Source organism: Watersipora subatra, chromosome 2, assembly GCF_963576615.1.
Source record: "Watersipora subatra chromosome 2, tzWatSuba1.1, whole genome shotgun sequence".
Lineage (NCBI taxonomy): Eukaryota > Metazoa > Bryozoa > Gymnolaemata > Cheilostomatida > Watersiporidae > Watersipora > Watersipora subatra.
This window is the reverse complement of record NC_088709.1, coordinates 68,383,451-68,510,631: the sequence shown is the minus strand read 5'-3', so window position 1 is coordinate 68,510,631 and position 127,181 is coordinate 68,383,451. Positions and strand designations below refer to the sequence as shown.

The window sequence follows — 127,181 nt, the reverse complement described above, 5'->3', positions numbered from 1 at the left end:
GTTGTATCTAAGTTCATGTATTAGCCAATTACAGCATCTGTTTTAGTTTGTCTCAGAGTCTTAGCTAATAAAATCCCACAACTTTCAGACAAACATAATCTATGGAGTTCCCCTTGTGGCTACTGCGATATTACAAATTAGGTTAAATCAGCAAATAGATTGTTGATTTACTTGTCTGTTGAGAATGGGTGGAATTGTTTGTGCCGTGGCATGTCATCTACCATACATCCATAGTTATTATTGGTGCTTCTTAAATCTTGAGCTATCTTCAGTTGAGTGACTATTATTAGCTGGCAATTGTAATATCAGGTAAACAACAAGATAATGCAGAGAGTTTTAAAAACACTTGGATGATAAGTTAGCATGCAATTTGTTTTGACATTTATTTTATTTACTAAAATAGCAAAATTATAGTTGGTTAGATATTGCTGCCACATTTTTAATTGACAGTTTTTTGTTGCAAACTGCTAGACTGTTCTACGGTCAGCCTTGTAATCTCAAGTCCTAAGTCATCAAATAGCTAAGATTGAAGTAGTATGCTCACACAGCATTATATTTATATAAGGGCTAGCTTGATGCCCGGCATTGCACGGGTGATAAAAAAGGGTTTTGTTCAAAAAAATTTACTTTTAATCAATATATTCAACACCAATATTTACCATTCTAACTGTTAAATCAAGGTATTTGTTTATTTGTGTGAACTGCACTATTTATGTTTACTGTGTTCATTTTCATGTAATTCGTACCGGCTGCGGTGCCTACTACAGATCTATACTGGTTGCAAAGGTCTTGTTGGCCATGAGCTCAAGAATTTTTGTTCATTTATTGGCATGTATTTTTATTTTGGTAAGGGTTCGCAGATTTTTATTCTAGTATGGCTTTATACAAAGAGCCAGTTGCGGTGTTTAACATCAATCCATGGAAGATTGGCATGTATTCCAAGTGTGTGCCAAATTTATTCCATAAAATAGCAAATTGGACAGAGTTGTGAACTGGATAAATAGATGCGCGCAGGAGTGGAGGTTGTGAGTTCAAATTTAGGTTACAGCAGATATCTCATTCTCAAAACTCGTTATGCTGGACAGATGGAAGTACAGGCGGGCAAGCAAACACTGAGATTTACATGTATATATACAGTAGGGGCCAGAAATTTTCATGCTATAGGGATTTTATGTTGTGATAACAGTAAAATACATGTACATATATTGCCTAGTCTATTCCAAGATCTTTCCAAACACATCCCATTGACCATTTGTACAATATACAATAAAACGGAACAACTTGACATTTTTTTGTAATTTGTTGGTTGCAATGTAATTGAAGTATTAAGGGTTTGCATTGTCGACTATTCTCCTTTTTGCTGTTCAATTTCACTGATTTTATAGACCATGATTGTGGTAATTTTGCAATAAATTGATGGAAAGAACACATCTTCGACGTTCATTGGCATACGTTCATACGCACGTCGGTTTTTTCCACAAGTGTAGCGAGATAATTTAACATTAAAATCGAGTTAGAGAACTTACTCGATTTGACACTTTACTTTGCATAGAATTATTTACGTAATACGTAGAATACAGCCTGTCTCTATCTTTAGTATTCACATAGGCTATTGCGATAAAATTCTACTCCTACACGGCTCTATTGGCATATATTTTGTTTTGCATTTGCTCATGTTGGCTAAAATGAAATTTTTAATTCAGATACATTATTACTAATTTCTCAAACGCCTCAAACAAAGGAAATTAAAAACTTGTCATATTAGCTTCTTCTAAATGCTGTGTAAACATCCTAATATTGACTACCAATTCTACTGGTCTATGGTAATTATGTCAAGCAAACTATGTAGAATAAGGTCTTTGTATCGGGAAAATTCCGTCGCTACCCACACTAATGATATACAGCCTTCCCAAAAGCCCTGCCCACATGATGTCCATCTCCTATCCTTGGGAGGGTAGCTGTATATCATTGCCCACACCGAAAACTAGTTTTTTACTAAGTAAAATAAGCAAGCTGTGTCTTTAAAAAGAATACACATGTGGCGAAACCAACTACATCCCTAAAATTCATGTACATTGTATAATCGACTGTCAACGTTATCAAGTCATTATTGGTATCAATTTGTAGAAAAAAATACACTGGTCGCATTTCATTAGTTGATTCAAGTACTAAACAAATGGTCGAGCTATGCAAAAGTGCCTGTCTATGCAGCTCTGATTACGCTTCATAAATCCATCTATCAGACAAGATTTCAGCACAGGTGTCAACGGGGCTATGATGTATTCAATATTCTGCAAAAAATTTCATGTCGACAAAGCTTTTAATTAAAAATATCTATCCAAGTCATTGCCACTCACATAGTTTCAGCTCATGCATTAGGACAAATTCATCTACTGCATCAAACTCAAACAAAACATCATGGTTTATGCAGCACACATTCGAGTCTCTCTTTCCCATTTATGGCAGCTTCCACACTGACAAAGCTGCTTCGGCTGGTGGGACCACATAAACATCCTTTAATCAATAAAACAAATGCAATAAATATATGTCATTCATAGATATGTCATTCTAACACGCATCTACTGAAAGCTTTCAAATTGCGAGTTAGATAGATTGCGAGTGTATTTTTAAAAATTAATAAATGTTTAACAAAAGCATAAGTACGCCAAACCAACGATTCTAAGCTTTGCTTCTGGAAGTTGAAGATGTGCATTGATCAATCGATTTTCTTTACTTTCTACAACTGAGAAGTGAACACCTAAATTGTATATATAAATGTAATTTACTAGCTAAAACTGCTAAAGAAAATTTGAAGCAAATATAGCCAAGTGAAACGATAAAAAATTATAAAATGATGATTGCTGATAGCAAAGTTATAATTCTATTAATTAGTAAATGTATTTATGAGTACTAAAATTACATTTAGTATATTTATTACTCTAAGCCATTGTATTGCTAGATTCTATGGATTAAAAAAGCCGTCAAGAACTCACTGCGTTCTTATCTCGCACACGCGCACAGGAAAATTGCATTACAACCTCAAATGGGGGAATATAATCTGAATGTAAACTCAACAGTATATCTATGAGAGACTCGAAGTGAAAGATAAATTTACCTCCATTCTCCTATCTTCCTCTTTAGCACTTTAACCACCTGATGCCCAGAAAACTCGGAGTCACCTCCGTAGTAACTTTACAGCAATTTTTACAATTCTGTTGTTCGTCAATAAAACGTGTCAATCGAGTAATTCATTAAAGTAACGATGTTAATTAATTTAGTAAATATCGATGTCTTTGCGATTTAATAGTAGAGGAAAAGCACTAAATTTGTGATCACAGACATTGCGTTTTACGAGTGATAACATCTATTACGACCTATATAAAAATTTTGCGCTGATTGGCTAATGAAGCGACCTTATATTTATCGCTTGTGGACTCTTTTCACATGTATCACTAGTTACGTCACGAATGAAGCACCCGCTGGAAGCTGAGCTTTTTAAAAGATGGCCTCATTTAAACACATATATCTCTGGACAGGGTTAGTTTGCAAAAACAAAAATGACATCAAATTGTAGCTGATGGTTTAGCCTTTTATTGGTCTCAATTTCATTAAATCGACCTTTTCTGACACAACCACATCTTTAATGACAGGCAAATTAATCACCAGAAGTTGGAGAGGCAGGACTAGGGATGCAATTATATACTGAATTGTCTGTGAGTCATCCTGTTTGAGTAAAAAGATACAGTAAAACCCTTGGTTGAATGCCATGGCGCTCTTTTTTTAACCTTTTTGCAGTAACTTGAAATTACAATTGATCGACGCTCGTTAAAATAGAGGCTGGCATTGTATTTTTAAATGGCTCGATAGAATTTTAGGAGAATAAATTTAGCCCTTTCACGGGTGATGCGAATGTTGCCTATATTCTGCCCTCTTTTTCTAGTGTAGTTATATCAAACTTGTTGGATGCAATAAATCTACTAACTTATCTCCAACTTGTCAAAGACCTTTTAATAAATATGCATTGAGAAACCAAAAAATATCTCTACCAGTTGATATCTATTGCTTGCAATTAACCTTTGATGATATTATAGCCTGTGTCTTGATTTACAGTTTGTTGGAGCTTACAGTTTTTATTTCATTCTAAATTTAAAGACATTTGTATTTTATACCAATATTTACTAATGTTGTATAAAAAAACTCCTTGCGCACATTGATATGTTTGCTACAGTTTGCAGCCAAAACTAGCTCTTTATGTGCAATATAAGATGAGTTACGAACGTCGATCAATTGTAATTTCAAGTTACTGCAATGATGTTATCAAATATTATGCTATAAGTCTGAAAATATATGAGTCATAAAATGATAATCTATCAAATGCTACAAATATATGTTTATAAACAAGTGATATAGAGGAACCACACTTATATTACATGCAGAAACAAAAATTAACATTTTTAAATAAAAAATATTTGCATTGTTTGCGCGGATAGCTGCGTTCTGATTGTTGCTTTCAATGTAATGAACCTCTTCTGGTTGTCCAATACATTACATAATATCTTCTGGCCTCAATTCTTTCTCTGCACTGCTGACCTAGTCGCTATTAGCATTCGAACAATTCTTTGGCAGAGCAAAGCATTTATGCGTTGCATTCAGAAGAAGAGCAATGCATAAAAGATTTACTCGCTAAACCTAACCTTGGACCTAAAACTAGTCGTTTATCTACAATCGTAAACATAAACTGTTTTTATATACATGTACTTCAAAAAATCAAGACCATGTTACAATGTTATGATGGGATGTGGGCATGTTCAATGACTACCCGGCATCTCCACCAACTGTTATGATGGGATTTGGGGTTCTCAATTACTCGAACAAACAAAAGGGTGAGAATTAATAACAGAATTGAACTAACCCACACTCCAGTATAACACAGATTGCTAATATTACAACTCGCTGGCAGCAAGAGTTAATACATTTATTAACTTATTTTTAACTCAAAGACAAAGTATTATTATTGTTTTTGATCAAGAATTTTTCAAAGGGACGATTATTACATGATTAAATTTATTACTAAATTCAAAGAAAATGAAAATATACAGGGATTCAGCATAAATGTTTCGTAGCGAGCGCCCATGGTGAGTTGGTCACTTCTTCTGGGATATACGCGCAACCCGCCACGACAAGCGTGGATTTTTAGTTTTGATGTCGTCAGCAGCAGGATCTCAAGTCTATCCACCAGGAGTAGAAGAGAGAGAAGACCACATAGATAGCAAATCTGACCTCCCTGAGCTACGGGAATTGTAGACAGGATCACTCAATGCTTACGATCAAGGATGAGGGAGCATTGGTAGACTAATCCATCAAAAAAAACTTGGCTATCATACACGACCCAAGCTCGCTTGTGTCATTCTATTCTCTAAGGACAAGCAGCGCCGCCGTTAGACCAACTCAAATTTCAATTGAGGCGGATAGGTACCAGTACCGTAACACAGCGCGAGCGACGACGCAAAACAACCCGGTGACTGCACATCACTCTCTGAGCTATCCAAAGCAAGAGACACCTCCAAGTCCTAATTAAAAACTACCGAAATCAGATATAACAATACGAAGAACTACCGATAGCCTGAGACAGTTATTAATTGTTTCTATGATGTTGCTTTTAAGGTTTCAACGAAAAAAGCAAAAAGCTTAGGAGTTTAACAACGAGAGAATTGATTGTTATTCATTTAAACGATTCATTATTAATTTGATTAGTGGACACTTTTCTACTGATTACTTGATATTATGGGTCCGTAAAGATCAAAGATTGTCAGAGTGGCGGTCAAATGGAGGTGGCATTCAAATAGAGGGTGGCGCTTTACTTTTCAACTCATCACTTATAATGGCAGTCAAATAGAGGTGGTGATCAAATAAAGGTGGCGTTCAATTAGAGGTTTTAATGTATGTACATATTAAGTAGAAAAACGACATTCGTGCCGCAACTACAGTTAAAGTTGCTTCAAAGTTGCATCGAAATATTTTCCAAGCTTTGTGAACTTCAAACATTCTGCATATCTGTCATGGCAGCAGCCATGAAATCGGAAAACAGGTAGACCAAGAGTGTGCATAATTAGTCATCTACGGACCATCAGAGTTTTGCTAAGATCAGTAATGTTCATTTTGCGTGATGAATCTCTAAGGATAAAAAAAAACATCCATTTTAACCAAAATGATGAATTAGTTAAGGCTTCTCATCGATCAATGATTAATTGGTAATAAGATTTATGAAAGGTTTAGGGGAAAGGTCGACATGACTGAGTAATTATAAGCGTTTTGTTGCCTCCCTATTTGATGAGGCGAGATCTATATCATCCACACCGGAAACCATTGGCATTGAGGCTCATGCAGGATATTGTGTGTAGTTTGCATCATCACGGGCTGATTCTGTGAGTTAATGGAATGCCCAGATAAATTTTATACAGCTTAGAAATTCATCCTTGTGTAAACTAGGCCTTGAACAGGCATCTATTAAAATTGTTAATAACAGAAGTTTGTGGAGCCAGTCTGTGCGTACGCCTGGCAAGTATCCAAGGAAATTGATACAGTTTGGACAATGGTACTAAGTCTTTACTGTATCGCAGTAGGTAGTTTTTGGATCATAAAATTGTCAGTATTGTGTACTTCTATCTTTCACACTGGTTAGAAGATAGGACCTCATAAGGAACATAAGTATTGATGATCAGAGCTGCTGCATAGACCTATTAACAATATATTGAATATAGTTAATAGGTCTATGAGCTGGTGAGTGATATCAGATTATCAATAAGATAGAAGAGCAGCCTTAACTGCCTTGATTATGGACAATATGGAGGAATTTGGGTACCGTACTTTTCGGACTATAAACCGCGCCCCTATTTAAGCCGCATCTGCTTTATTTTCCAAAAGCGATAATAAAACAATACATAAGCCGTACCTTTGTATAGGCCGCAGAACTCAGGACTGCGCTTTTTAACATGGCAGCAACTTTGCTGTTTAAAGCGGAACAGTGCCGAATGGCAGTTTCGTATTATCCGACGCTTTTCAACTTTGTGCCTAACGGAACAGTACCGAGAGGCATTGTTTTCTATTTCCTTTCACCGCTAGAAGCGCACTAATTCGATATTCCCGTTAATGCGCCCTAGCAGTGAAAAAAGCCACAGATTAGCCGCACCCTTATATAAGCCGCATGGCTCAAATCATCAGAAAAAAGTAGCGGCTAATAGTCCGATAAGTACGGTATATCACAGCATAGGGGTATTTTTGCACATTTAATCCAATGCTTCATGTACTATTTTGTCATACATAATGGAAGCGGTTATCGATTCTAGTTTGGCTAGCTAAGTTGTATGAGTAAATTCTTTTCCCATTACTATTGACTGCAACAAACTTACACTATTTTCATTTTGATCCAAATTTGGCTCTATACTTATAGATAGTTTTATTGTCAACTTGTACTGATGAAGTGACATGTCTTAAAGCCTTAAATACATGTAGTTATCAAATTATATTCTCAGACAAAATTGACCGTCGATTAGCCAAAAGACATGTTGTTATCCAATTAATATATTTGTATAATATTATAATAATTTTGTCAAATTCATCTACAATGCCTTGTTATTATTCAAGAGGTTTTACAAAATACATGAAGCAGTGTAACAACAAAAATTGATCAAGCATTTAGCACCAAATAAGCTACTGATACAAGGTATATAAAATGAGAACATTTAAAGGCAATCAATCACACCTCGGAAGAAAAAATAATCTAGCTGCAATTCTTAAATGCATGTGAATATTAATGTTATATACTGAATAACAAACTTCAAAAAATTTCCATGATGAAGATAACATCCATTAATTAGTATCATCATAAATTATTTCAAACTCAAAATACTGAGGGATGTAATGAACCGAGGGCGCCTTGCTGTTTGCAGATGCTCCTGACATTTTACTTTCGAAAAGGTTTCATGTTCTTCACACAAACTTTGATGAATATGACCTATAATGGACAATTATCATAGAATAATTGCATTGTTCACAGGAAAATTATGAAGAAGTGTTAATGTATGTGTAACAAACTAGTTGAATGCTCGGGTAATAAAAAAGCCTTTGCACAGAAAATTTATTTTATTTAACACAACAACATTCTAACTTTCAAATTTCCAGATATGTTTTTGCACCAAATATGGCTAACAGACTTTTTAACAGACTTTTGTATGATCTCTATTTATATTAGTATATTTTGCTCTTTTTAAATATTTAATGATTAAATAAGTCAATTGTGAATAGCTGAGATAGGTATTTATTAAAAAATAATGACGTTTTTGGTTGTTTTCCGATCACTATCTCACTCAGTAAAAACCGCCGTAACGCCATGGAAAACTCTATAAAAACAATATAAACAATTCATTTCACTGAGAACTTGCTTTGGGGGGAAATTAACAAAAACGGCCTAGTAGAGTTCGTTATAACAAACCAGTTTTAATAACATTGACCTAAATTTGTTTAGCTTCTAAACAAATGAGAGTGGTCCCAATAAACATCCCCAATTGAGCCACAACTTTTTCGAAAGAAGTACGACAAGCAATTTCAAAAGCAAAATGTCCCACAGTTTTCCATGGCATTACGGCGGTTTTTACTGAGTGAGATAGTGATCAGAAAACAACCAAAAACGTCATTATTTTTTAATAAATACCTATCTCAGCTATTCACAATTGACTTATTTAATCATTAAATATTTAAAAAGAGCAAAATATACTAATATAAATAGAGATCATACAAAAGTCTGTTAAAAAGTCTGTTAGCCATATTTGGTGCGTAAAAATACCTCAAATTTCACACCGTGAAAAAAGTTTTTTGTAGAGTTCAAATAAATTAAGAAAAAAATTATATAACTGTGAAGGTGTTTAAATGTAAATAGAAATGGTTAAATAAAGTCTGTTTTGCTACAATTACAATGAAACATAAGTTGGTATACAATTATATGATTTTAATTTGTGCCAGAGTTGGCATCATCGGGCGAAAATGTCGTATAGAGTGATATAGAAACCCATAGTAATTATCTAATACAGACACCTTCTGGTAAAAATCATCTGCTCAAAAGCCCTGCTAAAAATCATCAAAATTTTATATACTTACTGTACATATTAAATATTAGCAACAAAATAATATGTTAATCTGAGGAACCATAGTTACCTACAGTAGCTTTAGTTTATTTACTGGTTATGATCTGCATTAAAGTTTATTATTACACTAAATGCTCCATAGTACGTACCGTAGAGAGTTTTTACCTTTGAGACTGATGTATAACATAAACGTTGAATTTCATTTAAATGAATTTATCTTACTAAAGTTGTTTTATAGCCAATTGCTAATAAAATAATGAACTTGTTCCTTTTGGCTCAGTAGTTTGTAATCACTGGCACTACAATTAGGAAAGGACTTTATTTTTAGGCTCGCATGGCGTTATAATCTTAAGCTTCTGTAGAAAAGCACAGAATCAAGGAAAAAACACCTAATTGAAAACCTTATTTATATTCTCTTAATAAAAAGAAGGAAACAGTAAGGATTGTGAAATAAAAAATCTGGTGATAGGGCTCTAAGTGAAAATGGTTTTGTCCACTCGAGACAAGACCATTTATTCAACAATTGACCATTTTACCCGCATGAAAAAGTTCGTTTCTATTTTATCAATGTGCCGCAATTATTAAGAACAAACAAGATTAATATTCATTTAATTAACAATATTATTAGTCAAAATCCAATTTGTCAAAGCTAATAACATTTTCAAATGTTCACACCAGTTGATATGCACCATAAGATAATTTCCTACATAGTCACTGGAAGAGTGTTGTTCATTTGCTGAATTTCTACACCTTCGCATGACGAATGAGTTTCAAGTACACTTGACACAACTGATATCATGTTATCTGTTGGTTAAAACCTATCAGAATGTTGATAATTGTCTGGAATAGAATTAATAACCGGACGGATGACAGCAAGGGTCAGTGAATAGTATATTGTTGTTTCGAGCTGTCAAGGCAATGTAGATTTTATTAAGGCAAATTCAAAATCTGCTGTAACTTTTTTCAAACTCGATCGACTTTTCATTCCAGTCATCATAATTCCTTTGTTTTTGAGGAAAATTTGGCTTTGAGTCTCGTGGAATGATTCATTCTTTTGTATAAATGTAAATTAATGTCAAAGACATGCATTTGTGAATATAAAGCTCTTTTAGATGAAAACCTAATATTTGTACATTGAAACTTCAGATAGATCCTAGTAAATATTGAAATGAACTTCCATCATGCAAACAAATTGTTAATGATAAGATTTAGGCTAGAGAATATATGAACCAGAGCAAGGCGCAAACAGGATTTCCAAAGACCGAATATCGCTAGCTCGCCTCTCCACATACCTGGAAGATGTCATAGAAGAAGCTCTATAGGAGTTGCTTCCTTTTGGTATGATAGGAATGGCTCTGCTAGCAGATCGTCTTTCCTAATGATGTGACAAGAGAACAAATATCAGGTGAACCAAATAGTCACCATAGCAAAAAATGGAATTATGCACCTGAAAAATTGTTACTGAAAATCTACAAGCAAATCATGATTTGAAGGAACATCATAGTAGGTCCACGCTAAAAAATGGAACACTAGGGAAATGTTTACAGATAACGGTAATCAAAGATTTTGCGCACAGGGTCAGTAAAAATGGCTAAAATTTAAAGAATCACAGCTATGTTGTACATTTACCATCCTTTTCTGTCTGACCTTATCACTCCATGATATCACATTACTATGTCTGACCTTATCCCTCAATGATATCACATACTATGTCTGACCTTATCCCTCAATGATATCACATACTATGTCTGACCTTAGCAGGTTTAAGTCCTTTAGCACAATCCTCTGCGTTCTTTAGCATCTCTGCGATCTCTTCATGACCTTTCTCCAAGGCAATATCTAGAGCAGTGCTGCCGTCCTGTAAGATTGTCAGCATTTTGTTATCAGCATATAAAAACCTCAAACCTTCATATTTATGAAGTCAACCATTTGAAATACAAGTGAAAGTATGTCAAAATTGTAGTTTGTTGGAGTAGCCATTCAAATAAGAATAATTTGTATTTTGTTTAACGCATTCCACAGCTCAAAATCTTAACACGAAATACTTGAGGTAGTTATAAATAGCATTAAATTAAACGATTTCTCTAAAAGACATAATGAATGCTTTTTTTAAAAACGATAAGGTAAATTATATTATAAGCAAGAAAGTAAATAAACAAGCTAATAATACATAACCGTTTTATCGTTTCTTTTATGCTAAATACAGGTAACTTGAAGTCATGTAGTAGATAGGTAGATCATTGGTCGAGGTCAAAATAGAAATATAGATAAACTTACTTGCTCACAATAACTGCCGTAATATACATCTTTGTAACCTAATCGAATGATCAATCTATAGGTGCTTGTTCCGGTTCTATTACTATGTTTCAAATATAACCAATACATCGCCTTTCACCTTTTTCACCATTATTACCAATTGCCAGTTATTATTCTTTGAGTACTGCTGAGCCAAACTATGTGAAAGGAAACTATGTGAAAGGAAACTATGTGAAAGGAAACTAGGTGAAAGGAAACTATGTGAAAGGAAACTATGTGAAAGGAAACTATGTGAAAGCAACCTATGTGAAAGCAAACTATGTGAAAGTAAACTATGTGAAAGCAAACTATGTGAAAGCAAACTATGTGAAAGCAAACTATGTGAAAGCAAACTATGTGAAAGCAAACTATGTGAAAGCAAACTATGTGTAAGCAAACTATGTGAAAGCAAACTATGTGAAAGCAAACTATGTGAAAGCAACCTATGTCAAAGCAAACTATGTGAAAGCAAACTATGTGAAAGCAAACAATGTGAAAGCAAACAATGTGAAAGCAAACTATGTGAAAGCAAACTATGTGAAAGCAAACAATGTGAAAGCAAACTATGTGAAAGGAAACTATGTGAAAGCAAACAATGTGAAAGCAAACTATGTGAAAGCAAACTATATGAAAGGAAACTATGTGAAAGCAAACAATGCGAAAGCAAACTATGTGAAAACAAACAATGTGAAAGCAAACTATGTGAAAGGAAACTATGTGAAAGCAAACAATGTGAAAGCAAACTATGTGAAAGGAAACTATGTGAAAGCAAACAATGTGAAAGCAAACTATGTGAAAGCAAACAATGTGAAAGCAAACTATGTGAAAGCAAACTATATGAAAGCAAACTATGTGAAAGCAAACTATGTGAAAGCAAACTATGTGAAAGCAAACTATGTGAAAGGAAACTATGTGAAAGCAAACAATGTGAAAGCAAACTATGTGAAAGCAAACTATATGAAAGGAAACTATGTGAAAGCAAACAATGCGAAAGCAAACTATGTGAAAACAAACAATGTGAAAGCAAACTATGTGAAAGGAAACTATGTGAAAGCAAACAATGTGAAAGCAAACTATGTGAAAGGAAACTATGTGAAAGCAAACAATGTGAAAGCAAACTATGTGAAAGCAAACAATGTGAAAGCAAACTATGTGAAAGCAAACTATATGAAAGCAAACTATGTGAAAGCAAACTATGTGAAAGCAAACTATGTGAAAGCAAACTATGTGAAAGCAAACTATGTGAAAGCAAACTATGTGAAAGCAAACTATGTGAAAGCAACCTATGTGAAAGCAAACTATGTGAAAGCAAACTATGTGAAAGCAAACTATGTGAAAGCAAACAATGTGAAAGCAAACAATGTGAAAGCAAACTATGTGAAAGCAAACAATGTGAAAGCAAACTATGTGAAAGGAAACTATGTGAAAGCAAACAATGTGAAAGCAAACTATGTGAAAGGAAACTATGTGAAAGCAAACAATGCGAAAGCAAACTATGTGAAAACAAACAATGTGAAAGCAAACTATGTGAAAGGAAACTATGTGAAAGCAAACAATGTGAAAGCAAACTATGTGAAAGGAAACTATGTGAAAGCAAACATTGTGAAAGGAAACTATGTTGGCAATTAAGTCATAAATTGAAACAAATATTTGATTAGATTACAACTCAAAAAATTGTTTGAACACCAATCAACCTAAAAAGTAGTTACTGGAGAAAATTTATAAAATATTCATGTCCCAGTTCTTAGACGACCTTCATGAACCAAGGTCAAAAGTGATCATCCAAGGGGAAACATTGCTAGTGCAGAAACATTGCCTTTGCTGAAATAAAATGGAAGTTTTAACTAGCTTGTAGAAGGTATGCAGTTGGAACACTCACAATAAACTTACCTGCTCTGCAAGCAAAACATTAATGTCGGGATGATCGAGCAATGTTTGTACAATATCAATATAGTTGTGCTCTGTTGCACACATGAGGGCTGTAGAACCATCTATATCTTGAATATTGACATCCGAGTTGGACTCTAACAGCAAATTGACCATCTCAGCTCTGCCATGTGACACAGCAAGCATCAGCGCTGTTTGGCCCGCCTAATAAACAGAAATCTGTCAGTTCCTCATACCACTGTATATGTACATAAATTTACATGTATATGCAGAAAACTAATTGATAACATCTCTAGACTGCTTATTTTTGCAAATTAAGATCGACTCAAAGTGGGTGATCATGTTTTTATGAAACAAATATGGCAATATATGGTAGAACCTCAAAGAATATTCCATTACAAAATCCACAAAGGCTCTGGTTCGTAGGCCTCAGAACATAGTGAGGAGCCTTCTAGGCAAAGGCAAACTATTGAGGTTTACATACTACCCATCTATAATTATGCTTGACTGTCTAATGCCTAGTTCACGTGGGTATGAAGCACCAGCATATCGGAAATACAAAATTTTTTCTGGTCATTTCATCCAACTCCCTGATTCAGCAAGCGATAATGCAAACTGTAATCTATGTGAGACTTCACATCATTGCTTCCATGTAAAAAATCAACCAACGGTATAGATCTAGCTTCATCCAATAGGAGACAACAAAATGCTTATAACTACCCAATCATATCGCTCTTTCCCCTAAACCTTTCATATATCATATCATTACATAATCGCTAGGAAACTTTAACCAATTCATTATTTTGGCCAAAACCAATTTCTTTCCCGTTTCCTTTGAGATTCATAATGTGAAATCATCATTAGTGATTTTAGTGCAACTTTCTTATGGTCTATCTAATCATATAAACGGTTCATACACTTATGTTTTCCGAGTTTGTTGCGGCTGCTATAACAGGCCTGTCATATATGAAATCAATGCTGTTGATGGAACAAGTTTCAAGTTGCTGGTGCGTCTAGTCTCATCAGTATTTTGATCACTAAGAAACTCTTCAGGTGACATCGAAATTTTATAAAAAGTAACAGATTTTTATTCATCACATACAATATGACAATAAGGAAAATTTATAATTTTTAGCATTATCATTTGTTTATGTTCCGAGTAATTAATATCGATAGAGCGATTTCCTGATTTAATCAATAAGCATTGGAAGAGAGAAGCTTTCTATGCAAACACTGCAGGCTCACTGTCGGTATCAACATTGACTGGCTAATGTGATGAAACAGCCACTACATCTAATATAGTTGCTATGCTCACTTATCAACCTAGAAAAAAGGAGAACCTGCATCAAATTTTTTATACCTCGGACTAGTATAAATTTTTTTACTTTAGTCTTTACTACAACAAGATGGGTGTCTGATTGCAATTTTTTGCAAACCTCCAACTCAAGCAATGGTTGGAGGTTTGTAAAAATATTGCACCAAATGAGATTTAAGCACACAACATTCATTATCACCATTCTTCACACAAGCACCTGCACCAATCAGCCGCCTTCTAGCTGATTAGAATAATTGTACACATGCTTATTATCGGCACACTTGACAATCTCTCATGGTACATTAGACTGCTCAGGTTCTAGAATGGTAATAAATTACATAACGTAGATTGTATGTTATTTGCACTCTTAGGAACATTTACTAAAGTTAATAAATTGTTTACAATCCAAATAAAGATGAGAAAAGTTTAGAATAGGTAATTCTAGCAGTTCTTAACGTTAAGTCTAAAATGCATAAATAAAGTTTCTAAAAGGTTAGTAAAAATCTGTAGATGCTTATTAACTGTAGTGTATGTATTTGGTCAAAATGCTGTAGAATTGATCCTTGGAGAAAACTTTGAATAGGTTGCCCAATTGGCTATGTTATGCCACAAATAGCTTGCACAAAAAGTGCCAATATAAATAATTCCAAACACTATGCAATAGAGCATCAGACATCTTGAAAAAATATAGATGTGATTTGGTGATAAACATACATAAATTGACAACAACATATTTAAGTTTTGAGCACAAATAACAAAGCCCCGACTTTGCTCTTGAAGTTGCGATACTGTCATAGGCTCACCAAATGGCTTAGTGGTCTAGAATGCCCGACCTTCAAACATGAGGTTGCAATTTGATTGCTAAAGAGGCCACCAGTGGTGACAGGAATGGTAAATAAATCTAAATCTGCAACTTGGCATGCCTCCAGTTGTCGACGTTTCCTTGTCACTAGACTCAGACATGTCCAGCCGAGATCACATAGGCATTGTTGGCTCAACAATGCTCTTAAAAACACGCACAGCCTCCACTTGCGGTAAAATTAGCAAGTGTTATTCTAGATCTTCAAGGAATTTCATACAGGTGCACCCATGCCATGTGTCTATGGAAGGCGCCATAGATATATTTATGCTTCCAATACTAAGTTCTATGTTAGGACGTGATTATATTTTTCAGTTGCAGCATTGGATACGTAAAAGTACACTTAAAATTAATCAAGGGACCTACTGAAACAGCCCATTTCAAACAGCTAGTTTGAAATGACTGAAAACAAGACTGAAAACAAAAATTTACTATACTTGGTGTAACAAAACAAAGCAGATGAGACTATTGTCAAATGCTAAAAAAATATCGCTGGTAAAGGTAATTCACCAAAGTATTCTACGTAATACTTTGCTTGTAATTAGTACAGAAAGCATTGGTCAGCAGTATCTGAAAGGCCTGTGAGTCCATTTTTTCCAAATAATCTAGTGCTAAAGGAGACAAGCTATAGGCATCACCTGAGCTGCAGTCATGTTGACATCAGCATTAAGAAGAAGGAGTCGAAGAGCATTTCTGTCCACCTCACTACGAGCATCACACAATGCCGCTAGCATGACAGGGGTGTAGCCAGCTTTGTTCTGTATATTTGCATTTACCACACCTGTCTGCAGCAGAGCCCTCATCACCTCATAGTTGATGTTGGAAACAGCGTAGTGAAGCGCAGTGTTGCCCTGCAGAACCAGACATATTGTCATCAAACACAGGAACTTGGAGTTAGCTTCCCTTTACACAGGAGATATACATGTACATGCATGTGATTGTTGTAGACTTCGAGAATGAAAGACCTTCCATATTGTAAGAAACTATCATAATGCACGTAATAAGCACTTGAGAGGCTTTTGCCAAAAAATGGTTATCATATGAACAGCGAGTACTGGTAATAAGGATGTCATAATCTGTAGTTATTTTTACGAGGCTGACATGATGTAGAAAGTTACAAAAAACTTTTCACAGAAAATACGACAATATTTCTATGACATTTGGTAAACAATCAAAATCCAAAAACTTGGAAAACCATATAGATTCATTTTCAGTGATTTTTACCACCCATTCTAAAATGAATAAACAGTAATATTAATTAAGTTCAAACAAAAACAAGTTTACAATTTAAAAATTGTGGATCATAAACCGATAGTTATAGACAGCCTGAAATGAAAGACAGTAAAATTATTGAGTTCTGTTCACTAACCTTGCCCATATTTTGCTCTCAATAATACACAAGTTTATAGAATTATTCACAGTTTTTACTTAAAAAAAACCTTAAAAACTTAAAATTTTTACTTAAAAACCTTGTGAACAAATAATAACTATTGAGATATGAAAATGTTTTGTTAAAATAACTCGAGTAACTAGTAGGAGTTATCTTCCTAAAAACAACCAGGAAGATAACTCCTAGTTGTAATAATTGCATTGGCAAAATAATCAACTTACTAAAACCAAAATTAAAATTGTCTCTTGCTCTATGATTTTTTTAAAGGTTTAACAACGAAGACAGCTATACTTTTTTTAACCATAATGTGGCTATCTGTTCGTCAGCAGGATCTCATTTGGCTCATTGTCTTAGGTCATTTTGAAATTACCTGTGTTTACGTAATTACATACAAATTACCTTATGTTTACATAATTACATACAAATTACCTATGTTTACATAATTACACACAAATTACCAATGTTTACATAATTACATACAAATTACCAATGTTTGAATAGTATTAAAAAATGCTTGATGCTTTCCTATTATGGTCATAAAATCATCGATGCCAAGATTGCTAGTCGTAGTAGCGGTGAGATGGGGAAGAAAGGAGCGATCTTTTCAATTATTTAGCAACATGTAATAGAAAACCTTTCGCAAACATCCTCGGATCAATTCTTTAAAAACCTACTAAACCAACTAACTAAAAGGAAGAACATGGAAACTAATGTTTTGAGATTTTAGATAGTAACTAAGAATGATGAGCAACCATTGAACCATGTTTTCAAAAAATAAATTTTGATAAACGATTATTAAAGATAATGCTGAATACATAATTTGATTGGCTAACATGTGATAAGTGATAAGAAATATCACAACATCAACACATTTGGCTAGAAAAGTATCAGCGCATCGTTTCTGTTACATATATTGGTTCTTTAAAGCACCAACCGGAGGAACAATGGCTCTAAAAAAAATTGTGTTTTATTTATATACTAGCTGTACCACCCGACGTTGCCCGTGTAATAGAAGAGTATTTGGACAGAAAATTGATTTGTATTTAACATATTACAACATTTGCCATTCTAACTTTCAAACTACATATTGTGGGAAAAGTTTTTTGTCTTATAAACAATGAGAAGTAGTGAGAGTTTTGCTATTAGGGCCATTAGGCAGTTTAATAATGTGAGCGAACAGCTTCTCATGATGTTATGCTATGACCCGCGGCATACGTAAAGCAGTTAGGTATAGCGCTGATATAATGCTTTATATTGGTTGGCAAGCAACTGTTCCTAGTTAGTTAGTTACTAGTCCAGTGGGCTAGATGTAAGACCTGTGAACAGCTTGTTGCGAGATCGAATCCTCGTCGGCACATAATATATATTTTAAGATCTATAGCCGGATTTCAGACGAACAGACACACGGACTTTGAAATATATATATAAAAAAAAAACAACAAAAAAGATTTTATATGTCAACAATAAATTAAAACAAATATATTCGAACTCTTATTAGAGCATTGTCCATCTGCCCGCTTGTCTATTTGTCTCCAGTATTTGAGGTTAGGATAAAAGATAACTTCTGATAATACTCCAACATGTGGAATTCAGATAGGCGGACTGACACTGTAAGACTTGCAACAATTGATCATTTTTAAGTATGCCTGAATAAACGCATGGTTACTGATTCTCTGTGGTTGATCGACACGATCATTAACGATGAACTTGACAGCCGGAGTATAGACATATATATATACTAGCTGAATGCCTGGCGTTGCACAGGTATTAAAAAAGTTTTTGTACAGAAAATTTACTTTTAATCAACATATTCAACAAGAACATGTACCATTCTAACCTTTAAATGAATGTATTTGTTTATGTCTGAGTGCTTGGCTATTTCTGCTTACTGTGTTGATTTCTGTGTAATTCATACCATGCCGGCCGCAGTGCCTGCTACAGATTTATACTGATTGCAATAGTCTTTTGGCTAGATGAGTTTACACAATTTTCTTCATTTATATGGGCATGCATTTTTCTTCCGGTATGGCTTCACAGATTTTTCTTCTGGTATGGCTTCACAGATTTTTCTTCTGGTATGGCTTTACGCATAAAGCGAGTTGCAGTGTCTAATGTGAAGCCGTGAAAAATTGAGATGTATTCCAAGTATGTGCCAAATTTATTCATTGTATTATTTTAGTTGGACAGTGTAGTGTATTGGGTAAAAGGATGTCCACAAAACTGGAGGTTGTGAGTTCAAGGTTAGTTCGCAGCAGGTATCTCACTCTTAAAACTTTATCGTTATAGCTGCACAGACGGGGGAACAGACTAACATTGATATTTATTGATATAAGATATATATCAAAGAAGTTTGCTGTTTTCTCTCACAAGTTTGGCAAGAGAGAAAGCGATCTTTTAAAGGTAAACTATGAGACTCCTGTTGTTCAAATCGAATTTGAAAAGTTGCACGACTTGACACTCTAAGTTATGTGGAATTTTTTACGTAATACGCAGCACAAACTTTACAAAAACTCTGTGCTTTATGTGGAATTTACGTTATAAGAGGTGTCTGTTGTAGGGATGTCTACTGCACTATTGCTCAATAGAGAATCATCACAAGTCTATTGGACTACAATTGGTGAAACCTCTGTACATGTAATGCTCTAGACTTGACTGGTCATCGCTAAGAAAAAATTGCAATAGATAATGAAACTTTTGCAAAGGGAAACTATGGTATGGATGATTTTTAAGATTATTATATATTAGTGTGACCTTTTATTAAAGTGCAGATGTCATAGGCTAACTACTTACTAAAGCCTGGTTCCCATATCGATTGTTAGACTCTGGCGGTAACATGCGCAGCAAAACGCTTGCGACGCTAAGCTCTACGGGCTATGTTCACATAAAGCCACATCGTTAATAATATCGTAAATATAATTGCGGAATCAAATAAAATGTTCGCTCGCTCGCCATGCCGTTCCTATAAAGGTGACCTTTACTAGCACAGTGCATTTCAGGAATGCTTTGCCTGCGGCCGTTTGCGAAATTTGAACAGCACTAAACTATTGCGATGCCGCCGGCAACCACCGGCGGCCCTCGTCGCATACACTCCCATTTCATCGCTAATAGCCTGCGGTGTGTCGCCAGTGCTTTCCGACGTATATGGGAACCAGGCTTTATCCAAAATTTATTGTACGAAACCTACATATGCAACATCCAAAGGTTGTGTCAAGCAACATTTCTTGTGCTTTTTCACACATCACGTTGCTCGTGGTGTGCAATAAGTTAATTCTCTTTTGTGAACTTTTGCTGCGATAGATTTGTACAATATATTACAATTAGTAGAGTCAGCTTATGCGCTAATTCGCTGCTTGATGGCAACTTTCTAGAGTCGGCTTACAAGCGGGAATCAACGGTACATGTAGATGTAAGTATTTACTTGAATGTACTTACATTTCCATCAGTCATGTTGAGAACGTACTCTAACAAGAGATCAGAATGCTCTTCAGAGATGTATTTGATTAAATAGTTGATGTCATCCTCACTTGAGAGACGTCCACAAGCTATGTCAAACCACTTCTCTTGCAATATGCTCCGTGCCTCTGACTGTAACAATCGCATCTATTCTATGGTTATGGCAATATGCTCCGTGCCTCTGACTGTAACAATTGCATCTATTCTATGGTTATGGCAACATGCTCCGTGCCTCTGACTGTAACAATTGCATCTATTCTATGGTTATGGCAATATGCTCCGTGCCTCTGACTGCAACAATTGCATCTATTCTATGGTTATGGCAATATGCTCCGTGCCTCTGACTGCAACAATTGCATCTATTCTATGGTTATGGCAATATGCTCCGTGCCTCTGACTGCAACAATTGCATATATTCTATGGTTATGGCAATATGCTCCGTGCCTCTGACTGCAACAATTGCATCTATTCTATGATTATGGCAATATGCTCCGTGCCTCTAACTGTAACAATTGCATCTATTCTATGGTTATGGCAATATGCTCCGTGCCTGTGACTGTAACAATATGCATCTATTCTATGGTTATGGCAATATGCTCCGTGCCTCTGACTGTAACAATTGCATCTATTCTATGGTTATGGCAATATGCTCCGTGCCTCTGACTGTAACAATCGCATCTATTCTATGGTTATGGCAATATGCTCCGTGCCTCTGACTGTAACAATATGCATCTATTCTATGGTTATGGCAATATGCTCCGTGCCTCTGACTGCAACAATTGCATCTATTCTATGGTTATGGCAATATGCTCCGTGCCTCTGACTGTAACAATATGCATCTATTCTATGGTTATGGCAATATGCTCCGTGCCTCTGACTGTAACAATTGCATCTATTCTATGGTTATGGCAATATGCTCCGTGCCTCTAACTGTAACAATTGCATCTATTCTATGGTTATGGCAATATGCTCCGTGCCTCTGACTGTAACAATATGCATCTATTCTATGGTTATGGCAATATGCTCCGTGCCTCTGACTGTAACAATATGCATCTATTCTATGGTTATGGCAATATGCTCCGTGCCTCTGACTGCAACAATTGCATCTATTCTATGGTTATGGCAATATGCTCCGTGCCTCTGACTGTAACAATATGCATCTATTCTATGGTTATGGCAATATGCTCCGTGCCTCTGACTGTAACAATTGCATCTATTCTATGGTTATGGCAATATGCTCCGTGCCTCTAACTGTAACAATTGCATCTATTCTATGGTTATGGCAATATGCTCCGTGCCTCTGACTGTAACAATATGCATCTATTCTATGGTTATGGCAATATGCTCCGTGCCTCTGACTGCAACAATTGCATCTATTCTATGGTTATGGCAATATGCTCCGTGCCTCTAACTGTAACAATTGCATCTATTCTTGCGGCTTTAAGACAGTTAATAGCACTAGATTGCAGAAGCATTTGAGCAGTTTTTGCATTGTTGGTTTATAGGTCAGAAGTCATATCACTGCGACTCCAATAGTCAGAAATTGGTTCTTCAAAGCATTGTTGTGATGATTTGTTATTTCAAAGAAACATTTTCCCCCAATGTTTATCCCTCAAAGAATCAATAAATGGAAAGATTCTTTAAAGGTTGACTTGCAACAAAATTCACATTACAGTTATTTGGTATCAAAAGATTCACTATGTCTTAGTTTGCGGTGTTGTAGGTGGAAAATATGTAGAAACGTGATTACAAGCTTTTAAAAGCGAAAAAACGAACAGTTAATCGCAGCCGTTACGAATGCGCCGCAGGCTGTGATAATTTCGATTATCACCTGTGATAATCGAAAAATGTTGCACAAATTATTCGTAAAGTGTGGGTCACATGATCAGATTACGACTAGACGATTAGACAAAGCCGAAACAAAACTGTATAGTAGCGAGCATCTATATTTGATACGGAGTCTTCGGTAAAACCCGAAGTGTTTGTCATAAACTAGTGCTATGAGAAGTTTTATATTGGGCCTTTTAATGGCCTTTCAACAGACGCGAGAACATCACGTGACAAAACAATAAATAAGTTTCATGACTACGTCAGAGAAATAAACTGATTCCAATCTACGGCAGCTTTTCATTTTTGAGCTTTTAAGAGCTTGTAATCACATTTCCACATATTTGGCACTTACAACACAGCGGAGTAAGACATGGTGAATCTTTTGATACCAAATAACTGTAATGTGAATTTTGTTGCAAGTCAACCTTTAACTAACAGAGATGAAAATGTTCAAGATCTCAGCTGCTCTGAGCATGATCTAGCTTGTATCAAAGACAGCCCGTTGAAATTTTTATCACGGTCATTACTACAAGTTATTATAACATAAAATATTATGTTTATCGTTATTTCAATCAATAAATTTAATTAGACGATTTTCAATATTTTAATTTATTATTTATGATTAATAAATATAATATTTGTAATATATTATAATATATATTACAAGATATTATATTTGTATTATAATATATATATTTGCTTGTTGTTAACCAGTTGAAGCTGTTTTTACTATCAGTTTCTGATACCAGTGGCTCTCATCTGTGTTCGTTAATATTATATTACAAATATAATATATTATATTTGTAATATAATATATTATATTACAAATATAATATATTATGATATATTATATTTGTAATATAATATATTATATTTGTAATATAATATAAACAAACACAGATGAGATCCACTGGCATTGGGAATTGATAGCAAAAACAGCTTCAACTGGTTAACAACAAGCGAGCCAGTTTACTGGCTGATTAGTTTATTACCGGTATATGGAGTTATCTACCTACATTGGTTTATTATATGGAGTTATCTACCTACATTCTACTCTTCGCTGAATGTATTTAAACCAAACTGCAATTATATCATTAATGGAATAGCAACTAGCACAAGGAATATCTTCAGAGCAAGCATAAAAAACCAGTGAGAAACCCTTGTGTCTTTATCAAGCAATACTCTACTCTGGTGTATTCTCGCACTCATATGTGAGTCTGTGTTGAGTAACAGCACAAACAAATGAATGTCAACAACCATTAATTTGTGACATTTAGTGCACTCTGCAGAACTAAGTTTGAGGAAAACTAAATGCTTCCTGCACATACTATTTCTGTCTCTCCAACCTGTCAGAATCTGTTGAAGTAGGTATACAACGAAATGGAAAAATGAAATAATTATCAACTTACGAATCTACCATATACTGTTTTTACACAGCATTCTTTAGCGCTTGAGAGATTAAGAGGAGGTAGTGCCTAATTATGAGTATATATATTCTATAGTACATACAGTAAATAGTACCTAGTTATGAGTATATATATTCTATAGTACATACAGTGAATAGTACCTAGTTATGAGTATGTATATACTAAGTGCATACAGTAGATAGTACCTAGTTATGAGTATATATATTCTATAGTACATACAGTGAAAAGTACATAGTTATGAGTATATATATACTATAGTATATAGAGTAGAAAGTACCTAGTTAAAGACATTGAGACTATGGTGCTTACCGTTTGAGCTGTGACCGATTTGCTTCTAGTAGCAAGATGCTCTCTGAGAACAGTACAGGCAGCTGAAAGCTCGGAGTCAATCTTTGATCTACGAGAAAGCAGAGTTAAGCAAAGGCTATTCATCAGAATGACCAACCAGATGCCTATGTAAAAATATGACCTGTTTGGGGAGTAAATTATTGTGTTGTATTTGTGAATATGGTTACAATATTTGTATACTATCTCAAACAAATTAGGATGAGGCATAGTCTGTGTTTACTGTTTTCTAATATTGGTCCGAAATATAGCAAAAACCTCAACCATAGCAACATTATATTTGAAGCTATCTAAAGCCAACATATTTCTAAATCTCCAGGTCTAAACTACTTGAAACCATTTCAAACTCACTTCTGGCTGGCATCGTCTGCAAATTTTACTCCGTTTTTCTTGTTACGTGGTGAACTTTTGTCTCTCAAAAGTGATCTGGTGGAATGAGACTGAGAGCTTTGGGTACCAGATGAGGATGTCAGCCCACTTGACATTTCCTCTATGGTATACCTAAAAAGTACCTCACATTAGCAAGCTACCCGTTGACCTTTTCACTACAGCTGCAATCTGCAGCACAGGTATGAACCACATCCACTTTGTATAGAAGTACAGATCCAATGAGGTATGAAACCGTTAAAAAGAATTGGGATTTTACGCAAATATTTTAATTTGGCACGAGAGCAGTTATGGAAAACATGGTATGTACAAGATATCTTATGAATAGAGATGTGGTCATTTTGACAAATTAAGTACGATAGAGTTGGTGTTTGAGTAGGTAGAAAAGAAGGTTAGAATGTTGATGCTACCTGGACTTGAGTGGATTGCCATGCAGTTCAGTCTTATTCCTCTCATCATTAACATTCTCTCCTGTACTGCTGTATGTCATAGAGCTACCATAGCCTTGCATCCGGTCTGCATGACCTCTCGGTTTTGACCCTGAGTAGTTCGCACCTACCAAGACCAGCGCATCACAGAGTACAATGTGTGGGTTCAGTAAATTATAGTAATACTAGCTGCTGAATTGTACGATTAGATGGAAATACAAACCAAAATAATCGAAATCCGACAGCGAAGGAAGTTTTTTAGAAGTACTTGAGAAGGTTCTCTCTATAGTTCTCTCAGACTTGAGGGTGCCACCTGACTCTATAACGAGTTAAAAAAATTCTGCATATCGAAAACATAATTTTAGGCATTACACCACTGTACTTGTACAGTAACAAAGGAACATACCACTATGTAGTAGTACCTTGAGATACGAACTTGATGTGTTCTAGGACTGAGCTCATATATCAATTCACTCATATCGCAAGTCAGTTTTTTTAATATAAAATAAATAACAACAAATTAATCTGTTCTCACCTACCAAAAGACATCTGAAGACAGGACATTCCATTGAAAAAAAACATGTCCTTAATTGTTCTAATACACCACCTATGCTCACAAAGTAATGAATATCCTACCTACCTAGTGGTTTAATATCTCCAATAAAATATAACATTAGTGCTGTATGTAGTTTTTACCTTCGATAGACAGTAGCGGCTAACGACAGTGTGAGAGAGACTTGAAGGCACATTATACTTATGGCTCCCTTAACTTTTTGGGATGCTATGATGTAATATAAACTTTAAATACAACTTAAATGAATTTAGTTTACCAAGTGCACACCTAAAATAGGCTTTAATATTACGCTAAACTTGATTATAATTTTTTTACGTGTTCATTTTCATTATCTTCTGTCGGCTTGGCTCTATTTGACTCGCTTTAGACAGGCTGTCACCATCACTTTTAACTAGCCTTTTAAAATCCCTTTTGATCTGACACAAAAGAACGAGTGATGTTGTTCTCATAGGCAACTTCTCAATACACAGTTCGCAGTTCCCAATGACAACCTGTTGGGACTTTGCAGTTCCCAATGCGGCCACCCAGCGGCCGCATTGGGAACTGTCTCATAATTATGCTCATTTCTCAAATTTGTCTCATCTCATGGAAAACCTTGCTCAGAACGTTCCTCACATCTTTAATTTCTCAGATATCAGGACACTTGTCTCTGAAGATATTACTGTACTTGTAGAGCAATTAGTCAGCACTGCTGCCTCAACAAGTTTAAAAACATTTGAGGGGCTCATATTAGTTTATCCTACTGAGAGTGTTATTTCATTCCAGATAATTCAGAGAGTAGTTATACTGAAAATTATTTTATGTGCTGCTCTGAAAAGCGATAGAATTTTTACAGTGAAACAAATTTAATAAAATACACTCTCGTCTTACGATAAAACTTGCTTTATGATACAATAGTTTTGGCGTATCAAGAAAATCTCTGATAAACTTTTGATGTAGAAATATTTCTGTACTTACTGCTTGCATACAACTGACCGAAAACTTCAAACATCTCAACCTCATAGTCAACAGTAGGTGGCAAGAGACATACAAATATTTACACTGATCAAAAGAAAATGATACTTACCTTTAGTCTCCGTTGTTTCCCTGACACTGGTATATGGTTACTTACCTTTAGTTTCCGTTGTTTCCCTGACACTGGTATATGGTTACTTACCTTTAGTCTCTGTTGCTTCCCTGACACTGGTATATGGTTACTTACCTTTAGTCTCTGTTGTTTCCTTGACACTGGTATATGGTTACTTACCTTTAGTCTCCGTTGTTTCCCTGACACTGGTATATGGTTACTTACCTTTAGTCTCCGTTGTTTCCTTGACACTGGTATATGGTTACTTACCTTTAGTCTCCGTTGTTTCCTTGACACTGGTATATGGTTACTTACCTTTAGTCTCCGTTGTTTCCCTGACACTGGTATATGGTTTCTCTTCACAGATAACAGTTTTGGTAGATGAAGATGTCGGGCTAAGATAAGCAAACTGGCGGTCATTCAGTTGACTTCGACTATCTCCAGACAATGACCTTGATCTGACCTTTACATGTTTACGCGATTCTAAAATAGAATAGTTAAATTTAACATACTTAACCTAACTATCCAGAGTAAGCTTGTAATTGTGATTGACAACATCTAGGTTGGGGTGCAGCAGGAATTATGATAGACTGTTACATTCAAAACACTAGTATACTTCTGGTAGGGTATTGCCTGGGCTAAGAAATGTTTATGGTGTCGATTCATATCAATCTAGCAGAAAAATTGAATTAGACAATTATTCACATAGCAATATACAGTGGTGATCGCATTTATGGGACCACTTTAAATGAACACACTGTTTGTTGTTAATTCATATATTGTTCCGTCGGTATTACGTGAATTATGACAATATCCACATCAATGGAAAGCTCAAAATGTACTGGATAAGAATATTATGTAAAACTAACTGATATTTGCTTTATTAGTTTGATTTTAGTACAGTATGCCATTTTTAATATGGCATTTTCAGCATAAGGCAGTACATCAGTCCAAAACAAATGTTCTATTAAATTTGTGGAAAACAAAACTTAATTTGACATAATTTTAGAACATAGCTCTATAAAAGTTAATTGGAGTGTTTTTAAGTTCCTTTAGAAGTCTAGAAGCTATAAGCCTAGACTGACCTGATAGGATATAATGGGTGCCCATGCAACAGATTTTATTACTAGAGCGCACCTTTGGGGTAGACAGAATGTTTAGAAAATTTGCTTTTCAATTATGTATAATATGTATGATCTGAGATGATAGGGAAAGGGAGTTTATGCAATAAATGAAAAATATTATTATGAAATTACCAGGCGTTCCCATAAATGTGATTTTCACTGTATAACTGATCCCGTATTCAATAACTAATAAATAGCAACATATTGCTAATCAAACATTCAATAATCCACAACTTGTTAAGTAATAGCCCCATAAGATACTGGTACAATTACAAGTTTACACAGCTTCACAGTGCTGCATTTAGCAGGTTAACTAGTAAGAAATAGCGTACTACTCATTGAAATGATATTATCCTTCGCTTTTTCTTGACGTCATTCTTATGGACACCTTTATGGACACATTTTATCTTTAAAAACACGAAGCTTCTGCAATTAATTATTGCAAACAATGCTTTTGTTTGCAAATTTTTTATTTTAGTATCAAAACAACACCGAAAAATACTATTAATCAAGAGAATGACAATCATTTTCTACAAATATGGCGGCTTTTTCGTGGACAAGCTCATGTGCAAATAGGGTGATAGTGTAAAAAAATGATAGATTACAGTGAGATTGACAACTTGCATGTTGGCATGCCATGTCTGTAGCCCTTGCTGGTTAAACATAAAATGCTCAATATACAAGGAGTGAATAGACTACAGTAATACCTCTATACTAAGCAGTGAATAGACTACAGTAATACCTCTATACTAAGCAGTGAATAGACTACAGTAATACATCTATACTAAGCAGTGAATAGACTACAGTAATACCTCTATACTAAGCAGTGAATAGACTACAGTAATACCTCGATACTAAGCAGTGAATAGACTGCAGTAATACCTCTATACTAAGCAGTGAATAGACTACAGTAATACCTCGATACTAAGCAGTGAATAGACTACAGTAATACATCTATACTAAGCAGTGAATAGACTACAGTAATACCTCGATACTAAGCAGTGAATAGACTACAGTAATACCTCGATACTAAGCAGTGAATAGACTACAGTAATACATCTATACTAAGCAGTGAATAGACTACAGTAATACCTCGATACTAAGCAGTGAATAGACTACAGTAATACCTCGATACTAAGCAGTGAATAGACTACAGTAATACATCTATACTAAGCAGTGAATAGACTACAGTAATACCTCGATACTAAGCAGTGAATAGACTACAGTAATACCTCGATACTAAGCAGTGAATAGACTACAGTAATACATCTATACTAAGCAGTGAATAGACTACAGTAATACATCTATACTAAGCAGTGAATAGACTACAGTAATACCTCGATACTAAGCAGTGAATAGACTACAGTAATACCTCGATACTAAGCAGTGAATAGACTACAGTAATACATCTATACTAAGCAGTGAATAGACTACAGTAATACCTCGATACTAAGCAGTGAATAGACTACAGTAATACCTCGATACTAAGCAGTGAATAGACTACAGTAATACATCTATACTAAGCAGTGAATAGACTACAGTAATACCTCGATACTAAGCAGTGAATAGACTACAGTAATACCTCGATACTAAGCAGTGAATAGACTACAGTAATACATCTATACTAAGCAGTGAATAGACTACAGTAATACCTCGATACTAAGCAGTGAATAGACTACAGTAATACCTCGATACTAAGCAGTGAATAGACTACAGTAATACATCTATACTAAGCAGTGAATAGACTACAGTAATACCTCGATACTAAGCAGTGAATAGACTACAGTAATACATCTATACTAAGCAGTGAATAGACTACAGTAATACCTCTATACTAAGCAGTGAATAGACTACAGTAATACCTCGATACTAAGCAGTGAATACACTACAGTAATACATCTATACTAAGCAGTGAATAGACTACATTAATACCTCTATACTAAGCAGTGAATAGACTACAGTAATACATCTACACTAAGCAGTGAATAGACTACAGTAATACCACTATACTAAGCAGTGAATAGACTACAGTAATACCTCTATACTAAGCAGTGAATAGACTACAGTAAAACCTCTATACTAAGCAGTGAATAGACTACAGTAATACCTCTATACTAAGCAGTGAATAGACTACCGTAATACATCTATACTAAGCAGTGAATAGACTACAGTAATACATCTATACTAAGCAGTGAATAGACTACAGTAATACCTCTATACTAAGCAGTGAATAGACTACAGTAATACCTCTATACTAAACAGTGAATAGACTACAGTAATACAGGGCTGTATTGTCCAAAGAAAAAGTGGTCAGGAGACTTTCAATTAGTAGTTGCCGAAGGCCCGACTGGTCGTGCGGGGAGGGTCTGGGAGGGGAGCTGAAGAGCCTTCCCAGAGAAGGGGGGTTCGGGGGCCCTCCCCCGAGAAAATTTTGAGAATTAAAAGCAAAATTAAAGCGTTTCAAAGTGTATCTTGTACTATTTAAGATGGATATCCAGGTCCTGCCAAGGTGAGTCATTTCATGTCTTGCAAAGAGAGCTTGCTACAGAGTTACATAGTTTTGAATTGTAACCATGTATATGTATATTTTTTTATTATTTATTATGTATGTATATTTTTTTATTATTTATTATTTTATTATTTTTATTTATTATTTATTATTTTTTTATTATTTTTTGTTTTTGAGGTTGTAATTTTAGTCTATACTTTTGATTGTACAAACTTGAGGCCTGCACAATATATTCATATGAATATCTGCAGGATCTATTTATACCGATACCGATACCGATATTTACATTTATATTCATAAATATACATACATGTACATGTGTACATAGAAGATTAATTGTTATAGCTTGACACTTGTCTTTTAAAATTCAAATTTAAGAGCACCTGCTTTAGTTACATAAATAAGTATAAATAATATATTACATGCACCAAGGAAAGACAACAAATAGATTACTTGGCCTGCTAAAAACTTGCTATGTTTAAATTATGGCCACCTAGGAATACAATGACCAACAAACTTGGCCTGCAAACACAAACATACATGTACATGTGTACATAGAAGATTGATTGTTATAGCTTGACACTTGTCTTTTAAAAAGCTCTTCTTCTGTCAATGTGTCCATGGCAGAAATCTTTTACAACTGATTCTGTATCTATTTCAACATCTTTATATATATATATGTAATATTAGAAGATTATTTAGACAGCCTGCCCCATGGTGTTCCTCATCCATGTTTGGATTTGCTTCAATACAGAAATGTATCTCTCGCCAACTGCATTAGTGGCAGGCAAAACCAATACTAGATTAGTGAGCCTCTCCGCTTCATCGCTAGTTGCTAGAGCGCAACGTTGCTAGAGCGCAACGTTGCGCTAGAGCGCTAATAATTAGTAGTTGGAAATTCCAAGTGAATGAGCTTAGACTTAAATTCTTAGTAATTAGCCGCTAAAGATCACTAAAAGGTTGGGGCTGCTCAGCTGCCCAGCCGCCTCAGAGAATACGGGCCTGTGAATTTTAGTGTCACGTGTGACTTCCACTATAATGTACACTGCCGACTTCGCAATTTCCGAAATTTTGACAGAAGAAAAGTGCTCCGGATGGTTCCGGAGTCTCCTAATAGGACAATACAGTACTGCAGTAATACCTCTATATTAAGCAGTGAATAGACTACAGTAATACCTCTATACTAAGCAGTTCACATTTCAGAGCTCTAGTACTTGACCGGTAGGAATACTTATTAAAAATTAACGGAAATTAATAAAAACCTAAAATAGAGAAAACCAAATACATATGAATAAAATACATAAATCTCTCTTATAGTCTGGTCCAGTAAGATACCTCTACAAGTGTCATTGTGCTCGCAATTGTCATGGTTTCATCATCCCGGTTCACTGTTTTCCTGTTACGTTTTGTACAACGTAAAAGTGCAGTGTTTGTGGCACCTTCATAATGTCTCTTACACGCTTACGACTATCAAAACTGTCTACTGAACTTAAGAAACAAAACTTCTTAAAATTGATGAAAAAATGCCTTAATTGCATATGAGCTTATTAGTTTCTGTTTGACGGAGTTTCTCTTTGGGCGGGCAGCAGGCTGCACTGTACTACTGAATTACTGTACAATCAATATGAATGTTTTTTTACAAAGGAACCATTGTGAAAAAACCATCTGCCATTAAGGTTCCAACGGAAGCTGTGCTGTCTTTATGGGGGAAAAACTCATATAGCATTCAATATATAGAATCCTGTTCCTGTTTAATTGCTATTTGTCAGACATAAACAAACCCTATAAGTACAAGAAAGCCCATGAAATAAGCTGGTTAGTTTTCAGCTCCTAGCATAAATATATCATTTTATATATTATAAATACAGCTCACATCAGTTGATCGTTCTCTCATACAAGCAGGTCAAACAATATTATAGGCACAGCAGGTGATACATACGTATAAACTGATGTGTTAAACTAAAACAATGTTAGTATTTACTAGCAGTGTTTTACTAGCAGCTAGTATTATGTTTATGACACCGGACGCACTGTCCCGCAGCAAGCTGTGACAGGTGTAGCAGGTGCACCGGATACCTACCCGAGGTTAAACTATTAGTTGAGAGATCTGCAGGAGGTAAACTTGATCTGTTGGCAAGCAGAGCATGTGTAGATGATGTTATTTTAGCGCTGTCAGCCTTTGGCAGCATATTTACAATAACTGGACTCAGAGGGCCAGCTCTACCGTGTAACATCATATACATCTCAGTACGATGATGTTCTTCAACTGTGTGGAACAGACAGATCGATGTTTATATTCTCTACTACCACCGCTCATGTCAACAAAGAGCATAGCAAGCACTGCAAGTGTTAGGTATGGCTGAGGAATGTGCTGCCGCTGATGTTGAGCTGATGAAAAGGAATGAATAAGCAGCGATGGTTGCTAGCATGTAGACCTCAAAATAACATCCTAAGAGTGTTGTAAAGAGCTACTTCAATTTTAAGGAAAAGTCTAGTCGGCATACTAAACTGTAAAACGGCTTAAATCAATTTATATGACAAAACAGAATTACTAAAAGTAAACAAAGGAATACATGGTTTAAACTATAGCTTTTGCAATAGATAGAAGTAACTATCTTTTTCAAGGTCAAAAGATTTCTCACAGCTCCACTTTCTAATTCATATTCGGTAAGCTTCAGTTTTTAATATTAAAAGTAGATGCTTGACTGACACAATTTTTATATAACTGTCGATAAAACGGAATAAATGAATCGGAAAGCGGTCTTGAAGCTACATGCTATGAAGTATAAATTTTACACTGCAGAATATTTTGGATCTGTTAACATGGCATCGAAAACCAAGATATTTGAAATACCACAATCAGCAAGAATTACAGCAACTGCGTGCTGTAAGAAAAGATCTCACAACACAAACAGGGGTGTTATTACGTATACATAGATACAGTCAAACTCGGATAACTGGCCCACGGATAGCTCAAACACATGGTTAACTCGAACGGATTTTTTTGGTTCGTTTTCACGGAATGATCAATTGCTTTAGATAACTCGACCTTAACTTCGTTAACTCGAACAGTTTTTTGCCCAATGGCTACTGAGACGGTTGTTACCGCTTTAGAATATCACTTTATTTAAAGCCATTGAAATAAACGTTCACTTTTAGTAGTTCTTAGGCATCGTTATTACCATCATCGGCAAAGTATTTTCGTTAACGACTTTTCTAAGTGTTTAAAAAATCAAATTTTACCAAACATCCACTTAGCGATGGCCCTTTGAAAACAAGAAAAAGCAAGTAACCTCCGGATAAACTTAGAGAAAATTCGGCAAAATTGATCTTGGTTAAAACACTCAAAAGAAAAAAAAAGTCTTTTTTTCTGAGCATTTCAACAGCAATCAAGTTTTGCTAATTTTAATCTAAAAAACGTCCTGGCAGTCAAATCACCTAAAACAACAAACAAATCTCAAGTGATAGAAAAATCTCTATACTTTCTGATAAATTTTTTAAACTTTACATTAGAAACCATTTAATTTGCAACAAGCCATCTATGCTTTTGATTTATATATAGTTTGTATATGTACATGTATCTACTAATAAATACATAGACTTTTGACAGTGTTCTGATAACTTGAACGCTTTGATAACTCGAACACTTTCACTCGGTTCTGTGAAGTTTGAGTTATCAGAGTTTGCCTGTACTTACATATAAAACCCCTGTGTTAACTTGTGTCAACCGATCAAAACACTCATTAGTAACATAAAAACTGTTTCCTTCAAGTCACTGTTAACCGCTACAAATCCAACTTGATAAACTTTATTACAAATACACGTAGTTACACAACTATCTGGTCAGATAGATTCAATTGAGTAACTTGAAAAATAAAAAAGCTTCATATCCAGTTTCATATTCATGTTTGTTGTTTGAAACTTTACAAAGGTACTTGAATGAAAACCTGCTGCCACGTAACACGAGGTTTAATGCTGTTATGAGTCAAAGAACAATTCAGTAAGCTGCGATACAAGCAGGAGCAATAGAAACTAGCTACTGGCCGCACACAAGTCTAAGGTCGCTCTTTTAGTGGACTGATAGATCCTAGTAGAGTGACAAACTATATATCGATTTGATGATATCCCTGATTTTAAGAAAGAGAAATCTTTTGAGCACTTTCTGCAGCTCATCGTCACCTCTTATCTGTTTCCATTAGCCAGCAATAACCCTTACCTATTAAGCAGAAAGCAGCCACAGTAAAGCGAATTAATTAACGACTTTTCGAAAGACCTTACCCGGAGCCCGTGTTATTTCATGTAGCTCTTGTTCTCTGCGAGAAACCTTCTCCTCAGCTGACAGTCGCTGAGGCAAAGTTATATCAAGGTCAACAGAGCTTGGTTGAGGGCTGACTTTCTTGTCTAAGTGACTGTGGTAGGTCAGGGAGAGGTCAGGCTGCAGATAAGGTAAAAAACAACTTTCACTCCTAAATAGCGATGCAGTTTTTCGACTGTATCGGAACTTAGATATGACTATCATAGTCAATCATCAACATTAAAATTCAAGTGAAAAAAATTAAGCAATTTACCATCTAGCTAACTTTGGTAGATCTATAGAACTAGTGCTAACCTTAGTGTTGATAGATCTATAGTAATAGAGCTAACCTTAGTGTTGGTAGATCTATAGTAATAGAGCTAACCTTAGTGTTGGTAGATCTATAGTAATAGAGCTAACCTTAGTGTTGGTAGATCTATAGTAATAGAGCTAACCTTAGTGTTGATAGATCTATAGTAATAGAGTTAACCTTAGTGTTGGTAGATCTATAGTAATAGAGCTAACCTTAGTGTTGATAGATCTATAGTAATAGCGCTAACCTTAGTGTTGATAGATCTATAGTAATAGAGCTAACCTTAGTGTTGGTAGATCTATAGTAATAGAGCTAACCTTAGTGTTGGTAGATCTATAGTAATAGAGCTAACCTTAGTGTTGGTAGATCTATAGTAATAGAGCTAACCTTAGTGTTGGTAGATCTATAGTACTAGCGCTAACCTTAGTGTTGGTAGATCTATAGTAATAAAGCTAACCTTAGTGTTGGTAGATCTATAGTAATAGAGCTAACCTTAGTGTTGGTAGATCTATAGTAATAGAGCTAACCTTAGTGTTGGTAGATCTATAGTAATAGAGCTAACCTTAGTGTTGATAGATCTATAGTAATAGAGATAACCTTAGTGTTGGTAGATCTATAGTAATAGAGCTAACCTTAGTGTTGGTAGATCTATAGTAATAGAGCTAACCTTAGTGTTGGTAGATCTATAGTAATAGAGCTAACCTTAGTGTTGGTAGAGCTATAGTAATAGAGCTAACCTTAGTGTTGGTAGATCTATAGTAATAGAGCTAACCTTAGTGTTGGTAGATCTATAGTAATAGAGCTAACCTTAGTGTTGATAGATCTATAGTAATAGAGCTAACCTTAGTGTTGGTAGATCTATAGTAATAGAGCTAACCTTAGTGTTGATAGAGCTATAGTAATAGAGCTAACCTTAGTGTTGGTAGATCTATAGTAATAGAGCTAACCTTAGTGTTGGTAGATCTATAGTAATAGAGCTAACCTTAGTGTTGGTAGATCTATGTTCGGTGACAGTAGTTTCAGTGATGGTTTTATTCATACCTGCCAACACGCTAACTGGTTGGGCAGGAAGTTCCTTTGTTATCTACAATATTATTGTATTATTAAAAAGTTCTTTTTGAAGATAAGGGAACTTGAGCAGAACTGTTTCCCTACCGGAATCAACATCTCCAGCATAACGATCAAAAGGATGAACTTAAAAATTGGGTTTTTTTTACAGATGAAGTAAAGGTCAGACATTGGAACAAATAACAGGACACAGAATGAAGCAAGCTTGAAATAATAACATTTCAAGGTTGATAGGTTATGATGACAAGACTTCAAACAGTGAGTTTTGAACAAATTGCAAATACTACGCAACAGGAAAAACCTATCACTTTCATATTTCAGTATAGATGTATACTAACAATTTTAGTTGGTATTAATGTTTTTATTATCAAATATGCGTTGACAAAAACTAAAATAGAATTATATCTAACAGCAAAAACAAACAGAGTTGTGACTCATTGAAACGGCACTGTGTTATTGCAGTGTAGTCCGCAGTAATTTGGCATTACAACTTTCTAAAGCACAGTAGCCTTTTACTGCTACTGCGCTGCTATTGCAAATTTTCCACTGCATTCTACTGTGCATTTACCTCCATGGCGCATTAACTGAAACTTAGCAATTCATGCATACCGTGAATGTGCATTCTTCAAAACGTGTAACGCGATGTGTCCTGCAACTGCAGTATTAGTATAAAGCTAATACTGCAGTTAACACTGAGGTATGTCCTGCAATCTCACTCCTACTGCACTTTGCCTAAGGTTCCTACAACTATCGATGGCCTTTGAGCATTGAAAATGGAACTGGTTTATGTGGACAGCTTCAAATTTTCTCCAGTATGTGCTCTAACTTTCATACCGATTCGGAATAAGAGTCGGACATTACAGCCATTCCAATGAAATTAGGGTCTTTGTACTATATTATCATTAACATTAAATTAACACCATTACAGATTCTCATTTCAAGCATATATGACATGCTCATTGTAATCAACTTTCCTGCCCACTCATACTCAAGTTTGTGTGGTAGTCCCATCAAAGTCAACGCAATACTTAATTGTGTGGTGAGTTTCCATGAAAATGTGCTGTGCGCACGTGAACAGTGCGTGGCAAAACTTCCTACTGTATCTAGCACTGCGAAATGAGCCTTAGTAATACTCTCATTGTGTTGAGAACGGCACACTGTGCAGTAAGAATTACTACCACTGCACCAATATTGCTTATTGGGTACTAGAAAATAGTTGTACTTCATGTTACTGCATACTCTGCAGCAGAAAGTGTGCAATGTAATTATACTACATGGCTGTGACATGCTTACTAGTGCACGGCTAATGCAACTACCCTAGGACACTTATGTATTCGCCTCATCTAACTTTCGCGTTTTCGCGGAGTCATCCTCTCGCAAAAATTTCGTGTGAGTAACTAAACTATCATAACGAATGAGCGAAAATGCGAAATTAAATAGCTTTGTTCATTGATAGTCCAAGGAACAAATTGCATTATCGACCTCAGCCATACCATTCTACCTGCGGTTTACAATTACAAACTAGTCCCAAATTGAATTTTTTTTTATCGGTGAACCAGGCCCGTATTCCCTGGGGCGGCTGGCCGGCTGAGCCGTCCCAACTTTTTAGGAACTTTCCATGGCTAAGTACAGTCAAACTCGGATAACTCGCCCTCGGATAAAATGTAGCATTTCATCTCAAACACAAGGTTAACTCGAAACTGTTTGGTCCGTTCCCACGCAATGATAAATGGCTTCAGATAACTCGACCTCAACATCATTTATTCGAAAAGTTATTTACCAAATGGCTATGGAGACGGTTTTTATCGCTGTAGAATAGCACTTTATGCGAAGCCATAGAGACAACCTCAACTTTTAGTAGTTCTTAGGCGTCATAATTATCATCATCAGTGGCAAAATATTCTTGTTAACGACCTTTATAAAGGTTTGCAAAATATCAAGTTGTACCAAACTTAAAATAAAATCGGCCAAATTGATTTTTGTTAAAACGCTCAAAAGAAAAATATGTCTTTTTCTAAGCGTTTTAACTGCGGTCAAGTTTTGCCTATTTCAATTTAAAAATGTCTCGTCAGTCACATTACCTAAAACAAAACAAATCTCAAAAAACAGAAAAATGTTGCTACTTTCCGATAAAATTTTTTAAAACTTCACACAACAGGCCCAGCTGAGGCTCTACATAAAAATACCTGTTGGGGGCTTACACCGCCCCCCTCAACACCCCCAGGTGTTCATAACTAGTCACCTAACATTAGCCGCCCCAACTTGCAACCAGTGAATACAGGCCTGCGGTGAACTGAACCTGAGGAATCTGAATATGTTTGTTCCACTGCATTTATTTTCACATCACTATATTTTCGCTCTCATCAGAGCTGCGAAATTATGTTGCAGTGAAATTTTACTCTGTATGCTACTCAGGAAACTAAATACTAGCAAAATATAAGTGTCCTAGGGTACATAGATATCGATTCAAACAATTACTGCAAGTGCACTGCATTTTACATCTGGGCATCAGTGAGTACTTATCAATGTGCAGTTATGACTGTTTCATAATGATCCCAACCCTGTAAACTAATCCTCTAGTACTTCAACATGCTACACAACCGGACTTCACCTGGGATTTGTCATGGTAGAAGGAAGATTTGCTCATCACTGGAGAGGGTACAATATGTCTGGTAGTCACTGTATTTGTCACCTCACTTTGCTGGCTAGTTTCCTTGGGAGGAGGGGAGGTGTTCACACCCCTTTCTACCAGGTGCTGTTGAGGCTACAAAACAGAAAACTAGACCTTTATACTCTGAACTATCTTCAAGTCTAGTAAAAAAAATTTCTCTCTGTATCAAACCGATTGAACACTATGATGTCTCCTGGAATTGTATAAATGTGGTATTTTTGGTTTGTACAAACAAATTTTACTCTTTTAATCACTCAAGCTGGGTTTAAAGTTCATTATTAAAATAATTTTACGTTAAGTTCGGAGGAGCGCACACTTCAATGTTAATTTCAATTGATTTTTCTCCTTTTCTCCATAGCAAAGTCGTTGCACAGAAAGAATATTGTATATGTCTCGAATAAAATAGAAATATATACATAATAAATACCCTAGATTTCGCTTTGATCTAAAGTGTGACAAAAGAGAAAATGATATTTTCAAGGGTAACTATGGAACTGTCATCATCCAAACTGAATTTGAGAACTTGCACCAACATGACACTTTATGTTATGTGGAATTACTAACGTAATATGAAGCAAAAAATTTAGATAAATTTTCTATGTTCAGTGAAGTTTATAGGTTTACATTATAGAAATGTCTACTGTATAGCAAAGTCAAGAATACTGCAGGTATGACATAGAGCTACCTAGATTAGGCAAAGGGAGATGATTAACTCCAATAAATTCTTAGGCAGTTGAAGAGAGATGTTAATTTGGTACCTGAAAAAAGCCATTGCTAGTATGAACAATTATTAGTCAAAAAATAACTGAAAACAAAACTTCTTAAGGTAGCAGTATAGCAAATATTCACATCCACTAAGAATAACCAGCTACTGAGCTGCTGTCAAGTATCGTACTGGATCCATAGCTGACGAGAATTATAAGCATGCAGGAAGCAGGTATACCTGAGTGTTAGTAGCAGCATTGCAAGTGAGTAACAAGTCTGTCCAGGTGGGTTGAGTTCTAGTGGCAGGCTTGGCTGTGCTGAATGCATCCTTCATGTGTACAAATGGTTTCACGATGACATCCGTCACATCATCTCCTACTCCTTTGTCGTGAGTCCTGCAATGCATGTTGGGTAATGAGAAGTTGTCTGTCGTTGTAACAATTTACTGTAGTTAGAAAAGGTTAGAAGTAGCGGGTAGCAGGGACCAGCAGCTAATAAGCTAAGCGTGACAACAAAAGTTGTCTACCAACATCATGGCTAATAATATATTGTTTATCTGGGTGCCTATCACAATAATAATCATCACATCAATAAAGTTACGGTCAAGTATAACAAATTCGTAAACTATAGTCTAAAACTTTGCATCGTAACTTTGCTACAGAACTAATACTACCATCTGCCCTATTTTAACATGTCAATCAGACAGACCAAGGATAATCGATTAATTGATCAATTAATCAATCATGATTAACTAATCTTTAATTGTTCTCCTTTACAAACCTGTGAACGGCGAGCTAAATTCTCTTCTTTTTTATAACCCTCATCAATTTTTCAACTTTTGATAAATTTAAGATGCAAGCTTTTAAATAACTGCGAAAATCTATAGCAGAACATAGATAAATGCTGAAGGAAAAAGGATTATGTCACACATACCGTGGGAGTAAAGAATATGTATATATATGTAAATGTCAGTATAATAAAACATAATGAACCCAAAAGATATAGAAACCTGAAATACATGGCTGGCAATATAGCAAGGATACGAGTTGCAAAGCAACATTCCAACATACCTTCATTGTTGATTTACCTTGAGCTTTTTTTATTTTAGACAGCGAGGTATATTTTGCAAAGAAAAAAAATAAAAACATTTTATATGCCAAGAATAAAGCTAAAAACAATATATTTTTGCTATCATAAGTGTGGTCTGTCCATCCAATAAAACTACAAGGGCTGTTGTTCATCCTCACAGAGCACATCCAAAACATGTAAGCGCTATGAAATCTCTCATTTTTCGTAGTTAATTGAAATTGTTGCCCCAAAAGTGGGAAATTATGCGAAGCCGGCAGAGGAGAAATAAAAGAGTGAGCAAAAATGGATGCTGTACACAGCATTTGTAGTTTAACCTTGATACCAATACCTGAACTGGGTGGTCGTGCTACATTCCATAGTGCTTGGCTTAGCTGTTGTTCCTACACTCCGGACAGACCGCTTCAGAAGGCCAGTGATAAAATTGACCAAATCTTCCTGTTTACCAGTTGTCATTGCCTAGAACATGGTGAGCAGATGACAAGTCAGCCAAGGTCATCCGGTTGGAGGTGTGAGCAGTTGTTCGGAGGGGGAGGGGAGAAATGAAAGAATCACTTGTGAAAGCGATGAAAGATAACAGCAGAAAAGAGGCAGGAAAAGGTGAAGACCATAAAATAAGTTGTTTTTTACATGTTGCTGTTGTGGGAAGTTATTTGACTCTTCTTAGAACGACCTCCCAATAATATATTGTTTTCTTATATTGTGAATATGTCTGTTTTTTATTATGTTTTGAGTTTTTGGTTTCATAGAAAACAAGAAGATGCGAGAACGCCCTTTTAAGTCGTGAGGGACTCGGCGACGATAATGAATAGAGAAGCCTTGGGTTAGTCTGATAAAACAGCAGCAAAATGACAACTAGCACAGTGAACAATATTTCAGTGATCATGAGTCTGCATGAAGATTATTCCAGAGCTGACAGATAGAGTGTAAACAGCCATCTTAACAAAATTAGGCAAATTAGAAACTAAAGATTGTTTGACAAGATATTATTTAGCAGTATTACAAGTAGTTTAATGCTTTCTGTAATTCCTTGATTAGGGAATCTATCGGCCGACCAGACATATCAGAATCACTACACAGACCCAATCTGATAGCTTGTAGAGTTGAGTTTAGATACTGTAGTGTAGGTACTACAAAAATCTTAGGAAAAAGGAAAAATGTGTACATACTTCAACAAATTTTCTTTGAATAACGTGCTTCTGAAAAGTCCAAGAGTTTTGTTGTTGCTGTTGTCGTGACAATCCCCCTGCTTGTTCTTCCTGCTTAGCCATCTCCTAGCAAACATAAACATACAACACACATGATATTCTGATAGTATACACAGTTACATACAACTGATGATGAAGTTATGAAAACAGACGAGTGAATAAAATCAGAATAGGGTAGCAACAATAACATAATGGCAGCATGACCAAAAGTGAAAATTGTTACAGAAGCTATTTTTCTAGATACAATACGGGAAGCTTGTGTGGAAGTCTTATACTGTTTGTAACATTACTAGGTAAGAGTAAAATGACTATGTTAAGGTCACATGACTATGTTAAGGTCACATGACTATATTAAGGTCACATGACTATAATAAGGTCACATGACTATATTAAGGTCACATGACTACATTAAGTTCACATGACTATATTAAGGTCACATGACTATATCAAGGTCACATGACTATATCAAGGTCACATGACCTAAAGCGGCCATGGCTGGAGATCTAAGGTGTTTTGAGCTCACACTGAAGCTTTTACAATTATTATACCATGTGAAAAAACAGAGTGTACATCAGATATACTATATTTAAGTTAATATACATGTGTAATAGTTAATAAAAGAAAAGGAGAGTATATATAATGTGAATATTCTATCGACAGAAGGGTATGATAAAGAGTCTGTATATGTAGATATACTGTTGATAAACAAATAGGGAGTACATACATAATATCCTATGACCATGAAACTGATATAAAATTTGAAAGAATAAGAGCTAGTAGTTAATAGCTTATTTCTTGCAGAAGATGTACTTTATGCTCACTAATATGATAGTCATGTTCCAAATGTGAAACATAACAAGATGCTGTGAGTTCAATTCGTAGAGTAGGTCTTTCAAATAGGAAATACGTGGTATAAAACTGACATACACATAATTAGCGTAAAAATCTATATGGAATAAAAGTGATAAAACAGCAGAAGACAACTCCCCCTTTTATGACAATAGATAACATAAACATAACTACTAAAAGATCCCTGCAGAAAAAACGAGATAGACTACAGGAGAGAAAAAATGAAGTTTGTCAAATACCTGAATAATATCACTGATGTCCACGTTCACCCCACAGGTCCTGGTAGATGGTCTGGTATCTTGCACTGAATGTCCAATACAGACATCTCTCATGCCTGGCTTCACCTGTCGCCATTACAGATTTAGATAAATGAGTCACACCGACCTACTATAATACTGGGCATACATACAGCTTCATGCTCATTCGCTGACAAACTAATGGAAGAAAATCAGCAAGCAGAAATTCTATGGGTGAAAGGAAAGATTTACTTCTAGGTCAAAGATTTTGTACAACCTAGAAGAAGTGTAAATAACATTGACATGCTTCTATTACTTCAGGCAACAGCAATATGAATGTGAAATCATTTCTAAGCGATACATCTATTATTTTCAGTAAACTATACCTTTTTGCAGCAGGCTGGAGTCTATATGAAGAGTTCATTTGACATGTAGATAAATTAGAAAAGACTACATAGACATGAAGACTACATAGACATGAAGACTACATAGACATGAAGACTACATAGACATGAAGACTACATAGACATGAAGACTACATAGACATGAAGACTACATGTACGCTTCAGAATGAAATATGATTAGAAATTCTAAGTACCTGAAGATTATAAAATAAAATAATAACATCGCATTATTTTTGGTTAGAACCTAATTAAATTTGTTTCAATTTATCAATTTCACAATCGAGTTTCAATTTTATAAAGACTCAATAGCAAGGTTGGAGTCGCTGATGTAATATTTATAATGAATCCCTGAACAGTTGGAAGGGGAACAAAAGCTAGTGAAGTTTAGGAACAGCTTTGTTCATTAACTTCCTATCGAACACGGTCGCATGTGGTTGTGGCTTCCCTGATAAGATAACATTGAAATAGACCTTAAACTACATAAAACTGTCATACAATAGATGTATTTACTAATGTCTGCAATGATAACAGGCTAGTTTTAACATTATACACAATGCTGGTGATTATTTCTGGTGTCTACAGACCTTGAAACAAGCGAATGGTATGATAGCAGCAATAGGAAGGTATAAAGTTTATTTTCATTCACATATTAGAGCAAAGAGGGTTCCCTATTTTAAAATTGTTCCTCTTTATGGTTGGTTAAGCAACTCCAAAACTACTAAAAGTCAATTTCTATAGACTTTAGCACTTACATCAAAAGACAAGTACAGATCAGCTTAATTAAAAAATATTGAGAAATAATAATTGAGAATCAAAGAATTTGACACTGTTTCGGTACAGACCTGCATTCCAACATTTCTCTGGGAAGGTTTATCTTGCTGACCAATCAAAATGGTTCTCATCTCCCTCTCTTTGATCAGTCGATTCTCTTCATCTCTTATGTCTTTGTCTCCAACTCCGAATGACCTTGTACTCGCTTTGCGTGCCTCCAATGTGTTTTCTGCCTCTATTAGTATATATATGAATACACCAACTAAATAATACAGAAACCTTTTAAAAACTGCATCTACATTGTTCGATAAACTGTTACCTTGAAAGCCCTACCTTTTATCCAAGAGTGAATTTCTTTCTCTCTGATTTTCTGCACATGTTCAGCGACTGTATGCAAAACCTCAGCCTGTGAGTAAATGGGGGTGTTCACGTCATATACACCAACACCGACGCTTCTCATCGGGGGCTTAGTTGGCTCTTGTGTCACCGTTTGTTTTATCTAAGGTTAATATAAGGTCACTGATTACAGCTGGACAATAAACACCAAGTTCTGAGCTAGTCAATATGCATACATTGTCTAGACAGCCAACAGGACATACGCATTTGAAACACTTAAAGTACTCATACAATATTGAAAAACCTCAAAGAAAAAATCAGTCCCGTTGGCTGGCAAGAAGGTGTATTTTAGAAGCTCACATAATGACGGCCGTGTGATGACCTCGACACATGGAAATAATTACATAGTATCAAAAAATGTTTTATTTGCAGCAACTATATTGCATTTTGTATGTTATGCATCATTGCCATAAATTTACCTCCTTTTGTTGACGTCAGTATAAAAGTAAATAGCGTTGAAGCAGACAGCTCATTTGCACCTTTTTTATATCTAGAACCAAAATTTGGTTGTTCTCACATTTAACTCTGTTGGCAATTGGAGATTTTAGCTTTTGCGTTGCATAATATTTCAACTTGTTTCGTTAGAAATTACTTTATAACAACTCATAATTCATATTATTTTCATTATTTTTTGATTGTGAAATGTTAAAAAAAAACACTGCATGATTTGTAAATATGGAGACAAGATGCTATGATAGCCTAACTTGACTTAACAACACCCTACTAAAAGAGCACATTTTGGTGAAGTTGAAAAGTTCACAATTCCTAGTGAATACAGGGGGGCCTTCATGCACATATCCACTAGTACAGTTCTCGGAAAGCTCAATTCTTAAACGAATAAAGTTTGCATTTTTAACCACCAATCTTTACCTTTAACTACGAGGTAGCTTGGAACTTGTTAAAAGTGATGACATACCGTGAAACCTCTATTTGAACGCCACCTTTATTAGAACATCCTCTCTAATAGAACGCTACTATAGAAGGAGAATTGGAAAATACAACGCCACCCTTTAATTACACACCACCTCTATTTGCCCGCCACTTTGACATTCTGTGATCTTTACGAACCCATAATAGAATGCGATCAGTAGAAAAGTGCCTACAAAATAGTACTAATAATACTAATAATAAATACTAATAATGATTCAGTTACATCAACAACTTATTTTTTCGTTGTTGCCGTAGTGGTTGCCATGGTTTTAGTGACGGTGTACACAAAAGATCGATCGTCACAATCATAACTGCAATCTGATTCAAAGTCACTAATGTCTAAATCATATCCATTGTTTTCATATTCATCCATAATGTGGTTTATAATCTGACCTGAAGACTTTAAAGTGTTTTGATGAGAATGATGAGAATATTCTCCAGCAACACTGTAAGACTGTATACACTGTCATAGCAGGCATTTTATGGCGTATTCCAATTATTCCAAAATTTAAAAACCTTATGTAATTTTTCCAACTCCAAACCTTTACGGGTTTTTATTTAAAACTTTGAAAGTGACGCCATCAAAATACATGTACTTAATAATGGCGCTACGCTAATATCTTATAATCAAAGTAGTTCCTTGCTTAACTCCATCTGACAATTCGCCGTATATGAAAAATGGTTTAAAAAGATGCTGAGGACAACAGCATTAATGTTGATTCAGCTGAAGGAGAGTGTAAAATATAGGCAACGTTAGCATCGCTTCACCCATAAAAGGGTTTAATTTATTTGTCCGAAAATCTGACGAGCTAGTCGAAAAATACAGCGCCACCTTCTATTTGAACGCCACCTTCTATTTGAACGCCACCTTCTATTTGAACGCCACCTCTAATTAAACTCTACAATAGGACAAAGATAAGAAAATAGAGCATCACGCCTTGTAAATAGAGGTTTTATAGTATGTGAATATCACAGTGATATGTGAATGTTTGTATCCAAGGAAGATAGACAAGCAGAGAGTATGATATAAAATGCTATCAATTGTTCTACTGAATTAATAAAAAATCTAATTACTTCTCAAAATGCCATCTGTGACACTTTGCTTTTCAAGAGGTTAGGTTTACCAAGGACACAAATGTACAAATTATTTTTTTTAAAACACCAGTATATCTATTTAAAATGCTTTGCCTCAAATCTTACATATACTGACAATTTACTAACCTACTTCCTCCATGAAAATCAGAAATAGAAATTTACAAAAACAACAAATGGTTTGATTTTTTATTCGAAGGTGTGCCAGAGCTCAAACTTCCTGCACTATGGACCATCCTATATCAGCGCCTGGCGCTTCACTTGGATCCAAGAACATACATGTGACAAAATTTACATTGGCTAACATATGTCTGAATATTAATCTGTATTTGCATCCTGGAACAGTTTAATACTTGGTTGCGTATCACCACCTCAGCCATAAGATTAACTTATATTAAATTATGTATGCTGACAAAATAGTTGGGGCGCAGTTAACAATGCATTATTTATCCATTGTATCATTTGAGAAACTCAGGTTTTCACAGACTGTTCTTCAAAACTATATATATATAATGCATATCTTATATCTATATATATATTTCTCAAAGTATGTTCGTGTGTATGTCGTATGTCTGTCTGTATTCCGGCTATAGCTATTATTAGAATAACTGCAGCTGGACAACAATGCTGACGCAATGTCATGGAGTACTGTCATTAGAAGCCTAGCAGCTTACTGCAATTTCCCATTGGCAATGTGCCAGGCTAATAGCTTGAAAGTTAAAGTTATTTGACAAAGTTTTAAAACCTTTACAGTTGTTTTCATTTTTCTCTTAATCTATTTAAGCTACACAAAACACTTCTCTCATGATATGTAGTTTGAAAGTTGGAATAGTAAATGTTGTTATATGTTAAAGACAAATAGATTTTCTGTCCAGACTTTGTTATTACCCGGGCAACGCCGGGTAGCACAGCTAGTATATATATATATATATATATATATATATATATATATATATATATATGTTAACTAAAAGCAAGTGCAAAAGCATATAAAAAGAGAACTCTACACTAAAAACCTAAAAGATTATTAGTGGAGTATGAAATATTTGAAAAATTATTGCGAAAAAAGTAAACTTTTAGTATTTGCGTTACAAATCTGTTTCGTGCGAAGCACTCCTCAGACGCAATTGTACTAAAAATTACTAAATTGTACTAAATTGTACTTTTTTAGTACAATTGCGTCTGAGGAGTGCTTCGCACGAAACAGATTTGTAACGCAAATACTAAAAGTTTACTTTTTTCGCAATAATTTTTCAAATATATATATATATATATATTGATATATATTGATATATATATTGATATATGTTGATATATATATTGATATATGTTGATATATATATATCAACATGTTTGTCTGTCGTTCATCTGTCCAGCTATAGTGACAAAGTTTTAGCGAGAAAAAATCACCTTCATTCTAGATTTGAACTCATGACATTAAAATCGCAAGTCTACTAACAAACGCGCATAACCACAAGACTAATCAGTTCCTATCACACCTGTAGAATTGCATATAATCAATTAATAATTAATACAGTGCGCCCTCGAGTTACCATGCCACTGTTATAACAATTTTTGGTTTCACTTTTTTTGCCACACTATATCAACAAAAGAATTCTCTCAAAATTAAAGTTTGGCAGCCAGTGCAATAATCACGACAAAATAACACAAACACCGATATGCTATCCACTCCCACAATGCCTGAAAGAGGTACAATGCTCGCTATCTTAGTTCAGCGTTATTCATTATAAGTTACAGTAAAATTGAAACAGAAAACAGATAAATGATAAAACTTTAGCCTAAATTCACTAATGTTTAATGAAAATTAGTAAAATACATACTAAAACTTAGCTTCAAGTATGTATTTAGTATTTACTAAATTCATTCAGTTTAATTCAATGTTTATGTTATACGGATCTAACATAAGAACTCCCTGCAGTACGTGCTGCATGTAGTACATTTTAATGTTACATTTTGCTGCAGATCATAACCACTAACTACACTAAGGTTACTGTAGGTAACTATAGTTACTAAATTTAACATATTGTTTTGTTACTAATTTTTATGATTTACTTGTATATAAAATGCTGAGGATTTTTCCCAGGGAGTGTTTGCATTAGATAATTACTATAGGTTTCTATACCCTTCTATATGACAATTTCGCCTTCCGATGTCATCACTGAAACAAATTGATATCTAATAATTGTATACCAAATAATTTCTTATTGTAATTGTAGCAAAACCGACTTTATTCAGCCATTACTTGCCAATTATTTCACATTTACATTTAAACACCTTTACAGTTGTTTTATTTTTTCTCTTAATTTATTTGAGCTGAACAAAATGTTCACTCTTTTCATGATATGAACTCTGAAAGCTAGAATGGCACATGATGTTATATGTTAAATAAAAATTAAATTTCTGTGCGAAGAATCTTTTATTACCCGGACAATGCCGGGCATTCATCTAGTACAAATATACATGTATTCTTGCGCCTGAAATTGTTAAAAATCTAATGAGTGTAAGTTTATCAAGTTAGACAACATTTAAAGGAGCATATCTACAGTAACATAATGCTAGCTAATTGAACTAAGATTGAATTTTATTTTTTCCAATCTTCTTTGAAATCCTTCAGCTTACCATGACGAAGATAAGATATATTTAATATAAATAATTTGACCTAACTGAATCACATAAAAATATTTGAAAATCTCTAAATTCAAAAGTGCATGAGACTTTAATATCGCAAGGTTTGAGTTGTTGCAAGAAGTTGCTCACAGCCAGTGTAGTTCTTATATCCTGCTGTACTGTTTCCTGTTTAAACTTCGATACAACAACCGAAAAGGACAGGAGCACTCACCCTTTCAATAATCACATGATCCTCATCCACATCAAAGTCCCCAACACCAATAGACCTCATTGTGCTGATGCCTGACTTGCTCTTCAGCTGGTGTGAGAGGATCTGCTTGTCCTCTTTGAGGGATTTGATTCTGTGCTGTAACCAACTTTTTGTTTTAGCAGAGAGAAGATAACTACAGAAATTTCTTCATAACAAGTGGCTATAGAAAGAATCAGCTATCATTTTAACCATTTTATTAGTGATGCACAGTACAGTCAAACCTCTACATACAAAGTTAATTTGTTGAAACGATCATATGTTGGATAAAATACTCCCACAAGAATGCACTGTAACTCATCTAATTCGTTTCATAAGCCCAGAAACCTATGATGGCTCTTTGATAAATAAAGCTGTTAACAATGAACAGCGTTGAAACAAATGCTTCACATAGAACAGTGAGAAACTAAATGTAAAAAGACTAAATTACCAGCCCAATAATAAAAATATTTCAGTTGTTACCTTATAGTGACACAAAATATGAAGGGCAGGATTGAGAGTACATAGGCTCAGAGGTCAAGGTGATAAAAACACCTACTCTATTTTAAATAAAAACAAAGTTAAACTTGAGATTATATATTTTTATTATTTTTAGATGCTTTCGAGTATCATTTTTTAACTTTCATCAGTCCTTTTCCAACCCCTTACAAAACTACAAGTTTACTTAAAAGTTTGCAAAGTCCGCGTGTTGAAAGTTACTTCCAATATTTGCTCAAACATTATATTCATAAATTAAAAACATAGTATTTAGAGGCTAAAGTGTACGGGGCGTTACTTACACACTGTTGATCGTACATGTACACTGAAAGTAGGTCTCTTATTTTTTATAGTAACACTTACTTCCTCAAGTAAAAGACAGAAAGAATTGAGGAGTGTAAGGAAAGATAATATTGAAGTAATGCTGCTAATACCACGTTATTCAAGTTATGAATATTGATAATATTAACACCACTACTGTAACACACACCATGAGGTGCCCCAACTCTAATCTTACAATGCCTGTTTGTTCAGGCTAGTTTATCAAAGTCAAACTGAAGAATATCTTCAATATTGAAACAAAATGAACAACTTGGTAAAAATCAATAAAGCGTTAAGGAGCTTCCTGTGTAAAGTATAGGCTGCCCTCCGCATACCAATTTTTCTTCATGGCATTAACTAGCTTTCATAGCAGGCGTTTACTGGCTAAAATAATATACAAAACATGTTATTGCGTAACCAATATTAACAGACCGACTCCGTTGGAGTGTAAAATATTAGCGAGCTGCAATCATAGAGCAAATCAACTTCTTGGCACTTACAGTTCTACTGATTCTAACCACAAACTGAACTTTCGATAGCTACAATCAACATGAATCATTTGTGCGATGCCTTTAAGTGTAAACCATTCTGGTTAAACAATAAAAAATACTTTACACATAAATAATTGGCAAAGTATCTTTCATTATTAAGGCTAAAACTAATAGTTGGGTGATTTTAAGCAAGTTTTAATTTTACGAAAAAATTACTCAATCTTTACTACGATAGAAGCTGTGTCTGTTCGTTCAAGCCAGAATTAAAAATGGAGATAAAACATTGTTTTCTGCAAAAAACAAACTCATGACAATTAGCTTGGTAAATCAACGCTCTAACACCAACAGCAATCGTTTTCCTCTGAGTATTTCAGAATTGTGGAAATAATTATTCTCTGTGCTTCATCGACATATCTGATGATCTCTCACAGCACTCTAGACTGCCAGGGTGCTACTAAGTGTAACTGAGAGAAATGTCTAGGTGAAGCGTTACAAAATGGTCGCCTTGCAGAAATATGTAAATGGTATATTTATAACATGATCGACTCTATTGTTTTCCATCACTAATGCCTTGAAAGATGCACAACTGCTAATATAACATACCTACTATAGTAACTTCCAATCACAGGCTTATTTTGAATGACAGTAACCGTGAATTAAAAGGAAAGAGATGAAACCTGTTTGACACCTGTCTGACACCTGTTTGAGCTGGCACACAGGAATCAAAGTACAACTTCTAAAGTGTCCATGTCATAATCAAAGCAGAAAAGTTTGTAAGAAACAAAACAAGAACATCCTAACTGAGAAGTTTCAGATCAGCTACATGTCCATTCCCTACACTTTCCCTATATCTATACATTTTACACACAGAAGTTTTCATTATCAAAGTTATTTCCACCTGTTAAGATAGTGAGTATAGTAATGGGGTAGCTTTAACAGCAGTCATCGGTGCGGATGCAAAGATTCAACAGCTGTTTATAGCAAACTGTACAATTGCTTTGTTTAACTATTTCACACAGCAACAGACAACTGTTTGAGCATGTCACTTTATATATCATGCTAGATAATGTATTCTCTCAAATAGGCTTTTTCTGCTTCAAAAGCCAAGGCTTAGCAAGCATGTTCCCTATGCATAGTGGCTTTTTATACCCAATACCGGACAAGATGAAGGTTCTATTGCCAAAACTGTGCTGACAACAAAATTATTTGTACTACACTATACTATATCCTTGGACATTAAATGCTGGGAAAGTTATAATTCTACTAACACTATTAGCGTTAGTTCTACTCATGTTCAGCACAAAAACAGTTAATTTAAATCATTGACATAAATGATTTAAATCACCGTTTTAAATCATGATTTTTTTGGAGGAAAAACATGATTTTTTTTTATAATTTGTCCAAAATTAGTGTTTTTTGATAATCAATTTAGTTTTGATGCGTGTGTAACAAATCTGTAGGCTAAACACCTTTTTGTTATGAATTAGCAACCCTGATTGTGGTAATTAATCATTTCATATTGTCTGTTTCACGTTTTTGACTTTTATCCATACTTAGTAGAGAGGTACATCCAGAAGAGACCAAGTGAAGGGGAACCTTGGCAAAAGTTATTAGTTCAAACTGGATAAAACGTCTCTGAAGACAAAGATGAGACAACTTCAACAGATCCATTAGCAGAAATGATTGTGTCCGATGACGATGATCCAACTAACCTGTAGTTGAGGAATGATTTTGAGCTGCTCCTGGAGCTCGCGTATCATCTCATTACTTCTGTCAGCGTGGTCCTTGATCTGCCTGATAGCCTCAGGACTAATTGTCAGCGATTCATTCTCTCCTACAAGTCGTAAAGCCAAACAGCTACTTTCTATGATCTCTTATTAAGAAACAGTCACTAAAATCGTTCACTCAGCTCATGACAGACCAGTGTCACTAGCTTGACATTCGATAGTGGTGATAGATGTTGTGGCAGGTAATAGGAAGAGTAGTTGTCTAAACATAGTAGCTTTAAACAAAAGACTATTTTGAGACAGAGAGACTTGAAATAAATTAGAAGGTGGATGAGCTAATGTGATCTTGAAATCTAATCAAATTTCAAGAAAAGCTCAAAACAAACTTGAAGATTTGTTATATAATGCATATTACTGACAAATTAACATAGTTGTTGTTCTGAAATAAAACAGTTTTTACAATGCCGAGGTCATATTTTGGTACCACGTTGCGAGGCACAGGAGGAATTTAAGATTGGATAACCTTGATGAGCTCCTGTAGCGAGGCTCGAACTGCTGAACTGCCGCTGTGCAATCCAAAGCGATACCCACTGCACCGTGGTTAACAGTTTGAAGCTAATAAAAAATGTTAATAGTTTGCTTTGAACTATAAAAAAGCCAAAATACCTAATTGTCATGGACGATATAGCCAGCAATCCTTTTCTATATCGAAAAACAATGTAAAAGACACCCACCGATAGTCTTGAAAACCCTAGGTAAGGAACCCATGCTTGATGCGAGTGTAACTAGTGGCAGCAGAGAGCAAAAACAAAGCCGCAGTCAGCAGACGAAAGTTAATCTTCTTGCCGCCAGCGACTGAGTAGAATTTGTATAAGGCAAGAGTGCTAGCCATAATTAGCATGCCATTACTATGAGCTTTAATTTACTCCAATCACTAGTAGAATCAGGCTTAACTAATCCAAATCAGCCTAATTATTGCCTTTAGTCGGCATGAGAAGTAAAAAACAGACAAGTATGGGCTATTATTCACACTAGTGCTATAATAAATAGCCCCAGTATCCCTAAATAAAATAGATGATTAAGGGTGGCCCGTTGTGAGTGCCTCTTGTTGGTACAATCCAACATATTGACAGGTGCAAGCATACTGTTGGGTGAATGCTTCTCAGCTGACGCAAGCAATATATGTTTAAAGTGCGAATACAAATATGAATGATATTCCAATAGACCGATGCTCTAGACTCTAGAAGGTGCAGTTTCTCTTATTTATTGAACATATCAGTTTAACTCCGATATGAAGGAGCACCTGCTCTAGACTGGCAGGGTGGCTCATGGCCAGCAAATGATAAGCACCCTTGTGAAATGAAGATGTAATACCTGTGTAAGTGTCTGAGGAATAAAACCATAACACTTACCTGTCTGAGGGAGGATGTTGGAGGAGGTAATGGTAGTCGTTTTCTTTGTTATGAGATTACGACTGAAAAAAGAATGAAAGCTTAAAACAGCAAATGAAATAGAACTATCTGGGATACATTTATGACAAGAAGGATTCCTTTAGCTTCTGCAGCCTGTTGAGGCTGGGGCGCTGTCGTGCCACAGTATTTCTACTGGTCAGTATAAAAACCTGCTCATTTAACCATAAACAACATTTCTCTACTGTTGTTTTAAAAATGCAAACTGCCGAGTCTATTTTTAAAAATTCAAACTTTCAGTACATATGTAAAAATGCAAACTCTTATTATGTTTCCAATATACAGTGTTTTATGTAAATGTAATATAAATTAATAGAGTACGGAGTTCCCTACTCGAAAAACAAAACAAAAAATTGACAAGTTTGCCGAAGTTATGTGAGATTCTAGCTAATAGATTCTAGACTCTATGTCATTACATGTTATAACTACAGTTAGTTCACCTTCACCTTCGTTAACCCAAACAAGAATGACTAATGACTGTGTTTAGTAACACATACAACTTCATGGCTGGCTGTTTTTCAACAAGTCCTAAACCTATAATAGGCCCTTATAGCTTATGCATTCAATGTTGCTTGATGACTATAAAATATAATATCAGTGAGTTTATCATTTCTGACAACTTTCTACAAGTGCATATATCGCTCACTGAAGCAGCCAATGAGAACTGAGCGATGCAAGAAACCCATAGAGAACATCAGATGCAGAGCTGCATGAATTGGTGTCTGCATCATCACTTTTAATTACAATTAAAAAAGTTTATTTTGAAAGACATAAAAATATTCATCTATATATAAACATTGATAAAACCCTTTTTATAAAATATATATATATATATTTGGGGAAGTACATACTATGTATACGTATATACCTCCCCAAATACCAGCAACAGTCACCACAAATGAGTTGCAGAAAAGTGCATTATTGGGAATGGCTAAGATCTTGAGGCGAGTGCTCAAACTCTCAGGTCCCTGGTAGGAAACCAGAGCTTGACTATACATTACCGTACTTATCGGACTATTAGCCGCTAATTTTTTCCGATGATTTTAGCCATGCGGCTTATATAAGGGTGCGGCTAATCTGTAGTTTTTTCCTTCACTGCTAGGGCGCATTAACGGAAATCTCCAATTATAGTGCGCTTCTAACGGTGAAAAAAAAACACGAAACAATGCCTCAAAAAGTTAAGTTAAAAAGCGTAGGATAATATGAAACTGCCGTTCTGCACTGTTCCGTTTTAAACAGCAAAGTTGCTGTCCCGTTAAAAGCACCGTCCTGAGTCCTGCGGTCTATACAAAGGTGCGGCTTATGTATTGTTTTATTATCGGTTTTTGGAAAATAAAGCAGATGCGGCTTATATAGGGGTGCGGTTTATAGTCCGAAAAGTACGGTACTACCTATTTGGGTTAATAAGAGTGAGGAAACATTTTTTTTGTAATGTATAAACGGGAAGTTAGTGCGCATGCGTGAGTGCGTCTGCCTGATCTTTATGTCGTAACAAATACATATATAATGTATATCAACCCTACGCATTGGTAAATACTAGTACAGCTGAATACACTGGTCTGTTCTGATAGTAGAGTTCTTTAAAGCTTGAGGAGATGTACATGTAGTTGTTAGTTGGTGCTAGCACAACTATATGCAAAAGCCTTATAATTCCTAGTGTAATTTGAGGAAGTTTTAGTTTTTGTCAACTCGACCTGACACCCTGGAAGACATCTTAACTTCAGCCAATAATATACTACATTTCACAAGGGAGTGACTGTGTCAAGCGCTTCAATTTAAATCCTAGCTAAAAGGTTTCATTTTAGCGAAAACTAAAATCACAACAAGGCGAAATATGTACTATCTTTAAAGTGGTAAGACTGAACAGTGGAGAAGTGCTAATCTATGAGAAGAGGCAGACAACTTCTCTTTCATGCAGGGAGCGACTAGTAAGATGCCTTGTTCTCCAAGCGCTTTCACAAAGCTGCTGTGAGAAAAATATCCAGAAAATCCAAAAAGGTAACAGACTACAGAAAAATACAAACTAATTTGCTCAAAATGAAAGGTTTTCAATTTCCATTAGCTTTAGTGTTGTAGATGACTACATGGAAATTGCATAAATCTCCAAAGAGTTAGTTCTCTTCTTTAGATGCTATCTTAGTGGATATATTAGAGTTGTCTTCTGTTTAATTCAGTTTATTTGACTACTACTGAAGAACACAACTGCACAATCAGATCTTTAGCTCATTAGACCCCTATCCTGAGTTGAACATGTTGTCAGAACAGTTGCTATATTTGGCAATGGGAAGGAGTCTACTGTCAAGTCAATGATGTATCTGATCAACACTTGAATTGGCCAATAAGAGCTACGTAGAATTAGATAAGCGACAAGTGGTAACAAGTGTAGATAACTCTCATGATATTTCTTGGTATTCTATTACAGCCAGTGCATTAAAATATAAACCCAAACTTTTTTGTCGATAAAGGTGTTCTAAAGTTTTGAAGCCGTAAAAATGTTGAACATCATTAGGTGATAATTTGCAAATAAATTGAAAGTTTGGGAAAATTTTTTTTATTTTACTGTGGAACCTCGGTTCTTGAACATAATCCGTTCCAGAAGGTTGTTCGAAACCGAGTTGTTCGAGATCCGAAGCAATTATTCTCATTAGAATTGATATATCCAAGCCGAGAAAACAACTTCGGTAAAGTATTTTTTAACATTTCACACCATAAACTGTACTGTATACTACATACTTTAAATAAAAATGGGTAGATATACATCGTGTTCATTTTTATTGAAAGATTTTCTATCTATGATGATGGAAAAAAGTAGAAATATCGTATGTTTTGCTCTTAAAACATCAAAAAATTCTATGTTAAGATACAATACCAAAAATTGATAATGAAACAGCAAAAAATGCAACAGATGAGTTACATCAAAAATCATTTGAAAAAAAAATATAAACAGCAATGGCACGTTTACTTTACATCTTTGAAAAAGAATTCTCTTCCAAAACAATTTAGGGTGACTCGACTGGAGGAGTTGACTCCCTAGCAAATAACTTCAGTGGAGGAACGTCGTCCCAAACGTTTCCTTCTTTTTTGTAAAGAATTTATGAAGCGTAACTTGCTTCTCTCTCAGTAAACGAATATTTCCATATTGTTTCCAGAGCTGTTTGGAACGTTCAATTCTAATGCGCATGCTCCGGTTTGGTCGAAAACCGAATTTATGTTCGAGATACGAGACGAACAAATCTCATTTTTTAGTCGAAAACCGAATTGGTCGAGAACCGAGGTTACACTGTATTTGTTTTATACATGATTGAAAACGCCTTAATAAAACATACATATGCAAACCGGCTGATTAATATGCTGAACAGATTGACAGATTTTCATTAAAAACTAATCTCATACATAAACGCGGCTCTGTCTAAATCACAGTTAGCTATAAAATTATTCAGATAGAACATGAGTGCACAACTCCCATTAGAAATGTTAAGGGAAACTACAGCTGCGTCTACAATGACTATAGACTGACTTTGTTGACCTAAAGAGCTTTAGAATAGCAAACTCGTGTGACAAACTGATAAAAGTGACGAAGACGAGTGCCACTGACTTCTAGGAAAACTTAAAAAAGGCTTCAAAACGATCGACAATAATAAAATGGCAAAAGCAGATGCAATCAGGCCTTCAAGTTATTAATTCATACAAAATGGGACAACTCTGCAAACAATCATGATGAGACAACTCTGCAGCCATATGGCAAATTATCAGAGTTGTAGTCGTTAGTCACTAGTACAATCACACTAGTTATGAGTGCTGGTTATTAGCATCAAAACAGACAAGTGTCTCTTTTGCTATAGCCTTAGCTTAGCTATAGCCTTAGCCTAGCTATAGCCTTAGCCTAGCTATAACCTTGGCATAGCTATAGCCTTGGGATAGCTATAGCTTTGGCATAGCTATAGCCTTGGCATAGCTATAGCCTTGGCATAGCTATAGCCTTAGCATAGCTATAGCCTTAGCATAGCTATAGCCTTAGCATAGCTATAGCCTTAGCATAGCTATAGCCTTAGCATAGCTATAGCCTTAGCATAGCTATAGCCTTAGCATAGCTATAGCCTTAGCATAGCTATAGCCTTAGCATAGCTATAGCCTTAGCATAGCTATAGCCTTAGCATAGCTATAGCCTTAGCATAGCTATAGCCTTAGTATGCATAACACAATACCTGCGCTGACTGGGTAAGGTAGAGGCACTGCTCATAGGGGAGACCTGCGACCCAGGAGATGAGAGTTCACTCAATTGGCTGTCCATAGAAAAGAGTTGTCTACTCGTTCCACTGGAGTAGGCCGTTTCCCCTGGGTTGGATACACTGCTGTGCATTTTGTAAGTGCGACTCGTTTGTCTGTGCTTCAGTGTGTCCCTGTCACAGTGACAAACATTGAATGAAGTTAACAGCAAAATGAAAGATGTCTGAAGTAGTTTATGTAAAGGAGGTATTGTAGGAAGTAGTTTAGGTAAAGGAGGTATTGTAGGAAGTAGTTTAGGTAAAGGAGGTATTGTAAGAAGTAGTTTAGGTAAAGGAGGTATTGTAGGAAGTAGTTTAGGTAAAGGAGGTATTGTAGGAAGTAGTTTAGGTAAAGGAGGTATTGTAGGAAGTAGTTTAGGTAAAGGAGGTACTGTAGGAAGTAGTTTAGGTAAAGGAGGTATTGTAGGAAGTAGTTTATGTAAAGGAGGTATTGTAGGAAGTAGTTTAGGTAAAGGAGGTACTGTAGGAAGTAGTTTAGGTAAAGGAGGTACTGTAGGAAGTAGTTTAGGTAAAGGAGGTATTGTAGGAAGTAGTTTATGTAAAGGAGGTATTGTAGGAAGTAGTTTAGGTAAAGGAGGTACTGTAGGAAGTAGTTTAGGTAAAGGAGGTATTGTAGGAAGTAGTTTATGTAAAGGAGGTACTGTAGGAAGTAGTTTAGGTAAAGGAGGTATTGTAGGAAGTAGTTTAGGTAAAGGAGGTATTGTAGGAAGTAGTTTAGGTAAAGGAGGTATTGTAGGAAGTAGTTTAGGTAAAGGAGGTATTGTAGGAAGTAGTTTAGGTAAAGGAGGTATTGTAGGAAGTAGTTTAGGTAAAGGAGGTATTGTAGGAAGTAGTTTAGGTAAAGGAGGTATTGTAGGAAGTAGTTTAGGTAAAGGAGGTATTGTAGGAAGTAGTTTATGTAAAGGAGGTACTGTAGGAAGTAGTTTAGGTAAAGGAGGTATTGTAGGAAGTAGTTTAGGTAAAGGAGGTATTGTAGGAAGTAGTTTAGGTAAAGGAGGTATTGTAGGAAGTAGTTTAGGTAAAGGAGGTATTGTAGGAAGTAGTTTAGGTAAAGGAGGTACTGTAGGAAGTAGTTTAGGTAAAGGAGGTATTGTAGGAAGTAGTTTAGGTAAAGGAGGTATTGTAGGAAGTAGTTTAGGTAAAGGAGGTATATTGTAGGAAGTAGTTTATGTAAAGGAGGTATTGTAGGAAGTAGTTTAGGTAAAGGAGGTATTGTAGGAAGTAGTTTAGGTAAAGGAGGTATTGTAGGAAGTAGTTTATGTAAAGGAGGTACTGTAGGAAGTAGTTTAGGTAAAGGAGGTATTGTAGGAAGTAGTTTAGGTAAAGGAGGTATTGTAGGAAGTAGTTTAGGTAAAGAAGGTATTGTAGGAAGTAGTTTAAGTAAAGGAGGTACTGTAGGAAGTAGTTTAGGTAAAGGAGGTATTGTAGGAAGTAGTTTAGGTAAAGGAGGTATTGTAGGAAGTAGTTTAGGTAAAGGAGGTATTGTAGGAAGTAGTTTAGGTAAAGGAGGTATTGTAGGAAGTAGTTTAGGTAAAGGAGGTACTGTAGGAAGTAGTTTAGGTAAAGGAGGTATTGTAGGAAGTAGTTTAGGTAAAGGAGGTATTGTAAGAAGTAGTTTAGGTAAAGGAGGTACTGTAGGAAGTAGTTTAGGTAAAGGAGGTATTGTAGGAAGTAGTTTAGGTAAAGGAGGTATATTGTAAGTAGTAGTTTAGGTAAAGGAGGTATTGTAGGAAGTAGTTTATGTAAAGGAGGTATTGTAGGAAGTAGTTTAGGTAAAGGAGGTATTGTAGGAAGTAGTTTAGGTAAAGGAGGTACTGTAGGAAGTAGTTTAGGTAAAGGAGGTATTGTAGGAAGTAGTTTAGGTAAAGGAGGTATATTGTAAGTAGTAGTTTAGGTAAAGGAGGTATTGTAGGAAGTAGTTTATGTAAAGGAGGTATTGTAGGAAGTAGTTTAGGTAAAGGAGGTATTGTAAGAAGTAGTTTAGGTAAAGGAGGTATTGTAGGAAGTAGTTTAGGTAAAGGAGGTATTGTAGGAAGTAGTTTATGTAAAGGAGGTATTGTAGGAAGCTATAAATGGTTGACTATGATGAAAGAAATTGATATCATTGTCAGGGCGACATTCCAGGGTGCTAGTACAACTATTGCTAGTGCCTCAGGACAGCGACTAGCAAATAAAAACGTCAATGTCTTAAGTGGGCAGATCATGAGTTATATACAGACCTTATACCTGGTTCGATCATGATTCAGGTGTTTGCTGATAATCATGCCAATAAGTTTCTTGATACTGTACTTCAGTAATTCATAAACACCTACTATACATTTGATGACAACGGTTGATATTGTAAACTAATATTACGTGAGAATGATTTTGGAACACAATTTAGTTAACATACACAATCCATGTTACATCTGAGGTGTGTTATTAATTCTAAATGAACAAGATATGGCTACATTAAAAAGGCGTATGAGTGATTAATTCTTGCATTACGAACCCGATGGGTGGTGATGTGTGATTAGAAGTTCCATTTGTGACAGTCACTTCATTCTGGTAGACACCATCCTGTGGAGACAGACATAAGTTGGATATTAAGGTAAAAGGAATTGAATAGACACTATACTTTTATACATAGTGTTTATTATCATTAGCTATCACTCCCAAAACTAACATCTAACTAATAACTCCCAAGGATTAACACAAATCACAGTGTATTAGCCAACCTGTCATATGCATGTAAATTGCCCTCGAGACTTTTGTTCAAAATTGTAACTTACACCTAAAGCTACTTTATAGGTCATTCTTATGCCTATAACTACTTTATAGGTCGTCCTTATGCCTATAGCTACTTTATAGGTCATCCTTATGCCCATAACTACTTTATAGGTCATCCTTATGCCCATAGCTACTTTATAGGTCATCATTATGCCTATAGCTACTTTATAGGTCATCATTATGCCTATAGCTTCTTTATAGGTCATCCTTATGCCTATAGCTACTTTATAGGTTGCCCTTATGCCTATAGTTACTTTATAGGTTGCCCTTATGCCTATAGCTAATTTATAGGTCATCCTTATGCCTATAGCTACTTTATAGGTTGCCCTTATGCCTATAGTTACTTTATAGGTTGTCCTTATGCCCATAGCAACTTTATAGGTCATCCTTATGCCTATAGCTACTTTATAGGTCATCCTTATGCCTATAGTTACTTTATAGAGCGTCCTTAAGTCTATAACTACTTTATAAGTCGTCCTTAAACCTATAGCTACTTTATAGGTCATCCTTATGCCTATAGTTACTTTATAGGTTGCCCTTATGCCTATAGTTACTTTATAGGCTGCCCAAATGCCTATAGCTACTTTATAAGTTGCCCTTATGCCTATAGCTACTTTATAGGTTGCCCTTATGCCTATAGCTATTTTATAGGCCATCCTTATGCCTATAGCTACTTTATAGGTCATCCTTATGCCTATAGTTACTTTATAGGTCATCCTTATGCCTATAGCTACTTTATAGGTTGCCCTTATGCCTATAGTTACTTTATAGGTCATCCTTATGCCTATAGTTACTTTATAGGTTGCCCTTATGCCTATAGCTACTTTATAGGTTGCCCTCATGCCTATAGGTACTTTATAGTTCGTCCTCAATCAAATTCCAGGCTGACGAGGTGTTGATAAATACGAATGCCCCAAGAAGTGTCTCGAGTTATCTCTGTCCTCTCTTCAATATATGAGTATTTATATGAGTATACATCTGTATAGTTATCGTCTTGATGACAACGACACCCTTACCCTAGCGAAATATCGCACCGCATTGTGTCTATAATTTGTGTTCATTAGATTTTTGATCATCAGTAGTTCTCATTTAAGGATTAAAACTTTTGAGAGATGCTGACACCAACTATTGAGGCTATAATAAACCAAGGTTACCACCTCTAAAGGTCATCAACTCTAAAGGTCATCAACTCTAAAGGTTACCACCTCTAAAGGTTACCACCTCTAAAAGTTACCAAATCTAAAGGTCATCAACCAAAATTAAATTATGTGCGGAGACAATGAGAAATTGGTTATAGTCAAAATATCAAGATTTCACTAAATTTGAGTCTTCCCCTCCAACAATACCTAATGTGTGGTAAAAGTTTGCATTTTAGCCTTTTGTCCTCACAGTTGACTAATAAGTATGGAAACAAATTTTTAGACTTGACTTATACACCGTAAATTAAGATTATACACTAATGATTATACACTAATCCCGTGCAATGAACCATTTCATCCTCCAATCATGTAACACGCTTAATCTTACAACCTCAAGAGCACACGTCATTTACTAAGTGTGGGAAGATGCTGAGACACATCACAGATTTTCAAGCAGTTTTTCTGGTAATGGTTCATCTTAGGTCGGTAGGTGCATACAACACATGCGCCACAATGTGACACTGTTAACAATAATAGTAGTAATAATATTATGTTATTATTCAATATTCTATTTATATTTATAGTCTCTTAATAAAACAGGCCTAAAACATTGCACAAAGTATTCTATTTATTTTCCAATGACCGTTGTATGTGCATTGTGATGATAGTGTATGCGCGTTGTATCCACAATGTTTGTGTCTTGCCAGTGCCTTGTATGTCCGTTGCGTATGCGTTGTATTCACGTTGTACCGACCTATGATGCACTGTTACCGTTTTTCTCACACCTATTTCAGTTGATTGTAATAAAAGAAACAACAAAATTTTAGTGGCAAATGTAAATATAATTTACATTTGCCAATAACAATTACACAAATAAATGTAAATGTAATTTAAATGTATGTAAATAAATGTTTAATAAAGGCTTTTGCTATAAATTGTATAGTCTTTAGCCTTTGATTTTAATAATTTTATTAATTAAACATTATATATATTTAGAATGTCATTTTATTATGTTAAAATTTTAATCCAAAATCAAACTACATTGTTTAGGTATATTTGGGGTTTCACTTAAAAATAATTAGCTAACCAATCATAACAAAAAGGCAGATTGAAATACTAAGCACCCTCTATACACTTGAATTCACCCATAACTTCCCTTGATATTCTCCAGCATGCTTTCTACTTAATATTTGCACAATATGACATCATATTCATATATCATATACACCCTCTAGATAATCATAAGCCTTGACCTATCATGTAATTGCAATGGGAATTTCTTTTACAACAGAAACTGAGAAAATTACGTTATCACACACAAAAAAACAAGAACCCGACCACACAAATTGAGTTATTTGAAATGGCGATGTAATGTGCCATGTCAAGTCATGTCATGTATGTCACGTCATGTCATGTCATGTATAAGATCTCAGAATGAAAATCTGAAAGTGATAAACAAGAAAAGTTCGATACATATTGCGAGGAACTCTTTTTCATCATAAAAAGCCATTAAACCATCAAACTATCTACATAATTTGTGGAGCTTTCAAAAGACAATTTACGGTGACTTGTTTGAAAACAATAATTCAATACAGCCCACTTTATAAGCGAAAATAATAAACATTTATGCTGCAAAATGTTTGTTTTGATTGTTTGTGACTTTCTGAAACGACAACGCTTCAAAGGGATGTAAAAAGCGTTATCAATCAGTTTGGTTTCTATAATTTCAAAAATTTAAACATGATTAAAATCAATGAAATTAATAATAATATAATAACAAAGCATAATAATAATACAACATTCTGACAAGGATTGCAGTCATCTAGCAGTACATTTGTTTAAGTATTCCCTAAGCACCTTCACGCAAATTTTTGCCATATTTTTAAACAGTTTAATAAGTACAATCATTAAAGATATAAACTCAGCATATCACTAAACCATTCACAAATTGTTAAAGCATAAATATAAATTCAAAAACAAACTACCTGATGCTTTCCATAAGGACAACACGTGCAAGACATCCTGCTAGATTCAGATTTTTCTAAAGGACTGGTCTGTGATAGCTCCTGTCCACTGCTATAGTCAGATGAGAGAGGAGACAACTGACTGGAGCGCCTTTCCACTAGAAAGTAACTATGGTATGAACATATTGCGTAGCAACTATCGTACAATCATTGAAAAAAGTTCTCAAACCAATCCATGTGAACAAATGAAAAATATCAATTCAGACACGGAGAACTCACAACATGTTGAAATACGCCGAACATAGCCAGCAGATACAAATAATTCACAAGCAACTCAGTATTGTGGCATTCAATACTTTGCCAAATTGGTTGGACGACTCCCAAAGGTTAAGTCAAATATGAATTCTTCAGCGCATGACGATTTATTGCTAGGCATGAGTTATGAGCCAACTTCTGAGATACACACCGGGTAAGAACATGTTTTTAAAGAAAAAAATGATATCAAGTGGCAAATCAGGATGGGTGAGAAATTTTCTACTTTCTCATGCGATTGCTCTATACCTTCCGGAAAAAAGATACTATCACCAGTCTGAGGAGTATTAGTTATGTATTACAATAAATGGAGTGATTAAGCAAGTATTTCACGCATGAGAGCAGGTCAATGTCACCAAATTAACACACCAAAATAGACATGGTTGATAAAGGCAACAACAGAACTATGCGTTGCTAAGGACAGCGTCATAAGTGAGATGGCAAATCATATCAGATGGCAGATAGAGGATAGCAAGCAAATTTTAAGTATGATTTGCCATTGTAGTACAATAAGTATACATCTAATAATGAATGTGGCAAACAAGATCTATAACAATAATGATGATAAATATGATAAAAAATAGTATTAAAAGCAACAGGGCAAACGTACATTTGACAGAATATCAGCTCAAATTAAGTGGGGATAAATAACAAACTGTATCTCAAGTGGGATGTAAAATTAATTCATGACAACAGCAACTGTTGACTCTACATCATTATCAGAGTGAACAGAACTGCAGAGGTTCAACTCTATTGTCTCAGAGGCCTATGAACTCTATGTTAATAGGCCATAGAGTTAATGGCCTATTAACTCTATGTTAATGAACATTATGTTAAACATAATCCTTTATCTAATCTTTGATAACTAACCTTGTATACACAACCAAGGTACCTGACCCTAGACCATAGCAACAACTTTCCATCGACTGTGAAAGTATTTAGAATAACACAATTTTTTTAACTTGACATTATTTTTAAGCTTGAAGCTTGTAGAAATCAAAGAAAGCAACAGATACAGAATTGAGTGAATAATTTTTACATTCTTTTAGAGAAGTGCTGTTTTAGAGGTAACTGAAGAAACATAATGATTGCAGTAGACTGAGTCTGAGAGAGTGTGTATGTTTGTTATGAATAGAAAAACACCTAGTTTTAGTGTGAAGCACTTGTTGCTGTTGAGAAGAAGTTTTCTAGCTTCGTCTATTTCTGATTCTTCAAAATTTCAATCAGTATTTCATTTGAAACTAATGTTCTGTCAGCAGCCATTTTTCATCATTTAATCATTTCAAGAACTAAGGATCCAATCAACTTGAAATTCGATATTAAACTGAAAAATGTATCACGCATGAAGTGACTATAATTTCACAATTTTACATTTTTACAATTACAATTTTTACATTTTACAATTTTACAAAAAAGAATTGCAGAAAAACAAAGTGAAACTACAGAACCAAGTTTAATCGGTTGTAGAATCATGTGAGAAAGCAATTCCCTGAATTATGTCAGACCTGGTATAATACCTTTAAGAACAAACAATATATTTATCCGCCGGAAGTTAGATGCAGACAAAATTGTGGCTCAAAATCAGAAGGCCCAAAAGTTATAAAACACTGAAATGAATAGTTTTCTCATGAAATGGTGATAACAAAGCACATGACTCAAGTCTACACTTACTAGACTTATAGGGAAAACGCTCCATGCGTGCAGGCAACGCTTGTTCGCTCATGGCCGAATCTGTTAGGGGGGAAGCAACTTCAGATGACGTGGATGTCAAAGGAGACGATGTAAGGGAGGAGTTAAACCCTGCAAGTAAAAAGCTAACAACTATCAACATGTTATATATTAGGAAGTTTAAAAACAGTCTGATAAAACTTAGACTTGGGCACTTGCTCCTTCGTAACAAAACGGAGAGTCGGAAGGCACTCACAACAAACCTGAGATAGCTGATAGGGGATCAGAAATTGGGCAACTCAATTAACTATTTAACGGAAGAAAACATCGATCTAAATCAGGGTTGATTCTAAAAGTATAAAAAGTGAAAAGATTTAAAACTTGGCTGATTAAACACACAATCTATACGACCTCGAAACTTAAACTACGGAGTAAAAAGCTTAACTCCCAATGGCGGAATCAATAGATGAACAAAGGCTAACCTATGATATATTTAGTAGCTCGGAAAAGATTCGAAGGAGATAAATCTGGCAAAAAAAGAACTACAACTAAAAGCCAAAATTGGAAATAATAAAATCTTTTAGGATTTTATTATTTTAGTGGAATTGGAGCTGAAAAAACTACATTTGAAATTTTATCCGTCTCCTTTAAAAATATCTTTAGCCAGCTCCGTATCTATCTCCCTCTGCTGATGATGATTGATATGCATAAAAATATTTTTATGCTATGTTTTGAGATATCAGTGCTCAAATGACAGCTTTACAATTATGATGAAATAGACGCGTAAGGACAATAAACATGATTTTATTGAATGCGTGAAGTATATTTGCGGAAATATTTCGACGAATGAGATTGAACGAAAGTGTAAACACAGAAGCCATCTTGTTCAATTACGTCCCATTTGAGCCGCTTTGGAAATAGATTCCAATTTACGGCATTCTCGTGATGGCTTCGATTAACTGTTTGTTTTTGAGCTTTTAAGAGCTTGTAATCACATTTCCACATGATTTGCACCTTCAACACATCAGAGTAAGACATGGTGAATCTGTTGATATCAAATAACTGTAATGCGAATTTTGTTGCAAGTCAACCTTTAAAACTAGCAGAGTTAAGAAGTGGGAAATCTTTTGATTTCAGTTTTATTTTTTATATTAAAAATAAATCCATACAATAATAAAACAATTTTACATAATTGTTTCTTTAATATACAAACAAGTTTTAGTTAAAATAAATAAATAAATAATTTTCTGTTTTATTTTGCAGTTTTTGAACATGTTATTATAGTGCAGAAACTATACGTAACATCAATCATGTACACTGCAGAAAAAAACCTTAACTCTAGCGACAAGCAACTAAACTAATTAATTGTGGTAGAACTACGCTGGATGATCAGTGCAAAAAATACCTAGTAATATACCTCAGGCTCTATGGAGACTTACATATGAAAAATATATGTAACTGTAGGTATATAAATGTAATATCAAATTAAAGTTTACAAATAAATTGTCCATCAACAAACATTTTTATCAATGAATACATTTATTGCTTAGACGACTCCCTGATGTCCCGTAAAACTAAGGCGTTGGTAACTGAAAGTAGTTAATGCCCAGATAAGCATATGATATGCTCAAGTAGTTCTATTATAATAGACACCTGCTACCTAGTGACACGGCTAATGAACCTTTGAGAAAACTATAGGATGGAATGAAACGCAAAAACTACCTAGAACTTGGCTAAAAACCTTTTGTCAGAATTTGACTCCTAGAAAATGAGCTTACTCTGTTGCGCATAGTTCAGTTAAATATAGTATGTAGTGTCTTGTAGATGATGGGTCTATCTAAACTAAATAGTCCTGTAACTCCTCTGCTACAACTGAGTATAAAGCAAGACACCTGTTAAGCCTGTCATACAATAGTGACTTACCGAGCTGGTTTCTGCAAACAGACTAACCAAATATAGCAAAGTTATGCTGCCGCTGCCTCTGTGAACTGAAGTCACCATGCCAGAGTTAACCAGCTGGTGAGTTATGTGAAGAGACACTTATAAGAGCACTTGTATGCTAGAGGAGAGAGTCTAGACTGAGTGAGGCAAAAGTGGAAGACTGTCGTGAGAGAGGTAATGAAGTGAGAGTGCCATAGAAACCCTGGTCGACCTCTTAGCTGGCTAGTAACTCATACAGGGATGACACCTACCAGTGCCAAGTTAAGACAATATATACCTACCAACCAAACACCTGAGTTTTATAGGCAACGTGTATAACCACCTGAGCATGAATAGCGAAATGAAACAATGAATTATTGCAAACATTAAAATATTAAAAAACGGTTTTAGTTGCTCATTTTAGAGAAAATCTGATACATTCATACATCAAATACCGGAAAGTTTCTTCTAGTTGAATATTATGACAGCACTCCTAAGCAAATACAATTCTCTGGTCCGGTCCGGGTGAAGAGGTCTTACCGTACAGCTGTGATGTTTGAGTCAATATTAAACACAAATATAAGCCAACATAAGACGCTAAATAAACAAATAATTCAATAAAGTTACATCTACTAGGGTGACCCTAGCGCTAGTTATAAAGTACATGCATTATGTAGGCCAAAACGAGAATATATCACATATCATTAATCGGGTTCAGAAATCAGTAAAATATTTTAGTCAGAATATATGATATTATTATATATATATGGTATATATATTAGCTTTATAAACAAGTATCCTAACAACAAAATGGAGAATCTGTAATTGAGACTAACAGCTCTTTTGCGCTCAGCATTTATAAAATAGCCTATTCAGTGCTAACTCTTCGTCAAGAGCAAATAGGTGACAGAAATGCATATAAAATATGCTAATGACATCATGCATATCTTCCATATGCATACCCTGTGTCTGCTAAGCAGAAGACAGGCTCCATTATAATAATCTACACATCCTGGGGTCAAAAGAATGCATGCCTTTCTCTGAGGTAAGCTTGCATAATTTCATTCATTGATAAATGACACCCGAGGAGAGCAACTTGACACCAAACACGAGTGATTAACTGCACATTCATATAATATCGACGATGCCATGCGGCAATAGGAACGCTGCGAGCATCGACAATCACCAAACGCTATTGTGCGGTCATACTGAAAACATTGCAGCAAAAGGAAATATCAAAGGATGCCTAGAGCAGTAGACAAAATGCCGACGATTGTTGCTCCGCGGCAGTCTTTTGATGGATTCCGTATTTCGCAAACACTCAGCATGCCTTTATCGATATAAACAAAGTACTATGAAATAAGATTACATAACCAAGCTAACATGAAAGGTCTTTACAAGATACAGTGAATATTGTAACATTCTTTTAAGTGGAGCGCTGCCAAATACATTGGAGCATGCGTGTAGGGCTATTAAAATAAATGGGTTCCAAAAAGTCTTAGTACAGATTAATTTAAGCAGATGAGACCTGTTCATCAAACATTTAGATGTGAATTCAACTAATTTACATAAAGTGAAAAACTCGAATGTGGTTGAAACAGAGAAAAAGACCACAAAATAATAGGCATTGGGATAAGCACTAGCAAGATAAACAAGTTTGCCCCATCCACAAGGTGGGAATGGTAAACATAAAATGATGGATGTAGTATGTTGGTGTCATGGAATAGAAAACCATGTTTGTCATGTGTAGAAGGTGGAAGGATACATACAAATATTCTGGGCGTAGTTTATCCAGGATTTTGAAATCTGTGACACAAATGCAGAAACCAGCAAGTTTCAGATGGTTAAAATGTTGTGATGTATTTTGGGTGCAGTCTGGCTACACAAAAATTAAGTGATGAAACTCCAAACCATAATCATACTTTACTTCACGTTAATCACAAATTACTTTGATAACTTAGTCTTACAAGATACATACTCAAATCCTACCACTATGTCTCCAAAACGTGCTTAATTCACAAGATTTGTGTAATCTGCAAGATGGAAACAACAGAAACACGTAAGTCCCGGTTTTGGTACTCACAAATTTATACTGAATGTTTTATTTTTGCGAAAAATGAAAATGGCATTAGCGGTTGATGCACAAGAACAAGTTAATCGACTTTAAACAAGCTCCATACTTAAATCATTCTTATGCCGATTTGAGCAGTTTTAAAAGTGTCGCTACGGCTTCTCACTTAAAAATCATCATACTTTTAACAAAGCCTTTTAACAAACTGATTTTTTTTAAAGAATTGAACAAAAGATCTTTGCTCATAGGTTTATAGCGTTTTTGCTAGTTTTAAGCAAAGTGTCGTTTTTTCTATTTTTACTACTGTTACCACTCCCATTCTCATGTTGAAAATACAAAATAAATTGTGTAAAGAGAAGGTAGGCCTATACAATAATATTTGAACACCTTAGAGACACGCAATACAAAGAAAACTGGGTACTGAAAACTGAACCTTTGAACATCAGTTTAAAATTACTGAGCAAAAATACTCAGTGTGGAACCAATCATTTGCTCGGACTTCACATATGAACCAATCACTTGCTCAGACTCCACATATGAACCAATCACTTGCTCAGACTCCCCATATGAACCAATCATTTGCTCAGACTCCACATATGAACCAATCATTTGCTCAGACTCCACATATGAAGCTGAAAAACTTGTATGTTAAAGCAATAATAAGCGGAAGGTCAACCTTAAATCTAAAAATTGTTGGCATAAGCACTATTTCAGCATTGTATGGTTGGCAAAATGTGCACGTCAATTCAGCTGATTCGTGATCACAGAGGTAAAACAATGATTAGAAAGTTCAACCACTTCAGGTCAATAATTTAAAAATAAAGCTGATTTTTGTATTATTGCGCTGCAATTGCTATACAGAAAGACAAGTTTTGATTTCATTTTTCACCATGTCCATAAAATACATTTGTTATAGGCTAAGTATCAATATACAAGGACGGGGTGTGAGAAGGAGCCCTCCATCAGCCATAGTGGCTGATTCTAGAAGTGAAGCTAAACAAAGTTATAATATTGTCTCGTTACGCGGAAAATGTATGAACATTACGCGAGAATTTAAAACTGTTTTTAAACGATGTCTTCCTACTACAATCTTATATAACAGCTACAATGCTTTTAAGAAAAATGATAAATTTTTCGAAAAAGGTTCACTAGCTATCTGCCAGTTGACTCCACAATAATCGCCTACATGATATTGACTAGTAAGGAGCTGTTCTCAGGCTAAGAGTCCGTGCCTGCAGAACTAATAACACTAAGTTTGAAGCCATAACAACCCGACCCAATGAGGATTAGGGGAGCTAACTAAGAACTGAGCAAGAGAACCTACCTTCAATATAAACTCCAGCAAGCAGCGAAAAATACGTGAGAAGCTAGCGAGGTGAGAAGAAATCAGTAGCTGTGGGAAGTGCGAAAGATAGAGTCTACGATACGAGAATATCCAGTTACAAGGCTAATGATGAATTCATAGTGTGCATTACGCATGCTTCAATACACCTCAACTACCTCTGCTTCTCGAAACAGATTATTCAGTGCATTAGCATGTCCGCTGTCACACCTGCATGTACTATGCATACTTGACACTCTATTACAGAGTGCAGCTAACTGCAGCCAACTGGCCTGTCAGAGGTCCGCTGGGTGCGTATAAGTTGTCTGTCAGTCGTTACTGATTGATAGGTTTGGATGAACGGATCAATTCCATCAACCAGCATTCAGAGCACAAAACATGCCACAAATAGATTTTACTGCTGCTAGTGTTTATCACGTTAGTTTAGACTGAAAATTGTTATTTTTCAAAAGATTCTTTGCTTTAAATGAAAACAAAGCTTTCTCCAAAATGGATTTCCTTACAAGAGGTTAGCCAACTGACACATACCAGGCTAGTTTATCTCTAAAATTTTCAAGTTTATAATTAATATATATCCTTAATTTTATTGCTTCATTCTTAACTGTTAACTCTCAGCTGTTGGTTGAAATTCTGTTTGTTTGGTTGTCTGTTGTTAACCGAATCGGATTGTACATCCGTATCCTTTTTATAGCTAGCTCCAAACTAATACATGTACATGTGAAGAAATATATTGAGTCTTGCTGAAACAGGTATATTATATTAAAAAAGAAATATTTTTTATAAATTACATGCTCAAAAAATAAATCCGACCGCGACCAATAGAAGCACAGAGAAGCTAGCATAAGAACCTGGCAAACAAATGTGGGTTCTTAAAGATATGTCAGGCTGATTATCTTTTTAATCATTTTTATCTTCTGAGTCAGAGCTAACAGTGTGTAGCCACATTACATCATTTCCTGTAGGAAACAAAACCTATCCTATCCTCTCATAAGTATCATTGATTTACATAAAGGTGTGTGTAAAAAACATTTGAGTATATATTATTATATTATATTATTCGCTGTTCATTATGACGTGAAAGAATTTTAGAAAGAATGTAAAAATAAGCCTTTATAGGAATTTTATAAGCAACAACAGTTACAAACATGTTTTCATAATAAGATGCCAAATCATACAATTTTGTTAGAAAGGTAACTTTCATTACAAGCAATTTTGGTAGGGCCTGTAAGTAACCTTGATCTTAACAAATAATCTTATCCCGTGCAGCGCCTTCACACCATCCAGTAGCGTGTAGAGGCACATCTATACATTTAGTATCCAAGTTATGATTTGAGTCGATTTCAACCAACCATAGTGAAGATTTATAGGAATTTACCATAAAATATGCCTTTTTTTGCAGTGACAATATCTACTCAACGAGTGAGCGAGAGTGAAGCTACTGAAGGGGGCCTTAACTCTTTCACCACTGCGCTACAATCGCTATTCTGACCAAATTTATTCAAATGGATTTTCGAAAATTCGATATAATGCTAGTATTTATGCAATATCTCGATAATCAATGCAGATATTATTTTACTGTGAAATGCATCTTATTCAGAACAAAAGCTTATACAAGATAAGTACAAAATTGTTTCGTGAATCTCATTCTCGCAAATATTTTGACGCTTTCTTTGCATTGAACAAACACGGTGAGTTTATTATACCCATGCCGTCAGCGATCTGGTTTTCCCATTTTGGAAAATAAGTAGAAATGGAACGTGATTAGCAACAAGGTTGTTTCAATGGAGACAAAATTTGATTGGTCTAGCTAATGCGTAAGTTTCGTAATGAAAAGAAAAGTGAAACCCTATTAGCCGATTCATCGGCGTGGATGGTCTGTACTTCTATTACCATGATTGCCGATACATCGGCTCAGTGAAAGAGTTAAAGGCAGGTTTCCTATATATCCTTGTCCATATATATTGTACTTTCATTGTTCATCATTGACTATGTGCACTGTAAGCTAATAGCATCGACAAAGCAACGCGGATACGTCAGGAAGGTTGCAGCTGCCAAACTTTCCCAATAGTTAGCCGAGCATCAATGATAGCCTGTACAATGTGCACCATTTTGGTGATGGTAATTCGACGTCGCAGATAGCGTGATCTATTTATTTCCATTTATAATAGTTGCTGTGGGACTAGTATGTGATTCGAGCACACGAAAACAAAGGGTTTTCCTCGAAAAAAAAAAAAAAAAAAAAGGATGAGAACACCACATCACGGAGTATTTGCTGATCTGGGTTTGTGATAGTGTGAACATCGTTATCATTGGCGATCATCGAAGTATTTAGCATGAACGCCGAGAAACGACGATAAAGTGTGAACCAGCGAAAAGTACCGGTGGACATAAGTCACAGAGGCCATAACTCCAATAGTTACGGTAATTGTGAAACAAATGTTATACCTTACTTAGTCCTCCATCCATCTGCTAAGCCAGCCACACCAAACAGCATACATGTAATCACTATCTAGTCAGTATCAGATCGTGTAGCCTACTAACCTGCCGCCACCGCACTGGCCTTCCCCAACAGGAACTGCTAACCCAGTAAAACACACACTAACTCGTGTACATGCCATATATCGCCCATCAAAACTATATCAACCAAACGTAGTCAGCCTGATCACTGGAGAGAGGAATGATCATTCTGGCCTAATTAGTGTAATCACCGGGCCATCAAACCAGATGCTATGTACATAGTACAAGGAGGCTTTTGCAAATACCGCAAAGCGAAAATGGAAATAACCCAAAAAAAAATGGCGGCTGTGTCCAACATGTGCCCAACGACACCCAGCAGTGCTTCACAGTGAGCGATCTGAGAAACCTCCCATAATATCTAGTCCAGAGTCAGCACTAGCAAGTGGCAGCAATAATGTATTGAATCCATCATGGTTTCTTGTAGAAAGTCTTAATGTTTAGCACCCTACCTATGATATCTGGTAATAGACTAATTATTTCAACTGAACTAAATTGCTGCTCAGAAAGACCATACGTAGTATACTAAGTGGACGGAACATAACTCACTACATAGTCAACTGCTGATTATGGATATTGTATCCAAAAATATATTCAGGTAGAAAGCTGAACAATTCTATCAAACGCAATGGATGAAAAAACAACAACAGAATAGTTTGTATTTCTTCACTCGTGCTATAAAGGTCTATAGAACTTGAATACTTTTAACTTCATATGGTTTTAAAAATCTTCTCAACGAGTTTGTTTTATAGTAAAGTGTCATAATTATTATATCGCTGCACAAATTGCCTTTTTTAACACATGGCTCTTTTCTCAAGCAGTTGAACTTTTTCCTTTTTAAACAGTGAGAACATCCAGCACTGCTGAAAAACTCTAAATTCGCAAAAACCAACCAGTTGAACAAATTTACTCGCTACTCCAACTCACTTTGTCCTACTCCGAGGCAGCATCATTCTCAGACATGCTCATTAACTGATCCACTTTTTGATAAGGGCCGTTAATTTTACGCATGAATAACGTTGGAGTGAGAAAAATAACTGAGATTGCCAATTAACTTCGGCTAAAGAGAGAGAATACATATTTAATAAGTCAGTAGGTTGCCTAGCAACTAAAGTCGCATAACTGGTCACCATATCAGCATTGCATTAAAGGATGTAGAGAATATTTTATGGTGACGCAAAACCTCATGAATATAGCGATAAGCAAACATATTCATCTTGTTTGCTTAGTGACGGAATATGAATGGAATCACAAATAGAAATACTGTAATGATGGAGTGTTCCTTCCTAACTTCATTAAACAATAACAAGGGCTAACTTAATGTTGGTTGCCAAAATATTTACAATAAAACGAAAGCCTGAAAGGATGACAAAGTTCATAAGAACAGATCAAGAATTAACAAATATAAATAATTTTACATTTGGCAGTAGCCTGGCGATACACTATCAGTTTCACCTTTAATCTGCCTGCGGGTGGGTGTTCAAGAGGCTCGTTCTCAGAACAAGAAAGAGTGAAACCAAATAATTTGAGGACATGGAGAAGGCACGGAGCATTTGCGAGAGAAGTTTAGACACAAATTAGCCAAAAAAGTATGGAAATGCATAGCGTTTACACAGACAAACAGACAGACACATACAAGGACAAAGTGGAATTTATTGACATAGCTATTCCAGAGAGGTTTTGAGTGCTTACGGTGACCTACCATATTGTTTATACATCTCTCCACAATTGATATATGAACGAGGAGAGTTAAAATTTATGTTAACTGCCATCTGAAATTTTGTGACCATGAATTCAACTGAAAATGTGTATTCCATATAGAGTTCTCCTTTGAACATAGGTGGTAAAATGTTTTACGTTTATAAACATAGCCAAACACTTCACATACACCAGAGCCCTTCCCTACTACAGTGATGACGAGTATTCTGCACTGACCTTGATCTTGTGATAGAAGTTGAAGGTCGGCAAGGGCATTCTCCAACTGCGCTGCTGGCGAAACTCTGTTATCGGTTCTCATGCTCCTTCGTGTATGATTTTCAAAAGAGAGCCAAGATGTATACAAGCCCCTTCCCAGCAACAGGTTTCCCGTCTTCAATAGATATCCACCTTATATTATACCAGCTACTGAAAATGTTGTTATTACTTGCTGCTATTATATTCTAACAAATTATGGCCTTTTCATCTTAATGACAGAGAAGGTTATGAGTCCACTATGAAAGGTCAAACTTTTCTAAGCTATCTGCAATAATCTGAGATAAAACAGAGCAGGTAACTACATGTAATTACAATGCAATAAAACAACCGCACTATATACAGCTCTGCAAAATGCTAAACACAAAAAATTCATATTTGTGAAAACGAATACCGGTATGTGATTATTAATACGCCATTTTCGTTCAGAGACACATGAATGAAAGCGTACAATGCGGAAAGTAAAGCAACAAGTTTCTTGAATACCTATACAGTGCACCCTCGAGGTACGATTACCCTGATATACGATTTTTTCACCTTACGAATTCAAACATTGTGATATCTTCACCTCGCTATACGAATCTTACTTCACCATACGATTTTGAGAAAAGTTTCGCCCGAGTTGAAATTTGGCGATCGGTGTGCTCATAACGTGCGTCGAAATAAAAAAGACACCGAAACATAGTTTGCCGAAAACATTTTCAGAACGTTTAGAAGAGACACAATGAGAAAAGTAAAGCAACAAGTTTCTTGAATCCCTATAATATTCACAGTGCGCATAATACTCCTTTCACATTGCTTTTTGGAAAAGTCTTTTTACTGTTGTGAAAGCGTACATGCAAGTGATGGGCACTCAGAAGCGCAGATAAATAATAAGCACCCTAACCTACTCCAACTTGGAAAACATGAAGTTTAAGCTCAGCTTTTATATTTGTTGTTAAAAATTCTCAACTCAAGGCAATTGTAAGGAAAGATTTGAAAAGTTAAAGGATTAAAGATTAAGTTAGACACAACTTTAGTAGACTATCAGAGAGTTTCGATTTTATCAATGATTTGGGATTGTTTTTGATGTTTGAGGTGATTTGACTGGCAGGTTGTTTCAATATTAAAATAGAAATAGCTAATTGTGCTTAAAACACTCAGAAAAAAATTGTGCCTAAGGGACGGGACTAGCTATAGCTGATATCTATCGGCTTTAGCATTTAAAATACATCGCTACGCGTCTCTATTCTGTCGATCTCTTTACAACTATAACACCTACTTTTGCTTGATTTGAGCGTTTTAATCGTGATCAAGTTTTGTCAATTTTAATTTTGAAATCCTGGCAGTTAGATCACGTCAAGCATCAAAAAGCAATCACAAATGATAGAAATATACCCAAACTTTCTCATAACATCTTTTACAATTTGGCGTAAATTCATCTTTAATAGCCTAGTCACATATAAAAAAAACTGGCAGTGAATGAAAGATGAGACAACTGACAAATAACCAACTTTCAGCACACTTGAACGGAGTAATTACCATACTGACAGCTTTGCAACTAAAAGTATCTCAGTTAAATCAAAGGTTACAAAGATCTCATGCTACTCACAGTCAATAGATGACCAACAGACGGCTGAGCTCCCAAACTGACTACTCACAACTTCAGCAAAACCAAAACACAGCAGCGTCTTTTCGAGATGTATTGATGACTGCCACTCGCTGCTATGTTTGTGACATTGTTGTTGTCCTGTTTAGTGAACAAATACATGCAAATAATTGAGGTTGAATTGAAATAATAAGTCAACTGGATTCATTGACACGGCATCTTCACAATAGTCATAATTAGTTCATAGAAACTAGTATCAATAACCGCTTGAAAATCTATTGCTATTCTAACTGGAAGATTAAAATCAACCGCATGCTTAGCGAATCATGGCTTACGCATTATACTCACTGAAAACACGCCTACATACCTTATGAAGCCTTGCCATTAATAGCATTTGATAACATTGACAACACTGTACATGCATATCAAAAATATAAATCAAGCTACATGTATATTCTTCAATCTATAGTAGTATTATTACATATGCTGAGGAAATATTCACCCATTGTAAATATTCCTTAGAGGAAATTTGATGAAGTGATTAAAAGTACTCCTAAAGTGATTAGTTTAGGAGTTTTCTTATCTTTGATGAGTGCCTGCATGTGACTACGAGTGTAATATTCCATTTCAGTAATAAAAACCTATAGGCTTTTAATCTACCATAAAGGGTTGGGCCTGTGCATCTACATCTGTTATGATCTGCCAAGAACCTGGTGCCCTTTTTCTATTTGACCAGCTATATTCGTAGCGTACAGCAAGCACGATGTGCTCAAGCGGGCAGGACAAGTTGGGCAAACTACTACCGGTATAGAAATAATGTAGAAAAGATGAGATGCAACTTAAGGAGCTCACCTGTTAAGACAAGAAAGATATATACACAACAGTAGAAAACAACTCAAAAAATCAATGTGAAAGGACTACTACGTACACTGCAAATATTATAGGGATTTGAAAAAACTTGCTGCTTCGTTTAGGATTTTGAGAATCTTTTGAAGTATATACAAGAAAATACACTAAAGTTAAAACATTGCAGCATCGTTTTACAATAAAGAATTAAGTTTTAACTTTATGATCTTTTAGTATTATCATAATATTTACCTTGAAAATGTGGCACTTGCCACATTGTCAGGTAAATATTGGTCCAGATATGCACACCAGATTATGTCTGAATATATATGAATTCTGTCTCATCATCAATAGCATTAAAGTTACAGAGGATGATCACAGTGACAGCATTCAGAAGAAGGATGAACAAAGTTTAAAATTAGACCTGCAAAACATATTTGGGTTATTCAAAGATCAGCATTTTTCAACAAAATTCAAAAACCTTTCTGAACAGATTAAGATGAGGTTTGGCCTTAACGCTTACCCACTAATATGAACAAGGTTTTCTTAAATGTTTGCTACTATTGCTATTTAAAAGTTTAGCAAAAGTTGAAATAAAATTGAGCTATAAAGCTCTCTATGACTATCACCAATCAATGTCTAATTTGTTGCAACAGCTTTTGGAATTTTGACAATGCCGAGATCTTATTATAATAACCATAATAAGATTATAATTAAAATTAAATTAAAATTTTAATTATTATTCGATTATAATAATTATAATAAAAAACGAGATCTTACTATAATTAACTAACACCCTGACAGTCTGATGCGCCACAAGAGATCGGCACGTGTAATAAGTAGCTGCACAATTATTCTGAAACAAGACGGTTGAGGCAGGAAGTAAAGCGTCAGTCTACAAAGCTGGAAGTCGCGAGTTTGAATCCTGTTAAAAGGAATAATTGTTCCTAATCTCTAAGAGTGGCTCCAGACAGACGAATGGACACATATCATATACCCTACAGGATGAAAATACCCGATGGATATAAAAATTCGCGATTTCGCGGGCAGACAACTCCGCGAATTATTAAATTCCGTGAATAATTAGTTTTATTTTTAAACACAGGAGAGAACAACTACTGCCTCAAATTAAAAACTAGTCGCTAGGCAGAAGTACTAAACGTAGCCGAGTTCTAAAACTTTTTAAAAATTATCGCCGGGGCTTCGAAATAACCCCATTGCTAATGCATCACACTTCTTTACAAAATTATTCAAGGCTTTCACAAGTTATGCATAATGGCGTCATCGCAAAAATAGTTGTTAGGCAGAAGTACTAAACTTAGCCGAGTTCAAAAATTTTTTTAAAAGCATCGCCGGGGCTTCGAGTTAACCCCATTGCTAATGCATCACACTTCTTTACAGAATTATTCAATGTTGTCACATGTTATGCAGAATGGCTTCTCAAAAATCTATATTACAGTTTTTTACATTAAAATCGACTGCATCAACTTCTAAAACTGAAGTTGATGACTCTAGTGATTCTGATCTGGATATCATGGTAAGTATTTGATTTTTAGAATCGTTTTTTCCATAATTACCTAACTGCGTTAGTTCATTATCTTGTTTAAAACCGATCGCTTTTATTCGATATTCAGCTATTGTTTTTGTACTTCTTGTACACTTGTTAATATTTTTCTTTTTTGTGTTTACTGCAGATTAAGAATGAAACAGCATCTCTTCCTGTCACGAAAACTAGAGACAAACATTCCAACTACACCGATAGTGAACGCCTTACCATTTGCCAACTTGCGTGTACCTATGGCACAGCATCTACTTTGCAAAAAATTTCATATATTAAAAACGAATCGACTGTACGAACGTGGCTGAAAATCTACAAGGAGAAAGTTGACACATTAAAAAATAAATTCAAAGAATATGATCCCAAAATCCATGTGGTGTCATGTTTATATGACAAGTTTGATGATAAGCGCGGACGCCCTAAGAAAATAGGAAACAAAATGGACAATCTTGTTATTAAAAAACTTGAACAAATTCGCACAGCTGGTGGCGTGATTAATCGGCGGATTGCTCAGTGCGTGGCAAAAGCAGTTATTAGCAAAGGAAACCCAGGTCTTCTTAAGGAAAATGGAGGTAGCTTTGAGCTGACTGAGGGCTGGGCGAAGTCGCTGTCCAAGAGAATGGGACACACACAAAGGAAGGCCACCACTGGAAAACTTCAGCTTCCTACGAACTACATAGAGGAAATGTCGCTAACTTTTACGCGTGAGATTTCCCAGCATGTGATGGCAAAAAACATTCCTTTGTGTCTGATCCTTAATTGGGGCAAAACACGACTCAAGTATGTGCCAGTCTCAGATAAAACCAGGGCCCCCAAGGGCTCGGCAAAGGTAGCCATTAAAGGCCTTAGCGACAAAAGAGGGGTTACTGTTGTATTAGCAGTGTCTATGGACGGTACGATGCTTCCCTATCAGGTTATTTACCCAAGTAAAACTGCCAAAATTTTGCCGCAGCACAAAATGCCTGCAGGCTTTGATTTACAAGCAAACCCTAGCCACTGGGCCAATGAGGAGACAATGATCAAATATGTGGAGAATGTCATTCGGCCATGCATAGATGAAACGAGGACTCGACTTGGCAAACCAAATACGCCAGCTCTTCTTCTTTATGACGCTTTTCGAGCACCCAATACTGATAATTTCAAAAGCAAACTCAGCTCCGTGAATGTGATCTGCATGCAGGTAAGCCTAGACTTCAAATTGATACTTTCCTAAATTTGTGTATCAGTTTTATAACATAGCCAAATCCTGTTCTTCGTTTCATTGTTTGCAGGGCATAGTTATATATATATATATATATATATATATATATATATATATATATATATATATATATATATATATATATATATATATATATATATAGTACTTTATTGGCAATAATTTCATTTCACAAATAGAAATGTTGTTCAAATTAGGCCATACAACATAGTTCAGACCAATCAATATTTAACTGCAATTTGTTTTATAGATTCTAAAGAACATGACTGACATCCTGCAGCCGTTAGACCTCTCAGTCAATAAACCGTTTAAAGACTTCATCAAATTAAATTCTCCCAATGGTAAGCATATAAATTTAAAATGAGCCTGACTGCGAAGCCATAAAAAATTGTATAAACGAAGACATTGTAAAGCCTCTGCAAACGCTCTTTGCAGTGTTGAAGCATTGTATGCAAAAAGAATTTGCTTGGAAAACCTGTTTTGCATCAATTGTAACTGTTTATAAAATGGCAGAATGTTTGATCTAAGCATAATTTTTTGATTCACAGGTACACAAAACAAATCATGGAGGTCGGCCATCAGTATGAGAAGGTTGCGCCACTGATGAAAAACATAACCAAGCTCAGAGAGATGCGTGCCAAATGGTTGTGTGAATCATACAGGCACTTTTTGTTACCATCGCAGAGGGTGACCATACAGAATGGATTCACCACGGCAGGGATATAGGAATCATGATTGCAATATATATATTCAGAGATGTGTAGAATGTAGAGATATTTTACATGTATAAATACATATTTTACTACCCTAACTAGAGTGTTGGAATAGGTTAATGTTACTCATCTTTTTTCCAGATTGATGTTTTACTCTGGGGTCACGACAGGTCTGTTTCGTGCTGGTGCTCTCTTAAGGTAAAATGTGTTAAAACCCAGAATTTAACACAAGTTACCTGAAGAGTGCACCAGCACGAAGCAGGCCTGTCGTGACCCAAGAGTAAAATCAATCTGGAAAAAAGATAAGTAACATTAACCTATTCCAACACTCAAGTTAGTTATAACACTCCGCACTTTTCAGAGCGTAGAGTGCTGTTAGCAGTAGGCCTGACCACTCACTATAATTACATATTTTATAGAACATTAAATATATTACATATATATATTTGAAGTAAATCGATATATATAGATATTTCTCAAGGATTTTTAGAGATATTTTTATGTATAAATATGTTATAATTAATTACAAACTTGAGTGTACAAATAATGTATTTCAAATACAAATAAAATTTTACAAACAATGAACGGAAAAAATAAAAAGTTTCGCCCATATGGTGGTTGTCTCGCAATAAAATTAAACTGATACATTTTACAAGTAAATACTGGCGTAGAATGGTGCTCTCTGACTAGTTATTTTGGTAATAGCAGCGGTATATCGCTGTCACTGTCTTGGGTAGATGTTAAAGGCAATTCTCTCATTACTACGTGGCTGGTAAGTCAGTTATCATCAGAAATCTCCTCGTGGCTTACTATTGCAAAGTTCTGCTGGTTGGCCAAAAGTTTGTGATCGTAAAGGCGTTCTTGTTCCTTTTTTAAAACAGATATATTCTCCTCGTTAGCAGCTGCGGTCACTTCAATTTCAAGACATCCCTGAATGATTGGTGATCTTCTAGGAATGACATCCACCACCCTTGCAGTCATTGTACCTCCGGATATGATAAAAAAGCTGCTTACTATACTTATTTCACGGGGTAGATGACCAACCGTTGCGCAGTCTGCGTTTATTAGCTTTACTGCCAATGGTTCGTGTAGATTATTGGGATCTTTCTCACACTAAAACGAATAACAAAGTGGTAGGGGTGGAAAAATAAATATTGCGTTTTACTAAAGTAAAATTCAATTATTAATTTAGTAAATGGTTTTAAAAAAAACTCATTACTTACCACAAGTTGTTGGCTTATCAAAGGCCTCCAAAGTGATGAATATTCGTGAAAACCTCTGGACACAGCAAAAATTGTTTACCGTTGCTTAGCATGATCGCCTCGCAGTTGTAAGCTAAATATAAACCGGAACACGCGGTGTGCACATGCATAAGGATAACTCTATTGCTAGCCGCAATAGAATTAACTTTTCCTAGAGAGTGGCAGTTGTCAGCCGCGAATAAATTCATCCGCGAATATGCATGAAAAGACAATTTTCGCGAAATTTAACTTCGCGAACGAATTCATCCTGTAGGGTAGTAAAGATGAGTAGTGAGGGCTTTTTAAAGCTTTCAGTCATAGATATAGTAAACCCTAGATATGTGAATAATCAAAACAAGTGAGGCCTATAATTAGCATGACGCAACGTCATGGTGATGTGCAAAGCGAATCAGCTGATCTATTAACTCCTATTGACTTAGCACTAAAAACTGCTCAATTTTTCCATAGTTTGTGCATCTGAGACTGCATGTTTTATTGAAAATATGTAAAACTTATATGCAGTAATACTTCAACTTACAAGTGCCCTAACGTACGAGAAACTTGAGGTACGAGCCAGCTTTTAAGCAAGTTTTAGCACTAAAATACGAGCCATGTTTGAGATACGAGCACATGAGACAGTTGCCAAGTATGTCGGAGGTGTTTTATGAGAACAACATCACTCTGTATTTTCAACTGCTCAGATTATACTTTTGTACCATGTTTTTTGTGCGCGATTTTCAGTGCAGAATTATGTGAATTAAAAGTACCGTGCGTAGACCGAAAGTTTGCCAGTAAAAGAATAGATAATGCAAAGAAAAAGCGAATGATAACAATTGATATTAAATGGAAAATTATTGAAAAATATGCAAAAGATGTATGCGTGATTGAGCTTGCTCAACAATATGACAGAAATACATCCACAATTATCAATCACAAGGATTGTATTCAAGGCATTTAGTCTGCAAAAGGACTAACCATAGTTTCTAAACGATGCAGCGATCTTCACGACCACTGATGGAGAGACTGCTCAGGTTTTGGATAAAAGACAAACAATTGGCCGGTGACTGCGTAACTGAAACGATGCTACGTAAAATGGCCGGTGCTATCTATCAAGACTATAAAAAATAGACATTCGGACAAGTTGCCTAGCGGTCGTGCATTAACCCTTGGTGATGACACCTGTGTTCGTCCTGATCGCAACACGTTGAAAGGGCGACAAAGGCAAATGTCCTTAGATAGGTTTCTCTTAAAACGGCCGGCTGGTCGTGAGAGCGAAACAAAAGAAAAATTAGCAAACCAGCGAGAAACTTAAAACTATGAACGCCGAAGAAACTTTAATTACGTTAAGTTAAAGATTAAAGTTTGCTTTTAGGTTTGCTTTTAAGTTTGTCTTTTACGACTTGAATAAAATCTAAATTCATCAAAGTCAACTGTTGTAATGAAGGATAACTTATCTCTCCCTCTCTGGCAAATGCTAGCGTTAGCCGCTATTTTATGTATTTAATTTTACATTTTAATTAATCACATTTCCTTGCATTATTTTTATTTGTTGTTTTTTGAAAGCATGTGGTAAGTTAGGACAATAACCAACATGTTCTTTCTGTTACAATATATTGTTTTGAGTGTTTTATATGCATTTTCAGAGTATGAAAACCTATCAATATGTATTTAATTGTTCTATATATAAATAAATTGCACCAACATGCGAGTAAATTGACATACGAGCTCAGTCTCTGAACGCATTAAGCTCGTAAGTCGAAGTATGACTGTAATGACTTTGGATGAGAAAGGCAAGAATCTTACACACATGGTAATGAATAATACCAATGATTTAGAAGCTTCTATATTATTGATAATACAAAGAGTGACCAAATAGAAATTAAACTAATAACAAACTAATGAATCAAATGAGGTTTAGAAGCAGTTACGCTGGACCACTGTATTAAACACCCATTAGACATGACTGAAAATAACTAGACGAGATAGTTTTGTCTAAGGTTGGTTGAACTAGATTCCTGCTTTGAAGCGGCATAGTGTTTTCTGATTTTAGTATAGCGATTTACTATAGTTTTGAGTAGACTGTTGGCATGCACTGTACATGTAAAACCTTGATGGAGGTTATGTAATAAGACATATATGTTACTGTCTGTGATGTTACTTGTTTAAAAGCTCTCTGTGTGATACCACAGCTCTCCATGTGTGAACGTAGGCACTTTTCTGCAGCAATTCATATTCGGCCTATCAATCTGGTCGCCAATCCTCCTCTGTTTCTAACTGAGATAAGGGTTATGTCATCACTATTTCTACTTCCCACTACTTCGACATCGGTCAAGAACTTGATACGCTCATCACATTTGAGTTAGAAAAAAATCCTCATCACCGAACTCCTCATCTTCACCTTCCTCAGCTTTTGTCTCTTCTTTCTTTTTCTTTCTAGCCAGAGAATGTAGCAGGAGTTGGCCAGTTTTTTCAGCCCTGCTCACATCCAGATCAATACAGTTAACATTGGGACATGGTGTGATATCTGCTTTTATGAACAGTGCTCGAAGTGCAGATCTAAAGCACTGCACATCCGGATTATTGTTATAGCCACCCTTAGATCGTATTGTGGAAAACAGAATCTCAATGTGATCCTGGTTGATCTTAAAGGTTAGGAAGTAGTTGATGTAAGGGTAGTTGCTGAAAAGATATTGAGCAATGTCATGTACAGATTTGGCTGCTGACACAAAACCAATGACGAAATGATGATGATTTTCCTATTATTTTCCACTAGCAGCTTTCAGCTTGGTGTCTTTAATCGGCATAGATAGCTTATGATATTGTTGAGAACCTCTTGTTTTGAGTTGAAGTTCTGTTTTGTTATGGGCAATTCAGGATATACCTGGGGTGTTGTGGTCTCTTCTGATGACATTTCACTAAGAATTTGGTCTTATTGTTATGTTTATGACTTAAAAACTAGCATCCCAAGCGTGCTTTCACTACTAAACTTATTGCTCAATTGAAGGCTTTGATGCTGTGATGCACATCACTACGACATAACGTCGTGAAAACAACAGCCAATTATAGGCCTCACTTTTGCTCCATTGTATTGATAGCTATTCGCCAATCTAGGGTTTACTATATCTATGGCTTTCAGTAGGTAAAAAAGGCAGAAATACATTGGTTATCTTCAGATAGTCAGCATCTTAAATGTTTGACTTTTACGTTGAACCTGAGCAGATAAATTCTGAAAAACATACCAGTTTAAAACATATTTCTGTCCTTAGTTCTATAGTGTATTCTAAAAAAACATGGGAGCCAATCAGAGTAGTTTGCAGTTTTGCCTTATTCTGATAACTGACTTTATAAGTGAGAAGACAATGGCCAGCAATTCAAATCTACCTTGGAGGTTGACAAAACCAAAAAATCCTTTTAAAATTTTATTCAAATACGTTATTTTATTTAAAATAATTAAAGCTGAAATAAAATAACCAATACTCTACAATCCAAGTAGTCATCCTGCTGATATTTAAAGTTGTAAGTGTAACGTGTAAGTTGTAGGTGTAAGTCGTTCTGTGTTCTCAGCAAGCAAAAGCTCAAAACAAGCACAATAATTTTGTTGTTTCGGAGTGATAACATATTCTGTTACTAATAGTTGTTGTAAATGCTACTGTACATCATCGCTATATGCATAGGAACTCACAGAAAGTCTGGAGGACACAATAAGAATACGTTTACATCAAAAAGCGCACATATGATTAATCTTTCCAAAATGATTGTAAAAACACTTTAACTAAACTTATTTTCTCTCCAGATAAAATTACCTTCATCACGCGATGGAATGACTAAAAATGCCTGTTCTGCTAAATGATATAAAAGAAGTGACTCACACCGGCAATAAATTTGAACATAAAAAAGATGTGAAAGCAATGGAACTGAGTATATAAGTTACTTTGTTTTGCTAATGAAATGACTCCATACAAAAGGAAATGACTCCACAAATAGGCTTTCTGAACAGCTCTTGCAATTATGGATCTATGAAATCACAGCTTTCTAACTCACTAGATGCATTTACCACAACCCTTCATGCTGTAAAAGATCTACTAGTGGAAGTGCTCTCATCACCGCTGTCTAGTTGATGATCAGAAAGTTACTCAAGCAAAATATTGGCAAAGAAAATAATTAATCACTGATACGGATGTATGTACTATCCCTTGTTGTGTTGAAGATTTCTGTAGAAACTTCTCAAATAATATACGTACACCCCATGTTCACTGTGTGTGTGGAATGTTTTTAAAGAAAACAAAGATGTATGTTTTTCTTGAATCAATCCTGTCTGATAATTACTTAACCAGCTACAAGCACTTGAATAATCACCTTCTTCGTTAATCTCTTAGAGTCAGCCATGGTGAAATTCCGTGTTTTTGCTGCCACTCACTGCTTGTCTCGGTCCGGATAGGACTGTCAAGTTGCACCATGAAGTGTTGTCACCTTCATAAACAGTCAGTTAGAAGTCTTGGTACTGGCAACCGTAAATAGAACTTTTACACAGAACATGGTTGTTCATTCATATTATCAACAAAGGTTGTAATACAGAGACAAAAAGTCAGTCAATTTAATTCAATTTGTCTGTTCTTATGTAACATTTTCAATTGTTGGAGAGATATATATTTCAATAGCAACTCGGTTTAATCTAGCAATAATTAACAGAGATTATGCAACACCCAACATTATTTTCATGACTACCTGTTACATATACAGTGTTATAATTATATGAAGTGTTATGCCTTACTATGCTCATGTTATTATGCATATATTATGCTCCTTCTGCTATGCCTGTACATCTCATGCCCTTACAAATTAATTTTAACTAGTGTTATGTAATATTTTTGCTTATGCGAAGTTTGTTTTACAAACTTCATTGTAGTCTTAGTACAATAAAGACTAGCAGTAAATTCAAACTTTCTTGAAACAACCCCAAGTTTTATTAGCGGGACAAAAGTTTCTACAGTGAAGTATTTTCCTAAAGAAGGTGGAGAGGATAGTAAAGCAAAGGCACAGCTGCAGAACTATTCGAAGAGAAGATTATTGCTGTATGACCGCAACCCTAAGCACAAGAAGCAAAGGCAAAGTTGCCGAATTATCCTGAAGAAAAGATTATTGCTGTACAACTGCAACCCTAAGCACAAGAAGCAAAGGCACGGTTGCAGAATTATCCTGAAGAGAGGATTATTGCTGTGACCGTGAGCATAGCCCGACAGCTAATTAGCTGTTGACATTATTTAGTGGCAGCTTGTCAAATTACATTACATATTTGTATGTAATAACACTGTCTCTTACACGTTCTCATATGTTCAGTAGTAACTGAGCGAACTGTATTAGTACAAGTGGACAACTTGTTTGCTACGCTTAAGACACCATGTCACAAACACTCTGATAATTCATTACCAATAGCCAGTGAAGTAAATTCTACTCGACAAGGATAGACAACTCCCAACTCAAGAGCGCGTTCATGCAAACTCGATGAGTTGATGAACAGACTCGTGGGTGAGCTGATGAACAGACTCGAGGGCGAGCCGATAAACAGACTCTAGAGGGAGCCGATAATCAGACTCGAGAGTGAGCCGATAAACAGACTTGAGAGTGAGCCGATAAACAGACTCGATGGTGAGCCGATAAACAGACTCGTGGGTGAGCCGATAAACAGACTTGAGAGTGAGCCGATAAACAAACTCGTGGGTGAGCTGATAAACAGACTTGTGGATGAGCCGATAAACAGACTCGATGGTGAGCCGATAAACAGACTCAAGAGTGAGCCGATAAACAGACTCGTGGATGAGCCGATAAACAGACTCGATGGTGAGCCGATAAACAGACTCGTGGGTGAGCCGATAAACAGACTCGTGGGTGAGCCTCGAGAGTGAACCGACTCGACAATCGACTCGAGAATCGACTCAAGAATCGACTCGAGAGTGAGCCGATGAACAGACTTGAGAGAGACGATAAACAGACTCAAGAGTGAGCCGATAAACAGACTCGAGAGTGAGCCAATAAACATACTCGATGGTGTCTTTTCTCAACTATTACACCCTAGTAAGCCAAGCGCACTAATTCTTGATGTTCGGTCAATAGCACTTATATATTGAATGCAGCTAAGATACGCTGGCTAATATCACAGTGCTAAAGTCAGAAACAGTGACAAGAATTTTATACACTATTTGCTTTTGAAAATCAAGTAGAGCTATTGTAAAGAACACAGTATCTTTATTGGTGTTATATCTCACAGTAACAAGCAGTAGCACAACAGCAATGATAAAACTGACAGGTTATATAGAAAATCCAGGGAAAAATCTACAATTGATTGGCTGCACAGTAATTAAGTTAACCATTGCCACAATAACATATTTCGAATACAAAAACGATAAAATTTTCTTAGATTGCCATCATAAAGCTTAAATCAAGCTAACTTTGCGCTATCTATTCTAATATAACTAAATATTTTAATACAAGTTATGCTTTTGTTTAGCTATTTATTAAATAGCCATAGCTAATGGTTATATAAACTAGGTCTGGGAAGCAACAGTGCAATACATACTATGAGAGTGAATAAACCACATCTTGTGTCATTATTCATACAGGAACATAACACATTTGTCACCAACTAATCATGCAATACGAGTATTAATAATTTTCTTAGTGTTTGTATAGCAACATGCCAATCTTAGAACAATATGGTAATAAATGGTTAACATAAAAAAATTGCTAGTATAACACATACATATACCCTACATTGGACTAGTGTTAAGCGTGCGCCTTATAAATGACTACTTAAATTTGTCTGAATTGCGGCGAACGTAATATAGATCCATTGAGTCAGCAATTTGAAGCTGCCAGCTTATAGGCTTAGAAAAGACGTCATCACTCTCTTACGCGTGCTGACTGTCTATAAATACTGGTACACACTGATTGACAGTTCATTCGCTTTTACAAGCATGAAGCACTCGTGTACTTTTTGCGACTTTTCTTGCAACAAGGAGCGTGACTTACAGAGACATGCTCGTGTACACAGGCACCGCTGCTTCTCCTGTGATGAAGTGTTCACTACACAGCCTCTCCTGCAAGCGCATGTCTCTGCTGAGCACCGAAGAACACAGTCTACCCAGACTGAACCCCAGAGACCGAGGGCGTGTTCACCCCGTCGCCAACACATCACCGAGGGCAACGCTACACAAGGCCACAGCAGGACTGACGGCCGTACTGGAGGCCAGCCCGTGACGCTTGCCCTACTCCACGGCATGAAGTGGAGTCCAAGATCGTTCGCCTGTCAGTAGACCCTACCGGAGATGACAGTGACCCTCTCGGGCTGCTGGACTCACTAGTCAAAATCAATTTCGGAGTGCCAATAGTCCCACCAACCACCTTGGCCCTTTTCAGGGCCACCATTACCGTTTTAAGGGTTTTGTTCTGCGATGACAATGGTGGAAACTCAGTGTCGTACTTATCATCCACATTTTTTATTACACCAGGTACATGTTTTAATTCGACAGGTAGCCTACATGTGTGATGGATTCATATTTAACGTTTACTGTATTGAGTAGTAGGCTATGGCCATGTTAGTTTGACTGTTAGCTGTGCATTTTGTGTCTCTTCTGGCCAAACAACCGGTCCTACTAATTGCAACATAGTGATTCACAAAAAGTGGTCAGTGACATATTTTTATTACTACCGGAATAAACAACTCAGCAACGTGAAATAAATATGATTGGACATAATATACTAGAATTTACTGTCTGTTTAAAACCACTGGCCCAAAGAGTATTACTACAAGATATAAAATGGCATGCAAGGCAAATTTTATTCATTCTATACTTTATTTTCCATGCTTACATACGCTGCTTTGGCTACTTTATACTCTTGTTGAACTTAACAGCTAATTTCTATTCGAAGGTATGACTTTGTTTGAGTAAATAATAAAGATGTTATTATTTTGTAAAAGCAGCTTGTTGTTCTATCACCTATAAGCAGTTTGATACATATGCGCCGAATTTTGAGCTTGATTACGTAACAGTTTATCACTGTGTAGTGCTTGTATTAAATCTGATCTTCTCAAATGGTTTTGGATTTTTAGTAGCTTATGCATAGTCATCATATCACTATGTCAGGTTAACGGTCTATAGTAATTGATTGTCTCAATTACATAGGGGCATTGCTATTGGAGTGCTTGTTTTTTTATAATACAAAAGACATCCTTTCGGATTATGGGCTTACACTAACTGTTCATCACAGGTTAGCGTAACTATTGGTGTTGTAATAATAACCAGGAAGTTATCCTTTCGGGTTATGTGGCCACGCTAATACTGCTCATCGCGGTGTAGAGTGGCTGGTTAGGTAAATCTAGTTGTTAGGGTAAATAAATTACGACGGCATTATAAAATTATAGCCCACAAGTTTTGTCGAAGGTATTAATACGCAAATAATCGGGAAAATCCTTCACACATGCTGTATTTGCACTAGAATGTTAATTCATTATCAGCATTCAGTATAATTCTTATTTTTGAAAAAGATCTTATTATACTTATACACAAGTGTACATATCTTGAGCTTTGTGTCTTCAGTTATTGTAAAATTGACGGTCTCTGGAATTCGCTGAAATTTAAAATCATTATGCAAGGTTAAAAAATATTTGCTACGCTAGAAAAACTAGAAATCTATCAGTGTTGGTCAGACTTGCTGCATGATGATGTTTGCGTGTTTGATGCTGTACCGAGATGGGCGGTGGGGAGTCAAGCGGGGAAAAAGTATAGTTGTCCGCTGATGCTTCAGAGACTAACAATGAAGGTACACCATTGCAAATTGAATGTGAAATTGAAAGGGCAAGCAGTCCGGATAGTGGTAATGCTAGTAATATGCAAGGACGTTATACTGACATCAGTACAGTCAAATAGTGCAAACACCATTAGTGGTGAAGGCATCATTAGACAGTCTTTTAGACTAGATGAAACGAAGCGGTCAAATGATGTTATGCATCTAATGAATCCGATTGGCTAAACAATCTTACATCACCAAAATGTGATTGACATGGTTAGAAAAACATTGTTGATGCACACGTTAACGTTGAAACATTGAAAATTGATTTAACCAAGCTTAATGAGTTTTGCAATCAATTGGATTCTATGTACGAGGAATTGCAAGTTGTTGGTGATAATAAAATTTATGTAGCTTTTACAAACATGTATTCTGATCACATCAGCAAACTTCAAACAGTGGAACAGCACTTACAGCAAAATATTAGGCAACTGGAGGGTCAATTAGATGAAGAAAGGGGGCTGCAAGATGCTGAGGAAACAGTGGAACAGATGAAGAGGCAACTTGAGGAAAAAGTAAGGCTATACAAAACAAAGCAAAACAGACAAAGACTGGGATCAGTTTCAGTTGTCTCTTTACTGTCTTCTAACAGTTATGTTATGAGTACACATGTAAAGCCTAAAAGCCACCAAACAGCTGACAGGACGCAAGACATCACCAAAAAGTTCATTAAACCTGCAAACACGTCTTCACTTCAGCTTACACCTCGCACACGAACCACTTCTATAAACCCGAGTAAGCCTCCAGTAGAGTCCCATAATCCAAGACTATAACATTCACAAACAAATGAACTCACGGCATACAGTCTAGTTGCCCTATCAGAACCAAAGGAACATATATCTGAAAATGTAGATGTCAGACCAAAAATGCATGATGACCTTCAACCTGTTCAGCAGCTGACACAATGCCTTGTCACAACAATTAAAAGTATCAAACTTACTGCTCTAGAACCCAGTATTTTTACTGGAGACCCTTGTGAATTTAATGATTGGGAGATTGATTTCCAAGGGTATGTTGAAGGTGAACACCTTATAGGCAAGGAGCCGCTTTGGTACTTGAAGAAGTAGGTGAGTGCAGATGCAAAAGACTGCATATCAGGGTACTTGAAGCTAAACTCAGAAGCTGCCTATAAGGATGCTCGCATGCAACTAAAAAGGTGTGGTAAAGATAACAGTATAGCTCGTGCTATGCGAGCAAAGCTAGAGAACTGGCCAAAGATTGGTCCAACAGATGGCAAAAAACAACACAAACAACACGCAAATATGCCAACTTCCTATCACAAGTCGAAGGTGCAATGGCTTCAGTACCAAAACTAAAGGCCCTCAATGAGACAGTGATGAAATAGAAAAGATTGCTGGAGTACTTCCACGCTGAATCAAAACAAAATGGGTTAATATTAGCAGACAGTCAGAGAGGAATGAGAAGCTGATTTCTACAATTAGTATTCTTTAGACAACGAAAAGGCCAAAGTCCAGAACACTCCCTTATGGCCACTGATCTAGCCCCACGAAAAACTACAGATGACAACAAAAGACGAGGCAAGGCAATACAACACACTGCTCTAATTACAACAACATCTGACAAAAACAAGAACAAAAATGTGTTCAAGATGGGTAGATTACCAGCTAGGTCCAAGTCTAAAGGTTTTTGCGCTGAATCAAGCTAAAAAGTTAAGCAGCCAGCATGAATGAGAAGCGCACTAGTCATTCAATGTCGTATTGCAGGTTTACATATGTTTACATATGCAGTTGTCAATACGGCTACCGGCAAACCAGCGACTATAAATAAATGACAAAAAACACGCCGAGTGTTTACCACCTGGTGCTCATGCACCTATGGTGAGTGAAAATAGCACATAGTTATTCAATTATTCGTGAATTTGTATGTCAAATGACATTTAGTTGAACTGTGATATGATTTGTTTGTTTTACAAAGAAGGAATGTTGAGTTGCAAATTAGAAAGCTCAATGAATCTAACATTTTGATTGGTAACTTACACTTAATTGTTTCTCTCTTCACTTTTTCAGGCTTCATCGGCTGAAGAATTGGCATAATTTCCTCAAACTGGTTCAGATGAGATGGCAGTTTTCTAGATGAGAATTTCGTCCTGGAGACAGGGAGTAGAGCAGACTTTTGATAAAACGGGTATAATAAGTGCTGTGGGAGTAGGTATGGGGTGAGGTCTATTCAAAACAGTATAGGGCCCATAAAAAATTTTTATATGACGAATGTCTAAAACATGCTCCAGATGTAATGCCGTACATTGGAAAGACGAGAGGCCAGGCATTTGTTGCAACAATGGGAAAGTTTGCCTATGACCACTCTCTGAGGATATTCCACCTGTATTGACTCACCTATTCCAAGCTGAAAATCCTGAACATGTTTTGGGGAACATACAAAAATATAACAGCTGTTTTCAAATGACATCATTTGAAGCTAAAACCATTGATGAGCCTGGATTTAACCCAAGTTTCCATCTTCAGGGTCAAGTCTACCATTTGAATGAATCCTTGCTTCCGATACCGGGTGAGCAACCACAGTTCCTTCAAATCTATTTCATGGGTGACCAGCAGGCAGAGGCAGAACATCAGCATGGTATTGTTGAAGGCGTGTGATTAAGCATATTCCGTGAGCTGCAGGATGATCTACATAGAAAAATAAATATTTGCATGATTTTAAAACTGCTCGGGAGAGGCTGCCTGAAAACACGGACGACTTGCGAATTGTCATTCATGCCGGCAAACACCCTGTTGGAGAGCATGAAAGGAGATTCAATGCTCCTGTCACTGATGTTGCCCTTAAAATAGTTGGACAGCAGTTTGAAAGGTGGGATATCGTTCTGCAGCTATGTAGCAATCAACTGCAGAGGATATCTGAGACACACAGAGCACATGAGGCCCTACAGTATCCACATTTTCTGGCGATTTTCAACTCTTTAAGCTGCAACAGACTGACATTCGCAGAGGAGAGCGAGATACACGAAAGGTTTCTGCTATGGATTTGTATGCTAGCAGACTGATGGTTCGTGATGGTAGCTTCAACTACATTCATAGGTGTCAAAAGCTGTTTTTGCATTTTGCTGTTGACATGTACGCTAAAGTTGAAACTGAAAAACTTAGCTTCATCCGCCACAATCAGATACAGCTAAGAGCTATTAACTACATCCACCGGCATGATGCAATGGCTGATGATCGCAATGCAAACCAAATAGGTCAGATGGTGATTTACCTTTGTTTTTTGCAGTGGCCCACGCTACATACACGAGTGTACACAAGATGCCATGACATATGTGCGACATTATGGCAGACCAGACCTCTTCATCAAATTTATCTCAACAGCAAATGGGATGAGGTTTCCAATAAAATGCTGCCTGGTCAGCCATGCTATGACAGACACAATGTGGTTGCAAGTGTTTCACCTAAACTAGAGCAACTAATGGATTACACTACAACAGGTCCAATATTTGAGGTGTTTTCACGCACCGGTAATGGCTTAAAGACTTGTTAACAGACTTGATAGATGGATGGGTTTCGATTCAAGTCAATGTTGTAGAAAGTCAAATAAGTGAATATTATTGAATAAAAAATATCATATATTATTCTTGCGGCTGTCTAGCAGTATTTCCTCGTAAACCATGTATGTAATGACCAAGCAACAGTAGGTCTTGTGTGGTAGTACCCCGCCATATTTGATTTCAGTTTTCTGCCTGTGGTTAATGTCTACTTGTCTATCTTAATTAATTACTCAAACCTCTTACCAAAGGTATACACATCACTGGTTTTCTTACTTTACTACGTGTCTTACCCTAGACTTTTCGTTAAATTTGTTGCTGAGATGGGAAAGAAAGGTCACAACAAGAGGTGAGTAGTTGGCTCTGTACAGTACTGGCTCTCAGTCCAAGAACTTTTAATATTGAAAGTTCTTGCGGGGTTCTTGCTATGATCGACTCAGACTGACTGAATTATTGCACTCCACTGAATTATTGACTGAATTACTTGACTCGATACATTTTGCTAGCAACATCGGAAATAGTTTCAGATGAGGAGATTGTACTAGATAAGGAAAGATTTACTTGAGATGAAAATATCAGATGATTGTTGATTATTCTCAGTCCCCACAGCTACGTTTTAATATTATACTTGCTATACTAATACTATGCTCTACTATGAATGAAACCTACCTCATCCAAAATTAGCAATAGTTGTATTGACTTTGGTATGTTCGCCTTGTCCTGTGCTCCATTACTGCCCAGGGGGCCATAAGTCATATATTGACACACATACTCACACCTTTTTTCACGCTCTGGGGGTATTTTTGGCTTCCACCACGTCGACGTGATAGGGGTGCATTTTGACAGCACCAGTTAAAAAGTGTGATAGGGGCTTGCTCATAAAACACCTGTGTTAAGGCCCCCTACATTTTTATGGTGCTTTTAAAGTTTTCACTCAGCTTTGATCCAGATAAAATCGTCTGAGATCAAGGTATAAATGGCAAAAAAAAATTAAAAATATTCAGAAACTAATCAATTAAATGAGCAAAACCGAGTCCAACGCCAGAATGAGGCTGCTTACTTATACAGGTTGGGTGGGAGTTATACTATCGTTTTTGCAAAAAATATATGTCTTTAATTTGATGGTGCAAAGAAGGGCTAGAGTGATATATTTTTGCATGTGTGATAGGGGTGGGTACAAAAAATGACATTTGGTGGGCTGGGGGTCAAAATTTTAAAAATGGAGTGAGCATATGTGCCAATATATTACTTTGTGCAACCCTGGGAATTACTGCTACTACTACTAGTGCGGTGTGCAAAGTGTCTGAAGTCTGTTGTTATCAATTATTGGTGAGGTGTGTGCAGTCTGTTATTCTCCATTCTTAGTGAGCTGTATGAAGTCTGTCATTATCCATTCTTGGTGAGGTGTATGAAGTCTGCTATTATCAATTCTAGGTGAGATCTGTGAAGTCTTTTATTCTCCATTCGTGGCGAGGTGTATGAAGTCTGTTATCCTCCATTATTGGTGAACTGTATGAACTCTGTTAATCTAAATTTTTGGTGAGCTGTATGAATTCTGTTATTCTCCATTCTTGGTGAGGTGTGTGAAGTCTGTTGTTCTCCATTATTGGTGAGGTGTATAAAGTCTGTTATTCTCCATTATTGGTGAGGTGTATGAAGTCTGTTATTCTACATTCTTGGTTAGCTGGATGAAGTCTGTTATTCTCCATTCTTGGTTAGCTGTATGAAGTCTGTTATTCTTCATTCTTGGTTAGCTGTATGAAGTCTGTTATTCTTCATTTTTGGTTAGCTGTATGAAGTCTGTTATTCTCCATTATTAGTGAAGTGTATAAAGTCTTATTCTTCATTCTTGGTTAGCTGTATGAAGTCTGTTATTTTCCATCATTGGTGAGGTGTTATTCTTTATTTCAAGTGAAGCACAAAAAGTTCATCAAATAACATTATTGTTTGTATTAGGTCTGCTCAGTGTTTGTCTTGATGCTGACAGCCGTCCTCTTGATCTATTGCAGACAGAAAAGGTGCAGAACAATAGAAGCTTATATAGAAGCTATGGTCAGCTTATGTAGAACTTGGTTATTGATTAAAAAACACTGATCATATTAATAACTTGTATGATATTACTGTCAGTTTTCAATCATGATGGCTAAACATTGATTCAATCACTTGAAAGTAGGGTTTGTTCTATTTATAGGTTCGGCCGAGATCGAATTTCAATGCCCACTATAAACGCTTTATGGGCAGTTTTTGAAGAAGCTAGACTACCTGTCTACCCAGGAGCCAACAGTTATGCTTACTGTAACCAAGGGTGGTGATAACATCAGAGGTTAGTTCTTTATGCTTTATATCCTTGACAGTTAGGTATACACACATAACTCAAATTTGGTAAGAAGTTTGGGATACATCATTGTGGTAAGGCAGGCTACTTTTTGTAAGCCAGCAAAGCACAGTGGTTATTCTGTTTAGACCCAGTATGTGGACAACTGGAGTCTGGTTTCCTTTTCGTCATGAAATGTCAATGATCTCGGACACTGCGGAAAAAAAACACATTGGATTAGCCTAGTGACAGAGAATTGCTGGCACCAGAGGCAGTCACTGCTACAAAATTTGAGCCTCAAAAAAATCCACTTCTAAGTTCTATGCATGCATAGAATATTTTAGTTTAACATTTTGTATCATACAGTACATGAAAATTTGTATTGCGATAACTTTTCATTTGTTTTGAAGGCGACATGGATAGCATAGTTGTTTTTGAAGGAAAATGGTGCATGTGTCTGACTAATCCAACAGCCAGGTCAACTGGAAAACTGTTTGTCATAGGAAGTAGCTGCATGTTAGCAAAACAAGAAAATTTTTTGAAGGTATTCCAACAATCAGTACAGGTGATACCAGAAGTCGTGCCATCAAAGTCTCTAAAAGCAGACACTATTGCAGACACTGTTAGACTACAAGCTTTGAATATGCTAAATGTTCACGTACATGTAGAGCCACGGTCCATGACAAGGGACCAGGACCAATTGGTCTGGCACATTAGTTGAGCATGTCAGTTATGATGCTGTTGTGCATGACGCAATGTTGAGCTCGTTGATTTGCCAATCATTATGTCAGAACTGACAGGCTGGTCTGATAAAGTGTCAGACTAATTGGTCTTATGGACAATGGCCCGTAGTTATCTTGATATAAGATATAGAAGTGCAATATCTAACAACAAGCCTCTTTTTGCCTTTATGCCATGTGTCAGGCGTATACTAATAAAATATATGTTTCTTAGATTTGCTTATTTCAGTCATAGCTGTGAAATTATGTATGTGAATCAAATATTGAACTCTTTTTCCAGATGTTCTGCAGCACCTAACTGTATGCAAAGACGCTCTAGAAAGCATTACACTTGGTGAAAAGAGAGCTCTGGTGAAGAAGCTTGTGCTTAGTAAGTTAGACAGTGTTTATATCTAGGAAATAATTACTCTTTTGCTGGATGATATTTTGCAGCGAGTGGAAAGAAACCATGGTCAACATGAGGTGTGAAGGAGCAACAGCCAACATGGCGGCCTGAAGGTATCCCATTCGCATCTCCAACTAGCAAGGATGAAGGTGAGTTTTATTTGCTAGTTTTAACCAAAGAGTAAATTAGAAAGTTTTTCTGTTTTATAGTGGTAGCAGTTTCTGCTATAACACCACACGTGCTTATCATATGCCTGTCTCAAGAATCCAAAATACCTGGCATATCATAACTCATTTGAGGTATTGAGTTCTCGCCAAAGGTGTTGTTGATAAAACTAGTTTGTGTATCATGGTTGTCATTGTTTTGAGAAGAAAATCTTCATAATTCCAGTGCCACAATGGCAGCTGTGCTGCTCTCCGCTCAACACTTTGCTGCAGAGAAAAGCATCATATCAGTAGGTTATGTGCAATTCTAATTGTCATACAACTCTTTGCCCTTCACTTATCAGACCACACTGAAAAATTGTACTCCGGTGCTCTGTCACTTTGCTTACCGAGCACAGATCAAAATGAAATTATTTTATGTTATTGTTCTTTCATCTGATGTAAGTTGAAAATGCTTAAAAAACCATTGCTCAAAAGAAATACTGCGCTGAGGAAAGAAAATTTCATGAAATAAAAACATTTAGATTGATGTTTGACCAGCTTCGAACCATCATTATGGTGAAGTGTTGTTTATTTAACGAACAACCTTTTTTTAATTAAAATTTTGCCAAGTCTTCATAGTCCATTACTCTCATTTTCAGCTCATAGGAATTGCACTGTACAGGTATGTTGCGGTGTCTGCGTTTCATTTGTATAATATGGTGCTTCTGCCTTGATCAATAACCACCGCTTTTACTCTCAATAATCTTACAATATTTCCTTTTCGTTATTTGCGATTTGCACATCAACTTGATAACATTCAAGAGAGATGGGCAACCATCATTGCTTGGTGTACTTTTGGCATTGATCTTACAAAACATGTACCATATTTATTAGTGATATGAATGGCTCTTCGCTTTATCAAATGCAAGTACCACCAAGGCCTCTAGCTGATGATGTCAAACTACCATCCCCCAGGCCTCAACAGTAATTTCACCAAAACAACAGAGGACCAATGATACAGATACCAAGCCTAAACAGAAACGTATGTTATATAGGTGTGTGTTCATTTATAATACTGTTTGGTCCGTTCAAGTAAATCAATGGTTTATTGCAATATTGTGCTCTGATCTTGGGTCATTTTACATGCCATACACAGTCACACTATAATATTTTTAAGCCAAAGACAACAAGCATGCCATGTACATTGCAGGGTAGAACGCGAAGACATTAGAATTGTACCACTAAAACATTCGCTTAGTTATTTAAAGTCGCCAACAGCATGGCTGGATGGCGATATAATTGACTGGGTACTTAGGTAGGTTAGCCAAAAGATCAGTTATAACCTGTGGAACATTCTACATGTATCTACTACTTCTTTCACTGTCGGCTTTCAATATTCTATCGGCTTGATTTGTGAAATTTTCAACAAAGACTGAGTTTATGTTGTGTGCAAAATTGTTGATTACCTTGACTTATTCAACCAAATCATTTCTGCCTGTAACCGTGCTATAAATTCTCCAAGGCTTCCAAATTATAAATTATCGCCTATTACTAGCCTCTGACTGCACTCATGTAATTCGTGTCGACTGCCATTGGATACATCATACAATTGTGTAAGTTTTTGGTTACAGCTTCAGATACTTATACTTGTTTCACATTCTCCAGCTTGTTTCTGAAAGACAGAGGAGCCAATAAATGGGTTGCTTGGACAGCCAACATCTGACAGCCAACAACAGTCAAAAATGTCAAAGCCGCCACTCAAAGGTATAATCATCAGTGTGTTTCATAAGTCAGCTGACTTTTAAAACGCTTACGTGGCATTACGTAAAATATTGTTGTTCTTTCTGCTCCCTTCTCATATGATTTTTCTTTTTAAAATAGTTCCTATTTGTTTAAGTTTGAGAATCCCATCACTCACACCTGAACATGACGGAGTCGTGGTACCATATAACACAGGGTATGTTATATCCGGCTATATCTGCAGACAATGCATGTTCATAATGTGAGCCTTAGTTAAATGATAACATAGTCCCTCACAACCAATAAAAATTTATATTATATAATTCAATAAATTTTTGGTTTGTGGTATGCAGGTCAACAGTTGGTTCAAATCCAACAGACCATTAGTCTCTAAACAGTGGTCTTTTCCGTTGGGAAGTTTACCTTATAGCCAAATTTCCACATTTATATTATAATCATATTTATAACTAATTTCTATGACCTTTTATGAAGGGTTAGGCCTAGCTTACATTTCATGCAATCCTTCAATAGACCTTTTTCCTCACATAAATTTCCCCCATTGCTATATTGGAGTTGTCTTCTTCAAAAGGGTATATTCTGTTAGCAATGAACCTAAGAATATGATATAACAGCTTGTAACCATCAGTCTAGTATTCAGATGCTCTTAATGCTGCAACAGACCGTATAGCTTTTGGTTGTGAAAAATATGCACAAATAATATTGAATGCTAGATTTTGCATTGTTAGAATATTCAGCAAAATATTTGCAAAAATGCCCTGGCCTAGCTGCATACATCAACTGAAAGAAAAATCAACAACTTAGCCATCAAAGAAAACACATCAGGCTCACAAGTTCTAGTATAGATAGCGCATCAATGGGTGCGCTGCACTGGGTAACCAACTAAGAAATAACCACTATGTGGTATCTGGTACTATCGTTCAGACATCCAACATTGTTAGCACTTGCTAATTCAGCCTGTTATGTGATTATTGTCTTTTGATGTACCACATACCAATTGAAAGAAAAGTCCAAAAATTAACTTCTGGCCGAAATGCACCAGTTCACTATTTCTTTCAGTACTAGTTTACCTTGTTTATATGTGGTTAATGAGGTAAACATTTATTACATAAGTGCACTAATAAACCTAGACCAATAGTTTGACATGGACATTAATTTCATTTTCTCATTGAAACTTTGCTATAATACCCGATTCAATTTAGTATTTTCTCAATCTTTGGCATTTTGTCACAAAATGGACATCGACTGCAATTCGACTTTGTTTGAAACTCAACTAATAAGTCTTGAAGAAGTGCAGACATGGACAACTGATGCTCTAAAGGAGTACTGTCAAAAATGTGCATGTGGCATCTCTCGGGCACTCGTCTTGAGCTCTGTTCAAGGGTATACTTCTTGTATAATACTAATGTCTCTGAAGAACCAACATTAAAACAGCAAGAGACATCTAAAAAATTAGATCACAAGGGGTTACTGCAAGTAGGAGTGAAAGCTGGTGATCCGAATAAATTGAAAACTTGGATTGGGGAACAGGAGGATATGAACAAATGGCCACCTCTTTGTTACAATGAAATAGTGCGATTTGTTCCTAAAAATGGGCATTCCCTTTCAAGTGATGCTCTAAAGAGCTATAAAACCGGAAAAGCATACAGCTATTTCTTCAATGACTGGATCCAGGAAGTGTTTTTCCATGACATCAGAGATACAGATGCCTGCTATTTAAAAAGCACTTGTACACCAAGTCAACGAGTGAATGACATTCCTCATTCTCAGTAGATTAAGGTTCTGAAAAGTAGTGGAGTGGTGCAATCAGCATTTTGCTCCTGTGTTGCCGGGTAAGCCATATAAAAATATACTGAGTTGTTTACATTACATTGTATGTGTGTGCCATTAATGATGAAAGAAGCTATTTAATGTATATTGCTCCATCTACATGTATATCAAATATGAAATTATCTTTCAACATTGCTTAGAAATTCAAGTAATATGTTGATAGTGTGAAGGTTAGTTGAAGAGCTTTGGCCATCTATTATTATAATACATTTTATTGCTATATTAAAATGATGCTCCGCTGACCATCTATAACCAAGCTATACTATTATTACTCTCTTTAGAGGCAAACAAAGATATCCTGGCCAAATGAGCAAAATTTGGTGCAATATTGTGCAGATGTTAGAAAACTGAGTTTCTAGATTGTGAATGGGTTTGGTATTGCCATGTCTGTCAAGTTTATTTGGTTTTAGCGTTTAGATGATTTTTAATGCCAAAATCTTTCGCAAAATGTATCAAGTTTGGAGTTAACTCATTGATTTTTATGTACAATCAGTGTAGTTCTAATCTTTTATATAGTATAAACACGAAAGTTAGTGCAACTGAATTATAGCATGTGTGATGTTTATGTCGATTACTGTTGTTCTTATATAAAGTAACTGTTTATTCTAACCTTCTGATATTTAAACTGTAAAATATTTAAAAAATAACGATGGCACATTCAAAACAATAAACATAAATCAGAGATATGGCTCTATCGTTTTATTGAAACTGTTAAGTTAAAAAAAATAGTTAGAATATTAGATTTGTAAATAGCAAAAATGTGTAACAAATAATGCATTACAGTATAATAACCGGCAACTGCAATATCATGTTTACAATTTTAGTCTGAGCCAGACATGCAACCATATAGCAGCCCTCATGTTTAAAATTGAGAGTGCATTCAGGCTCGATATATCAAATCCAGCCTGCACGAATACTGCCTGTGCCTGGAAAGGACCATCTTCAAGAAAGACTGCCTTTATGAAAGTAGCTGATATGAGTTTTAAGAAACCAAGCCACAAATCTGGCAAAGGTTAGTACTAACAAAATTCAAGCTATGTAATCATTGAAAGTTGTATTAAAATATTGTCTCAGCACTTGCTATATAATGGCCATAGAACATACGAAAGAAAGATTTAAATCAGCTGCTAAATCTCTATATTCATAGATAACCACAAACAATAAATGTGCAGCAGCTCAGCAGTACAGTGGCAAGGAAAAATCGATCAAAAAGTCTACAACTAGCAGGGTAAAGTTTGGGGAGACACTCAATGAGCCAGGCGTCACATGCCATTTCAAAGATTTTGTAGAATCAATGCGGTCAGCAGTACCGAAAGCACTGCTGTTTTTGCCAGGTGTAAACCACTTATTGTCACGATTTTTATCCTAATTGGTTCAGAAAATTTATGACTCTAGAGCAAAATACACTAACTGCAAACCGGTACTGCAAACGACATTAAGTGTTATATAAAATTTACAATTCTAGTGGAAAAAAATGGCATTACAGCTGCATAACTTATGATTAAAATACTTATGATTAAATTTTTGAAATTTTTAACAAAAACAATACTTGCAATACTTTATATACAAATTTCACTGGTTAATAATTTTGCAAGGTACCTGCAGTGATACACCCAACTAGAATCCTCATGTAATGAAAGACATACAATCAACACTTTTCGAGCTTAACCTGCATTTCTAATTCTTATTGGGAAAGTACTATTTTCCCCGCAATTGTGAAATCATCTAGTACACTTGTTTGCATCTTTCTTCTCTTCCCACCACAAGCTTATCAAAATTACATATTTGACTACCAATCACAACAGAATACATTCAGGTGTTTAATTAGTCTGCTTTTGACTGGAATAATCATCACAATGAGAATCATGTGTATGACATTTTTGTCTTTGTTTACAGGGAAACTCAAAACCAGTGCATCTCAGCCCATTGATGATGACACTATACTGCCTAATGACAATGACTCTCCAGACATTTAGATCAGTTCCATTTGCAGTATTGCTGATGCAGCCAAGACTGTAGCTACTGTAGATAAACTCATTACTAAATGTGTTTTGAGCGATCAACAAATTTCTGATATAGAAGTTTTCACCAGAGGACAATCTGAAAATGAAAATTGGAGAAGACTGAGGAGAGGTCGGGTGAAGAATGGAGTCACTAAAACTCAGTCCATCAACAGATTGCTCAAAATTAGTAGAAAGCATCATCAATCCTCCTAAATTGCTACAGTTGTCTCAAATATCAAAGGGAGCCAAGTTAGAGCCAATAGCTTTAGAAAACTTGAAACTACTGCTACTGCAAGAAGGACACAATAATGTAAAAATTAATTCTTGTGGTCTTTTTATTCATAAAAAACTGCAATTTATGTTCCTGCGATTGCTGTGAGACTAGACTTGTGGAAATAAAATGTCCAGCTAGAGATGTTGATTGCCTCCCTTACCTGCACATAGTTAATGTAGCTGCAAGGCTAGAACACAAAAGTGCATATTATGGCCAGGTTCAGGGACAAATGATAGTGACAGACATAGAAAAATCATACTTTTTTGTTTTTAAAGAAGATGGCTCAAGTATTTTTGAAACCATAGGTTTTGATGAAAAGTTTTGTTTGGATATGCTTTCGAATATTCAGCTGCTTTTTGAACATTACATGGCACCTCAGATGATCATTAGCTCAGCAAAAAAATGAAAACATTCCGATTAGAAACTTCGTGCTATGTTAATAGCCATTGGACTATTGAAGACGGTTGGAACATTAAACACAGTAACTATTTATATTCTAGGTATAAATTGTATATATTAGTATATTTTCATCTAATGCATATACAATGTGTACTGCATGGTTTCGTATACCATACATGTCTGACACATGTTTCAAATACAAAATGCTTGAAAAAAACAACTTCCCAAATGCTTCTAATATATATATATATATATATATATATATATATATATATATATATATATATATATATATATATATGTATGCATGTATGTATGTGTGTATAATTTTACTTGTGACAGCAAATGATCAGTAAAACAGTGATAAATCATGGCTAGTTAACAGCTTCCCATACTGATGTTTTTCTCAGCAGCAACTTCATTCCAAGACTTAACAATGGGGCCGGTCATGTTAGTGATTGCACAACACACAGTTACAATGTCATTACACATTGGAAGAAGATTTATGGGTATAGTTTGAGCAAGGATTCGAAATTGTTTCACCCTTCTTATTACTCGCTCTACATGTATGCGTAAATTTGCAATCTTTTTTTAAAAATTTTACCTCAAGGAACAAATATTGTGTTGTTACCAAAAGGAAACTCATAAAAGGTTGAAATTCAAACTAGAAGTTTGTGTTTTTCACCCTGGCGCTTGTACCAATTTATGCAACCATGTCGGTGGATGTGTTTCTTACAACATTTTTGAACTTGAAAATATGTTCCTATTGCTTGGTTATAAGCTGTTGCGTTTCTGTAGATCATTTGTCACATCATAAATATTGACATACTAGGAATGAGCAGCAAACTTTTTGAAATGGCCAAGTATATCCCGGGGATAAAACCAGTGATGTAGTGCTATCCTAACTAAGTTATGTATACAAAATTTGTGCGTTTTTCAAGTCTAACTATCAATATGATAACCTTATGCAGATTGATACTGAGATCAATGCGCCGACAGACAGATTTTACTACCACACCACTTTGAATGCCCCGCAGCTACAGCAGCCAGACAGGAAAAGGTCGGTTGCCCAACTTATATGAAATTTGGTGTGCAATCTCTGTAATGCGGTTATTTGATTATGATCGATTATCCTTGATGTACCAGGCAGCATTGTAAACAAAGCAGTGGACTAAATTGTATGTCACTTAATGGAGAAACCCCTACTGCTAAATTTTCATTTAGCTGACCAACTGGCCAAATATAAAATCATTTCAAATTGCCTATAAATGGCTCATTTGTGCTTCACCAATCCCAGGATTTTTCTTACTATAACATGTTATCTTATGATCATTATATTTATCAATTGATTGGGCGCTTTATTTGTCAGTGTCCTTCTATCTGGACCGAGTCAGTTTGTGAAAAGAAAACAAGATTATCCCTGATTCAACAGTAACGCTGAGGGAAAACTAATGTGTAAAGTTTGCATCTATGCTGGCTCACAATCACTTGACTCTGTAAAGCCCGGTTCCCATATACGTCGCAAAGCACCGGCGACACACCGCAGGCTATTAGCGATGAAATGGGAACGTATGCGCCGGGTTCCGCCGAGGATCGCAGTGTACCGCCGGTGGATGCCGGCGGTCGACGCAAGAGTTTGCTCATGTTCAAATTTCGCAAAGAGTCGCAGGCAAAATCCGACCCAAAATGCATTGTACAGGTGAAGGTCAGCCTATTCAACTCGTCGGAGCAAAGAGACAAGCATGGCTAATGAGGAATTCCAATTGATTTCGTTGGTTCAGAAGTACCCAGCCTTATACGACAGACAAGGTGAATGTAAATTATTATAATAGTACGTTGATTAATTTATCGTAGTGGTGGAAAGTGATTAATTAGTATGTATTTATAAAACAGTACTTAAATTGGTGATATAACTTTCAGCAACACTAAATAACTCGGTGCGATAAATAAAGTTTACTCTTTTTAAAATAATTATTGGTTTGAGTATACATTGGTTGTCTTTATTTTAATAGTCTATTTATTTTAACTATTCTAATGGTGTATGCATAACATATTCGATGGAATATCTGAGAGTGCCAAATTTACTAATGTGGTATGCGCTCACACGTGTATGTATGTATATATATATATATATATGTATAGGCTATATATATATATATATATATTGTATATATATATATATATATATGCGTGCATATAATAATACTGCTATGTGTTATTAATAAAAAATACTTTTGCATGTGTTATTATATATAACTGCATTCTAAGCTGCTTATACATGTATAAACATTCTATGGTGTATGTATGTAGAAGTATTTGCTGAATATGTGTGTGTAGTATGGGTCATTTTTCTAACTTGAATTTATTATTGCAGACCAGTTCTACAAAAGGCCAACTATGAAGGAAAATGCTTGGCAGGAAATAGCAGAGCAGTTGACTATGGGCACGCAGGAGTGTGAAGCGAAGTTTAGGAACTTTAGGACTAGGTTTTCCAAATATTTGAAAGACAGAAGAGGTAATTGAGTGTTGTGGACTATCATTCATTCTTTAATTTGAAGCATTTTCAATGTTGTTTTTAAAACTAATTATCAACCGGCTGAAATTTGAATCTCTCTGATGCTTCTGGATGTGGAGCAGCAGATGTGGGTCCACTAAAGCCAGAGTTTGAGGTGGCAAGGTTTTTAATAACTCACATCAAACACCGAGAGCCCAAGTCAAACTCAGTTGTAGAAGTCAAGGCTGTTACAGATTTATTGACAACAGAGTCTGCTGACCCCATATCAATTGACCATTCGACGACAGACCCTTCGACGACAGAACCTTCGACGACAGACCCTACTACAACAGACCCTACTACGACAGACCCTACTACGACAGACCCTACTACGACAGACCCTACAACGACAGAGACACGCCCTCGTCCAACAGCATTATTTTCACCAACCCAAGCCAGGAAACGAACATGGCAAAAAACTACAGACAGCCAAGAGGTAATATAAACTATTTGACAGAGCATTTTGTGTTAGTTCTTCACAGCTGTCAAATGCTCACAGAATATTTTTTTAGCTAACCAATATTAATCAGATGAGCAATTTATTTACCAGATTGATTGGGCTATACTTGCTGCAATACAAGAACAACAGCAGAATGACAGGGATGAGGACATGCTCTTCTGCATGGCACTAGTTCCAAAGCTGCGGAAATTAAAAGGGCTAGCCAAATCCAAATGTCATCTGGACATATTAACACTTGTTGCCAATGCAGAAATAAATGCTGAACAGCATAAACCACACAACAATGAACCGCCACAGCAATCATTTACCTCTCCACTTGATATGTAATTTTGTAATATGTATTTATGTTAACACAATATATATTTACATATATATCATATTTATCAATATATATTACTTATGTATTTTGCCATCATAATAAATGGAAAATAATAATTACATTACTATATTTTACAGCATAATAAATATAGTAACTAAATATATAATAAGTTGCTTAGTCAAGCCTTTTCCCGCAACTATTAACGTATTCCACTTGCCAGCTCAGGCTGCCTTCAGCGCTGTTGAAATAATTTTTAAACTGCTCCCTTACAAGTTTTGCGTTGGTTGTGTAATTAGGGCCAGCTATGCGATCTAGGTTGACTAGTGCCATCTGCTTCACTTCTCTCCAGTCTCCCGGGACTACATTGCCAGTGCTATCGTAACTGTCAACAAACCCGGCCGGTATGTAGGTGGCATTGTCAGTCAAGCCTAAGTAATTGTGCAGGCAAACGCAAGCCTGCACAATTTTGTCGACTGTTTCTATGGATGCCCTGATTGGCCTGCGGAAAATCCGCCAGCGAGCGGACATAATGCCAAAAGAGTTGTCGATGGTGCGCCTTGACGCTGACAGACGGTAATTATAAACCTTCTGGTCTTGTGTGAGGATTTGACCTGGATATGGCTTCATCAGCCACGGTTTCAGTGGAAATATGTCGTCACCTAATAGCATGTATGGTAGCAATGTTCCATTCACCGATTTTGCTGAAGGGAGGTCGTGCTTCGCATCATTGAAGCTGTTGAAAAATGATGACTGGCTAAAAATGGCGGCGTCGTTGTCTCTCCCAAAACTGCCAATGCTCACATATGTGAACAGATAATTGGCATCGCACATTGCTAGCAAAACAGTACTATGGAAATGTTTGTAGTTGTAATACAACGATCCACCAAATTTAGGGCAGTCTATCATAATGTGTTTTCCATCTATCGCCCCTAACACATTAGGGAAGTGCCACTTTTCTGTGAATTGTTCACCGATGGTGGCCCATTCTTCCTTGGTCTTTGGCGTACAGAGGTATTTTGAATAAAGACCATCCCATATGGCCTGGCAAACTTCTTTGATAATTTTGCACACAGTGCTACGTCCAATTCGGAAATTGAATGACTGCGACTGTTGTGAATCGCCTGCAAGAGAATTTGCAGCAGTAAGTTTTATGTTGACGATCCAACAGATAAACATGATATATTATCAATGGTGCTGATTGCTTCGGTAATAAAATCTGTTCACGTAAGAAACAAAGCAATACATAAAATAAACCTTAATAGAAACTGGTTGAACAAAAATGATAAATATGGCTACCTGTAGCTAGATACCGGATGGTAAGTGCAAGTCGTTCCTTGTGCGAGATCACCTCTCGACTTCGGCATCGCCTTTCTTTCATATGTGGTGACACCAAACTGAGCAAATGCTCGAACCGCTCTGGTGACATCCGCATATATCTACAAGTACGGCAGATATAAGCGCAGTTCAAGTTAAAATGGAGCCCATAGAACACACGTAGGTGGAAGCGAAGACCATCAGACTTGTACAAGCATCTATTATAATATTCGCATCTCTCTGGTTGTTTTTAGTATTAAACTGTTAAAATACTCATTTCGGTTGGATGAGATGGCTCTTGGCTGGCCCAGAGTCAAGAAGCTAAACATTTATCTAGTGTCGCATAGTCAGGGGGCTTTCATGATAAGAACGACCATATAAAGGTGAATGATACACAATTAATTGCCATCAAAAAGCTAATTTCACGAATAACAAAGCGACCAAACATATTTATATAAATACATCTACGCCCTACAAACCTGAAGAAATACTCTCTGTCGCCACTTGCCAGTTCTCTAAACAAAGAATGGAACTGTCCGTGTGTTTTTTGGCGTTTATAGATGCTTCGAACCCAAAAACTCCGCAATGGTGGCTGTCTTCTTCTTGCTCTTCGTCTCAAATGAAGTAGTACGAGCAATTTTAACGGTCCTTTGAGAGCGGCCATTTTTAAGAAGACCTTGACATTCCAAGGCTTCCTGGCCATACGGTCACCGGCGACGCAGTTTTATGTGAACATAAAACCGCGCCGAGCACCGCAAGTGTTTCGCTGCGCGATATAACCTCCGATATATCGCCGGTGCTTTGCGACGTATATGGGAACCAGGCTTTAAAGGAGTGTACCGTACTTTTTCGGACTATAAACCGCACCCCTATATAAGCCGCATCTGCTATATTTTCCAGAAAACGATAATAAAACAACCCATAGACCGCACCTTTGTATAGGCCGCAGAACTTAGGACGGTGTTTTTTAACACGGCAGCAACTTTCCGGTTTAAAACAGAACAGTGTCTAACGGCACTGTTTGGTATTAACCGACGCTTTTTAACCCAGTGTCTAATGGAACAGTACTGTTAGGCATTGTTTCGTTTTTATTTTCACTGCTAGAAACGCACTAACCAGAGATTCTGGTTAATGCGCCCTAGCGATGAAAGAAAGTCACAGAATAGCCGCACCTTTATATAAGCCGCATGGCTCAAATTATCAGAAAAAGTAGCGGCTAATAGTCCGAAAAGTACGGTACATAAGAGGAGAATGGGCTAATGATGGTGTCACCAACAGTGGAGTTACATATGGTCAACAGCTTGCTTCATCGATGGTAAAGATTTTCAATCATGCAAAGTCTGCTTGCCATAAAGACGCACAAACCAAAAAAGACCAGTCTAAGAAAGATATACCTCCCAATCAAGTGCTTGATAGCAAAGCAAAGTATGCCTCAACTACTGCCAAGCTAATGAGAGCTGCATATTCCCTTGCAAAGCATAATAGGTCTTACAGTTCATACCAAGAATTGTGTGAGTTACAAGAAAGCAATGGCACAAACCTTGGCAAAGGCCTGCATTCAAGATTCTCTGCAACTAACATGGTCGATTGTATATCTAAGGAAATGAGATCTTCTCTTTGTTCAGAAATACTGAAAAACTCTTGTAAGATTAGTGTTATGATGGATGAGTCTACCACAGTAGGAAAAAATCATGTCTTATTTTATAGTTGAAAACAGTATTGCCAGAGACAACTCTTTCTAGTTAAGAATGCTTTGCTTTCCCTTTAGGACTTGTTGAGCTTGAGAGTTTGTGTGCTGAGCCGATAACAGATGCTTGCTTGGCATCACTCAACAACAATGGGTTCACCATGGAATTATTTGAAAAAAACTTGATTGGTGCTTGCTCTGATGGTGCATCTGTGATGCTTGGCTCTTCTTCTGGTGTTTTGCCAAGATTGAAAAGTTTGTTCCCCAGCATTTTCCTATGGCATTGTATGTGTCATTGAGCTTGATATTGGTGATGCAGTTAAATCTGTTTCGTAAATGAATCATGTAAGAAGTTAACTGGACAAACTGTATTCCATATATAGTCAAAGTCCAAAAGCTCAAAGAGAACTAAGGGAGTGTGCTGCTGTGGTCGAGTCAGAGTTACTCAAAATTGGCCGAGTATTATATGTGAGATGGGTAGCATCAAGTTGTCGGAGTCTCACTGCAGTTTAGAAGAGTTACAAAGCATTATATAATCAATTCACAGAGTCTGCCAAGCACGCTGCTAGCTATCATGGTATGACAAAGACTCTGGCGTCCAAGCAATTTGTTTGTCCAAGCAATGCGTCACAGGGGGCCCCACAGAGCCCCCTGTGACACATACGTAACATAACATTTGAGCAGCTGTTGGTGCCTTGTGGAATTATCATGTTCTTATTCAATTTATCTAGAGTACATAAACTGTCCTATATTTTACATACATCGACAATTTTTCACTAGTATACTGGGTTGTGCATTCATAGCCCATCCTGAGAAAGAGCAGGTCTTCAAATAATCTCAAGTCCAAAGTGCATTTCCACTGCCAAAATCATCCTCAATATTGTTTAACAGGATCTGTACTTTACTCAAAATAATTATGTAATAAATCCTTTGATCTCTTGGTCCTGTTCATAAGCAAAATTAATTCATGTTACACCGGTGTAACAGTGGGCCTTTATTCTCATTTCCTGCACTTCCTAGCTTATAGTTGAATTATGACTGACAAACATGCATTGTAAAACTAATCTGCATTGGCTAATATGTGGTAACAATAGTATGCATTGGTGAAGTAGAAATGCCGTCTAATTATGTAGTTCTTTCTGTGTTTAAACTGAGGGTCGTCTCCGATACAAATGGATTATCAAGTAAGGTAAAGGTGGATATTCTTTGCACCAAGTGAGTTGTTTTGACGATGGTATATAAGTTGAGGAGAACTTGAGAAGAGCGTAGTCACAGCGTAGTTGAACATCGTGAGTTCTGTGAAATAGTAGTTCAGTGTAATTAAATTTGTGAATTTTGGTGGTAACCAACATGGCTTCTCGATCTCGCGTGAAAATAGAGGATATACTAGAAATTATTGACGGCAATGACAGTGAAATTGAAGATTATGAGGAGAGTGATTCAGATGAAGATTGGCATCCAGACTTGCAGGTATTTAGTTGTGAATGCTTTATATGTAGGCGTAAGCGCAGCTGGTCTCGATATAATTGTTGCTTTAGGGTGCTAAACTTGTCCTTCAACAACAAAATTAACATCTATAACATTGTTTCTTGATCTACTGTAGACTATTGGTGGTAATGATTGCGAGCCAAGTGATGAAAGTGATGAAGAACCTTTATGTAACACAGTGCAGGCAACTGCACCTACAGCCGGCATGTACCAAAAAGAGTCCGGCTCTCATACCGCTGGAGGGAAAAGGTCTTTCAACCACCAAATTTGGCATTCACCGGTGCCAAAATGGAGGCTCCAGCTAACCAGAATATAAAAACACCATATCAGTACTTTCAACAATTTGTGACTGCTGATATGATTGATGGCATGGTTGACAATACCAACCTCTACAGCACACAAAAAACGGGAAAAAGCATCAACACCACGAAGAAAGAAGTAGAGCAGATGATGGGAATGTATTTTCATATGGGCCTTGTACGAATGAGCAGCGTGAGACAATACTGGGAACAAGGTACCAACTATGTACCAGTAAGTAGTGTAATGCCACGGAATAGGTTCCAACAGCTTACTACCCAACTGCACTTTGTCAACAATAGCAGCATATTAGATGAACAGAAGAAAGACAAGCTTTGGAAAATTCGACCATGGTTAGACAGTCTGAGGGATCAGTGCCTAAAAGTAACAACTGAAGAGCGCAACTCAATTGATGAAATGATGGTACAGTATCGAGGAACAACCAGCCCAATCAGGCAGTATATAAAAAGCAAACCACATCCATGGGGATTCAAGGTATGGGGTAGTGTTGGGCCGGTATCTAATTTAGTGCCAAATCGGATATCCTTGCACATTTTTATCGGTATTCCCGGTATCCTCGGTATTTACTATCTTCGGTATCCTTTGCCAACTAAGAAAGTTCGGTATTGTCGATACTATTGTTCGGTATGTGGTTATCAGTGTGTCTTTAAATGGTTTAAAGTTTAATGGTTTAAACTTTAAATCATAACTGTCTCGAACAACTTTTATCGTTGTGCAAAAAATAGCCTGTGCAAAAAAACATTCTTTAGTCAGCAGTATATTGTTACGGCAAAGAGACTCCTTGTTTTAGAAAGCCAAAAAAAAAGAAAGATGGAAATATAATTTTCATGATAGATGTTTTTGTTTATTCTATTAAAAAATATAGTTATTGATACAAACGTTAGGTATAATAAAGAACAGATAGATAATGGCAAGGGGCTCTCTTTGTTAAATATACTGAAACAGTTTACAGAAATTTTAAGGTAGGGCCACACGAGACAAAATTCTCCCGAAATCGGCGAAATTTGGACGAAACGATTCGTACGAATTGACATTTGGACGAATTCGTCCATCGTTGGTTGCGCACGATGAACGAATCCTGAATTGGACGAAACGTCAGAAATTCCTACAAATCGTTGTTTGATTGGTCGGTTGAAAAGGTTAGTTGAATGTTGAAGGTCGTTTTCTTTTGCGCATGTTTGATCAGATCTAAAAAAGATAACGATTTGTGAGTTTCTAGCCTGCAGTTCCTAACTCGATTTGAAAACTGTAACTGTGTTGGCGATTATATGTAATCAGTAGTACCATGGACGTAATGGATTTATTTAATAGAAATATAACTGTTTTGTAGCCAGACTAATATTTGCTGAAAAGTCAGGTTCCAATATGTATTTAATAGAAATATAACTGTTTTGTAGCTAGGCTAATAATTGCTGAAAACTCAGGTTCAAATTTGTATCGTAATTAGAAGAAAAAGTAAAACGGTTTTGTGGGCAAGCCAAAACCTGCTGTAGTCATACAAAATAACCATTTTGCAATGTAGTACATACGTAATAGTTTGTAATAATATTATCAATGTACAAGCTCTATTCAAAAGTATACTAAAAACCATTTACAACAACAGCCTACTCTAACTACTCAGTGCAACTAGCATTAGTCGTTTTGTAGTTGCGTAGAAACGACCTTAAAACGCGTAGTTATATTGTAGGCGCCGAAATTAACTTACGTGTACATTCCGCAACCGATTTAGGAATTGCGGCTAGAAACTTACAAATCGTTATCTTTTTTAGATCTGACCCGCATGTTTGTACTGAAGCAAATGATTGAAACGGAATCGGCTTCAATTTATCACCGCGTTATGATTGGCTAGTTGAAAGTTAGTTTTGTACGAATCTGTGGTGGAGAAACTCCGTATGGCAGGTCAGAAATTTCGTTCGAATGGAATTTCCCAGATTAGTTGAAATTACACGATATGTGTGGCCCGGCCTTTACTATCAAACATTGTAATCAGGTAATGCAATCACATAATTATACACAGTCCAATTAGAGTCCAGTCTCGTTAGAGTCTTTACACATCCTCCCATCTGTGGAAAACTCCCAAACCTTCGAGGTTGGTGGCATTATCAATGTAACGTAATATAATACTAGATACAGTAAGCGTGAAAATTTTCGTTGAATTTGTTGGCCAATGCGTGCTGAGATTAGCATGTTCGCCACGAAGCGTTTTAAAAATCTCTCTGAATATCCGTATAACCATTTACCGGTAGGCTTTTACGGATAAATACCGATCATATCAAACCGGCCGCGGATACCTAGCTGTCACCGAAAATGATTGGTTTCCTCGGATACCAAGAATCCCTCGGTATCGGTAAGAGCGGATAACCCAATACCGGCCCAACACTAGTATGGGGTAGAGCTGGTACCAGCGGAATGCTCTTTGACTTTGACATTTATCAAGGTGGCGATGGCACCCGAAGCCATCTTGGCCAAGGTAGAGATGTAGTGATGAAGCTTGTCTCTACACTAGCAAAGAATTCAAACTATAAGATCTATGCAGTCAATTTATTTACCAGTGTTCCACTCTTGGAGAAACTTTTAGGGTGGGAATTACAGTACACTGGCACTGTCAGACAGAATCGGCTTCCAAACTGTAACATTAAAGGTGAAAAAGAGCTCAAGAAGGAAGGCAGAGGGTCATTTGACTTTCGGGTCGAAGACACTCACAACATTTCGGCTGTTAAATGGTTTGACAACCGAGCAGTGACATTGCTCTCGACCCATACCTGTGTAGAGCCACTGCGCATGGCTGGAAGATGGGACAAGACGGCAAAGAAAAGGATTAATGTTTCCATGCCTGCAATTGTGGCAGATTACAACAACCACATGGGTGGTATTACCATACTCGACTCCTTTCTGGCAAAGTACCGATTTAGAATGCGGTCTAGGAGATGGTATATCTACCTCTCTTGGCATTTTCTCTCCGTGGCTCTGGTCAATAGTTGGCTAATGTACAAGCGAGAATGCCGCTTGTTGCAGCTTCCAGACCAATAAATGCTCTCGCAGCGCAAGTTTCAGGCTATAGTAGCTGAGTGCCTGGTATCAGTTGACAGCGACAAGAAGCGTGGCCGACGCACATCTTCTAACCCGCTGATAACCAAGCAAAAGGTTGTGAACATTCCATGTGCTGATGTGAGAAAAGATCAAGTGGCCTATTGGCCAGCAAAGAGTGAAAAGAGAGTAAGGTGTAGGCTGTGTGAAATAAATAACACTAACACAATGTGCAGTAAATGTGGTGTGCCGTTGAGCTTTGTGGAGGGACGTAATTGTTTCGTGGACTTCCATGCTTAAGAGTTGCCATGTACATGATTCAAAAAGGACCTGCTCAACTGTAACAGTTCACAATCTTATTGTCCTATCATTTATGTCATTTCAGTGATACTGGCACATGCAATTTTATAATTATAATAAAACATTCAATATTCAACTCTTGCTCTTAATTTACACTGTAATGCCCAATGTGACATATTCGTCACAAAGCAAAAAACATTAAAAAAGACATGATGATTTTTTTCTTTTTACCCTTGCAAAAAGGAAGCTGAAACAAACTAGATTACAAAAAAATATCATCTTTTTTTTATCGTGGCTTCAACCACCTGGGTTCTGCGGGGCTATCATGGTATGACAAAGACTCTGGCGTCCAAGCAAATTGTTCAGTCGCTTGCCATCCTGGTTGATGCCTTGGGTGCTGTGCCAGAGCGTTCCCATGCTTTACAGAAAGAAGACTGTAATCATGGCACTGCATATAGACTCTTTAGGCGTGCCAGCAATGCTCTCAAGCACCAAAAAGATGGTAAGATGGGTGATTGCTACCAAGCTGTCATGAATTGTGATGAGCTATTCAATGGTGTGGAGTTTCAACATAAGGGTAGCTACCTAAACAAACCGACCTTTTTGCAAGCTTATTGACAACCTTTCCAGCGCCTCTATAGCAATGAAAACATTTCCATAGGTACCACACCACAAATTGTACCTAGATCAATAACTTAAACAGTTGAGAGAGAAATAAATCAAAAAAACAGTTTCAGACATTTCTTGAAGAGATTGATATTCTGTCTCCTGCCAAATGGCCAAGTGATGTTGAGAGTCCATGGCTACATGGAGAGGGTGTACTGAAGGCCCTTTGTGCACGATTTAGCCTATATGTTGCCCATTGTCTCTCTCAATTACGAGATTATGTTGACACCCTTGAGATAGTACCAGAGAAGATATTGAAACTTAAAAGCATTGTAAACACACTACCTATATCAAGTGCAGATTGTGAGAGGGGTTTCAGCACCATGAACTCAATCTGTAGTGACATCAGAAACCGCCTTACCCCTCCCATAGACTAGCAACCTTCTCTTCAATTCTTTTGTGGGCCTTCCTGTATCATTGTTTAATCCAGACAAATATGTGAAGGTGTGGTTGAAATCTCATCATTCTGCTGATGAAGAGCAGACACGAGTCGCTAGATACTCATATAATAAAAGGTATGAGAAGTTATGGAACCTTTTCTAGCCTGTTTGTGTAATCTTATCAGAAAAGCATTTTTACTGATTACTGCGATTACTGCTTCGGTCAGCTAACAAAAAAAAACGATCTAACAGAGTTCTCTTTCTGATATAGCCGAGGTATGTTACCCATTTGGTCAATTAGTAATATAAGAATTCGCAAAACCTGCATGCGGTATTTCTATATGAACTACATTTCTATATGACAAAGGTTTGGACTCAACACGCATTATTGACTATTTGAGAATATATGAGAAGTCCACTGTTGAGGCAAATTTTTATGCTATGAAAGGTTTTGTCTGTTGCACATTTTTTTGTTAAAATGCCAGACATTCCTCAAATTATAAACAGTAGCAAGAAAAATCTCATTATGATTGGATTTAAGTTTTATGGTGTGTTTAATACAGCCAATTATTGCGAGAAATTGGATAAACTTGTCCTTTGATTCTATTATGTAATATGTATATTTGTTGTAATATTTATTATGCAATCAGTAAGAATTAAGCATCGGTTAAAACTATCAATGGCCTTAATGCGAGTAAAATTGGTCAGTATAAATCAATTTGAACTAATGCATGTAAGGCCCTTGAAAAATGTAAGGATGAGTCAACACTTTTGTCCAGCACTATATCTAAAGATTCTTTGTTACTTAATCTGAGTTTTATTTAATATGGTAGTAAATGGTATGGCTTGCATAAACCACGCCCAGCTTGTCATGAACGATCATGGCAATGTGCTGTTCTAATAAAGGACTGTAGTGGACTTTTTCCGGCAAAGAGCAAAAGGATCAAACCAAATTAGGAGCTACCACCAGTTTGTCTTTTCGTCAGAAAGATTAGGTATATTGTTTTGTATTCTTGTTCATCCTGAATTATTGTCTCTGAAATACACCATAGGGAAACTGTTGTATATCAATACTGTTGTACAATACATGTAATACTAATAGTCTAATAGACAGTGTTTGCAGTCATCGTTTTTTTGCTGCACACAATGTCCAATTGAAAAAGCATGACAATAGCCTGGTAAGTGAAGATATACAGCTAATGTCTGCAGATTCAGCCAGGTCAGGGCAGCCCAAAACCATTCCGCGACCTGGTCTGAGTGTTGAATGTCAGCAATATCTTTTTAAAATCATAAAGTTCTGTGATGATAGCAGAAGAGAGCTCGTGTGCCGTGCCCCATTCAACAGCCATCACAGCTCAATACGTCTGCTGCAACTACTGCAGAGTCCAAAAAGACTACTAATAAAACTACTAAGGCTACCTCTACTGCCCTCGAGTAGGAATTATTAGTTAACCCTGTGGTGCCTGGTGTCCCATATTTGGCACACTAACTTTGAACCAAAACTAAGCCCATCAGCAATGTGAATTGGGCCTTTTTTCCTTGTTGCATGGCTGGGTGGTTCTTCTTTGGTATGGCACTACATTTTATAATGGTTGGTTACCATACTAAGGCTCCTTTCTTAGTTCTTGAAGTCGGCCATTTTCTCGAAAGATTTGTACCTGTGAACACCCTGATATTCTTCCCTCCCATTCACCAGTTTCAAGGTATGTATTAGAACAATTGTGGTTTATTACATTAGAATATGCTTTACTTTTTTAGTCTATCATAAATTCATCTCAGAAATAATATATTTAATATGTTTAACAATTAGGGGAATGTAGATGTGTCAAAAATGGCACGTTGGGAATTACAAGTCAGTCAATATTCCAATGTGTGGCGGCTTAGTGAATTACTAAAACAGCCATTCGTTACTAGAGTATTACTGACAACTAAAAAATAGATATCATAAATCTTGAAAGGCTGTTGTGCAACCATTTACAAGCCAGTGCGATATTAATTTCCTTTTTTCATCTGATATTTAGATTATAATGACAGACAAACAAAAGCAACTCACTGTTCAGAAGGTGCTGGAAATAATTGATGGAGATGAAAGTGACTTTGGAGAGTTTGAAGAACGTGATGATGAAGAGTTTTTACCCGCACAAGATCAACCAAACGTATCTGTAAGTTTCCGTTTGAAATGATGCTAATGAGATGTGCATACATGTATTACAAACCCACATGTAGGCTGCATGCACACATAAAATGGCTTTCAATTGTACTGCAGATCAAAAGTTCGTTTCAATTATATTGCAGATCAAAATTGTAGTGAAAAAAAAGTTTTCATATTTGCTAATGCAAACAATGCTGTCATCAATAAATTGTAGGATGACAACTCAAGTGGCGAGGAAGAAAGCAATCTCTTATTGAATGAATTGGCAGTACCTGAAGCACGCAAACAAGACAAAAGTGTTCAACAAAGCCGACCTGTTTACAGGTGGAGGAAAAGAGATTTTGTTGCGCCTGATGTAGAGTATGCAGGTCTACACACAGCACCACCTATAGATATTGTCACTCCCTTACTTTATTTTCAAAAATTCATTGGTATTAGCATGATAGCAACCATTGTTGAACAAACAAACTTGTACAGTGTGCAGACGGCAAGAGCACTGTACAGTGCCAGAATTGAAATGTCCGGCTCTGTCTAAACAAAGACAGAAACTGCTTCCAGGCATATCATCTTTAGTTGGTGTTTAATTATATATTTCTTACATGTGCGTGTGTTACTTATCATTGTCATTACATTATTACTTTGTAATGTACATGTATGTTTTTGTTCACAGTAGAGCTGGTTTTTATTATTTGTTTACTGTATATTCGGCTATTGAAAACTATTATTATTATTATGGTTGTAAATGCTATTATTATATTATTGTATTATTATAATTTTAATTTTCTTCAGTAAGTATTTGCATTGAAAGTGTTCATAACATAAAATCTGTGTTTATTTGGCATATCTGATTAGTTGTATCTATTACCCAATGTGCCAAATTTGGCACATTAAAAAAATGCACAAAAAAAACTCTGTTCTTATAATGACATGTAGTATGGTTAAAGGGTGTCTAAATAGTCTGAAAGGCAAGCAGAAAAAATATTTATAGCATTATTTCTAGGTCTGGGTACCACAGGGTTAAACAGCAGGCGTTATTAGTTACGATAATTCTTTGGTCAAATTTAACTTGCTTGATTTGAACAAACTGGCTCACTAACCAAATTTGAATTCAACTGAGAATTTGTGAAACAAAATTAGTGCCTTAATCAACAAAGTTAGTTTTGTAGGCACAGCTACAAAGCTGAAGACCTGACAGACATATCCAGACGCTGTCAAACTACGATTGAGAACAGAATAAAATTGCAAATATAAGGCCTTGAATGCAGCATGTTTGTTTTCTATGAAGGACCATAAAAAATTGGATCCTGTTTCTGAAGATACATGAACAGCTAGCATTTCAAGATTCATATTTATAATAGTCTCATCATTAGATTATTTACAATGTTGACATCATGAGAACCGATGTGCGAACTTCTGCATTTTTTGTTTAACAACAGTCACAAGTTGACGTTAGTACTAAGTAAAACAAAGGGGCTTTCAAAATTTGAATTACTATTATAGAGCTAGATTTGGATTCAAAAAAACTAAGCCTTAACTTCATAAAAATGACTTCAATGTGCAAAAACTGACACAAAAATTTTAAAAAATGAAAAAGCAACAGGCAGTGTAAAAACGGATAACAGAAGACACCCATGGAAATCATCCAGCGAAAATCATCAAAAGCCTTATGCAAACAAATATAAAATAGTTGCGAAAGATTCAAATGGCAAAAGTAAAAACTCGCCTGTCATGCACCAAAAAATTATACCATTTCCGATTAAAAAAAGGTATATTATATAAATAGCACCCTTCAAAAATAGATAAGAAATTACGTTTACCAATAAATCGAAGCAATAAAACTAAACACAACTTTAAAACAGTTAAAACACAGCTACAAAAATAGCTCACATTGGGAGAGACAAATCTAAACACCAAAATGACCTTGCCACTCCAACAGTATTATTCACACAGACAGAGGAGCTGATTAGGAGCATGACACTACCAGATACTCAACAACAAGGAAATAGCAACTAATGTAAAAGAAAATGGAACCAACAACAAAACAAGTTCAGCTACCCAAAGTAAAAATGCTGTGCCTCGGTAGGATTTAGGCAAACTAGATGCCCGAACATGCACACTTAACCCCCATAAATGTATACGATAAATTAAAAAGCAGAATTGTTGGTCAGTCAACACTAGTCTAGAAGATGTTTGTAAATGTGGTAAAGTTGTCAGTAAAAGTTCAGAGCTAGAATTCTTTTTTGCAGAAGTCAAAACAAAATATTTCTGAACAACTCTATATTTCATTACAGTGCCAAGTAAAGGTGCGTTTACACCAGGCTGATTTGTCGGAGTTGTTTCAACTCCGACAAAATCGGCCTGGTGTAGAAGGCAAATAGGTTATAAAAAACTGCCTTGTCTTTGTCACCGAAATAAAATCGGTGAAATGCTACATACTATGTTGGTCCGATTTTGACGGCCATCCTTGTCGGAGTGAAACAATAAATTGACCAATCATATCTCGTAATATTGCAAAATTTCGCAATTGCGCGGGGAAATATAATCACAAGGCATGGCTGTTTATTCCGTTGTACCTAAAGATCAGTTAAAATTAGCATTGAACTCACCGAGTTCTGAGCAGTTAATAGCAGAGTTACAACCACGGTTTTACATATGGAACCATACGCATCCGGAGCATTTTTCACAGGCTCAAGGACAGTATGTGGATTTGACCAAGTCGCTGAACAGTACAGGTTAGTAGGTCTAGCAATAGTGCGCAGTGCAGTGTTATTGTGTAAACAGCTGATCTAGCAAAGGTAGTAAACATTTAGTAATTAAGCATTATTAATGTTTATGTTAATAGTTTGTTTATTACAACAAATTTAATAATAATCGCTTTTAGTTGAACCCTCGCCAAACTGCAACCTATTTTAATCAATGTTGATGGTTTTATTAGAGATCACTCACATTTACCTACACAAGAATTCAATGTGTTAATTATTTATTTAGTTTTTCGTCTCATTTTAGTTCAAATTGTCAAAGCCAAATATCAAGGGCTGCGTACGTACGGGCTGAAAGAATATAAAAAAGTACTCAGTATCCAGAGGTCAGGTGCAGGGGCTGGAGATGCTTATCGACCATCTTGGCCATATTACACCAGCCTAATGTTCCTTTCAGCGACGGTGCATGTCAATCAGACTGAGTCTAGTATTGAGATGCCTAGTGAAGGTACGTAGTTCATTTACACAGTTTTACAAATTGTACATGGTACATTTAACAATACCCACGCTACTGTATGACAAATCAGCAAATATCTTATATTCGTCATCTTTTTCAGCACCCACAGACTCAGCCAGTCAAGCTGACATGGATAGATCAGATTCACTGGTGTTAGCTGTACCAATTGCCTCGTCTCCCAGACTCGAGGAACTGAACGGTGAAAGTGCGCCCGAACCTGAAACTGCAGTTCAGTCATCCGGTCGCTGAAGCGGAAGAGGTCGGAGCCCCAAGAAACTAGAGCTAAAGCTTTAAAAGCTATAACAGAGACTATGATGACAGTGCAAGAAAGTAGAAACACAAAATTAGATGAGTTTGACTATGCTGGCAAGATGATTGCTGAGCAGCTCCGCCAAATTTCAAACAAACAAGTAGCCTCGACCGCATTGTTGAAGATTCAACAAATTCTTCATGAGGCTCGGTTTCAAGAGCAACCACAGGCACCTATATATGGTCAATCAACTGAAGCGGACACTGATCCGAGCTATTTAATATTATAGTACCATCAAGTTTTATATAATCATAAGCTTATACTTTCTGCATATATGCCTCTTTTATGGGAATACAGTGCACCCTCGGGATACGATTACCCTGATATACGATTTTTTCACCTTACGAAGTTGAACATTGTGAGATCTTCACCTCGCTATACGAATTTTATTTCACAATACGATTTTGAAAAAAGTTTCGCCCGAGTTCAAATTTGGCGGTCGGTGTGCTCATAACGCACGTCGAAATAACAAAGACACCGAATTACAGTTTGCCGAAAACATTTTCAGAACGTTTAGAAGAGATACGATGATCGAGTTCTCGCAGGACAGCATTTCGCGTGGAAGTTTCGTGTAAAATACGCGAGCGAGAGCAAATATTCATTTTCAGCGTTATACTCTCTTTTACTATAAACTTTTAGTCAGCATACGTATATAACTACCAGTATCCATATTTAATCTATTAGCTATGGAATCTGATACCGATACAAACGTTACAGAACGAAGAAAAAATGATTTCCATGTCAACAAAGTTGGAAGTCATAAATAAGAAGAAAGCGCCCGTATTGTTAATATTGTCAAGGAATATGGTCTTAACTAATCAGAATTTGCAATTATTATTAAAGCAAGCATAAGGAGGAGCTTACGACTGACGATTTGAAACAGTTGGAAGGCCATGCACGGGATTAGCATTAAAGAGGAGCAACCCTTTAGTATGGGCGAGGGCCGAGGAACTAGAAGATACAGAAAAACCTACATTGGCAGAAATATTTCAAGTGTTTAATTTACTGTTGTGGACTGGTACATAAAACCAATGCGTGTGGAATGTATATCATTATTTATATTTTTGTGGCATGTTTTATTTATTTCATTTTATGTTTTATTTATTTCATTTTGATTTTGTTTTATTTTCTTGTTCAACCATGTCTTTGCAGTCCAGCCTGTTTTCTACTACGTAAATACAATTCATCGTATGTATGTAACTCATATATAACTAGCTACTCAAGATAGTTGACGCATCCACATTACTTTCTGAAACTTGCTAAAGCCCTGTCCTCTAGGGTATAAATACGTCCAAACTTTGTATGTTTGGTTACATTGACTCTTGTGCACATTTCATACCAGACAAACTACATGTACTGTACCACCTTCTCTGGATCCTTTTACAAACGCTAGCTAGCTAGCAATTTTCTGCATTGCACCATTAACCTTTTCTTTTAAATCAGTAAAAAAATTGGACAGGAATGGACAACTTCTTTTAGCCTGCTAAAAAATTCCAATTCATTACGTTGTAAATTTATTTTCAAGTGTACAGCAACATAATTAGCATTAATACGCTTTTGCCTCCTCTCTGCTTTACTCGCTACATGTTCCTGCTGAAGCCACGTTACTCCAAGGGTTTGTACACCCTGTATAGCAATTAGAAAAAAAATTTTTTTCGGTAGCCATTAAATGGTCAAGTGTGCGAGAGGCCGCTTTCGATAACTGCATCGCTCGGCGTAATTGATTTAGGTTGAAAAAGGTTTCAACCAGACACGCTAAATTTTAGTCCATAAGTCCATTTGGTCCATAACCATATATTATATATTAAATCTATCCCTTTTTTGCCTTTATTTCAAATATGTAAATAAAGCAGTTTATAAAATTATGTTTTTAAATCACTATGTAGGCTAAAATCTGAACATTTCATTTTTTGAATTTACAACATTTCAAAAAATTGAAATGATCAGAAGTCAGCCTACATAATTATTAAAAAACATAATTTAACAGCTGCTTCGTTTATATATGTGAAACAAGGACAAAAATAGGAGAAATTTAATATATAATTTATGGCCATGGACTAAATTTATAGACTATATTTACAGTGGATAGCAAAGTTTGTAAATGAGATTTTTAGTTTCCCAGAAAAGGGGTCCAGTTTATTTTGCACACCACTGCATATGTCATAAGTGTGTGAGAATGTTTCTACACAGATCAATAGGATTCAAATGTTCAATAAACATGCACTTTAGACACTGTCTGCACCATTGAGCCAAATGTTTAACTGCTGTACAGTAGATGGCAAACACTATAATTGCTGCGATCAAATGAGCTCCTGTAGTGTTGGTTGATGTACATCGAATATAATAATAATTCATCAATCCATGACTGTGTTACCATTGCTTGACAGATCTAAAACAGAGGTAATTCTCATTCACTACTGCAAGAGACAGTCTTAGATATGCTCAGCAAACTATAGGTGAACCGTGTGAAAATTTTTGAAATGATTGCAATTATTTGTATCACTGTACACAAATTGCTGATGGGAGATGTCAGATCATAAGAGATGAATCTCAAGCAGCCTAGTTATAAAATGCTTTAAATTAAGCTTACTTGTATCATTGTAACAATGCGTACTCTCTCTCTGCCACCAGACTGCTCCATCTTTGTTGAAATAATCACAGTACTGTTCCTGAACCATCTTAGCAGCTTCAGTTGGTCTAATGGGTCGAGCTTCAACACTAGGTATAGTGTCTGCTATATTAGACGGTTCTCGAGGTAATGGTGGCGCTGTTCCTTCAGGAGGATGGCAAGAACTACGAACGAGATTGTGAAGAGCCCGGCAAGCCAATACAATGGTTCTAGTTTTATCTGGTTGAAGGTCAATGCGACGAAGTAAAATTCGCCATGTCGAAGAGAAAATTCCAAAAGAGTTTTCAATTAGTCTTCTAACCCGTGACAATTGGTAATTAAAAATTCTTCTCTCATCTGTCAAAATTGGTAATTAAAAATTCTTCTCTCATCTGTCAAAACCCTTTTCGGATATGGTCGCATCAAGTGAGATTTTAAAGGAACGGCCTCATCGGCTAATATTATATAAGGTAAAGGTTCTTTACACCCTGGCAACAAGCGTGCAGGCGGTACATTAATATTATTGCTGGTCAATGATGCCTGCAGCATACTGACTTCAAAAATACCTCCATCTCAAGCTCGACCTTGTGCCCCAACATCAACATACGTAAAAGAGTAATTGGCGTCACACATAGCCAGCAAGATAATTGATTCCTGTCCCTTGTAGTTATGGTACTCAGACCCAGCACGCCAAGGCTTGTTCATCATGGCATGTTTGCCGTCAACGGCACCAATGGCATTTGGGAAATTCCATTTCTGTTCCAAATCAGTCGAGATGTTGAGCCATTCTGGCACACTAGACGGAGTTTTAATAAAGTCATCTTTTAAACAATTGTATACTGCTCTTGAAGTTTCGGAAATTATTTGTGATAAGCTAGCAACTGAGATGTACCATTCATAATGCAGCTGAGTTAAACTAGCGCCAGCAGCTAAATATCTCAGTGTTACCATCAATATTTCTTCGGCAGTAATAACTTCTCTATAGTGGGTATCTAGCTTCTTTATTTCTAGCTCCACTTTCGATAAAACTAAGCAAAACTCTTCTTTAGTCAATCGGAAGTCATTTTGGAACGTGCCAACCCGGTTGGACGGTAGCTTGTCATCGCCAGTAGCATCGATTACATTTGGCACAGTTGAATAAAAAGGACCATGTATTGTACGTGATCCAGTACTTGGACCGACCCATGGTTTACCCTTTCTCAAATCTTCCTACAAATACACAGAACATGCAGAGGTACAATCATGTGAAAAGTCGGGTTGGGTCAAAAATCGAGGAAAGATTTTCCCGAAAATTAATAGGCAATGTATATTATGAGCAATCTTTATTGTGGAATCAATAGTCATATTTTACAATATGTTTTCCACAAGGTACCACAGCAAGTAAACTAACTAAAAAGCAGTGTACAACAAAAAGTATTGTTTAAACAAAAAGTGGACAAAAAAAACTCTGTGAAAATAATTCTGCATATCTATGACAACAAATTTCTAGTTATGAAAACAGCCAACGTATAATGTTAAAATAAGAAAGACTAGATGGTGAATGGTATTATTGGTCAGACGATAGTAAGAGTAGTTTGAGTTTGGTTTTAAAAGATTTTACAGGTGTTGTAGGGTAGAACACATG

At 36.1% G+C, this 127,181-nt stretch overlaps 4 protein-coding genes and 1 pseudogene across 8 annotated transcripts; 3 read left to right on the top strand and 2 right to left on the bottom strand.

The window, feature by feature from the left end:
• Positions 1 to 7,576: 7,576 nt before the first annotated feature.
• On the bottom strand, positions 7,577 to 75,479 carry LOC137387064 (KN motif and ankyrin repeat domain-containing protein 1-like). Of its 5 annotated transcripts, none has more exons than XM_068073349.1 (29): positions 75,354 to 75,479; positions 65,575 to 65,703; positions 63,613 to 63,749; positions 60,211 to 60,278; positions 57,639 to 57,833; positions 53,377 to 53,438; positions 51,950 to 52,071; positions 48,913 to 49,047; positions 43,968 to 44,133; positions 43,706 to 43,869; positions 42,463 to 42,567; positions 41,336 to 41,440; positions 40,498 to 40,625; positions 39,319 to 39,475; positions 38,316 to 38,468; positions 35,619 to 35,720; positions 34,308 to 34,464; positions 32,110 to 32,295; positions 26,712 to 26,879; positions 24,980 to 25,075; positions 24,739 to 24,883; positions 24,293 to 24,442; positions 23,906 to 23,993; positions 20,319 to 20,471; positions 16,135 to 16,347; positions 13,326 to 13,526; positions 10,894 to 10,998; positions 10,433 to 10,515; positions 7,577 to 8,014 (listed from the first exon to the last, which is right to left on the bottom strand). In XM_068073349.1, exons 1-29 carry the CDS (start codon positions 75,433 to 75,435, stop codon positions 7,990 to 7,992), a joined length of 3,780 nt encoding a protein of 1,259 aa, XP_067929450.1. In that variant the 5' UTR covers positions 75,436 to 75,479; the 3' UTR covers positions 7,577 to 7,989. The 5 variants fall into 5 exon arrangements, with proteins under 5 accessions (XP_067929450.1, XP_067929452.1, XP_067929453.1 ...); XM_068073351.1 differs by lacking the exon at positions 75,354 to 75,479 and adding an exon at positions 73,350 to 73,433; XM_068073352.1 differs by lacking the exon at positions 75,354 to 75,479 and adding an exon at positions 67,495 to 67,609.
• Positions 75,480 to 106,500: 31,021 nt separating this feature from the next.
• LOC137388481 (transcription factor Adf-1-like) lies at positions 106,501 to 108,099 on the top strand. Its single transcript, XM_068074967.1, has 4 exons — positions 106,501 to 106,567; positions 107,133 to 107,273; positions 107,396 to 107,748; positions 107,863 to 108,099. Exons 1-4 carry the CDS (start codon positions 106,501 to 106,503, stop codon positions 108,097 to 108,099), a joined length of 798 nt encoding a protein of 265 aa, XP_067931068.1.
• Positions 108,100 to 108,265: 166 nt separating this feature from the next.
• On the bottom strand, positions 108,266 to 110,108 carry LOC137388480 (putative nuclease HARBI1). Its single transcript, XM_068074965.1, has 3 exons — positions 109,885 to 110,108; positions 109,388 to 109,527; positions 108,266 to 109,212 (listed from the first exon to the last, which is right to left on the bottom strand). The coding sequence occupies exons 1-3, from the start codon at positions 110,106 to 110,108 to the stop codon at positions 108,266 to 108,268; spliced, it is 1,311 nt and encodes a 436-aa protein (XP_067931066.1).
• A 609-nt stretch (positions 110,109 to 110,717) lies between these two features.
• On the top strand, positions 110,718 to 111,749 carry LOC137388479 (E3 SUMO-protein ligase KIAA1586-like; annotated as a pseudogene).
• A 693-nt stretch (positions 111,750 to 112,442) lies between these two features.
• Positions 112,443 to 115,928, top strand: LOC137388478 (piggyBac transposable element-derived protein 3-like). Its single transcript, XM_068074964.1, has 3 exons — positions 112,443 to 112,546; positions 112,781 to 113,379; positions 115,294 to 115,928. The coding sequence occupies exons 1-3, from the start codon at positions 112,443 to 112,445 to the stop codon at positions 115,926 to 115,928; spliced, it is 1,338 nt and encodes a 445-aa protein (XP_067931065.1).
• Positions 115,929 to 127,181: the final 11,253 nt, after the last annotated feature.

Excerpts from the sequence above, each read along its gene's own strand:
- LOC137387064 (XM_068073349.1), bottom strand. The coding sequence starts at position 75,435 with ATGAGAACCGATAACAGAGTTTCGCCAGCAGCGCAGTTGGAGAATGCC. Across the intron at positions 63,750-65,574 it reads GCGTTTTCCCTATAAGTCTA|TGGAAAGGCGCTCCAGTCAG; the intron begins GTAAGTGTAGAC and ends GTTACTTTCTAG. Across the intron at positions 16,348-20,318 it reads TCAACATGACTGATGGAAAT|GGCAACACTGCGCTTCACTA; the intron begins GTAAGTACATTC and ends CTGGTTCTGCAG.
- LOC137388481 (XM_068074967.1), top strand. The coding sequence starts at position 106,501 with ATGGCTAATGAGGAATTCCAATTGATTTCGTTGGTTCAGAAGTACCCA. Across the intron at positions 106,568-107,132 it reads AGCCTTATACGACAGACAAG|ACCAGTTCTACAAAAGGCCA; the intron begins GTGAATGTAAAT and ends TTATTATTGCAG. Across the intron at positions 107,274-107,395 it reads ATATTTGAAAGACAGAAGAG|CAGATGTGGGTCCACTAAAG; the intron begins GTAATTGAGTGT and ends GATGTGGAGCAG.
- LOC137388480 (XM_068074965.1), bottom strand. The coding sequence starts at position 110,108 with ATGGCCAGGAAGCCTTGGAATGTCAAGGTCTTCTTAAAAATGGCCGCT. Across the intron at positions 109,528-109,884 it reads GACAGAGAGTATTTCTTCAG|ATATATGCGGATGTCACCAG; the intron begins GTTTGTAGGGCG and ends CCGTACTTGTAG. Across the intron at positions 109,213-109,387 it reads CATCCGGTATCTAGCTACAG|GCGATTCACAACAGTCGCAG; the intron begins GTAGCCATATTT and ends ATTCTCTTGCAG.
- LOC137388478 (XM_068074964.1), top strand. The coding sequence starts at position 112,443 with ATGGCTTCTCGATCTCGCGTGAAAATAGAGGATATACTAGAAATTATT. Across the intron at positions 112,547-112,780 it reads AGTGATTCAGATGAAGATTG|CCGGCATGTACCAAAAAGAG; the intron begins GCATCCAGACTT and ends CTGCACCTACAG. Across the intron at positions 113,380-115,293 it reads ATGGGGATTCAAGGTATGGG|CTGGTACCAGCGGAATGCTC; the intron begins GTAGTGTTGGGC and ends TATGGGGTAGAG.